At 38.4% G+C, this 144,179-nt stretch overlaps 1 protein-coding gene across 1 annotated transcript; it reads left to right on the forward strand.

Moving 5' to 3' along the window:
* Positions 1 to 1,817: 1,817 nt before the first annotated feature.
* On the forward strand, positions 1,818 to 121,126 carry SYT10 (synaptotagmin 10). Its single transcript, XM_004006738.6, has 7 exons — positions 1,818 to 2,333; positions 35,664 to 36,021; positions 62,316 to 62,883; positions 91,372 to 91,492; positions 106,753 to 106,924; positions 111,085 to 111,214; positions 114,398 to 121,126. The coding sequence occupies exons 1-7, from the start codon at positions 2,183 to 2,185 to the stop codon at positions 114,467 to 114,469; spliced, it is 1,572 nt and encodes a 523-aa protein (XP_004006787.1). The 5' UTR covers positions 1,818 to 2,182; the 3' UTR covers positions 114,470 to 121,126.
* The last annotated feature ends 23,053 nt before the right edge of the window (positions 121,127 to 144,179 follow it).

The following is a 144,179-nucleotide window of genomic DNA, read 5'->3' on the forward strand; positions in this document are numbered from 1 at the left end:
GCAGATTATACTTTGTCTTAATTCATGAAAGAAAAAATAGTCCTTAGTTATACCAATTGTCCTATGAATCAGGTTAAAATGATTCAACTAATATATGCTCCCTACTGGGATGCTATGCCAAATGTTTACCCTAAGCTTTACCATAGTGTCCTTACAGAAGAAATAATATGTCACAAACTGTGGAATGGTTTAAAATAAAACTACCTATTCTTTGGGAGCAAAACCTGCCACCCCAAAATGTCTCTTGGGCATGCAGATTATTTCGAGCTGAAAACAACATCCAAAAGACTCTGGAATAAATTTGACAGTCCTGCTAGCTGCCTAAAGAATGTAGCTAGAGCTCTTCCAGGAAGGGAGCTATCATCAAAGAAAACCATTGTATGAACTACACGTGTAGACTGGGAGAAACCTAGCAAAATCCGTTTGTTAAAAGTCTCATTGTCTCCTATCGTCTCTGTATGGCAGAGTAAACATTTGTTTACCAAGCATCTGCTTTTCCATCTCCTTGTGAATTGTTTTCCAACCCTCTGAGGTACCAAACCGATACCCCCAACGTCTTCTTTTGTCTTTAGCTGAAGAGGGCATTTAAGGTGAGGGCTTCAGCCATTTTGGTGAGTCACTCATTTTTCCTGAGTCTCTCCCATTGTACTTCACTACTAGTTGTTGTTGTTTTCTCCTGTTGATCTTTCTCACATCAATTTAATTCTTAGACCATCCTGAAGAATCAAGATGGGTAGAGGGAAATTTCTTCATCCTCTACATGAACAAATTCAGGATATTTCACTTCTAAAATAAAGAATCCTTACCTAAGAAAAGTTAAGTCAATCTCCAGATTATAATATGGGATCAAACTCTGCCTGAAAACAATTTAAAAGCAATGTAAATTTGTTTCCTATAACCTTGTGGCACATGTTTATTAACATTTTGTAGCTTTAGCTCCATTCATTTGCATTAGAGAATTATAAGAGTTTAAACCCTTCAGTCAGCCCTTTGACTTAGTTAAAGCCCTGAAAGCAATTTCCTCAGGTTAAGCAATCTGTGTGACAGATTTGAGCTTAACCCTTTTCCCCTTTAACACCTGTGCCTTGTCTTCTTCAGTACTTAAGTCACCTGAAACAGTGATAAAGGAGGTCAGGTTATGCAATCTCAATTGCCAATTGCATATTAATGGAAAATTTCAAACTGAATGTTAATACAAATAACATTTTGTTTTGTGGTCTCTTAAATTTAGTAAAAAAAAAAATTTAAATAGCAATGAACAACTTTGCCTATTCACTTTATTTATGCATTAAAAAAAAACTGAACTGGGTAAACGGTAAATGCACCTCATGGAGAATTTTACTATTAGTAGTAAGAAGAGCTCTTAGGTTGAATATTCTGTTTCTAAACAATCATAGTTAGAAATCAAAAAGAAAAAAGATGTCATTTGTAAAATGCTTTCCCGGGATGTCTTTTTTTCTTTCTGTAGACGTCTGGTTTGATCGCTCATCTACCAGGTATTTCGTTAACTTTTCCAGTTTGTTTTCAGTTGGCATGATCTTTTAAAGAAAAGTATTATAGAATCAGAGCACATCTGTAATCAAGAGGAGTTTTGGTGGGGGGGGGGTGGGGTACGGAGGCTGGGAAAGGTATCCAGAAAACCAAGATTTCTCACCAACCTGCGCGCCAGAAGAGCATCTCTGGCCTTAGCAGGAAAACCCAGCAAGGGCGCCCGGCGGCGCCTCCTCTGTTGTCTCCCGCTTCCCCCGTTGACTAAAGAAGGGGTCACCAGACCCGCGCCAGGCTGCGATTGGACGCGCAGTCGTCAGGCACCCTCCAGAAACACAAACGTTTCTGCAAGTGAAGGGCTTTAGATTTTTTACGTCTCCCCGCGCTCCCCTCCACTCTCCATGCCAGGTCTCTCTGGCTTGCCTGGGCTCGTTCGCGCGGCCTGAGAGTTAGCAATAACCTCGCCGCCGCCTGCGCCTAGCTCTAATTCCTGCCCCAGCCTCTCCACCTTCCCTGGAGCCCTCTGCTCCCGCCATGGGCCCAACTTGGGGCTCCTAAGAGTTGTCGCCTCTTAGCTGCGCGCTCTTGGGCCAAAGTCTCCGAAGGCGGGATATGGCTTAGGGCGCTAGAGGGGTCAGCACAGAGGTAACTGGAAGGGGAACGAAAGGCTATCTAGGAGAAACGAGGCCAAACGATGAGTTTCCATAAGGAGGACGGAGTGAGCAGCCTGTGCCAAAAGGCGCTGCACATCGTCACGGAGCTGTGCTTCGCGGGCCAGGTGGAGTGGGAGAAATGCTCGAGCATCTTCCCCCCTGACGGGGGCAACCAAGGCGGAAGTAACACAGGTAACTGGGGAGGGCTCCGCTCGCGACCTCGCAGTCCTAGGGGACTCGCGCTCTGGGTCCTAAGCTCCTGGGTCCTGCGCCTTCCGCGCGGCGCGGGGACTTCTAAAGGACGCCTAGCCTTCCTATCTTACCCGTCTCCTTTGGTTAGCGCCTGGCGACTTCCAGTGTGGACTGTTCCGATTTTATCTTCTTACCTCCATTTGTCCGGGTTCTTCCACTTCTCTGGTCGGTTTCGTACCCGCTGCCGCCGTTTCTCGCTCCTAGGCTCCTGTACCCTCTTTCTCTGAGCTCTCGCACGCCTCCCATTTCGCTCCCGGAGAGGAGAGGAGAGCGCGGGCCGCGGCGTCCAGATCATTAGCCGAGCGCTGCCCGCGGGGACCATTTGCCACCGGGACTCTGCTGCCTTCGCTTTTGTCCCGCAGGTGGCGGGTCGCGGCTTGGGGAAGGGGCCAGGCCGAAGAATCCGTACTTAGACGCAAAAACAAAACAAAACAAGCAAACAAAAAAACGCCTTGGAAATGGGGCTGCGTTGGTCCCCGAGAACAGAAAGGAGCCCGGTAGGGATACCCCGCAACCAATGTCATGTTGGCATTTGACAGTGTGCAAAACCCTTTAATATATATGAAACTCTAGGGCTTCTTGACAACGTTGGGCCAACAGCGGGGATGATCAACCCCATTTTTCGAGGCAACAATTAAGGCTTAGAGGACAAACAGATTTAAGTGGAAGAAGGAAAGGTTTATAAATGCTTTCTACACATGTGCTCATATAGCCCTTAATACAGGCATCCTCTCTGTCCCGTCAACAAACTTGGGGGTGAAAAACGGGGTGGGATGGAGGAGGTACACGGACCTTTAGAAATCTGAAGGTGGAAAGAAGCCTCAGGTAACAGATTTTTTTCAAAAGGAATGTGGAGCATAGCAGAGCCACGCAGGGGTGATGCCTGGAGGGAAAGGATTTGTAACCACCTGCGCTCTAAAGTTTGTGTAGCCTATTGCGCCATTGATGGGGTCTAGCTGGATCCCTGGAGTTGCAGGCCGAGTTAAGGGTGCCATGGAAGAGAGTCCACATAGTTTTGGGAGATGAACACAGGTTTGGGGATTTTCGTTATCGGGCTGGAAGATTGTCATTCCTTCTGTAGGGTTTGTTTCTTTCCTTTTACTGGCCTGTCATTTTAGTCTTCTTGAGGGACCTCGTGGGTTGAGGGTAGTTAGGGCAACAGATGAGAGCTGGACCTTAGCTCAGCGTGGAACGTTAACAGTGGAGAACCCTGTATGCTAGGAAGGAGACAAGGAAGGCACAGTTCGTGGGCTCCCCATCCACTACCACCAAAGACAAAGAGAGAAAGGAGGGAGGTGGCGAACAAATGTGTTTTAACCTTTACAATACCATTATTTAAGTGGAATATTTGTACTTTTAAAAATTCAGGATACAGCATGCTTGGGGCTGGTGCATGGGGATGACCCAGAGAGATGTTATGGGGAGGGAGGTGGGAGGGGAGTTCATGTTTGGGAACGCATGTAAGAATTAAAGATTTTAAAATTAAAAAAATAAATTAATTAATTAAAAAAAAATTCTCTGATCATGACAACAGGAACCAAGAGAGGCTTCTGTCCGCCCTTGGCAGAACCTGAGGAGATGTTGCTACTTGGGCTCTGGAGAGGAATGATACATAATTGCTGCTGTACATATGCTAGAAACATAGACATTTTGTGAATTTTAATAAACACAGCAGAGTCTTTTCCATTTGTTCAGCAGGTGTTACATTTCTAGGAGTGTGTGAAATTCAACTACTAAGTTGAAGGCACTGGCTGAATATTACATATATGCTTGTCTTGTGTATAGTTGCTCATTATGAGGTAAACACTCAAAATATTTCGAACTTAAAGACTTCTGTGGTAATTGGATAAGTTGTTCTGAAATGTCTGATGATACACATGCTAAAGATAAGACTCAGAGATGGAAGTGCAGTGAAAGAAATGAGAGTATTTAAAAGATCTGAACTTTGGTCATTTAATAGTTGATGCTGTGGATAAAACTCCTGATTTCCACTCCACCCCACCCCCACCCCTTGTGATCATACAGCAAATAGTGGTTTTCTGGTCCTCAGATTGGCTAGTAATGAGGAAAATCTGAAGACTGGAAGCCAAATACTAGCTTTTAAATCTTTATAGATACACAATTATGGCCTTCAGGTGGGCTTCCCAGGTGGCTCAGTGGATAAAGAATCTGCCTGCTGTGCAAGAGATGCTGGAGATATGGGTCTGGAAGATCCCGTGGAGGAGGGCACAGCAACCCACTCCAATATTCTTGCCTAGAGAATCCCATGGACAGAGAAGCCTCTTGGGCTACAGTCCCTAGGTCTCAAAGAGTCAGACATAACTGAAGCAACCTAGCTCAGCACAGCTTAAGGTAAAACACAACATATGAATTGTAGAGAGAATTCTGAACTTCTTCTAAGCATTATAGGAAGTAATTGTAATCCTAATTCCTTTTAGATTTGTGCCTGGGAACAAAAATGGAGCAAAACCAAATCTCAAACAATTACATGGGTATTTTTCTTCCTTTAAGTGAAAATATGTACTATTCACATTGGGTATTCAATTTAATATATGAATATTTATTGAATGATTACCACTGAAAAAGATATCCTTCTAGGTTGTGTATGAGATATAAGGATGCAGAAGCTTGTTTCACACTTTCCATTTGTAAATCCATACAACAATTAAAAGTAAAATAATCTGCAAATAAGCTCCTGTTACTAATAGATATCTATGAAATGTATCAAAGATTAATTATCAAATCTTTAGCTATATTAATTAGCTACTCAGCCTCACCTTGTTCTTTGTAGTAGATTTTCTTATGCACTTGTTCTAGTAAGTGATACTTGACTCACTGTTTAATGAGAAACACATTATGGTAAGAGGACATGGACATTGAATAGAAGATGGTTTTTTTACTTTCAGCACTGCCCAGATGGTGCCAGTTATTCTAAGGTTGCAACGACAATTGCAAGCTTCCAGATTGTGCAGGATTTTAGATTCCTTAATGCAGGGGTTGGGGGAGAGAAGTTCAGGTACAGGGCTTTCTTGGTCTCCTTGGGGGATTGAATCCAGGAGGCCCCCCAGATACCAAGATTTATGATGCTCAAGTTCCTTACATAAAATGCTGTAGTATTTGCTATAGCACTTCCTCCCATATACTTTAAATAATCACTAGATTACCTTTAATACCTAAATCATCAAGAGGTACTTCTAATACCTCTTCATCTTCTTGATGTATATAATACCTGCATCAAGGTATTATAAGTACCTCTTGATGAAGGTGAAAGAGGAGAGTGAAAAAATTTAAGCTGGCTTAAAATTCAACATTCAAAAACCTAAGATCATGGCATCTGGTCCCATCACTTCATGGCATGAAAAAATGAAATGAAAGTTGCTCAGTCGTGTCTGACTGTTTGCGACTCCATGGACTCTACAGTCCATGGCATTCTTCAGGCCAGAATACTGGAATGGGTAGCCTTTCCCTTCTCCAGGGGCTCTTCCCAACCCAGGGATTGAACCCAGGTCTCCTGCACTGGGGGGGGGGGGATTCTTTACTAGCTGAGCCACCAGGGAAGCCCACTTCATGGCATATAGATGGGGGAATAGTGAAAGACTTTATTTTCTTGGGCTCCAGATCACTGCAGATGGTGACTGCATATATGAAATTATAAGATGCTTGTTCCTTGGAAGAAAAGCTATGACAAACCTAGACAGAGTATTAAAAAACAGAGACATTACTCTGCTGACAAAGGTCCATATAATCAAAGTTATGATTTTTCCAGCATGTGAAAGTCACTCAGTCATGTCTGACTCTTTGCTACCACATGGACTGTAGTCCATGAAATTTTCCAGGCCAGAATACTGAAGTGGGTAGCCTTTCCCTTCTCTAGGGGATTTTCTCAACCTAGGGATCAAACCAAGGTCTCCCACATTGTGGGTGGATTCTTTACCATCTGAGCCACAAAGGAAGTCCAAGAATTCTGGAGTGGGTAGCCTAGCCTTCTTCAGCAGATCTTCCTAACCCAGGGATCAAACTGGGGTGTTCTACATTGCAGGCAGATTCTTTACCAACTGAGCTATCAGGGAAGCCCTCACATATGGCCGTGAGAGTTGGACCATCAATTCGCTGAGGAATTGATGCTTTTAAACTGTGGGGTTGGAGAAGACTCTTGAGCGTCATTTGGACTGCAAGGAGAACAAATCAGTCCATCCTAAAGGGAATCAATCCTGAATATTCTTTGGAAGGATTGATGCTGAAGCTGAAGCTCCAATACTTTGGCCATCTGATGTGAAGAGCTGACTCATTGGAAAAGACCCTAATGCCTGGAAAGATAGAAGACAAGAGGAGAAGAGAACAACAGAGGATGAAATGGTTGGATAGCATCATCGACTCAATGGACCTGAGTTTGAGCAAGCTCTGGGAGATGGTAAAGGACAGGGAAGCCCGGCATGTGTAGCCCATGGGGTCACAAAAAAAAGAGACACGACTGAGTGACTGAACAACAACGTCTAAATCAAGGTAAATGATATGTCACTCATTCATTTGGCGCTCAGCCATGTCTGACTCTTTTTGATCCCATGGACTGAGGACATGGGATCCAGGCTCCTCTGTCCATAGGTTTTCTCAGGCAAGATTACTGAAGTGGGTTACCATTCCCTTTTCTAGAGGATCTTCCTGACCCAGGAATTGAACCTGGGTCTCCAGCGTTGCAGGCAGATTTTCTTTCATTTGAGCCACCAAGGAAGACCTATATAAAGGCAATGTAGATAGTTACCTGTTTGACAATCCAAATTTTTTTAAACTTCCTGAATTTTTAAAAATACTTTCAACCTGTGGGTGATTGATTGCATGGATGTGAAACATGGATACAGAAGACTGACTGTAAGCCTAAAGTTGCTGCTGCTGCTAAGTCGCTTCAGTCATGTCCGACTCTTTGTGACCCCATAGATGGCAGCCCACCAGGCTCCCTCCACCCATGGGATTTTCCAGGCAAGAGTACTGGAGTGGGGTGCCATTGCCTTCTCCGAAGCCTAAAGTTACTCTACCTTAAAGAAGTCATGAGTCACATATAGAAATAAAATATTCTTCTACTGTTTTTTTTTTTTTAAATACCAACAAAGAACAGGCATCACCATTCTCTTTACCATTTACTGCAATAGCAGTAGCAGAAGCGGTGATAATGTTATTGACTTGAGAATCAAGCAGTCAAGTTGACAGGTTCTATATTTTAGTAAACTTTACCGTAACTTAACTGCAGATGGCAATACTGGTTAATTTACTCTTTTGACAAAGTTTTTTTCAGAGATATTATTGATGTCAACATTACTAGTACACTAGAAAGTTCATTGTGTGCAGTTTTTTAGAAAATCAGATTTTTGCAGTCTTTTTCCCACTGATTCTCCCCCTCCAAAATAGACAGGTCACCCACTAAATTCATTAACATAAAATATAACTTAATACTCTAATACTCAGGGAAAATACAAAACAGTATATTGGCCTATTGCCTTAAATGTAATTTTTCATGTATACTGTGACTGAATATACATAATATTTCTTGAACTGGATTTGAGTTCATTTCTGGTCTTTAATTGCTGCTCCATATCCAAATGCTTGTGAGATTTTAGGAAATTTCATTACTTGAGAAGACCTCATAAATGCAGCTAATCAAACCCCCTTAAACTCATAGTCACATCACAATTGTGCAGACCTAACCATAATTTGAAAATTTTATATGAACATTTAATTCTTCAATGTTTTAAATTTACATTTTACACTTTTAATTTAGTACTAGAATTCTAAAATAAAAATGTAAACAAATTCTTCTAAATTCATATGTGTGTTCTTCATTTTCTTAAGATGTGGGAACAAGTAGGTATTTATATGGCAAACACTTTTGTTGAAGTTACTTGACTAATAAAAACAGAGATGGCTAAGTAAAAAATTAAAATAACATGATTTCCTCTGAGAATAAGGCATTTTAAGTCTGTCATAGTTTAAAATGAGTAAAAGGACTCTATGGGTTTTCTCTACACATAGAAAGCAAATGATTACCCAATTAATTTAATTATTTTGTATCACTAGTAGTAATGAGTTTTACCCATTCTAATGATTGTATAAAGAATTACAGTTTAGAAACATAGTAGGCATGTTAGGATTAGTAGAAATCCTTGAGCGTTGTAGGTTTCAAAAAGTAACTGAACCACAGTGAATTAAAACCTGTAGGCACATTTGAAGAAGGATGCACTAGAGGGTTTTTTCCTTTTCCATATTGATACTCCACTGAAGAATGGCCAGCTTCTACTATTTCTAGTCTCATATTTACATGATCTTCAGCACATATTGTGCTTGGTCTCAGTTGCTTCTAGGCAAATGGATGACTACCTTGGCTTCAAAGGCCAAGCAAGTATCAGCAAACATCCAGTACTCTTCACTGTGAGATATCAATATTTTGGCAGTATTGCCATGATTTATTTTTTGCCTTAAACTTTTTTCCACTTTGAGACAAATTAAGATCTGTGTTTCCTCTCTATATGAGCTGTGAATTTCAGAAATATGATTCTTTCAAGAGCAATTCAATATACAGAGTATATAGCTGTTCATTCTAGCCAAATCAGATTTTCTTTAAAATTTAATCATCATTGTAATCTTGTTCTATGGAGGAAAATTGTCATTATTGGGAATATATCTGCATTTATTTACAAATTGTTTTTGTCTAAAAAGTTGTCAGAAAATGAACATTATCATAAATGTTTAATGGACTTTACAATTTCAATTTCAATTATCTATATTTTGAAAATATAACTATGTTTTTCCTGATCTACCTTTTATTCTGTTGACGACATTAATTGAATAGGCTGTAAACACTTTGGGGGCAGTGGGTTGTTTATTGTTTTATCCTCAGTGCCTAGAAAAAAACTATGGCTTGTTAAGAGTTTCAATAAATATTTATTGGATACTGAGAGAATGAATAATTGAATTAACGACTTTATCCTCAAGAAGCCTCAATATCCTTAAGTGTATAACAGTGGGTGCTATTTAATCACCTCCCAATCCCTTCTGAAACTCAGTTCAGTTCAGTCACTCAGTCGTGTCCGACTCTTTGTGACCCTGTGGACTGCAACATGCCAGGCTTCTCTGTCCATTACCAAATCCTGGAGCTTGCTCAAACTCACGTCCATCCAGTTGGTGATGCCATCCAATTATCTCATCCTCTGTTGTCCCCTTCTCCTCCCGCCTTCAAACTTTCCCAGCATCAGGATCTTTTACAGTGAGTCAGTTCTTCATATCAGGTGGCCAAGGATCGGAGCTTTCAGCTTCAGCATCAGTCCTTCCAGTGAATATTCAGGACTGATTTCCTTTAGGATAGACTGGTTTGCTGTCCTTGCAGTCCAAGGGATTCTCAAGAGTGTTCCAACAGCATGGTTCAAAAGCATCAATTTTTGGTGCTTAGCTTTCTTTATGGTCCAACTCTTACATCCATACATGACTACTGGAAAAATCAAACCATAGCTTTGATTATAGGGGCCTTTGTCAGCAGAGTAATGTCTCTGCTTTTTAATACTCTGTCTAGGTTTGTCATAGTGTTTTGTCCAAGGAGCAGGTGTCTCTTAATTTCATGGCTACAGTCACCATCTGCAGTGATTTTGGAGCCCCCCCAAATAGTTTCTCACTGTTTCCATTGTTTCCCCATCTATTTGCCATGAAGTGATGGGACTGGATGCCATGATCTTAGTTCTTTGAATGTTGAGTTTTAAGCCAACTTCTTCACTCTCCTCTTTCACTTTCATCAAGAGGTTCTTTAGTTCCTCTTCGCTTTCTGCCATAAGGGTGGTGTCCTCAGCATATCTGAGGTTATTGGAATTTCTCTTAGCAATCTTGATTCCAGCTTCTGCTTCATCCAGCCTGGCATTTCACATGATGTACTTTGTATATAAGTCATTTTTTAACTTCAATTTTGAATTTCTGAAACTAAGTTGTATATATTTGTGTCTTTGTGTCTATGGTGTCCAATACAATATTCTATGTAGATAATATACCACTTATTTAGTTTTATGATAATGGCAAAAATTAGAGCACTTAGGCATTTACAAGCTAGAATATGATAAGCAACATACTCAAAGTAACTGAACTTTGGATGTCCATTCACTTCCTGAGTGTATTCAGGTAGAACTATGACTCCACGGCTCAACTTATGTGTTACATAATAAATATATTGAACTTATTGAAGTTCTAGAAAAATGGGAATGTCTGTTTAGTATACCCATTCACAATAGTAAAAGGAAAGTCTGTTCATTTGCTTATGTAAAAAGTAGCATAGGAAAAATAATCATATTATTATTCAAACTGCTGTTAGTCATTCCAGTAAGAACTAGAAATGATCATTTTGCAGTTGTGAAAACTAAGGCAGAAAAAGTTAGCAACTTCCCCTCAATCACAACTAATTAATGATGTGGCTAGGATAACAATGCTGGGCTCTATAGATCCTGTGCTAGGCTCAACAAAAAGTAGTCATAAAAAGAGATCCTGGGGCCATCCATGGTGCAAAAGCACACTAGAACAACATCAATTTCCTCTGTTGGTATAATACCCAATCCCTCACAATATTAAATATCCTAGTGACCACTGAAGCTGTAGGAGCTGACATTAACATAGCTTAGGTAGACTGTCAGAAAGTAAAGCAATATATAATATATTAATTCTTTCCTGGAATTGTGCTGTGATGGCCTAAGAGCTAAAAGATAAAATCATCTAGAGGGAGTGGTGAGGGAAAAAGGAACTGATATTAACTTTTTTCCATTCAGATGGGTCCCAAAGTGTTATAATCTACTGTTAAATATTCTGTTATTGAATAGAGAACATGATAGCTTTTAAAAACTTGTAAGTTTGTCCATACTGCAAGGTTATTTTAATTTAACAATGAGGAACGTTGTTTTCTCCTCAGTATCCATTGTTCCTTTCAGCTCAGTTCAGTTGCTCAGTCGTGTCCGACTCTTTGCGACCCCATGAATCGCAGCATGCCAGGCCTCCCTGTCCATCATCAACTCCCGGAGTTCACTCAGATTCATATCCATCGAGTCAGTGATGCCATCCAGCCATCTCATCCTCTGTCATCCCCTTCTCCTCCTGCCCCCAATCCCTCCCAGCATCAGAGTTTTTTCCAATGAGTCAGCTCTTCACATGAGGTGGCCAAAGTACTGGAGTTTCAGCTTTAGCATCATTCCTTCCAAAAAAATTCCAGGGCTGATCTCCTTCAGAATGGACTGGTTGGATCTCCTTGCAGTCCAAGGGACTCTCAAGAGTCTTCTCCAACACCCCAGTTCAAAAGCATCAATTCTTCGGCACTCAGCCTTCTTCATAGTCCAACTCTCACATCCATACATGACTACTGGAAAAACCATAGCCTTGACTAGACGGACCTTAGTCGGCAAAGTAATGTCTCTGCTTTTGGATATGCTATCTAGGTTGGTCATAACTTTTCTTCCAAGGAGTAAGCGTCTTTTAATTTCATGGCTGCAATCACCATCTGCAGTGATTTTGGAGTCCAAAAAAATAAAGTCTGACACTGTTTCCACTGTTTCCCCATCTATTTCCCATGAAGAGACGGGACCAGATGCCATTGTTCCTTTAGTTGTGTTTAAATAGTCACACATTTATAAGTATAGTGAACAAAACAATATTAAGTGATATATTATAATTTTGAATATATTATAATATGAGTTGTTAATATACGTGAGAGGTAGTTTTAGCATTATGCTTTTTTTCGACAAATATTTACTGAGCTCTTACTATGTGAAAGCCACTGTGCCAAACATTAAAATGTACTGGTACCATTAAATGTGCATAGTTTCTCAAGTTAACATAACTAACGTAGAGTTAGTATATAATAATAGATTATAAATTATTTACTCAATTATGAATATATGTAAAGATTTAAAAGTAAATTTGGCTAATTTAAGGATATTTGATACCATGCTTGATACTGTCAGGCAGGCTTATTTCTCTCCCTTGATTTTTGTCTCCTCATAACACAGATTTGGAATGCAGACTAATTAAAGCTCAAGCAGGCAGGATTTCTCAGCCCCTGTATCTTCATAGTAAGCATTCAAAACAATGATAAGGTTACAGCTCAGTTATAGCTCAAGCAGAGAGGTTTTTTATTAAACAGACGAGGGATAGTACACTCCTGAGATGTGGGGACAAGCCAACCCTGAAGTAGTGGCCACGATCCCTCTTGGCTTTCCCTTTTTATATTTCCTATCTCCTCTTGGTTCTACCCTGTACAAAATGCAAATGGGCCAATCAGGGAAGGGGCAGTATCTGGTCACATGCATAATAGGGCTTTTATATATTCATCTAGATGGGTGCAGACTGTTTTGATAGACAGTTGCAAGTTATATAACAACAGACTGTATTGTGCATGTCTTTCCCATAATTCAGTCTGTTATAATCAGATGAGTGTATGTATAGAATATTTATGAATACCTAATGGACTCCTTGGACTGCAAGGAGATCCAACCAGTCCATTCTAAAGGAGATCAGCCCTGGGATTTCTTTGGAAGGAATGATGCTAAAGCTGAAACTCCAGTACTTTGGCCACCTCATGAGAAGAGTTGACTCATTGGAAAAGACTCTGATGCTGGGAGGGATTGGGGGCAGGAGGAGAAGGGGACAACCGAGGATGAGATGGCTGGATGGCATCACTGACTCAATGGATGTGAGTCTGAGTGAACTCCGGGAGTTGGTGATGGACAGGGAGGCCTGGCGTGCTGCGATTCATGGGGTCGCAAAGAGTCGACACTCAGTCGGACAGACTGAGTGACTGAACTGAACTGAACTGAACGGACTCCTAGGAGCCTAAGGTCACTTAAGGAAGTCCCTGTGGTTAGTTTGTATCCATTGTGTGCCTAGGGTACCTGTGCAGGAATTGGAAAAGTTCCTGGGGTTATTTTGTAGCATATCTGTGAGCTCTCCTGGGCCTGTCAGGAATGGGATTTAGAGATCAGCTTGCATTCTTTTCAGTTAGGCCACCTCTTGTTGCTCATGCCTAACTTCCTACCTAACAATACTATTTCATTGAATTTAGGATGCTATTGATTACAAGGCACACCATTATTTTATATTACACCAGGAAAATAAGCAAAAGAAGAGTACAAAAATTAAATTATGACTTGGTGCTTTTTCATCACAGAATTTTTAGTTTACACCTATGGAAAAATTTCTTTTAGAACACACATAAATTTTAAAAATCATATATTACTCCTGTACAAGTATAAAAAGGGAAACGAAACAACAACAAAAAGGAAAACATAAAAGACAAATAGATTAAAATAATTTAAAATGTAAAGTACTGAGTCTGATTCTTCTGAATGGTGATACTTTCATTTATCCACTCATTATTGGACTCTATGGCATCAAAAATACTGTCAAGAGTAGTAATGATCCATTTTTTTCCTTCTAGGAATTCATTAGTGCGCTAAGTTGCTTCAGTCATGTCTCTTAGCAGTCCCATTGTAGCATGCCAGGCCCCTCTGCCTATGGGATTCTCCAGGCAAGAAAACTGGAGTGGGTTGCCATGCCCTTCTCCAGGGAATCTTCCTGACCCAGGATATCTTCCTGACCCAGGGATTGAAGCTGGGTCTTGTCTCCTGCATTGGCAGGCAGTGTTTTTTTTTTTTTTTTTCCCACCACTAGCACCACCGCAAAGTCCCAGAGGAGTTCTAAAGGGATACAAATACTAGCGTTGCTGTGCTCTAAAGCTAGCTAACAATACTTTCTGCTGGGCAGTCTGGAGCGGATGCGAAGCACAGCGATCCAGCGGCATGTTGGTCAGTAGGAAGAGCTGGGCCACTCTGTCCAGGTGAGCCAGGGTCCTGACTGCTCTGGGGGCCACAGGGTCGGGGCCACACCGCACAGCCCCTGGGGTTCCAGCCCTCCTTCCTCCTTGGGGACGCAGGCCCAAGCAGGCTGCCTGTGGAGGGCTGTCCAGCCTGGAGAGGCTGCTCTGGGGGCTGGGGAGGTATTAAAGAGGTAAACGGCCAAATCACAGCTTCTGAGCCACCCCTGACTGCTTGTCTTTCTTTGGAGAGTCTGAGAGGCACCTCCCGGGAGGAGGCGGCCACACTGCCTTGCAGGGTCAGCGAGTAGGCCAAGGGGGCAGGTGCCCTCCCAGGGATGAGGCTCAGGCTCTGGGTGCAGCATTTTCGGGGTGCTGTCAGGGCTGGGAAACCTCATGCTTTGCACTCTCCCTCTCTGTGCTTCAGTTTTCACTCACGAGCGGGGCCTTCAAAAGGTCTGGGGACTAGGTGTCTCATCCTTGTCTGCTGGACATCTACTCAGGGTCAAAGAAGCCTGGTGAATGGGTATCCAGAAGGCAGCACCCTTATATAATTGGAGTGCCAGGCTGCCTTGGCACAGGAGCAGCTGAGAGGAGCTACTGCATGCCCGAGGTCAGGAGGGGTGGCCATGAGGAGACAACCCTCATCCAAGCTAAGGAGCAGCGGCTGTGCTTGCTGGAGCAGTCATGAAGAGATACCCCACCACCAAGGTAAGAAAAACCCAAGTAAGATGATAGGTTGCAGAGGGCATTAGAAGGCAAACACACTGAAACCATAATCATGGAAAACTAGCCAACACAGACCACAGCCTTGCCTAACTCAATGAAACTGAGCCATGCCGTGTGGGGCCACCCAAGACGGGCAGGTCATGGTGGAGAGGTCTGACAGAATGTAGTCCATTGGAGAAAGGAATGGCAAACCACTTCAGTTTTCTTGCCTTGAGAACCCCATGAAAAGGCAAAATGATAGGATACTGAAAGGGGAACTCCCCGGGTCAGTAGGTGCCCAATATACTACTGGAGATCAGTGGAGATATAACTCCAGAAAGAATGAAGGGATGGAGCCAAAACAAAAACAATACCCAGCTGTGGATGTGACTGGTAACAGAAGCAAGGTCTGATGCTGTAAAGAGCAATATTGCATAGGAACCTAGAATGTCAGGTCCATGAATCAAGGCAAATTGGAAGTGGTCAAACAACAGATGGCAAGAGTGAACGTTGACATTCTAGGAAGCAGCGAACTAAGATGGACTGGAATGGGTGAATTTAAATCAGATGACCATTATATCTACTACTGCAGGCAGGAATCCCTTAGAAGAAATAGAAGAGCCATCATGAAAAAACCAGAATGCAGTACTTGGATGCAATCTCAAAAACAGCAGAATGAATTCTGTTTGTTTCCAAGGCAAACCATGCAATATCACAGTAATCCAAGCCTATGCCCCAACCAGTAACGCTGAAGAAGCTGAAGTTGAACAGTTCTATGAAGACCTACAAGACCTTTAAAACTAACACCCCCCAAAATTGTCCTTCTCATTATAGAGGACTGGAATGCAAAAGTAGGAAGTCAAGAAACACCTGGAGTAACAGACACATTTGGCCTTGGAGTACAGAATGAAGCAGGTCAAAGGTTAATAGAGTTTTGCCAAGAGAACGCACTAGTCATAGCAAACATTCTCTTCCAAGAATACAAGAGAAGACTCTACACATGGATATCACCAGATGCTCAACACCGAAATCAGATTGATTATATTTTTTGCAAGCAAAGATGGAGAAACTCTATACAGTCAGCAAAAACAAGCCCGGGAGCTGACTGTGGCTCAGATTATGAACTCCTTATTGCCAAATTCAGACTCAAATTGAAGAAAGTGGGGAAAACCACTAGACCATTCAGGTATGACCTAAATCAAATCCCTTATGATTATACAGTGGAAGTGAGAAATAGATTTAAGAGCCTAGATCTGATAGATAGAATGCCTGATGAACTATGGAATGAGGTTCGTGACATTGTACAGGAGACAGGGATCAAGACCATCCCCATAGAAAAGAAATGCAAAAAAGCAAAATGGCTGTCTGGGGAGGCCTTACAAATAGCTGTGAAAAGAAAAGAAGTGAAAAGCAAAGGAGAAAAGGAAAGATATAAGCATCTGAATGCAGAGTTCCAAAAAATAGCAAGAAGAGATAAGAAAGCCTACCTCAGTGATCAGTGCAAAGAAATAGAGGAAAAGAACAGAATGGGCAAGACTAGAGATCGTTTTAAGAATATCAGAGATACCAAGGGAACATTTCATGCAAAGATGGGCTCAATAAAGGACAGAAATGGTATGGACCTAACAGAAGCAGAAGATATTAAGAAGAGGTGGCAAGAATACACAGAAGAACTGTACAAAAAAGATCTTCATGACCCAGATAATCACGATGGTGTGATCACTCACCTAGAGCCAGACATCCTGGAATGTGAAGTCAAGTGGGCCTTTAGAAAGCATCACTATGAATAAACTAGTGGAGGTGATGGAATTCCAATGGAGCTATTTCAAATCTTGAAAGATGATGCTGTGAAAGTGCTGCACTCAATATGCCAGCAAATTTGGAAAACTCAGCAGAGGCTACAGGACTGGAAAAATGTCAGTTTTCATTCCAATCCCGAAGAAAGGCAATGACAAAGAATGCTCAAATTACTGCACAATTGCACTCATCTCACACGGTAGTAAAATAATGGTCAAAATTCTCCAAGCCAGGCTTCATCTGCAGCTGAATCATTAACTTCAGATGTTCAGGCTGGTTTTAGAAAAGGCAGATGAACCAGAGATCAAATTGCCAACATTTGCTGGATCATCGAAAAAGCAAGAGAGTTCCAGAAAAACGTCTATTTCTGCTTTATTGACTATGTCAAAGCCTTTGACTGTGTGGATCACAATAAAATGTGGAAAATTCTGAAAGAGATGGGCATACCAGACCACCTGACCTGCCTCTTGAGAAACCTGTATGCAGGTCAAGAAGCAACGGTTAGAACTGGTCATGGAACAACAGATTGGTTCCAAATAGGAAAAGTAGTACGTCAAGGCTGTATATTGTCACCCTACTTATTTAAGTTATATGCAGAGTACATCATGAGAAACGGGGGCTGGAAGAAGCACAAGCTGGAATCAAGATTGCTGGGAGAAATATGAATAACCTCAGATATGCAGATGACACCACCCTTATGGCAGAAAGCGAAGAGGAACTTGAAAGCCTCTTGATGAAAGTGAAAGAGGAGAGTGAAAAACTTTGCGTAAAGCTCAACATTCAGAAATCTAAGATCATGGCCTCTGTTCCCATCACTTCATGGCAGATGAATGGGGAAACAAGGAAACAGTGTCAGACTTTATTTTTCTGGGTTCCAAAATCAGTGCAGATGGTAATTGCAGCCATGAAATTTAAAGATGCTTACTTCTTTTAAGGAAAGTTATGACCAACCTAGGTAGCATATTCAAAAGCAGAGACATTACTTTTCCAACAAAGGTCCATCTAGTCAAGGCTATGGTTTCTCCAGTGGTCATATATGAATGTGAGAGTTTGACTGTGAAGAAGGCTGAGTGCTGAAGAGTTGATGCTTTTGAACTTTGGGGTTGGAGGAGACTCTTGAGAGTCCCTTGGACTGCAAGGAGATCCAACCAGTCCATCCTAAAGGAGATCTGTCCTTGGTGTTCATTTTAAAGACTGATGCTGAAGCTGAAACTGCAGTACTTTGGCCACCTCATGTAAAGAGTTGTCTCATTGGAAAAGACTCTGATGCTGGGAGTGATTGGACGCAGGAGGAGAAGGGGATGATAGAGGATGAGATGGCTGGATGGCATCACTGACTCAATGGACATGAGTTTCAGTGAACTCCAGGAGCTGGTGATGGACATGGAGGCCTACCGTGCTGTGATTCATGGGGTCGCAGAGTCGGGCACAACTGAGTGAGTGAACTGAGCTGAACTGAAAGCTAGCTGTAAAGTTATGTTAAATCTGACAATGTTGCCAAACTCATTTGACCCAGCAAAAATTTGGGTTATGAAGGTTATGTGTATGTTTCACTATTTTCTCAACACTCTCTTCCAAGCCATTTAGACTCATTCTTTGACTTCTGATGCTGATGCATTTGCTTTAGCATAAACAGAGTGAAAACTACGACACACTTACTTAATTACTACTAGTCTTGTAACAGGTCTTTGATACTGATACATTCTGATTTCAAAAACTTAAATGTCTAAAAATATGCATTTTATAAATCAATTAAATATGATAATAATATAAAGTTTCTATCACTTACTGAAATTCAAGAAAAAGGCAAAAGTCAATAACAATTAAAATGGGAATTTTAAGAGGCATTGTTGCAATAGTAATAGGTTGGTTGATTATGTATTGGATTTATGGTTGAGGAAGAGACTGATAGTTGGTTTCCTAGTATTCATTTCCCCTTTCTATTTCACAGCATTAGAATCCTTTATTTTTAGTTTGGTATGTGGCAGCATTATTAAAAAAAAAAAAACTTTAAAAAGGACAGCTTTTTTCAGCATACATAGGTTGGTACAATCGCATGACTAAATTATGATTGTTGGAATATTAGCAGCAGTGATGTGCACTACTTCTAGATTTTTCCCTTAACATGAAAGGACACACCATTACCTTCCTTTCTCCCTTGTTATTTTTCATCCAGCTGCCTGGAATGTAGACATGTAAGCTTGCATCTTGGACCTTAAGGAAGAGGCAAAAACCTTTGAATAGGAAAGCAAAAACATGAAAAAAAAAACAGGATTCCAGACACCTTAAGCTGATGTGTTTACACTGACTTGCTTATACTGGACCAATTAATTAAATGAGGGAGAAATAAACTTCTATTTTGTTTGTTACTATTAGTTTGGTCCCTTGTTGTAGAAATCAGAATTATGTGGCATTATAATAATAACACCATACTGTTGTTGTTGCTTAGTCACTAAGTCTTGTCCAACTCTTTGCAACCCCATGAACAGCAGCATACCAGACTTGCCTGTGTATAACTAACTTTGCTCAAACTCATGTCCATTGAGTCAGTGATGCCATCTAACCATCTCATCCTCTGTCACCCCCTTCTTATCTTGCCCTTGATCTTTCCCAGAATCAGGGTCTTTTCCAATGAGTCAGTTCTTAACATCAGGTGGCCAAAGTATTGGAGCTTCAGCTTCAGCATCAGTCCTTCCAATGAATATTTAGGACTGATTTCCTTTAGGATTGACTGGTTTGCTCTCCTTGCAATCCAAGGGATTCTCAAGAGTTTTCTCCAACACAGTTTGAAAGCATCAATTCTTTGGTGCTCAGCCTTCTTTGTGGTTCAACTGTCACATCCATACATGACTATTGGAAAAACCATAGCTTTGACTATATGGACAATGAGGACAACCAAATGAGGTGGATGAAACTGGAGCCTATTATACAGACTGAAGCAAGCCAGAAAGAAAAACACCAATACAATATACTAGCACATATATATGGAATTTAGAAAGATGGTAATGATAACCCTGTATGCAAGACAGCAAAAGAGACACAGATGTTTAGAACAGTCTTTTGGACTCTGTGGGAGAGGGAGAGGGTGGGATGATTTGGGAGAATGGCATTGAAACATGTATAATATCATATATGAAATGAATAGCCAGTCCAGGTTCGATACATGATACTAGATGCTTGGAGCTGGTGCACTGAGACGACCCAGAGGGATGGTACAGGGAGGGAGGAGGGAGGGAGGTTCAGGATGGGGAACACGTGTATACCTGTGGTGGATTCATGTTGATGTATGGCAAAATCAATACAATATTGTAAAAAAAGAGAAATAATTTCTGATTAATTGAGAAGTTACTTATTTGTACATTTTGAGAAATTAAAGAACTAGAATTTTTAAATTTAAAACAGTGGTACAGTAGTAATTGGAATCGAGAGACTAGCAATTGGTCTATGATTTTCTGCATCATTGTAGCCATCTGCATGGATAATACATACTTAGTCCTAACAGTATTTACAATTTATAGTAATTAAGACCATGAAAATGTTATAAATTAGCAAAATTCTGGTTTATTAAAAGCTTATGAGGACTTAGCATGTTTTTGCTAATTATGTTTTCTGATGAGAGTGTGTGTGTGTGTGTGTGTGTGTGTTTTTCAGAACTCTCTGACTTTATTTTGAGATATTAAGGCATGATAAAAGAGTAAGATCTTTATAGCTACATATGAGTCAGAGATGAAGAGTCAGCCAGCCAGACAGATAAATAAGTAGACACATAGTGGTAGAAGCAATAGTTATGCATATGTATGTAATCAAATCAGGGTTTGTGCAATATTAAACCTGATTATCTTTGAGCCTAATTTAATTTTTGAAATTTCATTAACTTCAATTCTTACCAAGATATAATTGGATGAATGGTATATAATGGATTATTTTTAATTATCCAGAGACATTGAAAGTTTGAGCTACAGAGATCCTACTCATCAAGTTTATTCATTATACAATGGGTAACATCAAAGTCTGTGTGGAGAAGGAAAACCATTCATACTCATCTCCCTACAGTGATCTCATCTCCACCTTACTTCATTTCTTTCATGATCATGACCAAACACTTGTCATTATGTTAAAAGTACTATTTTAGAATTATAAATCCAAATATTCCAAACCCCAACCAAAAGCTCCTATGCTTTCTTCTTTTGCACTTGGAAACTCCATTCAATTTTCTACCTCCAGGTGTATTCCCTGTCAATAAATATTACATCGTATTTATGATACATCATGTAATCATTGCAATCACTTTCTCCTGTGAGGTTTATTACATTTTTCTGGGAGGATAGAAGATGCTCATTCATGGATAAATTCATCTGCTTCTCTATTCCTACACCAAAGAAGCTGAATATTTAGATTTTAAAACCAGGCAGGCTAGTATCACTCTTAGTCTTCAGTTGCAAAAGAACCCTCAATTCTGACCAGATGTCCTATGTTTTCCTATTCAATTTTCTCCTATTCTCTAAAGTTCATATATCAAAATTTCCCCACTGTATTTAAATATTCCAAATTATTTTCCAACATCCCAAAATAACTGGCAGTTGACTCTAACTCCTATTTGGAGAGAAAACTATAAACAAGAGTTCTCTTGAATTCCTGCCTATACCTATAAAATTTGATTTCAGAACTATCCTCTTTTTCTTGAAAAGGAAGAAGTGAGAGAAGTGATCTTTGCTTCAGATTCCATCCATCATCACCTTTTATGCGACTTTATTGTTAATTATTCACTCTGCTTGATTTTTTTCTGTCCTTATCTGGTACTATTTTCCCATAAATTATAAACCATGCTGAAATATTGCACATTTTAATTAAAAACACCAATTAAAAACATCAATTCCACAAGTGATTCTTTCCTCCTTTCCTAAATACAATATCTTGAAAGAACTATCTATACTCACAGAATCCACATCCTCACTCTCGTTCATTCATTAAACTACATTCATCTGATTAACAGTCTCTGCTGCACTAGTCTTATTGAATTCACTGCAGACTTGTTTAAGTTAATGTTTACTTATCTACCTTAGTTTTGATTGAACTTATTTTAACTTCTTATACTACTTATCACTTTATAAATACTCTCCAAACTTCTATGAAAGCAACTTGACCTCATTTTTTTCATAAGTCTTCTACTCTTTCTCAGTCTTATATGCAGGCTCTTTGTTCTTTAAATTTCTCTTTCTTTCTTTAGTTATTGATGTCTTCAGGATTCTGTTGAGGAGCTTTTACCTTATTTGTCATGGATTCAGATTCGTCTGTTTAAAGAAGTCCTTCAATTTTTTCTTCAGTTGCAGTCATATATGACCAACAGCTTACTCAAAATTTCTACTTGCATGTTGAGTATTATTATTAATATATAGTCTAAACCCAACATAGCTGAAGTCATGGTCTTCCTTACTTCATCATCCTGTTTGTCTCCCAATGAATCACATTCTTGTTCTTCAATCTTCACACTTCTCACAAGCCCCTTGCCTTGTCAAATACCTCTAAAATGTGCTCTTTTTCCTATTTTAGTCACCCTTGTTCAGAAATACTCTCATCTCTTATGTGGATGACTACTCTAATCGGTAGCTGATGACTACTCAAATCAGTAACTATTTTTTTTCTTCTCATCTGGTCTCCACTTTTATTTTCTCCCCAGACAGAGTGTTATTTATGAAATGCATATTTAACCATTTCATACCTTGGCATAAAAATGCTTCTGGGACTACATATTTCAATTTGAACTAAGTCCAAACTCATAACATCCTTTATGTCATAGTTAAATGTTGAAAAACAATCATTAAAATTTTTTTTAAAAACATTTTGATGACTTTACAAATTCTCACAAATCCTCCCTTAATCTTTTTTAAACTCCATTAATCTTTTGATAGTCAGAGTCTTTATGTTGTTTAACAAATTTTGTTGAAAAAAATGTCATCAAGACCTAATAATTAAACTCTTGGTTTTGTTTTTGAAATGCTCTTATTTGTCATAATTGCAATAATAAGCAATGTAAAAATGTATAATGCAATAAGCTTGTTTTTATAATTTAGTTTTGTTTTTCTCAAAGAAATTCTAATTAATGTAAATCCTTTCACTTTTTCTTGTTGTGGAAAGAGCCCTTTCCCCTCATTTTGCATTTCTGGATGGAAGAAGCTACAAGATAAGATAATCATGGAATCTTAGCTTACTCTATCCCTAAGACATGACTTATCTATTTCCCTCTTCATTGATGGATATTCTCTACTGCTTCATGTAATAAATTTTATAAGGTCAAGTACTCATGGAGAATACTTGTGGTTGTCTAGCCAGGCTTCTGGCTGTATCTGAAAGTCTAATTAATTCAAGGTGATATGTTAGCAAGTCAACTTTCTAATACACCTAAGAAGAGTTGATTCTTTTGTAATGTGGTGTTGGAGAAGACTCTTGAGAGTCCCTTGTACTGCAAGGAGTTCAGTCCTGGGTGTTCATTGGAAGGACTGATGTTGAAGCTGAAACTCCAATACTTTGGCCACCTGATGTGAGGAGCTGACTCACTTGAAAATATCCTGATGCTGGGAAAGATTGAGGGTAGGAGGAGAAGGGGATGACAGAGAATGAGATAGTTGGATGGCATCACTGACTCAATGGACATGAGTTTGGGTAAACTCTGGGAGTTAGTGATGGCCAAGGAGGCCTTGCGTGCATGGGGTTACAAAGAATCAGACACGACTGAACGACTGGACTAACTAAGCTTATACTCACTTTTAATATAATTGCTACCTGGTTGAACAGTTTCTCTGAGCACAACTGGGTAGGAAAATAGAATGTTATTTATTAGCTTCCTGAAAAAATAATTTTTCTTTAGAAATTTTGGTCTCTAATATAAACAAATTCACTCCTTTTAGTACCAAATAGCGTTGGAAGATGTTCCTCTTCTTACTAATCTGTGAATCACCATTCAATCCATACTCATTCCATACCTATGCCTCCTTTCCCCTAGGTACTCTTGTTTAAAGAAAAAAAAAAAGTTGATAACAGTAACAACCCATTGTTGCCCTTACTATGATGTTGTTACCCATAGTTGTTGCAAACTATGATGATTAATAATTTACATACATTTCCTTATATTAAAACTCACAGCATTCCTATGAAACAAAAAGGTAAATTCCTCAATTTTACTAAGATTCTTAAAGTCTAAACAAGTTGCCCGAAGCCACACAGTAGTGGGGCTGGCATTTGAACCCAGGTCAAAATGATTTCACAGTATAATTATACTATTTTCCTAGCATAAGAATTTCTGCATATTCCTTTCATATCACTCAACTCTTAATTATCCAGCTGTCTTGAAGTACATAGGCATATCTTTTGAGATAATTCCCCAAATATGTTTTCAGAAGCTCCATAAATATTTTTTGACTGTATGATATATACTAAACACTAAAATAGGTAAATAAAGGAAGTGAGTTTATTTTTAGGGTGGGAACACTAGGAGAAGTAAACTAAACACATATCCACAATCCCTTATCCACAATTATGAAACCTCCAAACCTCAAAAAACTGAAAATTATTTTGTAAATTGTCCAATTTGGCACCAACATCTTACCTAAATTGACATTAAGTTGCTTACAGTCTTCAGTGATCCCATTCAGTGTGCCTAATTCATATATTTCGTTCAGTTCAGTTCAGTTGCTCAGTCGTGTCTGACTCTCTGTGGCCCCATGAATCGCAGCACGCCAGGCCTCCCTGTCCATCGCTAACTCCCAGTGTTCACTCAGACTCATGGCCATCGAGTCAGTGATGCCATCCAGCCATCTCATCCTCTGTCGTCCCCTTCTCCTCCTGCCCCCAATCCCTCCCAGCATCAGAGTCTGTTCCAATGAGTCAACTCTTCACATGAGGTGGCCAAAGTACTGGAGTTACAGCTTCAGCATCATTCCCTTCAAAGAAATCCCAGGGCTGATCTCCTTTAGAATGGACTGGTTGGGTCTTCTTGCAGTCCAAGGGACTCTCAAGAGTCTTCTTCAACGCCACAGTTCAAAAGCATCAATTCTTTGGTGCTCAGCCTTCTTCACAGTCCAACTCTCACATCCATACATGACCACTGGAGAAACCATAGCCTTAACTAGATGGACCTTAGTCGGCAAGGTAATGTCTCTGCTTTTCAATATGCTATCTAGGTTGGTCATAACTTTTCTTCCAAGGAGTAAGCGTCTTTTAATTTCATGGCTGCAATCACCATCTGCAGTGATTTTGAAGCCCCCAAAAGATTAAGTCTGACACTGTTTCCACTGTTTCCCCACCTATTTCCGTGTAATGCTCAAAATTCTCCAAGCCAGGCTTCAGCAATACGTGAACTGTGAACCTCCAGATGTTCAAGCTGGTTTTAGAAAAGGCACAGGAACCAGAGGTCAAATTGCCAACATCCACTGGATCATCAAGAAAGCAAGAGAGTTCCAGAAAAACATCTATTTCTGCTTTATTGACTATGCCAAAGCCTTTGACTGTGTGGATCACAATAAACTGGAAAATTCTGAAACAGATGGGCATACCAGAGCACCTGACCTGCCTCTTGAGAAACCTATATGCAGGTCAGGAAGCAACAGTTAGAAGTGGACATGGAACAACAGACTGGTTCCAAATACGAAAAGGAGTACGTCAAGGCTGTATATTGTCACCCTGCTTATTTAACTTCTATGCAGAGTACATCATGAGAAACGTTGGGCTGGGAGAAGCACAAGCTGGAATCAAGATTGCTGGGAGAAATATGAATAACCTCAGATATGCAGATGACACCACCCTTATGGCAGAAAGTGAAGAGGAACTAAAAAGCCTCTTGATTAAAGTGAAAGAGGAGAGTGAAAAGTTGACTTAAAGCTCAACATTCAGAAAATGAAGATCATGGCATCTGGTCCCATCACTTCATGGGAAGTAGATGGGGAAACCTCCAATTAAATAAATTTATATTTAATAAATAAATAAATTTATATTAAAAAAAGAGGTAGGAGCACAGTTTATCTAAGTTGTATAATAATATAATATATAAATTAATAATAACTTTATTCCTGCTATCCTGGTATTACTGATAGTATAGGCTTACTTTCAAAAGTGATTTGGTTTGGATGAAATACATGACCAAGAATAGTGAGAAGAGAGATGTGATATTTTGCATATATATTTAGTCTTTATCCACAGTTCCTGGCTCACAGCTCCCCAAAACCTTAGAATTTCTTTAGTGGCTAGAGCCATAAAGGTGTCTTGTTAGGTTAATGACATGACTTTTGGATCCCAGCTAAGGTTGGGTACTGCTTTCCAGAAGATCAACCATGTGATTAGAGGATTGGGACTTTTGTTCCACCCCTGCTGAACTTCTGGGAGGGGAAAAGGGCTGGAAGTTGAATCAGTTGGAGGCTGAACCAATGGCCAGTTTTTTACTTAGCCGTGCCAGTATCATGAAGCCTCTATAAAAACTCTTTCAGATTAAATGACATTTTTCTCCTCTTTATTTGCTCATCAATTTTAGTGCTGCAGCAATGGCTCTAGAAAGAGGCCAATTTCTGACAGTCATGTGGCCCACATCATTTTTGGAATTTTCAGAAATGCTTATCACAACATTGGAAATGAAAGAGACGTCTCTCCTTGTCTTTGTGCTAAGGGTTCATTTGGAATCTATTAAATTGATGACTGAGGTAATACCTGTGCCCTTGGGATTATTACCAAAAGTGACCTTAAACTGGCTCCACCAAAGCCTAATCTGTCGCCAGAGAACAATGTCCTTTCTGCCCTTGTAGCCAACAGGACATGTGGGAAATCAGAAGCTTGTACATAGATATTAGTGCATGGATCTTAGTCATCATACTTAGCAAACACTTTCCTAAAAAACCTGGTGCCAAATAATTCTTAAAATAAAAATGTACATGCTTCATTGATTCAAAGAAACAAAAAACAAACAAACAAACAAAACCCCAGAGGATGGGGTTTGAGAGCTTCTATGTTAAGCATGTAGAAATTTGAAAACAGTGTGCTCTGAGAGGGCATGGGAGCTTTCTCAATACTTTGCCCAATGAACTCTTCAATCTGGCTATTCCTGAGTTATATCTCCTTTTAATAAACTGGTAAATAAACAAGTTTCCTGAGTTCTATAGGCTTGTCTGGCAAATTAATCAAACCTAAGGAGTAGGTGGTGGGAACCTCCAATCTTTTGGCAGTTGGTCAGAATCCCACAGCTGACAACCTGTGTTTGCTACTGGCATCAGAAGGGAGAGGGACAGTGTGTTGGGACTGAGCCGTTAACCTGTGGAATTTGATGCCACCTCCACGTAGTCAAACATCAGAATAGAGTTGAATTTTAAGAGCACCCAGTTGGTATCCAGAAAATTGGTGGTGGTTTGTGAATCACACCTCCTCCCACACACACGTTGAAGTTGGATAAAAGAACCTAAAAACAGGGGGTATTTTCAGTTATAGACTGAAAACTGTGTGTATTCTTTCTCCTACCCTGCATTGTCCTGCAGTCTCCTTATATCTTGGCTTTGGCTCCAACTGAAGAGAACTTAGCCACTGGAGAAGTTAACTGGGTTAAAATATCCAGAAAAAATATATAAGTGGGGCATAAAATATAAGAAGATTATGAAGCAAGTCATAGGCTTCCTTCATTTTAAAATTGTAGTTAATAATCAGAAAGAATATTGATTATATATATTTTCTCTTTTATTCAAGTTATAGTGCTAAAAATAAACTATAAAATATAAAATATGATCACACATTCCTCACCAATGGAATATAAATAGAGAATATAATCAATGTAGCTTTAGCTTCAATTGAAAAATGAAGGAAAAATTAGTTTCTGTATATCATAGCATGTTAAAATTAATTTTCATTCATATAACTAAGAAGCAATAAAAACTTAGAATTATTTCAATTTCTGAATGGATTTTCATCAGCAACAGATTAAGAATTAAACCAGAACCATTTTACCTCACTAATTACAGAAAGATAAAACTACCAATCTCTTGTTTGACCACTTCCAATTTGCCTTGATTCATGGACCTGACATTCCAGGTTCCTATGCAATATTGCTCTCTACAGTATTGGACCTTGCTTTTATCACCAGTCACATCCACAGCTGGGTATTGTTTTTGCTTTGGCTTCATCCCTTCATTCTTTCTGGAGTTATTTCTCCCCTGATCTCCAGTAGCATATTGGGCACCTACCGACTAGGGGAGTTCATCTTTCAGTGGCCTATCTTTTTGCCTTTTCATACTGTTCATGGGGTTCTCAAGGCAAGAAAACTGAAGTGGTTTGCCATTCCCTTCTCCAGTGGACCACATTCTGTCAGACCTCTCCACCACGACCCGCCTGTCTTGGGTTGCCCCGTGGGCATGGCTTGGTTTTACTGAGTTAGACAAGGCTGTGGTCCTAGTGTGATTAGATTGACTAATTTTCTGTGAGTATGGTTTCAGTGTGTCTGACCTCTGATGCCCTCTTGCAACACCTACCATCTTACTTGGTTTTCTCTTACCTTGGGCATGGGATATCTCTTCACGGCTGCTCCAGCAAAGCACAGCCACTGCTCCTTACCTTGGACGAGGGGTATCTCCTTGAGAAATCTGTATGCAGGTCAGGAAGCAGCAGTTAGAACTGGACATGGAACAACAGACTGGTTCCAAATATGAAAAGGAGTCCATCAAGGCTGTATATTGTCACCCTGCTTATTGAACTTATATGCAGAGTACATCATGAGAAATGCTGGACTGGAAGAAACACAAGCTGGAATCAAGATTGCTGGGAGAAATATCAATAACCTCAGATATGCAGATGACACCACCCTTATGGCAGAAAATGAAGAGGAGTTAAAAAGCCTCTAGATGAAAGTGAAAGTGGAGAGTGAAAAAGTTGGCCTAAAGCTCAACATTCAGAAAACGAAGATCATGGCACCTGGTCCCATCACTTCATGGGAAATAGATGGGAAACAGTGGAAACAGTGTCAGACTTCATTTTTTTGGGCTCCAAAACCACTGCAGATGGTGATTGCAGCCATGAAATTAAAAGACGCTTACTCCTTGGAAGAAAAGTTATGACGAACCTAGATAGCATATTGAAAAGCAGAGACATTACTTTGCCGACTAAGGTCCGTCTAGTCAAGGCTATGGTTTTTCCTGTGGTTATGTATGGATGTGAGAGTTGGACTGTGAAGAAGGCTGAGCACTGAAGAATTGATGCTTTTGAACTGTGGTGTTGGAGAAGACTCTTGAGAGTCCCTTGGACTGCACGGAGATGCAACCAGTCCATTCTGAAGGAGATCAACCCTGGGATTTCTTTGGAAGGAATGATGCTAAAGCTGAAGCTCCAGTACTTTGGCCACCTCATGTGAAGAGTTGACTCATTGGAACAGACTCTGATGCTGGGAGGGATTGAGGGCAGAAGGAGAAGGGGATGACAGAGGATGAGGTGGCTGGATGGCATCACGGACTTGATGGACGCAAGTCTGAGTGAACTCCGGGAGTTGGTGATGGACAGTGAGGCCTGGAGTGCCACAATTCATGGGGGGTCACAAAGAATCGGACATGACTGAGTGACTGAACTGAGCTGATCTGAACTGAAAACTACCAATCATTTCCCTATCAGGTCAATAAAAATAAAAGTAAAATAATATTTCTCTGAAATTGTAGGAACTGGTAAACTTACATGATGCTTTGTTAGTGAGTCTGAGTTCTGTTTTGAAATATCTGTTGTTATTGTTGTTCAGTCATTAAGTCATGTGTGACTCTTCGAGAACCCATAAACTGAGGCAAACCAGGCTATCACTATCTCCCTAAGTGTGCTTAAACTCATGTCCACTGAGCCAGTGATGCCATCCAACCATCTCCTCCTCTATCACCCACTTCTCCTGCTGCCCTCAATCTTTCTCAGCATCAGGGTCTTTTCCAATGAGTCAGCTCTTCGCATCAGGTGGCCAAAGTACTGGAGCTTCAGCTTCAGCATCAGTCCTTCCAATGAATATTCAGGATGAATTTCCTTTAGGACTGACTGGTTTGGTCTTCTTGCTGCCCAAGGGACTCTCCAGAGTCTTTTCCAACACCACAGGTCTTAAGCATCAATTCTTCAGTGATCAGCCTTTATGATCCAACACTCGTGGTCCAACTCTTATGGTCCAGCTCATCCAAACATGACTGTGGGAAAAACCATAGCTTTGACTACACAGAATGTTGTCAGCAAAGTGATATCTCTGCTTTTTAATACACTGTCTAGCTTTGACATAGCTTTTCTTCCAAGGAGCAAGTGTCTTTTAATATCATGGATACAATCACCATCCACATTGATTTGGGAGCCCAAGAAAGTGAAATCTGATCCTGTTTCCACATTTCCCCCATCTATTTGCCATGAAGTGATAGGACCTAGGTTTTTGATGTTGAGTTTTAAGTCAGCTTTTTCACTCTCCTTTTCCACCTTCGTCAAGAGGTTCTTTAGATCCTCTTCACTTTCTGCCATTAAAGTGGTATCATCTGCATATCTGAGGTTGTTGTTATTTCTCCCAAACATCTCAATTCCAGCTTGTGATTCATCTAGCCTAGCATTTTCCGTGATGTACTCTGCGTGTAAGTTAAATAAGAAAGTTAACAATGTGCAGCTTTGTTATATTCCTTTCCCAATTTTGAACTGGTCAGTTTTTCCATACATGTGGGCTTCTCTCATGGCTCAGTATAAAGAATCTGCCTGCATGCAGGAGCCCCAGGAGATACAGATTTGATCCCTGGGTTGAGCAGATCCCCTGCAGGAGGGCATGGCAACCTGCTCCAGTATTCTTGCCTGGAGAATCCCATGGGCAGAGGAGCCTGGCAGGCTACAGTTTCAATAGGGTTTCAAAGAGTCGGACACAACTGATGCGACATAGCATGCACAAATACATGGAGTTGTTCCATGTCCAGTTCTAACTGTTGCTTCTTGACCTGCATATGGGTTTCTCAGGAGACAGGTAAGGTGGTCTGATATACCCATATCTTTAAGAATTTTCCACAGTTCGTTGTGATCCACGTTGTCAAAGCCTTTAGTCAATGAAGCAGAAGTAGATGTTTTTCTGGAACCCCCATGCTTTCTCCACAATCCAACAAATGTTGGCAATTTGATCTCTGGTTCCTCTGCCTTTTCTAAATCCAGTTTGAACATCTGGAATTTCACAGTTCACATACTGTTGAAGCCTGGCTTGGAGAATTTTGAGTATTACTTTGCTAGCGTGTGAGATGTGTGCAATTGTGCAGTAATTTGAATATTCTTTGACATTACCCTTCTTTAGGACTGGAATGAAATCAGACCTTTTCCAGCCCTATGGCCACTGCCGAGTTTTCAAAATTTGGAAAAGTGCTACACTCATAGCACTTTAACAGCAACAACATCTTTTAAGGTTTTAAGTAGCTCAGCTGGAATTCTATCACCTCCACTAATTTTGTTCATAGTAAGGGTTCCTAAGGCCCACTTTACTTCCCACTCCAGGATTTCTAGCTCTAGATGAGTGATCAAACCACAGTACTTCTCTGGGTCATTAACACGTTTCTGAGTATTCTTGCCATTTCTTCTTAATCTTCTGCTTCTATTACGTCCTTACCATTTCTCTCCTTTATTGTGCCCATTCTTGTATGAAATATTCCCTTTATATCTCTAATTTTCTTGAAGAGACCTCTCATCTTTCCCATTCCACTATTTTCCCCTATTTCTTTGAATCATTCATTTAAGAAGGCCTTCTTGTCTCACCTTGTTATTTTCTGGAATTCTGCATTCAATTGGGTATATCTTTCCCTTTCTCCTTTGCCCTTCACTTCTGTTCTTTCCTGAGCTATTTGTAAAGCCTCCTCAGACAACCACTTTGTCTTCTTGCATTTCTTTTTCTCTGGGATAGTTTGGTCACTGCCTCCTGTACAATATTACAAATCTCTGCATTATTCAGGCACTCTATCAGATCTACCCCCTTGAATCTATTTGTTACCTTCATTGTATATCACAAAGGATTTGACTTAGGTCGTACCATGAGTGACTAACATTTTCACTGAATGATCTAGTGGTTTTCCTTACATTTTTCCATTTAAGCTTGAATTTTATAATAAGGAGCTCATGATTTGGGCCAACTCCAGGTATTGTTTTAGCTGACTGTATATAGCTCTCCATTTTCAGCTGCAAAGAACATAATTGATCTGATTTCCATATCGACCACTTGGTGATGTCCATGTCTCTTAGTATGTTGGGAAAAGGTGTTTGCTATGACCAGTGTGTTCTTTTGGAAAAACTCTGTTAAACTTTGTCCTGCTTCATTTTATACTCATAGGCCTAACTTACTGGTTATTCTGGGTATCTCTTGACTTCCTACTTTTGCATTCCAGTCTGATATAATGAAAAGGACATCTTTTGCTTTTTGTTCTAGAAGGTGTGGTAGGTCTTCATAACCAGTCAGCATCAACTTCTTCACCATTAATGTTTGGGGCACAGACTTGGATTACTGTGATATTAAATGATTTGTCTTGGAAATGAACTGAGATCATTCTCTCTGAGCTTGCACCCAAGTACTGCATTTCAGAATCTTTTGTTGACTATGAGGGCTACTCCATTTCTTCTAAGGGATTCTTGCCCACAATAGTAGATATAATGGTCATCTGAATTAAATTTTCCCATTCCTGTCCATTTCAGTTCACTGATTCCCAAGATATCAATGTTCACTCTTTCCCTCTCCTATTTGACCACTTCCGATTTACCTTGATTTATGGAGCTAACATTCCAGGTTCCTATGCAATATTGTTCTTTATAGCATTGGACTTTACTTTCACCACCAGGTGCATCCACAGCTGAGCATCATTTCTGCTTTGGCCCTGCCACTTCATTCTTTCTGGAGCTCTTAGTAATTGTTCTCTGCTCTTCCCCAGTAGCATATCGGACATCTTTTGATCTTGGGGGCTCACGTTATGGTATCATATCTTTTTGCCTTTTCATACTGTTCATGGGATTCTCTAGGCAAGAATACTGGAGTGGGTCATCATTTCTTCCTCCAGTGAAATTCTATATTTTATTCTATATTTAAAATTCTATACTTTATGATTACTTAAGAGATATTTTTGTTTATTAGTGCTTGGACTGGACAGATTCACACCAAACTGAGGTTACTGGTTGCTTTCGAGGAGTGGTGTTTTACAAAGGTGATTAAAAGAAATTAGATTTGTTCTTTAGTTTGCTAGGGCTTCCATAACCAAGTACTACAATGGGTCACTTAAACAACAGAAACTTATTCCTCAGTTTTGAAAAGTAGAAGTCTGAGATAAGCTGTCAGGAGGGTAGATTTCTTCTGAGTCCTCTCCCCATTGGCTTCTTGATGGTTACCTTCTCCCTGGGCCCTTACATGGTCTTCCTTCTATGACTCTCTGTGTTAATCTTCTCTTCTTATAAGGACCTCAGATATATTGCACTAGGGCTCATTCATATGACCTCATTTTGTCTTAATTACTAATTTAAAAGGCCCATATCCAAATACAGTTATATTCTGAGGTCCTGGGTGTTAGGACTTTAACATATGAATTTGGAAGTGGTGGAGAGACAGACACAATTCAGTCTATGTTATATCCCTAACATCTTTTATTTAAAACAGAGAAACAAAAGAAATTAAGAGTTATATTTGACACTGATGCTAAACAAAGTTATGAAATAAAAGTATATGGTTATCTAAGTCTAGAAAAGTTCTTCGTGGGATATCTATTTAGTCTTCCAAACTTTAAGAGTGCTGCAGCACCAGATTGCTAACATTTGTAATTTTAGGAAGGTGAAAATGGAAATTGGTAGAGGGATATTCTTAACATGTTTCAATGGATTTTACTTTTTGAAACTGTTGTCGATGTACAGAAAGTTGCTCCACACTCAGTTGCTCCTATCATTAACATTTTATATTAGTATGTGAAATACTAATGTATTTGGTTATAGTTGCTGAACTAGTATTGATACATTGTTAACTGAAGTCCATACTTTATTCAGATTTCCTTTTTCATAATGTTCTTTATTTTTTATCCCAGGAGACTATCTAGGATAATTCCATCTAGATTACCATATCACATTTAATTATCATGTCTCCTTAGTCTCTCTGAGTTATGACAGTATGACAATTTCTCAGACTTCCTTTTTTTGACAACATTGGGTTTTGAAGAGTACTGGTCAGGTGTTTTGTAGAATGGCCCTATACTCAAATTTTCATTTTTTTTTTTTTCATGATTAGATCTGGGTTATTAATTTGGGCAGAAAGATCGCAGAGATAATGTGCCATATTCATCACATCATACCAAGGCTATTGACATGATTTGTCACTGTTGATATTCCCCTTGATCACCTGGATGAGGTTTGTATATTTCAGATGTCTCTTGTATAAAACTATACCATTTTGCCCCTTTTCATACAAAAGGCACTCATTAGGTGCTCAGCAGGAGGAAGTACTCATTAGGAGGAAGTCACTTTGTACATCCCACAGTTAAGGAGTGGAGAGTTGTTTTCCACTTCCTTGAGGGAAGAGTATCTACATAAACTCCTGGGCACGATTTTGCATGAGAGATATGTGATTTCTCTCCCATTTATTTATTTATATAATCTTATTAACTTTTTATTGTGTTCCTTTTAATTATTTTACACATATATTAATTTTGTAATTATTTTAAAATAAGAATATTTAAAAATTCCTTAGCAAATTATTAACCAATTATGGACTTCAGAAGTTAGGAGCACTAGACCTTATTAGAAAGGACCTATGGAGTTTGAAGAGGGGTTTCCCAGGTAGCACAGTGGTAAAGAATCCGCCTGCTAATGCAGGAAATGCAAGACATGCATGCTGGTTTGATTCCTGGGTTGGGAAGATCCCTGGAGTAGGAAATGGCAACCTGCTCCAGTATTCTTTCCTGGAAAATTCCATGAACAAAAAGGCCTGGTGGGCCCATGGGGACACAAAGACTCCAACATAACTGAGCGACTGGGTGGATACACACACATGGAGTTTGAAAATACAACTAATCGTGTACTCATTCTCTATTAGTAATGTGTCCCAGATGGTGCTAGTGGTAAAGATGCTGCTTGCCAGGGCAAGAGACATAAGAGACATGAGTTCAGTCCCTGGGTTGGAAAGGGTCCCTGGAGAAGGGCATGGCAACCCACTCCAGTATTCTTGCCTGGAGAATCCTATGGACAGAGGAGCCTGGCAGGCTATGATCCATAGGGTCACAAAGAGTCAGACATGGCTGAAGCTGCTTAGCACACACACATTCTCATTTAGACCACAGAAAGCAGCTTATACAAATATTTAACATTATTACTGCTTAGAGAGTAAGAAGGTTGCATCTGTAGATCAAAGATGAAGCCAACAGAAGGCTTTCTTGTTATATACAGTCTTAAAGCATGTTAAGCTTCATGACTTCAAGGTAGGTTGCAAGGAGCTAACCTTCATTCTGCGAACTCTTGGACCCCCTTGTACTATACTTGGAAATAATATGTATATATTGTACATTTCTTATATACAACTGGAAACTTCCTGGGATAAAATTTTTCAATTGTTTCCTTTGAAAAAAAAAATATATAGTTGGAGTATAATTGCTTTACAATATTATGTTAGTTTCCTCTGTACAATGAAGTGAATGAACTATATGTAAATTACATATTTCCTCTCCCTCTTGGACCTCCTTCCCACCTCCCCCCATCCCACCCATCTGTGTCATCAATGATATAGATGAACCTATTTCCAGGGCAGGAATGAGATACAAACATAGAGAATAAATATAATTATTAATATTTCCTCCTTACAAAAGTACTTAAAAGTAGATTTTTGAAACTAAATCAGCATACTATTAATAATAACCATAATATCACATTATCCCACAATTACTGCTCTACTATATACATTATCAATGACTTAATATTTCTCCTACATTGTAATTTTTTTCCAGATATTTCAGTCAGCCTGTTAGCAGTTGTTGTCAGCTTTTGTGGCCTGGCCTTGTTGGTTGTTTCACTTTTTGTCTTCTGGAAGTTATGCTGGCCTTTCTGGAAGAGCAAACCTATGACTTCCAATGTCAGTACCCTTCCACAGAGCATGTCAAGTGCTCCCACTGAAGTTTTTGAGACTGAAGAGAAAAAAGAGATTAAAGAAAATGGAGAACCAGCACTAAAAGTTATTGAGCCTGCAATAAAAATCAGCCACACTTCCCCTGATATCCCAGCCGAAGTCCAAACTGCTGTAAAAGAACATTTAATTAAACATGCACGTGTGCAAAGACAAACAACTGAGCCTACATCTTCATCCCGGTAAGGAAAGATCAAATAAACAAAACTATCTGGGCTGTGTGTGTGTCTGTATTTGTGTGTGTTGTATGTGATTTTCTAAGGGAGAAAAACTGAGGTGGGAAAGGAGAAAAGACAAACAAGAGAAATGAGAAAGACAGAGGAAAATAAATAATAGAGTAAGGAGGGAATTGATAGGATAGAATAAATAGGGATGAAGGGAAAGAAATTGAGGACAAAGTCAGACAGAGAGTGGTACCATGAAAGGTAGAGGTTTCATTAAAATAATCTAATTAGATATTTATTTATTGACTTTTTCCTTTGAAATATTTTTGGTTGATTTCCAGTCTTTCGATTTAGTTTAATACAACCAATAAATAAGTCAGCCATTTGCCTTGTGTTCCATTAAATCACCTACAAGTTCACAATCAAAACTGAGTAACAGAGGCTAACGTTTAGTTTATACTTGTTTAGCATCTATACCATAAACTGCTAGAAAATTTCATTGCTTATTGGAACTCATAGACCAAACTATTATGGTAAATTGCACAAGAGCTTTGGTGAGTATCATGAGCATAGTAAGAGTGTACATGAAGGGAAGGCAGAGGGAAGCCTCCTTAGAGTGATACATTTTAAGGAGGTATATTTTAACTCAGCCTGGAAAAATCAGCAAAAGTTTACTTGAACAAAAATAATTTGCTATAGTGTATTTCAAATTGTGTTAACCATAAATGGGAAAAAGATTCTTATGAAAAGATTTTTTTCTACTGCAACCAACTCCAGTACTCTTGCCTGGAAAATCCCATGGACGGAGGAGCCTGGTGGGCTGCAGTCCATGGAGTCGCGAAGAGTCGGACCCGACTGAGCGACTTCACTTTCACTTTTCACTTTCATGCATTGGAGAAGGAAATGGCAACCCACTCCAGTATTCTTGCCTGGAGAATCCCAGGGACGGGAGAACCTGGTGGGCTGCAGTCTCTGGGGTCGCACAGAGTCAGACATGACTGAAGCGACTGAAGCGACTTAGCAGCAGCAGCAGCAAGGTCTTCAGTCTTTAATATGAAAAACCAACATGTTATTGTAATAGTAGCACTGTTTCTGATAATAATGGTCTAATAGTAGCAGTATTTCTCTGATTCCCAGACGTAACAGTTTTACCCTGCTGCTGCTGCTAAGTCAGTTTAGTCATGTCCGACTCTGTGCAGTCCCATAGACGGCAGCCCACTAGGATCCTCTGTCCCTGGGATTCTGCAGGCAAGAATGCTGGAGTGGGTTGCCATTTCCTTTTCTAATGTATGAAAGTGAAAAGTGAAAGTGAAGTCGCTCTGTCGTGCCCAACTCTTGGCGACCCCATAGACTGCAGCCTACCAGGCCTGTCCGTCCATCGGAGTTTCCAGGCAAGAGTACTGGAGTGGGTTGCCATTGCCTTCTCCAGTACCCTAGGGGCACGGTAAAAATCAAAAGCAATGGGGGTAAGTGATGTTTTCTGCTAAACAATTGACTTCCTAATCTTACCTTCCTATCTCTCTAAATCAAAGATGCATTTATGCTTTCTGTATTTTTTAAAAAATATAAATTTATTTATTTTAATTGGAGGTCAATTACTTTACAATATTGTATTGGTTTTGCTATACATCAACATGAATCTGCCACAAGTATTGACATGACATACTTTTTGTGGATTTGGAAATCTATCAAGTTGAAAAACTACAAGGGTCATGTTTGCTACTAGGGTTGAAAGAATATTTGATAATTCTTTTGTAAAATTAAAAAAAAAGGATTGTATCTATAAACAAACCATCTTCTTTCTGAGATAAATTCCAGTGAGATAAGTAAAAATAATTGTTACTTCAGGGATGAGGAACTTTGGGGTAAGGAAGCTGGATGGAAGTATTATACTTTTCAAGCTATTTAAAGTCTATAACCTAGATGTGCTTCGTGTTTACTTATCATGTTGACAGGTTTTCCTGAGCGCTGCATTCATTCACTTTTATGATCCACTATGCATTAATTTAAATTTATTTATAGATAGTTAATTCTAAAATAATTACTACATATGCTTCTTCTTTATACTTATAGGAAAAAATGCTTTGTTTATTTCATGTGGTTACTTGATTATCATTACTATCAAAACTTCAAACTGTGGCCAAATATGATATTTAATAAAGCCTTAACATACTCAGAAATTTCAGGGTAAAAATATTCAATCAATCTATAAGACATTTTAAAAAAATATTGATACTGTCTGTGACTATATATAAACAGTGTTCAGAATTATTCAAATCGTTTAGTGGATAAGTGCACCCCAAATAAGGACACTCAATTAATGAAGATAACTTGGGCTTCTCAGGTGATAATCTGCCTACCAATGCAGGAGACACAGAAATAGTGGGTTCATACCCTGGGTCAGGAAAATGTCTTGGAGTATGAAATGATAACCCACTTCAGTGTTCTTTCCTGGAAAATTCCATGGACAGAGTAGCCTGGCAGGCTGCAGTCCATGGGTTGTAGAGAGTTAGACACAACTGAATGACTGAGCATGTACAATAAGAATAACTTGCCTTTCTTTGCTCAATTTTTTTGGAAACTTCAGAAAAATAAAACACTATCTCCAAAAGATTATCTGTTGAATGTAAACATACAACTTATCCAATTATCACTAGCTATCCAATTATCACTAGCTAGGGGAGAATGAAAGAATACATACTGAGAACACATGTTTGAAGAATTGGTTTTGGATGCAGAATTGCTGTCTAGAAATAAAATACAGTAGAGAGTGACAACACGTCATTTTAGCACTAAATTTCTCAGTCAGTGAGTTACCGAGTCATGTCTGACTCTTTGTGACCCCATGGACTGTAGCCCATGAGGATCCTGTCCATGGAATTTTCCAGGCAAGAATACGGGAGCGGGTTGCCATTTCATACTCCAGGAATTTCCCAGTAATTATAAGAAATTAAATCAGAAAAAAATCCTTGTTTCTCTTAATCTTAAAAAACAAAAAGATGGCATTGTACATATGTCTCATATTTTTTAAGAGAAAAGTATAATACAGATTCATAGCTTTTCTATAAGCTTGATATCATTGACCTCTTTGAATTTCCTTGTTTATGAGAGGTTGGGGAAGGAAGAAAATAAAAGCACTCCGTTTTGAGTGCTTGCAGTTTAGTCACCATACCAGCATCCTTCCTGCTAATCCTCCACCAGCCTGCATGAAATTAATATTATTAAGTCTTCCTATTGCTTGTGAGTTAACTGAAACCCGGAGAGACTTTTAAAATTTCCTAAAGAAATGCAGCTGCTGAAAATTAGAACTCTCATTTATCCAGATTGATGGAACATATTTTTAGAGTTAAAGCCAAGGAGATATGTTTTTTCACAATCAAAGATGTTACAAACAAGGACCTGTTGTATAGCACATGGAACTCTGTTTAGTGTTATGTGACAGCTTGGACAGGAGAGGAGTTTGGGAGAATATGGATACATGTATATGTATGGCTGAGTCCCTTCACTGTTCACCTAAAACTATCATGATATTGTTAATCAGCTCTACCCCAATACAAATAAAAAGTTTAACAGAAAAAAAGATGGTTACAAAGTCCACTGAGGACAGGTAGCTTGGAGGTTGGAGAATGAGGGCATCTTCCTGCTCACTCTGCTCAGTTAGAAATGTGAAATTATATGTGGTTATCATGAATAGCTAATCATGATTTTAACCTGTTTGACCTTGGGATGAATTTCTTGCAGAAAACTTGATTATTTCTATTTCTCAAAACTCCTCATATATGTTAATTACTTCTCATATTAATTACCTTTATAGAGAGAGGAAGGGGAAATTGCTGTTTACTATACAGACAAAGAGCTTGAGGGCACATTATTATAAATTGGATTATTCTGCTCAAATACTAACTTTTCACTGAAGTCTGGCAATATCAGGAACTATACCCCACCAACCCACACAGTAATTTAACTTTAATGCTTGGTTCCTTCACCTTATTAGGATATCCCAGCTCTAGTCTGGTATCATACTGTTCATGGGATTCTCAAGGCAAGAATTGTGAAGTGGCTTGCCATTCCCTTCTCCAGTGGACCACATTCTGTCAGACCTCTTCATCATGACCCTCCCGTCTTGGGTTGCCCTGCAGGCATGGCTTAGTTTCATTGAGTTAGACAAGGCTGTGATCCTAGTGTGATTAGATTGACTAGTTTTCTGTGAGTATGGTTTCAGTGTGTCTGCCCTCTGATGCCCTCTTGCAACACCTACCATCTTACTTGGGTTTCTCTTACCTTGGGTGTGGGATATCTCTTCATGGCTGCTCCAGCAAAGCACAGCCACTGCTCCTTACCTTGGATGAGGGTATCTCCTTACCACCACTGTTCCTGACCTTCAACGTGGGACAGCTCCTCTAGGCCCTCCTGTGCCTGCGCAGCCACCATTCCTTGGGTTTCTCCTCCTGGCCGCTGGCCCTGGCCTCGGGCTCGGGGTGGCTCCTCAGGGTCACCACCCATGGCCTTGGGCGCGAGGTGGCTTCTCCCGGCCACCACTGGCCTCAGATGTGGGGTAGCTCCTCCCAACTACCACCCTGACCTCAAATGCGGGGTGTCTCCTCCTGCCGCCGCCCCTGACCTCGGACTTGGGGTAGCTCCTCTCGGCCGCCGCCCCTGACCACAGATGCAGGGTAGCTCCTCTCAGCCATTCCTGCGCCATCAAAGCCTGGCATTCTAGGCTGCTGCCCCTGACCCCGGACGTGGGGTAGCTCCTCTAGCCTCGCTCAGTATGCCAGCTCACAGCTGCCTGCGCTAGGTGAGCCGGCTCACAGCCCAGTGGAGAAATAACTCCAGAAAGAATGAAGGGATGGAGCCAAAGCAAAAACAATTCCCAGTTGTGGATATGACTGGTGATAGAAGCAAGATCCGATGCTGTAAAGAGCAATATTGCACAGGAACCTGGAATGTCAGGTCCATGAATCAAGGCAAATTGGAAGTGGTCAAACAAGAGATGGCAAGGGTGAACGTCAACATTCTAGGAATCAGAGAACTAAAATGGACTGGAATGGGTGAATTTAACTCAGATGACCATTATATCTACTGCTGCAGGCAGGAATCCCTTAGAAGAAATGGAGTAGCCATCATGGTCAACAAAAGAGTCCGAAATGCAGTACTTGGATGCAGTTTCAAACACGACAGAATGATATCTGTTCCTCTCCAAGGCAAACCATTCAATATCACAGTTATCCAAGTCTATGCCCCAACCAGTAATGCTGAAGAAACTGAAGCTGAACTGTTTTATGAAGACCTACAAGACCTTGTAGAACTAACACCCAAAAAAGATGTCCTTTTCATTATAGGGGACTGGAATGCAAAAGTAGGAAGTCAAGAAACACCTGGAGTAACAGGCAAATTTGGCCTTGGAATGCAGAATGAAGCAGGGCTAAGACTAACAGAGTTTTGCCAAGAAAACGCACTGGTCATAGCAAACACCCTCTTCCAACAACACAAGAGAAGACTACACATGGACATCACCAGATGGTCAACACCAAAATCAGACTGATTATATTCTTTGCAGCCGAAGATGGAGAAGCTCTATACAGTCAACAAAAACAAGACCAGGAGCTGACTGTGGCTCAGATCATGAACTCCTTATTGCCAAATTCAGATTTAAAATGAAGAAAGTAGGGAAAACCACTAGACCATTCAGGTATGACCTAAATCAAATCCCTTATGATAATACAGTGGAAGTGAGAAATAGATTTATGGGCCTAGATCTGATAGATAGACTGCCTGATGAACTATGGAATGAGGTTCGTAACATTGTACAGGAGACAGGGATCAAGACCATCCCCATGGTAAAGAAATGCAAAAAAGCAAAATGACTGTCTGGGGAGGCCTTACAAATAGCTGTGAAAAGAAGAGAGGTGAAAAGCAAAGGAGAAAAAGAAAGATATAAGCATCTGAATGCAGAGTTCCAAAGAATAGCAAGAAGAGATAAGAAAGTCGCCTTCAGTGATCAATGCAAAGAAATAGAGGAAAACAACAGAATGGGAAAGACTAGAGATCTCTTCAAGAAAATTAGAGATACCAAGGGAACATTTCATGCAAAGATGGGCTCCATAAAGGACAGAAATGGTATGGACCTAACAGAAGCAGAAGATATTAAGAAGAGGTGGCAAGAATACACAGAAGAACTGTACAAAAAAGATCTTCATGACCCAGATAATCATGATATGTGATCACTAATCTAGAGCCAGACATCCTGGAATGTGAATTCAAGTGGGCCTTAGAAAGCATCACTATGAACAAAGCTAGTGGAGGTGATGGAAATCCAGTTGAGCTGTTTCAAATCCTGAAAGATGATGCTGTGAAAGTGTTACACTCAATATGGCAGCAAATTTGGAAAACTCAGCAGTGGCCACAGGCCTGGAAAAGGTCAGTTTTCATTCTAATCCCAAAGAAAGGCAATGCCAAAGAATGCTCACACTACTGCACAATTGCACTCATCTCACATGCTAGTAAAGTAATGCTCAAAATTCTCCAACCAGGCTTCAGCAATACGTGACCTGTGAACTCCCTGATGTTCAAGCTGGTTTTAGAAAAGGCAGATGAACCAGAGATCAAATTGCCAACATCCCCTGGATCATGGAAAAAGCAAGAGAGTTCCAGAGAAACACCTATTTCTGCTTTATTGACTATGCCAAAGCCTTTGACTGTGTGGATCACAAGAAACTGTGGAAAATTCTGAAAGAGATGGGAATACCAGACCACCTAACCTGCCTCTTGAGAAATCTGTATTTAGGCCAGGAAGAAACAGTTAGAACTGGACATGGAACAACAGACTGGTTCCAAATAGGAAAAGAAGTATGTCAAGGCTGTATATTGTCACCCTGCTTATTGAACTTCTATGCAGAGTACATCATGAGAAATGCTGGACTGGAAGAAACACAAGCTGGAATCAAGATTGCTGGGAGAAATATCAATAACCTCAGATATGCTAATGACACCACCCTTATGGCAGAAAATGAAGAAGAACTGAAAAGCCTCTTGATGAAAGTGAAAATGGAGAGTGAAAAAGTTGGCTTAAACCTCAACATTCAGAAAATAAAGATCATGGCATCCAGTCCCACCACTTCATGGGAAAATAGATGGGGAAACAGTAGAAACAGTGTCAGACTATTTTTGGGGGCTCCAAAATCACTGCAGATGGTGACTGCAGCCATGAAGTTAAAAGAAGCTTACTCCTTGGAAGAAAAGTTATGATCTACCTAGATAGCACATTGAAAAGCAGAGACATTACTTTGCCGACTAAGGTCCGTCTAGTCAAGGCTATGGTTTTTCCTGTGGTCATGTATGGGTGGGAGAGTTGGACTGTGAAGAAGGCAGAGCGCCAAAGAATTGATGCTTTTGAACTGTGGTGTTGGAGAAGACTCTTGAGAGTCCCTTGGACTACAAGGAGATCCAACCAGTCCATTCTGAAGGAGATCAGCCCTGGGATTTCTTTGGAAGGAATGATGCTAAAGCTGAAGCTCCAATACTTTGGCCACCTGATGTGAAGAGCTGACTCATTGGAAAAGACTCTGATGGTGGGAGGGATTGGGGGCAGGAGGAGAAGGGGAGGACAGAGGATGAGATGGCTGGATGGCATCACAGACTCGATGGACATGAGTCTGAGTGAACTCTGGGAGCTGGTGATGGACAGGGAGTCCTGGCATGCTGCGATTCATAGAGTCACAAAGAGTCGGACACGATTGAGCAACTGAACTGAACTGAACTGAAGTCTGGTATCAGGACTCCCTTTTATTTGGCTTAGACAATAGATGACAATCATCATAGTCTCTCAACTTTTAGTTGTCTCTATTTTGTTAAATATAAATTTATTTATTTTAATTTAAATTTTTACTTTATTTTACTTTACAATACTGTGTTTTTAATTGGAGGTTAATTACTTTACAATATTGTGTTGGTTTTGCCATACATCAACATGAATCCACCATAGGTATACCTGTGTTCCCCATCCTGAACACCTCTCCCTCCTTAAGTGATATCCTAATTAGTTAACAGCATGCTAGAAACTATCACATTTCTCAAGTTCTCATCTTCCTTTTTAAATATTTGGACATTTGACCCCATCAGCCTCCTGGTAGTCCAACAGCCTAACAGACGTCTGTGTATTTCTTATTATTAAAATTATTCTAGCATCTATCTTGATTGCTTTTTCATTTATCCAGTAGTTTTACTTAGTAGATATATTCAGTAGATATAACTTTTAAGTATGGTCAGGGTATTCTGCATACTCTATCTGATCTGCAACTCTAGGGAACTGAGGAAAACATCCACAACATAATGCGGAAAGATAAGAAACATAAGAAATTACAATATTCAAAATTACAGGTACATACTGTGTGATGGAAAATGTGGACTTAAGAGAATAGAAAAATCATGCCAGTTGAGGTATGGATCTGAGGCCAAAGGAAACTAGAAATTCACATAAATGGCAATTCGAAGAGGATATGAATTCCAGATGGAAACATTTTATATGGAAAGACACAGAATAGGAAATCTTGCTATGAAAACATCAGGTAAGTTACCTTGATCAGAAAATAGGGGTCTATTGAGGAATTATTGAAGATAAAGTCAGTTGGAATTAAAGTCTGAGAAGGCCTTGAAATCATGGACAAAATGTTCAAGGTCTGTCCTGTCAAAAATATTTGTGTCCGAAAAGTCTCTTGGTTAAAGAGCTGTGTTTTAGTAAAATTAATTTGACAACATTTTGTAGGGCAGGCTGTAGAAAAAGACATCTATTTTGAAAGTAATATAGTAGTTCAGGCATGATAAAAATCAGGAAGTTGCAAACAACAACAAAATGAAAACTGAGAAATGTTATAAAGGAAAAATCTAAGATTTCATAAAAAGCATTAAGTGACACTTCTGTCATTCCAAGTCTAGTACAATCCTAGACTAAAAGCTTGACATTCAAACTTTTGATGTTTGATGTATGTGTCTGATGATGCTAACCTGCCATTATAATATTTTAGGTCCATATTGCCCCACACATATAGCCCTGCCTTCTTAGGCAGAAGATCTGCTGATTTCTCTTCTGCATTGCTCTTGAAACCTAGACAAAGCACTGTAGGAATTCAGGATATATTTGTTGAATTAAAAAAATCAGTAAATGAATTTGATGACTTCATCTTATCTATCCAAATGGGCCTTTTATGGTTACCAGTTAGAAAGGTGCTTGGTCTTTTTATCGTCCTCCTGTAGATCTCAACTTTATTCTGTGCTCATTTTCCTTGTCTAGAATGACAAACTCTCTTATTCACTATAAGATCTTTAAGGAAATAAATCTTTTTCTATCCAGTTGTCAGTTATTGTCCTTTAAAGTCATATCTACAGTCTAGCGATTGTTTATTGTCTTAATGTTGAGCTCTAGCTGATTGCCGTATCTAATAGGATAACTTCTCAGAGAACCAGTGTGTATATAACCTACTTTAATGTGCTCTTTTTTCCATCATTGAAAGACACTGAGAGTGTTAGTTGCTCAGTCATGTCTGACTCTTTGTGACCCCATGGACTATAGCCTGCCAGGCTCCTCTGTCCATGGAGTTCTTCAGGAAAGTATACTGGAGAGGGTAGCCATTCCCTTCTCCAGAGGATTTCCCCAGCCCAGTGATTGAACCCAGGACACCTGCATTGCAGGTGGATCTTCACCATCTGAGCCACCAGGGGAGCCCCAATTTCCATCATTGGATAAGTGCATAAAAAGCATCAAGTGAATGATTTTCATTGATGATCTCTCCACTTTCCTCCTTTAAAGACATCATCAGCTGGTGAGATAATAATGATGGTTAATCCTAGGTCAACTCCCTAGGATGAGTATAAGGAGCAATTTTCTATGCATTCATTACTATTGTGAAATGAGGTGAATTGTAAGTGGTAAAATAATTTGTTGAGGACGAGAAATTATGTTGGTTAATCACTGTTAGGATTCTAAGTACCTACTGAAAATAATTAAAGAAATCATTGACTTATATGTGCTGATGGATTCACATTAGCCATGGTTTCTTAGAAAAGTAACTCTTAAAGTCATCACAAATAAAGTTAGAAAGAACACTCAGAAAGAAATTATGTAAAAATATTTTTAAAATGTATAAAACTGGATTGCATAGTTTTCTTTAAGAGATTTTTAAACAATTAATTCCTTCTCAAAAGATAGCAAAAGTTGCAATTTTCATTCCAAGATACTGAACAGAGTGGGAAACAAGATGTTACAGAAATGGAGAATTTAGAAGATATTTAACTAGCTAGGATATTGTGATCAGAACAATACGAGAACCTCAGATCTGTTGTTGTTGTTCACTCACTCTGTGCTCAACTCTTTGTGACCCCATGGACTGCAGCACATCAGACTTCGCTGTCCTTCACTATCTCACGGAGTTTACTCAAACTCATGTCCATTGAATTGATGAAGCCATCCAACAATTTCATTGTCTGTTACCCACTTCTCCTCCTGCCCTCAACATTTCCCAGCATCAGAGTCTTTTCCAATAAGTCAGCTCTTTGGCATCAGGTGTCAGAGTATTGGAGGAAGCTTCAGTTTCAGCATCAGTCCTTCCAATGAAAATTCAAGGTGGATTTGCTTTAGAATTGAGTGGTTTGATATCCTTGATGTTCAAATGACTCTAAAGAGTCTCCTTCAGCATCATAGTTCTAAAGCATCAATTCTTTGGTGCTCATCCTCCTTTTTGGTCTAACTCTCATGCCCATACATGACTCCTGGAAAAACCATAGCTTTGACTATACAACTCTTTGTCGGCAAAGTGATGTCTCTACTTTTAAACATGCAGTCTAGGTTTGTCAAAGCTTTTCTTCAAAGGAACAAGTATCTTTGAACTTCATGGGTGCAGTCACCATATGCAGTGATTTTGGAGCCAAATAAAATAAAATCTGTCATTGTTTCTGCTTTCCCCCCATCTATTTGCCATGCTCAGTGGTAAAGAATCCACCTACAATGAAGGAGACCTGGGTTCAATCCCTGGGTTAGGAAGATCCCCTGGAGAAGGAAATGGCAACCCACTCCATATTCTTGCCTGGAGAATCCCATGGACCCAAGAGCCAGGCGGGCTGCAACTGCTACTGCTAAGTCGCTTCAGTCATGTCCGACTCTGTGCGATCCCATAGACGGCAGCCCACGAGGCTCCCTGCCATTCCTGGGATTCTCCAGGCAAGAACACTGGAGTGGGTCGCCATTTCCTCCTCCAGTGCATGAAGTGAAAAGTGAAAGTGAAGTCACTCAGTTGTGTCTGACTCTTGGCGACCCCGTGGACTGCAGCCTACCAGGCTCTTCCCTCCATGGAATTTTCCAGGCAAGAGTACTGGAGTGGGATGCCATCACCTTCTCTGGCAGGCTGCAAGGAGGGTCGCAAAGAGTCAGACACAACTGAAGCAACTTATCATGCACACACAATGGGACTGGATACCATGATCTTTGTTTTTTGAGTGTTGAGTTTTAAGGCAGTTTTTTCACTCTCCTCTTTCACCTTCAAGAGATTCTTTAGTTCCTCTTTGTTTTCTGCCTTTAGGGTGGTGTTATATGCATATCTGAGGTTATTGATATTTCTCCTTGCAGTCTTGATTCCAGCTTGTGATTCTTCCAGCCCAGTATTTTGCATGATTGTACTCTGTGTATAAGGTAAATAAGCCATATCTAGCTCCTTGAAATAAAAATTCATAAAATATAATGTACAGATGCTTGAGATGGTTAAATAATCTCCTTTAGGAAACATATGCTTTTGGTATATAATCTAACTTTTGAAATGGAGTGGCCCTTTGAACCAAGGTCAGAAATAAAACCTTATGAGATATAAAAACTAGGAGATTTTGTTTAATGACACTGATAAATATTATCTCCTCTTTATAAGCACCAATTATAAATCGGTTAGGGCTTCCCTGGTAGCTCAGCTCATAAAGAATCTGATTGTAATGCAGGAGACTCCAGTTCAATTCCTGGGTCAGGAAGATCTTCTAGAGAAGGGAAAGGCTACCCACTCCATGATTCTTGGGCTTCCCTGGTGGCTCAGAGTGTAAAGAATCTGCCTGCAATGTAGGAGACCTGGGTTTAGTCCCTGGGTTGGGAAGATCCCTTGGAGGAGGGCATGGCAACCCATTCCAGTATTCTTGCCTGAAGAGTGGCTATAGACAGAGGAGCCTGGGGGGCTACAGTCAGTAGGGTTGCAAAGAGTCAGATATGACTGAGTGAGTAAGCACAGGACAGCACATAAATTGGTTAGGCCCTCTTCTTCATAATACAAATAATTCTTGGGAAGTTGACTTTTATAGTCATAAGATCTTTTAGTAATCATTTCATACAAACTCCAACAGATATTTCCTGAATCCCAGCTTGTGATTATTATGAAATTCATGAGAAGATTAATAAAACTTACTTTCTGCTATTATAAAGAATACTAGTGGAAGGGTTGGGGAGTGGTAGATAAATCTGAAGATAGGATATTTCAATACACTCTTTGCAGTATGCTCAAGGAGATGTGAAGGTACAGGAGGGCCCCAGAGTGGTAGGTAAATTCATTTGAAGGATTTTAACAGTTTTTTTCAAATCGTAGCTGAGCTCACTAGGAGAGAGGCTCATGATAGACATCAACATACTTAAAATTAAGGGACAGCCTAAATGACATGTTGAGCATAGAAAGTTAAAGCTAAAATACATAATTATAAGGTCAAAAGACCTTATAGGGGATGTAGCAATACCAAACAAAATATTCTTGGTTTTATTCTTCTGACAAGATGTTATTGTAAGATTTTTTTTAATTTAGGGTTTTATATTGCTCCACTCTCTTAATATAAAATATTATGTTCTCAGAACTTTATTTGTAGATGAAAAACTACCAAGAAAAATTTCCCAACCTAATTACTTCATATGCATTCCTTTAAATATATGATACATCAAAAGCAATTGCTTATCATCTCTTATTTTGATTTATAAACATTTTTTAACATGATAAAAGGTCAAGGGACAAGTATTTTCTGAATACCATAATTCATTTTATTAATTTCTATTAAGAGGAGAGTAAAAATTTTGGCTTGAAGCTCAACATTCAGAAAACGAAGATCATGGCATCTGGTCCCATCACTTCATGGGAAATAGATGGGGAATCAGTGGAAACAGTGTCAGACTTTATCTTTCGGGGCTTCAAAATCACTGCAGATGGTGACTGCAGCTATGAAATTAAAAGACACTTACTCCTTGGAAGAAAAGTTATGAGCACCCTAGATAGCATATTCAAAAGCAGAGACATTACTTTGCCAACAAAGGTCCGTCTAGTCGAGGCTATGGTTTTTCCAGTGGTCATGTATGGATGTGAGAGTTGGACTGTGAAGAAAGCTGAGCACCGAATAATTGATGCTTTTGAACTGTGGGGAAGACTCCTGAGAGTCCCTTGGACTGCAAGGAGATCCAACCAGTCCATTCTAAAGGAGATCAGCCCTGGGTGTTCTTTGGAGGGAATGATGCTAAAGCTGAAACTCCAGTACTCTGGCCACCCATGCGAAGAGTTGACTCAATGAAAAAGACTCTGACACTGGGAGGGATTGGAGACAGGAGGAAAAGGGGACGACAGAGGATTAGATGGCTGGATGGCATCACCGACTCAATGGATGTGAGTTTGAGTGAACTCCAGGACGTGGTGATGGACAGGGAGGCCTGGCGTGCTGCGATTCATGGGGTCGCAGAGAGTCAGACACAACTGAGCGACTGAACTGAACTGAACTGAAAGAACAAATTTCCTTGAACAGAATAAAGATAAGTTACTCAAATTAATTGTAACCATTATATTGCATAATTGAGAAGAAAAACAGTTTTCCCTCTCCAAACAGCTTTTATTATTATTGGATTGTTAACATATAGCCAAAGTTTTCTGGGGAAAATTTTAACTTATTTATTCAACAATATTTATAGAGCAGGGCTTCCCTAATGGCTCAGGGGTAAAGAATTCACTTTCCAATGCTGGAGACTTGAGTTTGATCCCTGGGTCAGGAACATACTCTGGAGTAGGAAATGGCAACCCACTCCAGTCTCCCTGTATTCTTGCCTGGAAATTCCCATGGACAGAGGAGCCTGTTTGGCTACAGTACGTGGGATTGCAAAAGAATCAGACATGACTTAGCAACTAAACAACACCAACAATGGTATGTGCATCTGTGTGTGTGTGTGTGTGTGTGTGTGTGTGTGCACGTGCATATTCAGTTCAGTTCAGTTTCTCAGTTGTGTCTGACTCTGTGACCCCATGGACTGCAGCACTCCAGACTTCCCTGCCTATCATCAACTCCCAGACCTCACTCAAACACATGTCCATTGAGTCAGTGATGCCATGCAACCATCTCATCCACAGTCATCCCCTTCTCCTCCTGCCTTCAAATTTTCCCAGCATCGGAGTCTTTTCCAATGAGTCAATTATTCACATAAGATGGCCAATTTTGGATTTTCAGTTTCAGCATCAATCCTTCCAATAAATATTCAGGACTGATTTCCTTTAGGCTTAACTGTTTGGATCTCCTTGCAGCTCAAGGGATTCTCAAGAGTCTTCTCCAACACTACAGTTCAAAAGCATCAGTTCTTCAGCACTCAGCTTTCTTTATAGTCAACTCTCACATCCATATATGACTACTGGAAAAACCATAGCCTTGACTAGATAGACCTTTGCCAGCAAAGTAATGTCTCTGTTTTTTAATATACTGTCTAAGCTGGTCATAGCTTTTCTTCCAAGGAGCGTCTTTCAATTTCATGGCTGCAGTCACCATTTGCAGTGATTTTGGAGCCGAAGAAAATAAAGTCTGACACTGTTTCCATTGTTTTCCCATCTTTGCCATGAAGTGATGGGACCAGGTGTCATGATCTTAATTTTCTGAACGTTGAGTTTTAAGTCAGCTTTTTCACTCTCCTCTTTCACGTTCATCAAGAGGCTCTTTAGTTCTTCGTTTTCTGCCATAAGGGTGGTGTCATCTGTGTATCTGAGGTTATTGATATTTCTCCCAGAAATCTTGATTCCAGCTTGTGCTTCATCCAGTCTGGCATTTTGCATGATGCACTCTGCATATAAGTTAAATAAGGAAGGTGACAATATGCAACTTTGATGTACTCCTTTCCTGATTTGGAACCAGTCTGGTGTTCCATGTATGCTTTCAAATGTTGCTTCTTGACCTGCATACAGATTTCTCAGGAGGCCAGGAAGGTGGTCTGGTATTCCCATTCTTGAGGAATTTTCCACAGTTTGTTGTGATCCATACAGTCAAATGCTTTGGCTTACTCAATAAAGCAGAAGTAGATGTTTTTCTGGAACTCTTTTGCTTTTTTGATGTTCCAACAGATGTTGGCAATTTGATCTCTTGTTCCTTTGCTTTATTGAAATCCTTCTTGACCATCTGGAAAATCACAGTTTATATTCTGTTGAAGCCTGACTTGGAGAATTTTGCACATTACTTTGCTAGCGTGTGAGATGAGTGCAATTGTACATTAGTTTGAACATTCTTTGGCATTGCCTTTTTTGGATTGGAATGAAAACTGATCTTTCCCAGTCCTGTGGCCACAGGTGAGTTTGCAGTTTGCTCAGCAGTGGCTAAACTCAGCAAACTATATATACATCTTCTGGCTGGATTCAGACTATATTTTGAAGATAGAACAAACAGAATATGACACATTATCTTGGGCATATGAGTAAAAAGAGGAAGTCAAGACTGACTTCAATGTTTCAACCCGAGCATCTGGAAATATAAAATTGATAAAGGTGAGACTGAGAATGGAGTGAATCTGAGAGCCAAGAACAGGAAATATGGACCTGTTTTGTTTAAGGATTTTGTTTGAAATCTTAGTTGAAAAATTGAATGGGCAACTAGATAATGACTCTGGAACTCTGGAGAAATTTGTGTTATGTACTTAAATTTGGAATCCATATAGAGCTGATGTTCAAACTCAGGAGATATTAGTATCAAAGAGGTGAGTGTATATAAGAAAGAGAAAACATGAATCCACAACGGGTGTACACGTGTTCCCAATCCTGAACCCCCCTTCCACCTCCCTCCCCATACCATCCCTCTCAGTCATCCCAGTGCACCAGCCCCAAGCATCATGGCAAAACCAATACAATATTGTAAAGTAAAAAAAATAAATAAAATAAAATAAAAAAAGTTTTCTCCCCCCCAAAAAAAAAATTAAAAAAAATTCTACAAAAAAAAAAAAGAAAAGAAAAGAAAGAGAAAACAAGGGATGAATCCCCAAAGTACTTCAATGTTAAGTTATCAGGAAAAACAGAGTAGACTGGGAAGTAAAGACTAATAAAGCAGAAGGAAACCCAGGAGAGTACAGTCTGAAAGTCACGTGAAGAGAATAGGTAAACAACCATGGATTAAGCTGAGGTTAGTAACATGGAGGAGATATTATGGACATTTTCAAAAGCAGTTATGTCAGAATTGGTGTGTGAAAATCTAATTAACATGTGTTTACATAGAATGGAAAGAGATAAATTTGATAGTGAACGAACTATCTTCAACTCTTTCAAGGAGTTTGGCTGCAAACATGTTAGAGAAACAGCAGTACAGACAGAGGAAGTGGGTTCAGAAAATTCCTTTAAGACAGCAGATATAACAGTATCCTCTTGTGCTGGTGGTTATAATCTGGTAAAGAGGCATTAATAATGCAGGAATCAAAGAGGAGCAATCTTTAAAATGACCTGAGAGAAAATGGGGATTAGTATACAAGTGGACAAACTGGCTTTAGATAACAGCATGGGTGTGATCTCTTACCTAGAGCCAGACATTCTGGAATGTCAAGTGGGCCTTAGGAAGCATCACTAAGAACAAAGCTAGTGGAGGTGATGGAATACCAGTTGAAATATTTCAAATCCTAAAAGATGATGCTGTTAAAGTACTGCACTCAATATGCCAGCAAGTTTAGAAAACTCAGCAGTGGCCACAGGACTGGAAAAGATCAATTTTATTCCAATCCCAAAGAAAGTCAATGCCAAAGAATGTTCAAACTACTGCACAATTGTACTCATCTCACACGCTAGCAAAGTAATATGCAAAATTCTCCAAGTCAAGCTTCAACAGAACATGAACAATGAACTTCCCAGTTCATTGTTCATCCAGTATTCAAGCTGGATTTCAAAAAAGCAGAAGAACCAGAGAGCAAATTGCCAACATTCATTGGACATCAAAAGAGCAATAACCTTACCTGCCTCCTGAGAAATCTGTATGCAGATCAAGAAGCAACATTTGAAAGCAGACATGGAACACCAGACTGGTTCCAAATCGGGAAAGGAGTACATCAGAGTTGCATATTGTCATCTTCCTTATTTAACTTATATGCAGGGTGCATCATGCAAAATGCCAGACTGGATGAAGCACAAGCTGGAATCAAGATTTCTTGGAGAAATATCAATAACCTCAGATACACAGATGACACCACCCTTATGGCAGAAAACGAAGAACTAAAGAGCCTCTTGATGAACGTGAAAGAGGAGAGTGAAAAAGCTGACTTAAAACTCAACGTTCAGAAAATTAAGATCATGACACCTGGTCCCATCACTTCATGGCAAAGATGGGAAAACAATGGAAACAGTGTCAGACTTTATTTTCTTCGGCTCCAAAATCACTGCAAATGGTGACTGCAGCCATGAAATTGAAAGACGCTCCTTGGAAGAAAAGCTATGACCAGCTTAGACAGTATATTAAAAAACAGAGACATTACTTTGCTGACAAAGGTCTATCTAGTCAAGGCTATGGTTTTTCCAGTAGTCATATATGGATGTGAGAGTTGACTATAAAAAAAGCTGAGTGCCAAGGAACTGATGCTTTTGAACTGTATGTTGGAGAAGACTCCTGAGAGTCCCTTGGACTGCAAGGAGATCCAAACAGTTAAGCCTAAAGGAAATCAGTCCTGAAAATTTATTGGAAGGACTGATGCCGAAGCTGAAATTCCAATACTTTGGCCACCTAATGAGAAGAACTGACTCACTGGAAAAGACTCCAATGCTGGGAAAAATTGTAGGCAGGAGGAGAAGGGAAACACAGAGGATGAGATAGTTGGATGGGATCACCGACTCAATGAACATAAGTTTGAGCAAGCTCCAAGAGTTCATTATTATAAAGGGAAACCTGGTGTGCTGCAGTCCATGGGGTTGCAAGGAGTCAGACATGACTGAGTAACTAATCTGAACTGAACAACATGGATGATTAATCTTTTAGCAATCAGAAAGGTAGAATAATATATATACAGATACTGATAACAGAGTTGATGAGGTGAAAGGTTTCTGCTTTTTGCTTCAACTTCATTAGTGAAATGGGAATTAAGGCCTCATAGTGAAATGGGAAGTTAGTGAAATGGGAAGTGAGATTGGGAATGAGGATGGTGATACAAATTTGAATAAATGAGAAGGTGGAAATTGAGAGTGAGAATGTTTTGCTGTTCAGTGTTAGGGTCTAATGAGGAATGTGGTCATGAATTTAAAATGAACATTGAAAGCTGTTTATGTTTATCTTTAGCTTATTCATTTATACATGTACAGGTGTAGAAATGGTGGAAAGTTGAATTCAGCTAGGACTGTGGTTTTGCCCTACCACGAAGAAGATAGAGAGCAGCAAGAAAACTGAGAATATATGCATGAGAGTGACTCTAATGATTAACAATGGAATTGAGCTGAATAAAGAAGGGAACTACTGCACAGTGGGGCTCATTTCACATGCTAGCAAGGTAATGCTCAAAATCCTTGAAGCAACAGTATGAAAAGGCAAAAAGAGAGGCCACTGAAAGGTGAACTCCCCCGATTGGTAGGTGCCCAATATGCTACTGGAGATCAGGGGAGAAATAACTCCAGAAAGAATAAAGGGATGAAGCCAAAGCAAAAACAACACCCAATTGGGGATGGGACTGGTGATAGAAGCAAGGTTCCATGCTGTAAACAGCAATATTGCTCTTTACAATAGGTTCTACATGAACCTGGAATGTTAGGTCCATGAATCAAGGCAAATTGGAAGTGATCAAACAGGAAATGACAAGAGTGAACATCGACATTCTAGGAATCAGCGAACTAAAATGGACTGGAATAGATGAATTTAACTCAGATGACCATTATATCTACTACTGTGGGCAGGAATCCCTTAGAAGAAATGGAGTAGCCATCATAGTCAACAAGAGAGTCTGAAATGCAGTACTTGGATGGAATCTCAAAAACGACAGAATGATCTCTGTTCATTTCCAAGGAAAACCATTCAATATCACAGTAATCCAAGTCTATGCCCCTACCAGTAATGCTGAAGAAGCTGAAGTTGAATGGTTCTATGAAGACCTACAGGACCTTCTAGAACTAACACCCCCAAAAAGATGTCCTTTTCGTTATAGGGGACTGGAATGCAAAGGTAGGAAGTCAAGAAACACCTGGAGTAACAGACAAATTTGGCCCTGTAGTACATAATGAAACAGGGCAAGGTTAATAGAGTTCTGGCAAGAGAACGCACTGGTCATAGCAAACACCCTCTTCCAACAACACAAGAGGAGACTCTACACATGGACATCACCAGATGGTCAACACCGAAATCAGATTGATTATATTCTTTGCAGCCAAAGATGGAGAAGCTCTATACAGTCAGCAAAAACAAGACCAGGAGCTGACTGTGGCTCAGATCATGAACTTCTTATTACCAGATTCAGACTGAAATTGAATAAAGTGGAGAAAACCACTAGACCATTCAGTTATGACCTAAATCAAATCCCTTATGACTATACAGTGGAAGTGAGAAATAAGGACTAGATCTGATAGATAGAGTGCCTGATGAACTATGGACAGAGGTTCGTGGCATTGTACAGAAGACAGGAATCAAAACCCAAGAAAAAGAAATGCAAAAAAGTAAAATGGCTGTCTGAGGAGGCGTTACAAATGACTGTGAAAAGAAGGGAAGCAAAAAGCAAAGGAGAAAAAGAAAGATATACACATTTGAATGCAGAATTCCAAGGAATAGCAAGGAGAGATAAGAAAGCCTTCCTCAGAGATCAATGCAAAGAAATAAAGAAAAATTATAGAATGGGAAAGATTAGAGATCACTTCAAGAGAATTAGAGATGCCAAGGGAACATTTCATGCAAAGATGGGCTCAATAAAGGACAGAAATTGTATGGACCTAACAGAAGCAGAAGATGTTAAGAAGAGGTAGCAAGAATACAGAGAAGAATTATACAAAAAAGATCTTCACAACTCAAATAATCACGATGGTGTGATCACTCACCTAGAGCCAGCCATCCTGGAATGTGAAATCAAGTGGCCTTAAAAGCATCACTACAAACACAGCTAGTGAAGGTGATGGAATTCCAGTTGAGCTATTTGAAATTCTGAAAGATGATGTTGTGAAAGTGCTGCACTCAATAAGCCAGCAAATTTGGAAAACTCAGCAGTGGCCACAGGACTGAAAAAGGTCAGTTTTCATTCCAATCCCAAAGAAAGGCAATGCCAAAGAATGCTTGGACTCATTTCACATGCTAGTATAGTAATGCTTAAAATTCCCCAAGCCAGGCTTCATCAGTATGTGAACCATGAATTTCCAGATGTTCAAGCTGGTTTTAGAAAAGGCAGAGGAACCAGAGATCAAATTACCAATATCTGCTGGATCATGGAAACAGCAAGAGAGTTCCAGAAAAACATCTATGTCTGCTTTGTTGACTATTCCAAAGCCTTTGACTGTGTGGATCACAATAAACTGTGGAAAATTCTTAAAGATGGGAATACCAGACCACTTGACCTGCTTCTTTAGAAATCTATATTTAGGTCAGGAAGCAACAGTTAGAACTGGACATGGAACTACAGACTGGTTCCAAATAGGAAAAGGAGTACATCAAGGCTGTATATTGACACCCTGCTTATTTAACTTATATGCAGAGTACATCATGAGAAATGCTGGGCTGTAGGAAGCACAAACTGGAATCAAGATTGTCAGGAGAAATATCAATAACCTGAGATATGCAGATGACACCACCCTTATGGCAGAAAGTGAAGAAAAACCAAAGAGCCTCTTGACGAAAGTGAAAGTGGAGAGTGAAAAAGTTGGCTTAAAGCTCAACATTCAGAAAACTAACATCATGACACCTGGTCCCATCATTTCATAGCAAATTGATAGGAAAACAGTGACTCGCTCTATTTTTCTGGGCTCCAGAATCACTGCAGACGGTGATTGCAGCCATGAAATTAAAAGACGCTTACTCCTTGGAAGGAAAGTTATGACCAACCTAGACAGCATATTAAAAAACAGAAACATTACTTTGTCAACAAAGGTCCGTCTAGTCAAGCCTATGGTTTCTCCAGTGGTCATGTATGGATGTGAGAGTTGGACTGTGAAGAAGGCTGAGCGCTGAAGAATTGATGCTTTTGAACTGTGGTGTTGGAGAAGACTCTTGAGAGTCCCTTGGACTGCAAGGAGATCCAACCAGTCCATCCTAAAGGAGATCAGTCCTGGGTGTTCATTGGAAGGACTGATGTTGAAGCTGAAACTCCGATACTTTGGCCACCTGATGTGAAGAGCTGACTCACTGGAAAAGACCCTGATGCTGTGAAGGATTGAGGGCAGGAGGAGAAGGGGACGACAGAGGATGAGATTGTTGGATAGCATCACTGACTCAATGGACATTGGTTTGGGGCGACTGCAGGGTTTGGTGATGGATGGGGAGCCTGGCGTGCTGTGGTTCATGGGGTCACGAAGGGCTGGACAGTACTGATCAGCTGAACTGAACTGAGGCTTCAACAGTATGTAAACTGAGAAGTTCCACATGCTTAAGCTGAATTTAGAAAAGGCAGAGGAACCAAAGATCAAATTGCCAACATTCACTGGATCATAGAAAAAGCAAGCAAATTCCAGGAAAACATCCACTTCTCCTCCACTGACTACAATGAAGCCTTTCACTGTGTGGATCACAGCAAACTGTGGAAAATTCTTAAAGAAATGAGAATAAAAGACCACCTTACCTACCTCCTGAGCAACTTGTATGCAGGCCAGGAAGTAACAGTTAGAACCAAATGTGGTACCATGGACTGGTTGAAAATTGCGACAGGAGTGCATCAAGGTTGTATATTGTCACCCTACTTATTTAACTGATACACAGAGTACCTGATGTGAAATGCCAGGCTGGATGAAATACAAACTAGAATCAAGGTTTTTGGGAGAAATAGCAATAACCTCAGATATGTAGATGACACCGTAGTGGCAGAAAGATAAATGGAACCTAAAAGGCCTTGATGAAGGTGAAATAGGAGAGCAAAAATGCTGACTTAAAACTCAACATTTAGAAAACTAAGATCATGGCATCTGGTCCCATCACTTCATGGCAAATAAATGGGCAAAACATGGAAACAGTGACATCCTTTATTTTCTTGCGCTCCAAAATCTCTACGGATAGTGACTGCAGTAATGAAATTCAAAGATGTTTGCTCCTTGGAAGAAAAGCTATGACAAACCTAGACAGCATTTTTAAAAGCAGAGACATCACTTTGCTGACAAAGTCCCTATAGTCAAAGCTATGGTTTTTCCAACAGTGATGTACAGGTATGAAAGTTGGACAATAAAAAGGCTGAGCACTGAAGAATTAATGCTTTGAAATTGTGGTTCTGGAGAAGATTCTTGAGAGTTCCTTGAATAGCAAGGAGATCAAACTAGTCAATCCTAAAGAAAATCAACTCTGAATATTCCCTGGGAGGACTGATGCTGATCTGCAGCTCCAACACTTCAGCCACCTGATGCAAAGACCTGACTCACTGGAAAAGACTCTGATGGTGGGAAATATTGACAGCAGGAAGAGATGGAGGTGACAGAGGATGAGATAGTTAGATGGATTCATCAACTCAATGGACATAAATTTGAGCTAGCTCCAGGTGTTGGTGATAGAAAGGGAAGCCTGGTCTGCTACAGTCCATGGGGTCACAAAGAGTTGGACACAACTGAGTGACTGAACTGAAAATGACTCACAATAAATGTTAATGGGGATACGATCTTTTTAAATATAAATTTATTTATTTTAATTGGAGGCTAATTACTTTACAATATTATGGATATGATCTGTTGACTTGAACTTTTTAGAGCCTGGAGTGGTGTATTCAGGGGGACTGATGTGAAAGTGATAATGGAAGACAAGAAAGAAGGGTTGTGTGCAGTTATGTTGTTTCTGCTATGGCTGCTGCACCAGCCAGGAGAGAATAAACAGGTCTACAGTTGCTAGACTCCTCACATTTTCTTCCAGTCTCTTAACTCTCGCCTTGCTTACCATGGTTTCAGCAAACAGTGTGCACAGTGAGATACAGCAAGACAATTGGTGCTGTGAGCAGGATGAAGAACAATACATTGTAAGAGACATGGGTTTGATACCTGGGTCGGGATTCCCTGGAAAGGAAATGGTAACCTACACCAGTATCCTTGCCTGGAGAACCCCATGGACAGAGGATCCTCATGAGTGACAGCCCATAGGTTCTCAAAGAACCAGGCATGACTGAAGCAACTGAGCAGCAGCATGGATGAGGAAAATAAAGTTCAAAAGGTGAAGTGACTTGTCCAAAGTTGCTCACTTCATAGGAAAGCTGGGACCAAACTATTGTCTGATTTCAAGTGCAGCATTTTAAAAATCTCGTCTCAGTGTAATCCTCTTCAAGTGCTTTTGCTTGGATAGTGGAAAATATTGGCATGGTTTCCAGTGGGATTCCAGGACTCTACTCACCTGTCACCCAAAGAGATTCTGTCCATATGTATTCAACTTCTGGTCTCTGATTTTGTTTGAAAGAAAAGAACTGTTGGTAAAATAATATTTTAAAATTGTCGTATTGATTACATTTGTTCCTATGACATTATGTAATATTGACTATATTTAGTAGCTACCCTCGGATGTTCCAGGTAAGATGGGTAGAACTTTTCCTTCTCCATCTGGAGGGGTATTTATGTTGCGTCTTCTTAGGTTTGAAGGTTAAGAGTGGGGTCTGTAGCAGTCTAATTGCCTGTACTTTAATTGGTTGGATATTTGTGTGAGACTAAATAGCCACTTAGCTCTATCATTCCAAAGGAGGAAAAAAAATGCAGTAAAGAAGATCTTTGTGTGACGACAATACTTTAACATTGTAATAATTAAAGCTTCTCCTAGCTGACTAGCTAAACTCTGACTTAGAACAGGCACTATTTGCTCTATAATTAGGGTACTGGCTTACTAGAATGAAAATCTTACTACTTTTTTGATTCCTGTTACAAGGGGCTTACAGCTGCACAGTTATATTCAGTGACATAAGAAACAAATAATTGATTTTTTAGGGGGAGGACAGAAGATTAAATTTTATTGAAAAGCATAAGGGAGGTGAAATTATGGATCAATTTATAAACAATAAGAAAAAAATTTGTGGGGGTTTTTGCTTGCAAAAATTAAAAAAAATTAAATTGCTGCATAAGTGAAAGTGACTTTGGCAGAAACATTAGACTGTTTAGTAAGTATTCCAAATCTCTTAAGAATGTTGAATGTATAAAGTAGGCTATATTAGATCTATTTAATAATTCACAGCAATATATACTACCTGTATTCCTTTTAAAACTCTTATTATTTCCTGATGATTTGTGACCCTAATTTAAGCCCCTGATCTATCTGGAATAGAGTCAAGATTAAAATATATTTTATAGCATGTCCAACGCATTAAAACGAGATCAATCTGAGGAAGCAGACCACTTCAAGCTTTAAGTCAGTCAGTAAAGACTTTTATATTTATACTCAAATACGGAAACTAAAATATTGAATTATTTTAGTTTTGAATTTAGTATAGTTTAATTAGGAGCAAATTCCCTCATCTGAGATAAAGTAGTCCTAGTTTGTTTTTGTATAGAAATAATTTTTCAATTTTGATCAAGTGAAAAAAGATATAATGACATGAGCAAAGGATTTTGACATAAGTGCTGGAGAGCTATTGAGTGTAAGAGAGAGCTGAAAGAAGGAAAGCCAAACTGAAGGCTACTGTAGAAAGCAAAGTATGAGGTGATAAGAATCTGGACTGAATAGCAATGGAAATGAAGCAGAATGGGCAATTATATGAGATGTCTCAAAGCAGCAGATCAACAGGAGTTAGAAAATTGAGCAAAGCCCATGAATTAAAGGAAAGGTGATTCAAAGCATACTGCAGGATTCCAAGCATAAATGATTGATAAAACTGTTAGACCTGTTATAAGAGATTATAGAAGAGATAACAGATTTGAAAGAAAAATAGAGAAAATAATGAATTTGCTTGACTTTGGGGCAAAATTAGGACATTTGTTTAGAAATCCCCCTTGAAGACAAAGAGATATGGAACTAAATTTTTGTCTATATGAGGTATATCTATATCTCAGGAATCTCTGGGAATCATCATATTTAACATAGTAATTGTAGCTCAGGAACTGATTATTAGTCTAATGGAGTGACTGAAAAAAGAACAGAAAACCTGGAACTAGACCTTAAGGAAACACATAAGTTGATATAGCTCATGCTAGAAATCATGGAGAAAGTATGAGAATCAGGTCTTAATGCAAGTCACAGTTAGGTGACAATTAATAAGCTGATATATATATATATACATATTTATATATGTATATATGTATAATGTCCTGGAAATGTTGATGTTAAAGAACTATTATTTAACCCCAGGTTCTAAAATTCTACAATCTCAATCCTTAAGAGTTTCTGAAGCCACTCTATGCTGAAAAAAGTAAAATGTACTCATTTTGGCTGTCATAATTATATATATTTTGAACAGTAAACATTAATTTGGTTAAATGTTAGAAATAACACAGTGTAAGAACATGTAGACTTATGTCTTTAATATTGACACTAAAATGAAAATTCATAGGACCAAAATATCCAGATGAAAAGAAACCATTCATCTGAATGATTTGTTTACATAATGTCTACATCTTAATGCACCCAAGTAATTGATAACATTTATAACATTTTGTATAATATTGAACTTTTTTGGTAATCCTCTTTCTTTGTAATTGTGCTTATGATGGTAAGTAAAAATACCAAGAACTTGTAAATTGTGCATTTGTGTGTTTTAGGTGTTTCTATCATTTTAGGAGATTTTTTCTTTGAATACTTCATCCCTGGTTTTTCAAAAGTACTGTGTGTATATGTGTTTGTGTCCATCTGTTTATTGCTGTCGATAGAATACTTCATCATCATGGGTGTGGGGAAGAGTTTTTATGCCACTGTATATAACATTATTATCAAAACAATCTACCTAAATGATTTTTTTGTGTATATATATATGTATATGTATACAGACACAATTCCTTCAGAAGACACCTACCAAGGCAAATGCAGGTTTCCAGTGTTGATTTTGGCATGGGCACAGAACCCATTTTACAAAGAGGAGAAACAACAACCAGCATTGGGAGAATAAAACCAGAGCTCTACAAACAAAAATCAGTGGACTCTGAGGACAATAGGAAAGAAGATGTCAAAACCTGTGGAAAGCTTAATTTCACCCTCCAGTATGACTATGAAAATGAACTTCTAGTGGTGAAAATTATCAAAGCCTTAGATCTCCCTGCTAAAGACTTCATGGGAACTTCTGACCCTTATGTGAAGATGTATCTTCTTCCAGACAGGAAAAAGAAATTTCAGACTCGTGTGCACAGAAAGACTTTAAATCCTCTGTTTGATGAAACTTTTCAGTTTCCTGTAGCATATGATCAACTAAGCAACAGAAAACTACATTTCAGTGTGTATGATTTTGACAGATTTTCTAGACATGACATGATTGGGGAAGTGATTTTTGATAATTTGTTTGAAGCCTCTGATCTCTCCAGAGAAGCCACAGTATGGAAAGATATTCATTGTGCTACCACAGTAAGTTATAATTCTGCCAATATATTCCATTTATTTGACCTGCAGTGATATATAAACCTAATTTTTACCCAGATTAGTTTCAAAAAGTTAGGGAAATTTTGTCGTAAATACCTGCAAACAGTATATGAATTGTATATGTACACAAATAATTCAGGCATTTAACACTATCTAGGTAATATTAGTGATTGTATACATAAAAAATCTTTTCTTTTAATGTCTAACCTTTGTTTCTACACTTCTTGTTTTGAGGAAGTTCATTACTTCACCATACTGGACAGTTCCTCTAATTTGCCAAAAGTAATAGGACTTTTCACTTGTAAAATATTTATGTTTAACTTATTCTCTACAGTCAATTTCCAAATAGTTATTATTGATTTTAATTATTTAAGAAGATTTCATTCCTCAGGTTTAACCTAAAATGTACTTTGATGCCATTTGGAAAGGCCTTGATTGGGCTTAAAACAGCCCACTCCTTCAGAAGCTTTTGTGGAATTCATAAAATTATACCATTTGATATGGCAAATAATGAGGAAGTGATTGGTTTACATTCAGTTCAGTTCAGTTCAGTCACTCATTTATGTCCGACTCTTTGCAATCCCATGGACTGCAGCACCCCAGGCCTCCCTGTCCATGACCAAATCCCGGAGATTACCCAAATTCATGTCCATTGAGTCAGTGATGCCATCCAACCATCTCATCCTTTGTTGTCTCCTTCTCCTCCTGCTCTCAATCTTTCCCAGCATCAGGGTCTTCTGGAATGAATCAGCTCTTTGCATCAGGTGGCCAAAGTATTGGAGTTTCACCTTCAACATCAGTCCTTCCAATGAACACCCAGGACTGATCTCCTTTAGGATGGACTGATTGGATCTCCTGGCAGTCCAAGGGACTCTCAAGAGTCTTCTCCAACACCACAGTTCAAAAGCATCAATTCTTCAGTGCTCAGCCTTCTTCACAGTCCAACTCTCACATCCATACATGACCACAGGAAAAACCATAGCCTTGTCTAGATGGACCTTTGTTGGCAAAGTAATGTCTCTGCTTTTCTATATGCTGTCTAGTTTGGTCATAACTTTCCTTCCAAGGAGTAAGCATCTTTTAATTTCATGGCTGCAGTCACCATCTGCAGTGATTTTGGAGCCCCCCCAAAATAAAGTCAGCCACTGTTTCCACTATTTCCCCATCTATTTGCCATGAAGTGATGGGACCAGATGTCATGATCTTAGTTTTCTGAATGTTGAGCTTTAAGACAACTTTTTCACTCTCCTCTTTCACTTTCATCAAGAGGCTTTTAGTTCTTCTTCACTTTCTGCCATAAGGGTGGTGTCATCTGCATAACTAAAGTTATTGATATTTCTCCTGGCAATCGTGATTCCAGCTTGTGCTTCTTCCAGTCCAGGGTTTCTCAAGATGTACTCTGCATAGAAGTTAAATAACTAGGGTGACAATATACAGCCTTGACGTACTCTTTTTCCTATTTGGAACCAGTCTGTTGTTCCATGTCCACTTCTAACTGTTGCTTCCTGACCTAAATATAGATTTCTCAAGAATCAGGTCAAGGGGTCTGGTATTCCCATCTCTTTCAGAATTTTCCACAGTTTATTGTGATCCACACAGTCAAAGGCTTTGGCATAGTCAATAAAGCAGAAATAGATGTTTTCTGGAACTCTCTTGCTTTTTCAATGATCCAGTGAATGTTGACAATTTGATCTCGGATTCCTCTGCCTTTTCTAAAACCAGATTGAACATCTGTAAGTTCATGGTTCATATATTGTTGAAGCCTGGCTTGGAAAATTTTGAGCATTATTTTACTAGCATGTGAGATGAGTGCAATTGTGTGGTAGTTGTGTATTCTTTGGTATTGCTTTTCTTTGGGATTGGAATGAAAACTGACCTTTTCCATTCCTGTGGTTACTCTTGAGTTTTGCAAATTTGCTGCCATACTGAGTGCAGCACTTTCACAGCATCATCTTTTAGGATTTGATATAACTCAACTGGAATTGCTTACATTAGGACTTTCTTTTTCATTGTAAAATGATTTTTCTGATTATAAAATAATATCAAAATTTGAAAAATAGAATAAAATTATGCAATTAAATAGCCTATAATGCCATGAATTAATATGTAAAATCTTGGCATATTGCTTTCTATTTGTTTTTCTATAAATGTTTGAAAGTAATTAAAGTCAATATAAGTTTAAACTTTTCCATGCTTTTTTTCAGATGATATTTGTTTTAGTACATGATGTTCAAGATACGATCCATTTTCCCTAGTGAATCTTTTATTGTTGGACATTTTAATTAGCCCTTAAATTTTGTTATACTAAACATTATTGCATTCTTTTTACAGAAATTTCTTCTATATTCAAGAATATTTGTCCAGAATAGAACTGGATAAACAGAATTAGGGAACTGGTCTCCTAAGGAGGTTAGATTGCTAATTTTTTTTCATTTATTAGTTATTAAATGAAGGTATTTAATTTTTTACTGCCAGGCTGTCTTTATGTATTTAACATCTTTTATAAAAGTTTTACCACAAATTATAAACTTAAAAAGTTTAAGTTTTAGACAGAGACAGAGGTTATTTAAAAAATAAGAAAACTGTTAAATTAGAAATAGTTCCTTTTGCAGTACACTACTATTATATTGTCAGTTTATTGCATTACATCATCCAAGCATTTTAGCTTTTGGGTTTTTATTTCATGGTCTCCATTGTGATTATCTATTAAGGAAGAAACTAGATTATATTTCAAAGGAACATTGAAGCTTTTTTTATTTCATATCATTTTTTACCTTATTATATTCCTACAGGAATAACAGTGGTGAAGAGGGAAATTTTACTGTTTTAGATATATGGCATATTCTAGAATTATAAAATGCAGATAAGAATTAATTGTTAGGTTATTTCTCTTGATTCTCCAATCTTATTCGTTCTTTTATTTATTCAGCAACTATCTGCTGATTACCTACTCTATGTTTGACATGCTTTGAGTACTAGGAATGTGAAAAATGTTACCATAAAAAATACATTCTGTTCATATATTTGGGATCAGAGGTAGGTAACCCCTAAATGAAGTATAAAAATTAACATACTTTTATAGGTGACTGATAGTGGATTTCCTTTTTAACATTCATAGTTTTTATGTTCCATAGGTGGTCCTTAAAAACATAGTAAGCATTCCTCATGGAAGCTTCAATCTTTGACCGTTTATAGAACATAAACAGTTTTTGGTAAACATAAATGAACCCTTCAGTTTTATTTTTAATTCTCCCATATGCTTCAGGTATTACTTTTTTATTTCTCCTGTAAAACTTACCACAAATATAGTATCTTAACACAAATTTATCACATCATATTTCTGTAGGTTAGAAGTACAACATAGGTCTTATTGGACTGAACTCAAAGTGTTGGCAGGACTCTGTGCCTTTTTAGAGGCTCTAGGGGTGATGCATTTCCTTGCCTTTTCCAAATTTTAGCAGTCACAGGAATTCCTTTGTGTAGACTGAGCCCATGTGAGCAATCAAGGATAAGCTTCCCATCCCAAGGTTTATAATCTTAATCATATCTGCAAAGTCCTTTTTTGCCATGTAGGTAGCATACTCAGGCCTTGTAATTAGGATGCAGCCATCTTTAAGGATGCCTTTATTATGTCTGCCATGGCTTTAGACATTTTCATTTCAGTACTCTAGATATAAAAGAAAGTATGAGGATAATAATGTATTTTATTAAATTGTTCTAGTCAAATGACGTTTCCCTTTAACTGAGCCACGCACTCTTCTAGATACTACTTATGACTTTTTTGTTGTGAAGATAGTGATGAAACCTGTTTCCTGAATATGGAACCAAAGTTCTCAGTATGTACTAGTATCATCTTTTAGGTTAATGTAGTATTTAATTAAAAATTCTCTTTTGAGAATTTATTGAGAAATTATTAAGCATTTTTATATCCTCAGATTAATAAAAATGAAAAAAAGAACGAGTTAAAATTTGCTTAAGAAATTGTCTTTTCCTACTCATATATCTTTAATTTTAAAAAATTCACACAGAAATTATAGAGTTTTCTGGAAAGAAGAAGAAAGGAATGAAATAGTAATGTAGTTTAATGCCCTCACTAAATATTTGTTGAATAATTAAGAGCCTATTTTCATATAAGGTCAAGTGAAAGATTGTATGTTAGTACAAATCTCTGAGGGGAAAAAACAATGCAATGAAGTACTTTATTGATATGTTTGGTTATATTTGTTGCCATTAACTACTTTCTGTAGACAAAAAATTTAAAAATTATTGAGTGTGTACCATAAATTCATATGTGAAATAAGCCAGAAATACTAATATTTTAAATTTATTGTTAATAATCCTATCAGGTTGAAAAAAGAGACACATATCAGGTATAATTGTATTACTAATTATTTCTATACAAGTAGGATTAATATTTTTATCAGGAATTAGCAGGGTTTTTTAAAATTTCAGTTTGAATGACTAAGAAGACAGTAAAGTTGTATCTTTATTTTGTGCAAAAAATTAGTTTTCACTTTAGAGCTCATCTCATTGCATGTTAAAAATATGGTAAGCCAATCAGCACTTCACCTAACATAGAAACATCTCCAATGTAGGAAAAAATCACATTGAAAGATAGTGTATACCCTATACCTCTACTTCTAAAATGGGAAAGAAAAATATATATTCACATTGAGTTATATACGCAATCAGTTCAGTTCAGTTCAGTTGCTCAGCCATGTCCGACTCTTTGCGACCCCATGAATCGCAGCACGCCAGGCCTCCCTATCTATCACCATCTCCCGGAGTTCACTCAGACTCACGTCCATCGAGTCAGTGATGCCATCCAGCCTTCTTATCCTCTGTTGTCCCCTTCTCCTCCTGCCGCCAATCATTCCCAGCATCACAGTCTTTTCCAATGAATCAACTCGTCACATGAGGTGGCCAAAGTACTGGAGTTTCAGCTTTAGCATCATTCCTTCCAAAGAAATCCCAGGGCTGATCTCCAGAATGGATTGGTTGGATCTCCTTGCAGTCCAAGGGACTCTCAAGAGTCTTCTCCAACACCACAGATCAAAAGAATCAATTCTTCTGTGCTCAGCCTTCTTCACAGTCCAACTTTCACATCAGTACATGACCACTGGAAAAACCATAGCCTTGACTAGACGGACCTTAGTCGGCAGGGTAATGTCTCTGCTTTTGAATATGCTATCTAGGTTGCTCATAACTTTTCTTCCAAAGAGTAAGAGTCTTTTAATTTCATGGCTGCAATCACCACGTGCAGTGATTTTGGAGCCCAAATAATAAAGTCTGACACTGTTTCCACTGTTTCCCATCTATTTCCCATGAAGTGATGGGACCAGATGCCATGATCTTTGTTTTCTGAATGTTGAGCTTTAAGCCAACCTTTTCACTCTCCACTTTCACTTTCATCAAGAGGCTTTTTAAGGTCTTTATAAGGAGATATAAAATTTTAATAATAGTTATTGCATGTATCCTTGGTAGCTCAACTGGTAAAGAATCTGCCTGTAATGCAGGAGGCCCTAGTTGGATTCCTGGGTGGGGAAGATCCTCTGGAGAAGGGATAGGTTACCCACTCCACTATGCTTGGGCTTCCCCAGTGGCTCAGACAGCAGAGAATGCAATGCAGAAGGCCTGGGTTCAATCCCCAGGTTGGGAAGATCCCCTGCAGGAGGGCATGATAACCCACTGCAGTATTCTTTCCTGGAGAATCTCATGGACGGAGGACCATGGCAGGTTATAGTCCCTAAGGTCACAAAGAGTAAGAAACAACTGAAGCAACTTAGCATGCACGCAGGCAATGTGCTTAGCTTCCCAGTCATGTTGGACTCTTTGTGACCCCATGGACTGTAGCCCATTAGGGTCCTCTGTCCATGAGATTCTCCAGGAAAGAATACTGGGGTGGGTTGCCATGCCCTCCTCCAGGGGATCTTTCTGACTCAGAGATGGAACCTGCATCTCTCTCTTACATCTCTTGCATTGGCAACTGAATTCTTTATAACTAGAAACACCTAAGAAGTCCAATAATAGTCATTACCCTTTGGCAAAAATGGTAGAAACTGGATGAATATGGAAAAGGAATAATTTGTAATATGTTACTTTATTTACATTTTACGTTTCAGTAGTTCAGTTCAGTTCAGTCACTCAGTTGTGTCTGACTCTTTGAGACCCCATGGACTGCTGCACACCAGTCTTCCCTGTCCATCACCAACACCCAGAGTTTGCTCAAACTCATGTCGGTGATGCCATCCAACCATCTCAACCTCTGTTATCCCCTTCTCCACCTGCCTTCACTTTCATCAAAAGGCTCTTTAGTTTTTCACTTTCTGCCGTCAGGGTGGTATCATCTGCGTATCTGAGGTTATTGATATTTCTCCAAGAAATCTTGATTCCAGTTTGTGCTTCATCCAGTCCAGCATTTTTCATGAAATACTCTACATATAAGTTAAATAAGCAGGGTGGAAATACATAGCCTTGACTACTCCTTTCCCAATTTGGAACCAGTTTGTTGTTCCATATCCAGTTCCAACTGTTGCTTTTTGAACTACATACAGATTTCTCAGGATGGAGTAAGGTGGTCTAGTATTCCCATCTCTTTTAGAATTTTCTGCAGTTTGTTGTGATCCACAGAGTCAAAGTCTTTGTTGTAGTCAATAAACAGTAGATGTTTTTCTGGAACTCTCTTGCTGTTTTGATAATTCAGTGGATGTTGACAATTTGATCTCTGGTTCCTCTGCCTTTTTAAAATCCATCTTGAACATGTGGAAGTTCATGGTTCATGTACTGTTGAAACCTGGCTTGGAGAATTTTGAGCATTACTTTGCTAGCATGTGAGATGAGTGCAATTGTGCGTAGTTTGAACATTCTTTGGCATTGCCTTTCTTTGTGATTGGAATGAAAACTGACCTTTTCCAGTCCTGTGGCCACTGCTGAGTTTTCTAAATTTGCTGGCATATTACTGAACTGAACTGAACTACTGGAACATAAAATGTATATAAAGTAATATATTACAATGTGAGTAGAACACATTAACAAAGTCATCTTTTAGGATTTGAAATATCTCTACTGGAATTCCATCACCTCCACTAGCTTTGTTCATAGTGATGTTCTGTAAGACCCACTTGACTTCACATTCTGGGATGTCTGGCTCAGGTGAGTGATTACACAGTCATGGGTATCTGGGTGAAGATCTTTTTCTATAGTTCTTCTGTGTATTCTTGCCACCTTCTCTTAATATCTTCTGCTTCTGTTAGGTTCATACCATCTCTGTCTCTTATTGTGCCCATCTTTGCATGAAATGTGCCCTTGGTATCACTAATTTTCTTGAAGAGATCACTAGTCTTTCTGATTCTATTGTTTTCCTCTATTTCTTTGCCCTGATCACTGAGGAAGACTTTCTTTCTTTCTTTTTTTTTCTTTTTAACAAGAATTCAAAGTGTGGATTTTTAAGTAGGCTGTATTTTTTGGAAGCGGTACAGGTAGATAAAGTGAGAATAAATCAAAATACCATTTTTACCAAGACAGAGCTACATTTCACTAATAACACAAATCAATTTTTTTTTCAATAGGCTGGCATGTAATTTTATTTGATTTTTAAAATTTTTTTTAATTTAAAATTTTATTTTTACTTTGTTTTATTTTACAATACTGTATTGGTTTTGGCATACATTGACATGAATCCGCCACGGGTGTACGTGAGCTCCCAAACATGAATCCCCCCCTCCCACCTTCCACCCCACATCATCCCTCTGGATCATCCCCATGCACCAGCCCCAAGCATCCTGCATCCTGCGTCGAACATAGACTGGTGATTCATTTCTTACATGATAGTATACATGTTTCAATGCCATTCTCCCAAATCATCCCACCCTCTCCCTCTCCCTCAGAGTCCAAAAGTCCGCTCTATACATCTGTGTCTCTTTTGCTGTCTTGCATACAGGTTCATAATTACCATCTTTCTAAATTCCATATATATGTGTTAGTATACTGTATTGGTGTTTTTCTTTCTGGCTTACTTCACTCTGTATAATTGGCTCCAGTTTCATCCACCTCATTAGAACTGATTCAAATATATTTTTAATAGCTGAATAATACTCCATTGTGTATATGTACAACAGCTTTCTTATCCATTCATCTGCTGATGGACATCTAGGTTGTTTCCATGTCCTGGGTATTATAAACAGTGCTGCGATGAACACTGGGGTACATGTGTCTCTTTCAGTTCTGGTTTTGAGGAAGACTTTCTTATCTCTCCTTGCTATTCTTTTGAACTCTGCATTCAAATGGGTATATTTTTCCTTTTCTCCTTTGCTTTTCGCTTCCCTTCTTTTCACAGCTATTTTTAAGGCCTCTTCAGACAGCCATTTTGCTTTTTTGCATTTCTTTTCCATGGGGGCGGAGAAGGCAATGGCATCCCACTCCAGTACTCTTGCCTGGAAAATCCCATGGATGGAGGAGCCTGGTAGGCTGCAGTCCATGGGGTCCCTAACAGTCAGGCATGACTGAACAACTTCACTTTCACTTTTCACTTTCATATATTGGAGAAGGAAATGGCAACCCACTCCAGTGTTCTTGACTGGAGAATCCCAGGGATGGGGGAGCCTGGTGGGCTGCCGTCTATGGGGTCGCACAGAGTCGGACACGACTGAAGTGACTTAGCAGTAGCAGTAGCAGTTCCATGGGGATGGTCTTGATCCCTGTCTCCTGTACAATGTCACTAACCTCAGTCCATAGTTCATCAGACACTCTATCTATCGGATCTAGTCCCTTAAATCTATTTCTCTCTTCCACTGTATAATCATAAGGAATTTGATTTCGATCATACCTGACTGGTCTAGTGGGTTTCCCTAGTTTCTTCAATTTCAGTCTGAATTTGGCAATAAGGAGTTCATGATCTGAGCCACAGTCAGCTCCCAGTCTTGTTTTTGCTGACTCTATAGAGCTTCTCCATCTTTGTGTGCAAAGAATATAATCAATCTAATTTCAGTGTTGACCATCTGGTGATGTCCATGTGTAGAGTCTTCCCCTGTGTTGTTGGAAGAGGGTGTTTGCTATGAGCTAGTGCATTCTCTTGGAGAAACTCTATTAGCCTTTGCCCTGCTTCATTCCATATTCCAAGGCCAAATTTGCCTATTACTCCAGCTGTTTCTTGACTTCTTACTTTTGCATTCCAGTCCCCTATAATGAAAAGGATATCGTTTTTGGGTGTTAGTTCTAAAAGGTCTTGTAGGTCTTCATAGAACCATTCAACTTCAGCTTCTTCAGCATTACTGGTTGGCGCATAGACTTGGATTACTTTGATAGTCACTGGTTTGCCTTGGAAACGAACAGAGATCATTCTGTTGTTTTTGAGATTGCATCCAAGTACTGCATTAGACTCTTCTGTTGACCATGATGGCTACTCCATTTCTTCTAAGGGATTCCTGCCCACAGTAGTAGATATACTGGTCATCTGAGTTAAATTCACCCATTCCTGTCCATTTTAGTTTGCTGATTCCTAGAATGTCAATGTTCACTCTTTCCATCTCCTGTTTGACCATTTCCAATTTGCCTTGATTCATGGACCTAACATTCCAGGTTCCTATGCAATATTGCTCTTTAGAGCATTGGACCTTGCTTCTATCACCAGCCACATCCACAACTGGGTATTGTTTGGGTTTATCATATTTGATCTTTATTATGTTGAGGTATGCTCCTTCTATGCCCACTTTGTTGAGAGTTTTTATCATAAATTGATGTTGAACTTTATAAAATGCCTTTTCAACATCTGTTGATGATATGATTTTTACTTTTTGTTTTGTTCATATAGTATGTCATATTGATTGAATTTGTGGAGATTGTACCATTCTTGCAACCTTAGAATGAATCCAAGTCGATCATTCTCTCTTTAACTTTTGCCATTTTAATTATAATATGCCTTGGTGTGTACCTTTTTAGGTTTATCTTGTTTGGGGCTGCCTGTGCTTTCTATACCTGGATGCCCACAATTTAGGGAAGTTTTCAACCATTATTTCTTCAGATATATTTTCTGTCTCTTTGTCTCTCTCTTATCATTTTGGGGACCCTGTAAATATTATAATGCTTGATTTTTTAGTGTATTTTAATGTCAGTTATTATATTCTTTATTTCTGACTGATTCATTAATATATTTTCTAAGTCTTTGTGAAAGTTCTTACTGACAGAAAGTCACAAGGATACCCACCCAAATCAGGAAAAGAATGGAAGAATTCAGTGAGAACTTTGAAACAAACTGACCATGGGTTTACATACTTACTAGGTCATTAATCTGCGTATTTTTGAGCAAGTTACTAGATCTCTCTAAGTCTTAATTATCTTTTCTGCCAAATGGGGATTATGAGAACATTAATCATGTTTTGTTGAATAAACTAAATGAGATATGTGCTTAGCATAGATCCAGACCTTTTCTAAATGCTCACTATACATTAGCTGCTAAAAAGCATTGGCAGAATGACATCATTGTTATATTGTTTTGGTTTTTGTTATAGTTGGCTTATTATGTAGGAATGAAGATCTTGGTGCTAAAAGTAGCTTTGCCCTATTATTATACTGAAGATAGTTTTAGATGGTGTGTTTTTCTACTTAGACTGGAAAGTTTTGTGCAATAAATAATTCAAATCTATTTAGTTACTGTATGCCATGACTCAGTGAGTAGATACTACTTTTTCTTTTATGATATATACTGCTACCTAACATGCTTCTTATCTCCCATCTGATTTGACTCTTCCTTTTCCACTGGGCCCATCTCCTCCTCTGTTTCCCCTTACCAACCTCTGCATGCACTTATAATATATATCTTATAAAACCTCAAGAGTTAATGATTCTGGTTATCTTCAGTATGCTACTTTTCACTATTCTTCAACCTGTTTGACGCATAAAGAGGTCGACTTGTTTGTCCACACAATCTAAGCTCTCTGAGTTCTGGCAAAAGATGTTAGGGCAGAAGGAGAATGCCATTTGGCTATGTAGTCTCTTTAGATCTTTCTATGAGAGATTGTCTCAGGCTGGCTATGTGCTTTACCTGAGGGTACAGTTCTCTCAAAGTAGGCTTTTCTTATTATACCTCTTTCTGAGATCTGGTAACTGTCCTCACCCTTGTCCTTTCAGACCTTGGGGTCATTACTACCTCTACTCTTACCAGCAGCTAGGACATCACGCTGTCTCCTGTGATTTCCCTACTTCCTGCTTACACCCCTTAGACGCCCACCCCCCAATTAAACCCTTTGGAATTACTCTGATTTGTGTGTGTCATTCAGTTTCTTATATCCTGAAAGATATAACAAAGAGATAAAATGATTCCTGATTACAAACAGCTTAATTTCCTGTAAACTTCTAGGATCATGCATGTATGCATGCTTAGTTGCTCAGTCTGTCCAACTCTTTGTGACCCTATGGACTAAGGCCTGCCAGGTTCCTCTGTCCATGGGATTTCCCAGGCAAAAATACTGGAGTGGGTTGCCATTTCCTTCTCCAGGGGATCTTCATGACTCAGTGATCAAACTCACATTTCCTGTATCTCTGGCATTGCAGGCAGATTCTTTATCCATTGAGCCATTGGGGACCATGCCACATGTGGAATATATTCCACATATTTATTACTTTTAGGGAAGCTTAATTAGTCCTTTAAATGCTTGATATTAAGATAAGGTTTTCAACTATTAACAAGGCAAAATAGCTATGACATTGTTACAGTCTTCTAATCTTTTTTATACAGAGAATTTCAAAGGGCTTCCTTGTATCAAAATTTCACATTTCACTGCAACTGAAAAAAATCTGAATTTCTGTTTTTTAAAAAATCAAGATTTCAGAATAAATAATACAGCATTTATTTAGATAGTCTAAAAAATGACTCTTTTATGGTAATTTTTTTAGATTTCAAAACATATATTTGTGTGCCCAGTTTAGAAATATAATTTAAGAACACACACACACACACACATATACATATATATATCCCGACTTTTTCAATGGACGCTACTGAATATAATTTAGCCTTTGCTTATCAGTGGTGATCTTTATGACCATTAATTATGATAGTAAATTTAAAAAGCAGACTTTTATTTTTGTTCTTTGTTCATCTGTTACACTGTTTTTTCTCCATATAAGTATACATGCTTCCTACATTCCTTACTTCTCCAATTTGTTCCTTTTAGGTTGTATAATAAAATATCTAAGTTGGACTATATATAAGTAAAATCAATATGTGTTAAATAATGATTTGAGATTTTGTTCTCATAATAAAGTGCATGAGGCTTATAACAGGAAAGAAGTCTTTTTATATTAACCTAAAAGCTCAAGGGTATGTTCTAAGTAGGTTTTGAAAGTCTGGATCTTATGGTCATATTATTTTAGAATTGGTAGAGAATTCAAGTTATCCTTTTTTTTTTTATATAGTTTAGCAAATGGAGGTCCAATGATAAGAAAATTACCAGTTCACACTGCTGATTAATAGAAAGTTCAAAACTAGATTTTAAATCATTAATTGACTCTTGCTTCAGTGTTGTTTGCCCTGAACTGTTAGATTGCATGTTTGAAATATGTTAAAAAGAAATGAAAAAAAGAAAACAATTTTTTAACATGGAATTTCACTTTTGGTTTACAAAATTAAAATCTCAAAGTACTTACATAATTTGAATTGAATAAAATTTTAATATGATACTTTTGACAAAATGTATGTAAAAAATTTAAAACATAACCCTGTCAAATTTATTTTTACAACATTAATCAAAAATGCATGAAGTACTAAGCAGTAATTTTTTGGCCTTATTCAAAACAGTAGTCAGAATCAATGCTATTTCAGGGAATGTCTAGGCTATTTTTCTTTCTTATATATATTTGGTGAAAAATCCACACTGAAGTATAATTTGATTGTATTTATTGTTTGTGTCTTTCTGTATTATAATGTTTGGAGGTTATAGAAAACAGAAACTTTTTATGCCCATGATGTTCTAGCAACATATGCAGGTCTGTTGCAAGATTTAGGAATTTAGTCTAATTCTACTGGTAGTATTGAATTAAAATTTTTCCTTTCTCCCTTGCATTTAACTAGTTTAATTATTAAGATTTTCTTATGTAGTGAAAAGAATATGCAGTTGATTTTTAAATATTCAAAATCTTCTCTTCTTCTATAATAGACTGCATTAAATAGTTTCCTAAAATTCAGTAACTGATTTTCTAATTTAAAAAAATTTTTCAAAGAAATATAGTATGTCACTCACTAGCTTTGAAATCTAAGTCCATGAAAACAATTCTGAATTTGTCCTTCTGGTTTGTAAAATGTGAAGCAGTATTTCCCTTGAAGAAAGTCACAGAGGAAAGCAGAAGACCACAGGAACTCAAAACGAGTGTCCTTTAATTACAATCCAGGATTTGTTACCACCTAGTCATATCATTTGGGGGAAACTGCTTACCATTTCTGAGCTTGTTCATACAACCATTAAAAAAAGGTTTAAATAATATCAGCTCCATGGGAATAATTTTGAAAATAAAATAAGATAATAAAAGTACAGTTCTGTAAAATTTAGTTACTAAAATAAGTTGTGTCACTTATACCCAACATGCTATAATCTTGTAAATAAAGAAAACAGATACTTGTTATCTACTTGATTCAGTAGATAACATGTAGATTCAGTAGAGAACTTGAGCGAGTTCAGTCGCTCAGTCGTGTCCAACTCTTTGCGACCCCATGATCCGCACTACACCAGGCCTCCCTGTCCATCATCAACTCCCAGAGTCCCCTCAAACCCATGTCCATTGAGTCGGTGATGCCATCCAACCGTCTTATCCTCTGTCATCTCCTTCTTCTCCCACCTTCAATCTTTCCCAGCTTCAGGGTCTTTTTCAATGAGTCAGCTCTTCACATCAGGTGGCCAAAGTATTGGAGTTTCACCTTCAACATCAGTCCTTCCAATGAACACCCAGGACTGATCTCCTTTAGGATGGACTGGTTGGATCTCCTTGCAGTCCAAGGGACTCTCAAGAGTCTTCTCCAACACCACAGTTCAAAAGCATCAATTCTTTGGCACTCAGCTTTCTTTATAGTCCAACTCTCACATCCATACATCACCACTGGAAAAACAATAGCCTTGATTAGATGGACCTTTGTTGACAAAGTAATGTCTCTGCTTTTTAATATGCTGTCTAGGTTGGTTATAAGTTTCCTTCCAAGGAGTAAGCATCTTTTAATTTCATGGCTGCAATCACCATCTGCAGTGATTTTGGAGCCCCAAAAAATAAAGTCAGCCATTTTTTCCACTGTTTCCCTGTCTATTTGCCATGAAGTGATGGGACCAGATGCCATGATCTTAGTTTTTGGAATGTTGAGCTGTAAGCCAACTTTTTCACTCTCCCCTTTCACTTTCATCAAGAGGCTTTTTAGTTCTTCTTCACTTTCTGCCATAAGGCTGGTGTCATCTGCATATCTGAGGTTATTGATATTTCTGCCAGCAATCTTGATTCCAGCTTGTGCTTCTTCCAGTCCAGCATTTCTCATGATGTACTCTGCATATAAGTTAAATAAGTAGGGTGACAATGTACAGCCCTGATTATTCTTGAATATCTTGAATATTTACTTGATTAGTAATATCTAATTCCCTCCATGTGTTAAATTTTTTACCTTAATATTTAACTTTCCTAAATGTATTACTGTCAAAAATGTTTTAAAAAATGAATGATATTATTTACTATTATCTTCAATCTTAAGTTGATTAAAACATGACACATTTAAAAGACTGTGCTTTGGCATACACTGCATTAAGTCTTTCTATAAATTTAATTAGTTCACTAAACCAATGTTTTACTTGGTTTTGTAAACTAAATTTTTACAAAAATTTTGCCAGTTTTAAACCATTCAATCACTGATTGAATAGCAATTTTATTTATATTTTTGGAATGCTTTTAATTTTTGTATATGTTACGCACAGTCCCACACGCCATAGTAAGTAATGGGATGCTTTACAAGTATAGGCATGTATGAAATAACAATCTAGGGAAAGCTTAGACACCCAGGAGAAGGAAATTATGTCTAAATAGGTTGCTACCATACCAAATAGACTGCAGATGTTTCAATTTATAATTAGTTATTTATAGAGAAGCAACTATGGTATAACTGATATGATGACTATAAAATATTGCCCACACAGTGAAAAATAATGACTAGGAGAACATTTTTATAACAGATGCCGGTTACCTGCTATGCCTATTTAGACCAAGGATCTTAATCTATCAGTTCAATAACTTCTGTTTAGTTCTTCTATTTGCCAGGTATTCTTCTGGATGTTTTAGGATATAAAATGTCCCCAATCTAATAAGGCTTACTATGTAGAAACAGGTGATAGTGAAAGAAATATGAATATCTCCAGTGAATGGAAGTGCTATATGAGGCAAGGTAAGGGACAAGAAGTTGGTAGTGAGGTGGGGCCACTCTTCGTAGTATGGTCAGATAAAGCCTCTCTGATGTGAGTGGTAGATGAGGGCCAGGTCACTGAGAGCCTTTAGGTCATGGAAAGAACTTTGAGCTATATTCTGAGTGACATGTGAGACCGTTGATGGCTTTTGATCAGAAGTGAGCCATGACTTCATTTATTAGCTGTAAGATCTCTGGCTATTATGTGAAGAAAAAACTTTGGCAGAGGAAAGTGGAACCAATTAAACCAATTTCTTATTTTTTTAAATAGTGAAGCCAAATTCATCCTATTCAATATCTTCATATAGCAATAACTGAGAGGAATTCCTTCAATCAGGAATTTTGTAACGATATTTAAAGGCATCAAACATTCTAAGGAATGCTATATACAGTTTACTACACAAGTTTCTATACCCCATCTATAAATAGTAATTAAGTTTTGAAAATAAGTCTCCGGTTCCTCTCAGCAAGAAACTTTGATATCTCTTAACCAGTAAGATGAAGAGTTCTTATCAGATTTGTATACTCTTATTGTGTTCCAAGTTCTTCTTGTCTCAGTGTCTATATTAGCCTATCCCATTTGCTCTTTATGTAGATGGTTAGGATACTTCATTTGTTAAATCCAGGAAAGTTTGTTTCAGCTCTATCTCTTCAACCTGAGCATTCAATGACTCCTGGTAGCTAATCCAATGGCTGTATTGGATTGTGTAAGAGTTAAACCATTGTGTCAGGCAGTTATTTCCTGCTTGAATTAAGGGCTGAAAATTATTCTCCTACTAAGACAAAACAGGGGCAATATTAAATAGCATCCTTGGCAATAATAGCTCTTGGCTGTGATCATTAAGCACTTAATGGTCAGTATGCTTTATAATGGTCCCATCTGTAACACTACCATGCTCTCTGCCCACTTCTGCCCTGACTTCAAATAAGTTTCATCTTTGTTCCATGACCAAGCACAATGCTTAATATTATATGCTTAATACAAAGGCATTCCTTTGTCCTTATGGAAATACTAGCAGGTCCTGCTAAAGGACACTAGGTGAGCCTTTTCTCTGTTTTTAATGGAGATGGTGGGAAAGAATCAGTAAAGAAAATGTGAGATAAAAATCCAGGAATGTAACTAGGTTTTCTGATAGGACCCTCCTTTGGTTGTTTCTTCCCCATCTTCATTCAACATGATGAAATCTAGTTTAATCGGAATCACTGAGAGAAATAGGAAGGGCAGGGAGGAAGTGTTGTTCAAAAATTGTAGTTCTTTGAAGAAGAAGGAGGGAAATGAGCTAGAAACTGGAACAGGGTTATAATGTTAATTATGTTTCCTAATTGTATTCTGCCAAGCATCTTCTTCATCATTTTCCCTTGTCCCCATAGTCACTAGACTGCTTGCTCTGGCTGAGTGGAAAAGATGGTCAGATGTACAAAAAAAAAAAAAAAAAAAAAGAAGAAGCAATTTGTCCACCTTAGGGATGTATTTATTTGGAATTCCAGAGTGCTATAGAATTATAGCAAACATAATGCCAAATCACCCGAGAGTAAAGAGATCTATAAAGAAATAAGTTCAATAAAACTAGCAGATGTGTATCATGCAACTTCAGCTCCCCAAATCCTGTGTACATTTAAATGACTCAAAAGTGTTTTGAGCCATACATGGATATGCCCTTGCACACTTCTAGAGGGTTTCCTCATAAATCCTTCAACCATCGTGAACAGTGTCTTAGCTCAGTTGCTCTCTGGTTAATGAGCAGTCTTCACATCTTCAAACGGAAGTGAAGTCCCTGCTGCCACTGACCTGGCTTGATGCTTTTATGATTTTTTTCATTCAGTATGCTTTTTATCGAGAATCAACACTATGATGCTCCTGAACAATAGAAATATTGTTATAAACAAGAAAAGAATAATATTTCTTGAGCATCTGCAAAATGAACATACATTATCTTTGCATATTATCCCTTTTAAGTCTAAATGCAACCTCCCCAGGAAATTATTATGAATATTAGTCATGAAAGTGGATCTCATCTTGATTGCAGAGAAATTCTGGGTTGATCTGAGTAAGTATTATTGAGAATGGTTCCTAAGCCAGTGATCTTGTTTACACTCTGGTCATAGTTAGACACTTGAAAGCCTTACCTCACAACTTCTTTATATGATGTTTCCTCTATTTTTAATTTCCTTTACCATTAGTCATTCTTCAAGATTCAGTCACCCACTTCTGAAGTTCTCCTAGATCCTCATGAGAAGAATCAAGTATTTTTCATCTCTACTCTCATAATTACAACCCATGAATCCCTCTAAAAGGCTGTACAACACTGGATTTAAAAATGTACTTTAAAATTATGCAGACTTAAATATATTTTATTCCATTTTGTCTCTTAATTATGTGATGTTCTGAGAGGATATGTAACTTATACAAAATCCCATATAAGCCCTATGAGGAGAAAAATTTTGTCCTGATCATCAGTGTTCCCCTAATGACAAGAACAGTGTTTTCCATTTAGGCTGTTCTCAATAAACACAAGCATACTAATAAATGAATAAATGTTTAGAAATTGATGAGGTATTTGATAAAGCTAGAGTGGAGAGTTTGTTGTATCAGTTCAGCTCAGTTTAGTTCAGTCACTTGGTCATATCTGACTCTGTGACACCATGGACTGCAGCACGCCAGGCCTCCCTGTCCATCACCAACTCCCAGAGTTTACCCAAACTCATGTCCAGTGAGTTGGATGGTGATGCCATCCAACCATCTTATCCTCTGTTGTCCCTTTCTTCTCCCACCTTCAATCTTCCCCAGCATCAGGATCTTTTTAAATGAATCAGCTCTTCACATCAGGTGGCCAAAGTACTGGAGTTTCAGCTTCAACATCAGTCCTTCCAATCAACACTCAGGACTGGTTTCCTTTTTGATAGAATGTTTGGATCTCCTTGCAGTCCAAGGGACTCTCAAGAGGCTTCTCCAACACCACAGTTCAAAAGCATCAATTCTTTGGCACTCAGCTTTCTTTATAGTCCAACTCTCACATCCATACATTACCACTGGAAAAACCATAGCCTTGACTAGATGGACTTTTGTTGACAAAGTAATGCCTCTGCTTTATAATACGCTGTCTAAGTTGGTCGTAACTTTCCTTCTAAAGAGTAAGCATCTTTTAATTTCATGGCTGCAATCACCATCTGCAGTGATTTTAGAAAAGTCTGCCACTGTTTCCCAATCTATTTGCCATGTAGTGATGGGACCGGATGCCATGATCCTAGTTTTCTGAATGTTGAGCTTTAAGCCAACTTTTTCACCATCCTCTTTTACTTTCATCAAGAGGCTCTTTAGTTCATCTTCACTTTCTGCCATAAGGGTGGTGTCATCTGCATATCTGAGGTTATTGATATTTCTCCTGGCAATCTCGATTCTAGCTTGTGCTTCATCCAGCCCAGCATTTCTCATGATGTACTCTGTATATAAGTTAAATAAGCAGGGTGGTAATATACAACCTTGATGTACTCCTTTTCCTATTTGGAACCAGTCTGTTCCATGTCCAGTTCTAATTGTTGCTTTCCAACCTGTATACAGATTTCTCAGGAAGCAGATCAGGTGGTCTGATATTCCCATCTCTTTCAGAATTTTCCACGGTTTATTGTGATCCACACAGTCAAAGGCTTTGGCATAGTCAATAAAGCAGAAATAGATGTTTTTCTGGAACTGTCTTGCTTTTTCCATGATCCAGCGGATGTTGGCAATTTGATCTCTGGTTCCTCTGCCTTTTCTAAATCCAGCTTGAACATCTGGAAGTTCAAGGTTCACATATTGCTGAAGTCTGGCTTGGAGAATGCTGAGCATTACTTTACTAGTGTGTGACCCACTATGACTAAATTAATGGAAAAAGGCATTAAAGTGATGTTTTCTCCCCATCCTTGCCCCACTTGGACCCTTGATTGGGATACATTTCCTGCAGCAGTGAGCACAAAGGAAGGAGATACCCTATGTCTAAGTTCAGAGAAACCCCAGTAAGACAGTAGGTACTGGAGTGGCTGTGAGGAGATAGCCCATGTCCAAGGGCAAAGGAGACACCCTAGCAAGATGGTAGGAGGGGCAAATTTGTGTTTAGAATCAAACCCTATTCACACCAGAGACACTAAGAGACTGAAACAAAGCTTGTGTGCACCAGGTCCCAGGGACCCCATACAGACTGAGACAGAACTGTGTTTGAACATCTCCTGTGGAGGTATGGGTCAGCAGTGGACTGCCACAGGGTCAGGGGCTCTGGGTGCAGCAGACTTGGGTATGGTATAAGCCCTCTTGAAGGAGGTCACCATTAACCCCATCATGGAGCTGCCAGAACTTACACAGGACTGGGAAATAGACTCTTGGAGGACACAAACAGAACCTTGTACACCAGGAGAAAGGAGCAGTGACCCCACAAGAGACTGACCCAGACTTGCCTGTGAGTGTCCAGGCATCTCCTGCAGTGGCGTGGCTTCATGGTGGCCTGCTGCAGGGTTGGGGGCACTGAGTGTAGCAGTATATGCCTGGGATATTTTGAAGGAGGTCACCATTATCTTTATTACCTCCACCATAGTTTGGCCCCATGTAAATAGTAAAGAGGGAACACAGCTCCACCCATCAACAGAAAATTGGATTAAAGATTTACTGAGCATGGCCCCTCCCATCAGAACAGGATCCAGTTTCCCCCTCAATCAGTCTATCCCATCAGGAAGCTACCATAAGCCTCTTATCCTTCTCAGAGGGCGGACAGACTGAAAGCCACAATCACTTTACAATATTGTATTGGTTTTGCCACACATCAACATGAATCCACCACGGGTGTACACATGTTCCCAATCCATCCCAGTGCACCAGCCCCAAGCATCCTGTATCTTGCATCGAACCTAGACTGGAGATTCTAAATAATAAAATTAAATTTTAAAAAAAAGAAAACCACAATCACAGAAAACTAACCAATGTAATCACATGGACCACAAGCCTTGTCTAACTCAATGAAACTATGAGCCATGCCGTGTAGGGCCACCCAAGATGGACAGGTCATGGTAAAGAGTTCTGACAAAATGTGGTCCACTGGAGAAGAGAATGGCAAACCACTTCAGTATTCTTGCCTTGAGAACCCCATGAATGTGTACACCCGTGGTGGATTCATGTTGATGTATGGCAAAACCAATACAGTATTGTAAAGTAAAATAAACTAAAAATAAAAATTAAAAAAAAAAAAAGAAATTTGTAAACGACAGTAGAAAAAACATAGGAACCAACTTGATAGGGACTATGTGTCATGTTGAGGAGTATGGACTATATTGAAAGTCCTGTGTGTCCAACATGCATCAGAGAATCAAATACTTGGAATTTTTAGCAGAGCTGGGGAACAACATAAATGACCCTGAGTGTTACTTGTTCAACATGGTCTTTTCTCACAAATCCCTAACCAAATAAACCCTATGTTCTCTACCTTAAGGACTGGATCCTTCCTCATCTGAACCACACTATCTGGGAATTTAATTGATGGCCATGTTTTAATAACTGCTTATTCTTAAACTTGAAATCAAGCTATGAGCACCAACTGATCCTTTCTAGTCTTTCCAATGAGGTTTTGTTGGTTCTGTAGCACACAAAGACTAAAAGGGCCTGTCCATCCAGTCTAAACATACCTGAGCTATGTATATTATTTAGTCCTCATTTTACTAGCAATTAAGACACAAAATTTTAGAGCTGGAAAATCAACTAGTTTCTCTCTTTGAACACCTTCATTTTATACCGAAAAACACTAAGGCAAAATAGGGTTAAACGGATTGATTGAGGTTAAGTTCTATGATTTCCTCAGGTGTATGGGAGGTGTGGGTCAGAGAGATGTAAGTATTTTGCTGTAGTTTAAATTTAGTAGACCCTCTGTGGGTCTGCATTTCACTATAACTTCATTTCATGAAGTAAAATAGTAACTTCATGAAGACACTCATTTGATCCAATAACATATTTAACAAAGTGAGGAAAGCCATCTGTTTTCTTACCAAGCAGGAAATTTGGAAGGCAGGCTGCATTTAGGGTCCTATGTGGATGTGATGACTGCTGTCACTATGGCAACAAGTTGTTCATTTAAAGATTTTTAAAAATAAGTCTTAATGATCCTTCCTAATATATCTGAATTAAAGCATGTCTGTAGCCAGCACTTCCCTATATCTGTTTACTTCAGTGATCCCTCTCTTTGGTCTTTTTAATCTAGCCTACTCAAAATAAATAAATGTTTTTAAACCATTATTTTCATTGGTATCATTACTTCTGAATGTCTATTCATGCCAGACACTTTGTATGGATGATACCTACCTTGTGAGGCAGAGGTTATTATCCCTATTTACTTGTAATCAAACTGGAGTTAAAGGAGGTCATATTTTTGCCATGTGCTTGAGAACTAGTACATGGAAGATGTAGCTTTCAGCTCTGGCTTTTCCAATCCAGGAACATATGCCCTTTTCATTCTGCTAAGTTCCCACTCTCTAGTGTTACCAAAACCTTTGGATCCCTGTTGCCCAGAGAAGTCACCAAACCAACTATATCTAGCCTTAAACCTCCTTCAACATGTTGCCAAACTCCATATTTCTCAACATAAATTGTCCATTCTTATTTCTGAGTATTTATCATAGTACTCACCTGTAGCATTATTCTTCCTCTTTCCTGTAAAACTCAATTTCATTAATTCTTCAAACCCAACATAATGATTATTTCCCTCCAGGAGTGCTTCCCTTGGTTATTATACACACTAGTCATTGAGCCTTTAAACTGCCTCCTCTGCATATCTTGAGCTCGCTATTAGTTCAGTTAGTCCTGAAATAAGATGTGCAGTGCAACTGTTTGCATATTGATTTATCTTTCCATGATTGCTGTTTTAATGACACAGTACACACAAAAACTTTATAACTGTGACTATGTTTCAGAGGTTGACTGTAGCCAGTCAATTATCTTGATCTCTCCAGCTCTATGTCTGTGGAACCAGGTAAAAGAAATCAAAGATACAGTGTCTAACCCAACCCTAATGTTAGCTTTTATTCATAAGCCCTTTATTCCAATGGATTAAGAAAATTGTCATTGTGAATGTTTCACCAATTATGTGTGTGTGTATCAGAATTAAATTAAAGTTGTACTATCTGAAAGAAAATTTATGGAGCATGATATCCTAGACTTAATAGTAGGCTTTCAAATAATTATATGCATAAAGACAAATGTTTTTCAAAGGTTAATATGGGGAGTTCATATTTATAGAGCATTACAGTAAATGAGATTACTCATAAATAAAATTTTCAGAAATTCAAGGCATTTCTCATTTTAAGCCAAAATTATTATTTTAAACATTTTAAGGTTTGGGGATAAAAATAACTCCAAAAAGTAGTGTATACTTCTCTACTGTCTTAAACAAAACATAAAGGATAATTTTCCCTAGCTTGATACTCAGAATCATCATTTTGAACTTTAATTACTCTTCAACTCTGTAATAAAATGACATTTTTAAGTTACTGAGGCATTATTAGTGTTAGTCCCCTTTGATACAAAATGATTCTAGATTGCTATCCTTTTTAGGATACAGTATTTGCTTCATTTTTATATGCTTTGTATCTCTGCAGCTATCATTTATCTCTGCTTTGCTAGACCTAGTGCTGTTAGTTTTCCCAACTTTACATTTCATGTGTGATTTTTGACCTGTTATAGATCGATACACCAATTCAACATTCTTCTTAGAATTTTGTCTAAAATAATAGTAAATGAGTGTTGGATAGGGATGGTATAGCAAGAGAGTTTTGCTGCATAACTATGTTATATTTATGCTGTATATTCAGAGACCTTTCAGTTTATTTCCTGGTCTTTTTCAGGGCCTGGGAAGTTTAGATTGTTGAAAGTGACTTTCCTTATAAACTGCATTGCTCTGGGGCAGGCAGAGTCAAATAAAACTCAGTCTGGTCCCTGGAGATGGGCTATCAATATAGGGACAGATTCAGTGGTGGGTACTGAGGTCAATGCACATTGTAACTCAGAAGACTGTCACCAAAATCCAGAGATTTGATGCAATTTTGTTATGGGATCTTTTTATAGGCCATACAGCCATTTACCTTCATCAAGTTCATTTCTCATAATTATCTCTTGTATTGCTTCCAGATTTAAAAAGCTGAAGAATATTGGTATTTACACTAGAGAGTATTTTGCCCTTTTCCATATATAGACAGTTTTTCTTCTTTCAAATTCTCACTTCCAAAAGGAAAAACTTAGTCTTAATGAAGACTCAAATTTTGTACATTTATTATATATGCCTACAATACATTAATTTTCCCCACTCAGCTCATTCCAGTTTCCTTAAAACTCCTGACTATATGGAACTGACACATTTAAGTGGACTTCTTAGTACTGCAGTGAGCAAAAAGCCAACTAGCTTGTCATCAAAGTGGTCCTTTAAAAAGTGCTCCATATTGTTTTCTTTCAGTTTCTTGGGCTAGTTCTTTGATCACTTGTCAATTTAACCTCTTCATATTTGCCAATACCTATTGATAGTCAAAATTATGTTGCAACTCAATTCATAGATAAGGTCTTTCAGAGATGGCACCAAACACAGCAAACTTTCTTTGTTCCACCCTGTAAACATGTGATACATCAAAAGAAAAAGAAAAATTACTCTTACAGATTGTGTGATGGATAAAAGAAAAACCATCAGTCAGAGGTATGAAAATGTTTTATTAGTCTCTTTAGAAGTCTCTGTGTACTTTTTTTCTGCACAAGCAGAAAATGTGGTTCATTTCCTGTTGAATTCTAAGTATGTCATGTCTGAGATTATCTCTATTTCTTTCCTAATTTATCCATCACAATCCCCGACATGTTTCTTGGTGGCACTTGGTACCTTGTTCTGTATTTATAAAGGGATCCTTTAATTTTTGTTGTTGTTGTGCAGTCTCTCAGTCATATCTGACTCTTTGTGACCTCATGGACTGCAGCATGCCAGGCTTCTTTGTCTACCATCTTCCAGGGCTTGCTCAAACTCAAGTCCATTGAGTTGGTAATGCCATTCAACTATCTTTTCCTCTGTTATCCCCTTCTCCTGCTGCCTTCAATCTTTCCCAGCAACAGAGTCTTTTCTAATGAGTCAGCTCTTCCCATCCGGTGACCAAAATACTAGAACTTCAACTTCAGCACCAGTCCTTCCAGTGAATATACAGGACTGATTTTCTTTAAAATTGACTAGTTTGATATCCTACAGTCCAAGAGACGCTCGAGTCCTCTCCAACACCTCAGCTCAAAAGCATCAGTTCTTCAGTGCTCAGTTTTCTTTATGGTCCAACTCTCACATCCATAAATGACTACTGGAAAAACTATAGCTTTGACTAGACGGGCCTTTGTTGGCAAAGTAATGTTTCTGCTTTTTAATATGCAGTCTAGGTTTGTCATTGCTTTTCTTCCAAGGAGCAAGGGTCTTTGAATTTCATGGCTGCAGTCACCATCTACAGTGATCTTGGATCCTCAAAAATAGTCTGTTACTGTTTCCATTGTTTGCCCATCTATTTGCCATGAAGTGATGGGACCGGATGCCACAGTCTTAGCTTTTTGAATGTTGAGTTTAAGCCAGCTTTTTCACTGTCTTTTTCATCCTCATCGAATCTCTTTAGTTCTTCACTTTGTGCCATTAAGAGTGATGTCAACTGCATGTCTGAGGTTGTTGATATTTCTCCCGGCAATCTTCATTCCAGCTTGTGATTCATCCAGCTCTGCATTTCTCATGATGTACTCTGCATATAAGTTAAACAAGCAGGGTGAAAATATACAACCTTGACATAATCCTTTCTCAATTTTAAACCAGTTTGTTTTTCCATGTCCAGTTCTAACTGTTGCTTCTTGACCTGCATACAGATTTCTCAGGAGGCAGGTAAGGTGCTCTTTTATTCCCATCTCTTTAAAAATTTTCCACATTTATTTTGATCCACACTATCAAAGACTTTCCTGGTGGTTCAGATGGTAAAGCGTCTGCCTACAATGCGGGAGACCCGGGTTCGATCCCTGGGTTGGAAAGATCTCCTGGAGAAGGAAATGGCAACCCACTCCAGTACTCTTGCCTGGAGAATCCCATGGACGGAGGAGCCTGGTGGGCTACAGTCCACGGGATCGCAAAGAGTCAGATACGACTGAGCGACTTCAATTCAATGTCAAAGGTTTCAGCATAATCAATGAAGCAGAAGATGTTTTTCTGGAACTCTCAATTTTTCAATAATTCAGTAGATGTTGACAATTTGATCCCTGGTTCCTTTGCCTTTTCTAAATCCAACTTGAACAGCTGGAAGTTCTCGGTTCATGTACTGTTGAAACCTAGCTTGAAGAATTTTGAGCATTACTTTGCTATCATGTGAAATGAGTGCAATTTTGTAGTAGTATGAACATTCTTTGGGATTGGATTGAAAACTGACCTTTTCCAGTCCTATGGTTACTTCTGAGTTTCCCAAATTTGCTGGCATATTGAGTACAGCAGTTTAACAGCATTTTAATTTTTTACCAGCTTTCAACAAAAAGTGCTTACTCTGATTGATAGTTCCTGGGAGGACAGACATCCAGAAGAGGAAAGAAGGATGGGCTATAGACAAAGAATTTTAACCCATTAACTGAGCCTAAAGAAATTCTTGGGAAAAAAAGAGAATAAGTAAAGAATCAGATAAATAAATTCAGACTTATTTTATCAGCTGTTTATAGTCTTATATACTGACTTCCTCCTCAGCTGAGATCTTCGAGGGCAGAATCATGCTATCTCTCTTTTAGTACCTACAGCGCCTACCAGTGTACCTAACAAATAATGCTCAATATTTTCTTGGTAGTGAAAAGAATGAGTCCTGTAGGAGGTTGTATCTTCCTGTTTTCCTCAGGCTTCTCCTTTTAGATCTTTCTTGCTATTTTAAGTGTGCAGCAAACAACCCAGAGGAGAGCCATTTGGATATACTTTTGTTTTTAAATAATTATTTTCTTAGTCTTAAAAAAATACTAATTCTTCTATTTATTTTTTTCACTTATCCAATATTTCTGAGCACCTGATATGTGTTAAGACATTGCTCCATGTGATAGCAATAGAGCAATGAACAGAAAAGCATGCCTTATCATATGCCAGACACTTTGTTAAATGCCTTGGACTTTATTTACATTATCTCAATTACTGATTAAAACCCCTGTGGGGAGGATATTTTCTTCAATCTGAAAATGAAATTTCTGAGATTCAAAGCTTAATTAGATTTCCTAGGATCTCACAGCTCAGAAGGAGAAAATAGGAGTCAATGCAACTTTAGCTGACTCTAATATTTATGCTCTTAATTGCTAGGCCTGATGGTTCAGATGGTAAAGAATCTGCCTGCAATGCAGGAACCCCAGGTTCTGTCCTTGGGTCAAGAAGATCCGCTGGAGAAGTGAATGGCTATCCACTCCATATTCTTGCCTGGATAATTCCATGAACTGAGGAGCCTGGTTGGCTACTGTGCACAGTCCATGGGGTAGAAAAGAGTCAGACATGACTGAGCAACTAACACTAATTCTAGACCATGAATAAAGAAATGGCAATTACATAGATCAGAACTTGAATTGTAAGAATTAGTCCAATAAATGTTAATAGTATTTCATGAAAATTTTTTAAGAACCAAGTTTTATGAACTTGAATGAATAGCAACCTGTTCTTCCCCATATTAAATCTTCCCCAGATCTTCTTACCAGGAATAATTCAATTTAAGTCCTGTAAACAACTCTTTGAGAAGCATGCAGAATGCGCATTGTTCACACTCATTTTCATTTGTCTACCATCTATGCAGACTTTGACAGCAAATTTATCTATACCAGGATACTATGGAAACTTTTACTTTACAAATGAAGCAAAGCTGTTCAGATTTTTATCCAGATTAATTAATAGTATTTTCATTCCTTCAAAAACTGCACTGAAAGTCAGCCATGTACCTTCACTAGGTTACAAAAATAAAATAGATAAGAACTATATTCCCTTAGACCTTACATATGGGAGTCGGGGAAATGAAAAATGAATTTAAAAGATAATTCTGATGATGCTTAGTGCTGTGAAAATATGTGAAGAATCTGTGAGTAGGGTGGGTATAGGATAGGAAGGAGGAAGGCCTCACTGAAGAGATTTATTTTTTGAGCTAAGCCCTACATGATGAGCTGAGTCAGCCATGTAAGGTTATGGGAGAGAAAAAGAAAATGCAAAAGTCAAAAGCACAAACATCATCTGATGAATAACTGATAAAAAGGCTTTTGACCTATGTGAGAGTGAACTAAGGAAGGGGCAAGAGATTAATAGAGTGATAGATGAGACCATACCACATGGGGCATATGTGTATGACTTTGTAATACATTATCTAAACAAAGACATATTTAATAATAGAGATATCCCTAATAATTATACCAGGACAAAAGGTATTAATATGGAATTTCCTAGATATACCAGCTGTTTAGATGATTTTAAGCAGGAAAGTGAGATAATGTGATTTGCATTTCATAAGTCACCAACACTGACTGCTTCTGATTAATCTTTGCAGTAATCCTGATAAGAAGTGAAAGTGGCATCCATGAGATTAATAGTAATAGAGCTACAAAGAATGTCAGTAATTTCAGATAAGTTTTATAGATAATGTAGACAAGATGTGGGTTGGATGTGTTAGGGGTGAGAGAAAAAGAATAAAAGTAAGTGCTAAGTTTTTAACTGCAACCTCTAGATGAATTAAGATACCATTTCCTGATTTGGGGAAGATGACAGAGGAACTGGTTTTAGTAAATGTTTGCAAGTAAGTAGAACCAGCAGTCTGATTCTGACTATATTAAGGTTGAGATTCTGGTTAGAAATACAAGTACATATCTCAAAATACCACCTGGGATATACTCTCTTTTCTTATCTGTTTATTAGAGCATTTTTGCATTGTAACATATATCCTCAATAAAACGATTTAAAATGGGATTCAAATAGTCCATTAAAGTGATTTTTTTACTCAGCAGTAATTTTTTTTCACTATCTGGTATTTTAAATTGCTAATGTTACTTATTTCCTTTCTAGGAAAGTATAGATCTGGGTGAAATCATGTTTTCCCTTTGTTATTTGCCAACTGCTGGACGTATGACATTGACAGTCATCAAGTGCAGAAACCTGAAGGCTATGGATATCACTGGCTCGTCAGGTATGCTCACAATTGGCTAATGGGGACATTCCCAAACAAACATGCCGTATAGCTGAAATTATGAATGGCTACTGAATTATTAAGTTCATTTGTCTGCTGTGGGGCACTATGCGCAAAGTCGCTTCAGTTGTGTCCAACTCTTTGCAAACCTATGGACTGTAGCCCACCAGGCTCCTCTGTCCATGGGATTCTCCAGGCAAGAATACTGGAGTAGGTGTCATTTTCTTCTCCAGGGGATCTTCCCAACCCAGCGATTGAACCAGTGTCTCTATGTCTCTTGCATTGGGAGGTGTGTTCTTTACCACTAGCACCACCTGGGAAGCCTTGGGGCACTATAAAAGTAGAAAAAGAGATTACCAACTAAAGTGTTCTAAACACCTCTTTAGTTTACATTATCACTATGGCATTTTTGAAAGGTATTATCAAGTAGATTGCCTTTGAACTTGGGTTTATATTTTAATTTCTTTCTTTCCTGATTTAGTTCTTTCACAAAAAATGTGTAACTTACCATACACTTCAGGGCTTCCCTTGTGGCTCAGCTGGTAAAGAATCCACCTGTAATGTGGGAGATCTGGGTTCGATCCCTGGGTTGGGAAGATCCTCTGGAGAAGGGAAAGGCTACCCACTCCAGTATTCTGGCCTGAAGAATTCCACGGACAAAGGAGCATGGAGGGCTATAGTCCATGGGGTCACAAAGAGTCGAGCACAACTGAAGTGACTGAGCATGCATGCATGCAGGAACAGAGAGATATAATAAAGTAAATGAACATGACTTAAAGTTTCTTAAAAACAGTGGAGGAAATTTCTCTTGTTCTAGATTTGATAAAGAGGTAAAACCCCATCATTCTCTTTAATCCCTTCATTTAAATCAACACGGTTCTGGAGAGTTATTTGTAAGTTAATAGGGAACTTTGGCAATGATAAGGAAAAAATGTTAAGGACAGAGTAGGGAGGTCAATAGCATTTGTTGAATTAAATAATAAATAGTAATGCAGATTTACTAAAAAATGACATGGGGAGTGCAATCTATAACCTTTTGGTTCTTCAGAACCAAATAAACTAAATTTGCAACACAAAAATATTAAGGACTCCTCCAAATAAAATAAATAAATTTATATTAAAAATAAAAATAAAAAAAATAAAAACAAAACAAAACAGAAAAAGAACTCTAAAGTAGAAAGGATTCCAGGAAAAAGTAACTGAATAAAAAATGATGTACAAGCATAAATATGGATATCATGCTCCTTTCAATATAAGAATGTGTAATCTTAGAATATATATCATGTTGCTAATATTTGCATAAAGAAATACTTCAGTGATATACAAAAACTGAGGGGTGGAGAAGTATGGGAACAGATGGGAAGGAGACTTCTCATTGCATATCTTTCTCTGTCTCATCTTTTAAAATTTGTTATGAATTTTTATTCATTTTAAAAAATTTGTAGTACATAGTTGAAATGTAAAGATAGAAAGAAAGGAAATTAATTCTACATTCATTTTGGTGAAAAAGTCTTAAGTAAACAAATGTGGAAGAACTTAAGATAAACAATGTATTCTGCAAATTATTGTTTATTTTGCTCTTTCTACCATGTATTGAAAAACAACCAAATTTCCAGACAAGCAAACAGCAAAGTTGTAATTAAGTTCAAGAATATTTTTTATTTAAATGAAGCTTCTCATCAGGGGAGTGCATGCTTTGAGAACATCACCTCATTAAGTCTCACAACAGCCTTGTGAATCAAGTAAGGAACCAGTAAATTATCTTTATCACTAATAGAGAAATGTCACCAGAGACATGATGGGGATAGTAAATGATAAAATGGGCCTCATTCTCACTGTTAATAAGAGGCTTAGGCCTGGGGCTGATACCACAAAAGTGAATTTCTTCCTTAGAACATAGTTCCATTATTAAAAATTGAAAAATATATAGGAATGTTTCTATTTTGCAAATAAGTTCATTTATATAATTTTTAGATTTGCATATAAGCAATACCATGCAGTATTTTTCTTTCTCTATCTGACTGATTTAACTCAGTATGACTTCTCTAGGTCCATCCATGTTACTGTGAATGGCAATATTTCATTCTCTTTTAATAGCTGAATAATACTCCATCGTGTATGTGTGTGTCAGTTCAGTTCAGTCGCTCAGTCGTGTCCGACTCTTTGCGACCCCATGAAATGCAGCACGCCAGGCCTCCCTGTCCATCACCAACACCCGGAGTTCACTCAGACTCACATCTATCGAGTCAGTGATGCCATCCAGCCATCTCATACTCTGTTGTTCCCTTCTCCTCCTGCCCCCAATCCCTCCCAGCATCAGAGTCTTTTCCAATGAGTCAACTCTTCGCATGAGGTGGCCAAAGTACTGGAATTTCAGCTTTAGCATCCTTCCTTCCAAAGAAATCCCAGGGCTGATCTCCTTCAGAATGGACTGGTTGGATCTCCTTGCAGTCCAAGGGACTCTCAAGAGTCTTCTCCAACACCACAGTTCAAAAGCATCAATTCTTTAGCGCTCAGCCTTCTTCACAGTCCAACTCTCACATCCATACATGACCACAGGAAAAACCATAGCCTTAATTAGATGGACCTTAGTTGACAAGGTAATGTCTCTGCTTTTAAATATACTATCTAGGTTGGTCATAACTTTTCTTCCAAGGAGTAAATGTCTTTTAACTTCATGGCTGCAATCACCATCTGCAGTGATTTTGGAGCCCGAAAAAATTAAGTCTGACACTGTTTCCACTGTTTTCCCCATCTATTTGCCATGAAGTGATGGGACTAGATGCCATGATCTTCGTTTTCTGAATGTTGAGCTTTAGGCCAACTTTTTCGCTCTCCACTTTCACTTTCATCAAGAGGCTTTTAGTTCCTCTTCACTTTCTGCCATAAGGGTGGTGTCATCTGCATATCTGAGGTTATTGATATTTCTCCCAGCAATCTTGATTCCAGCTTGTGTTTTTTCCAGTCCAGCGTTTCTCATGATGTACTCTGCATAGAAGTTAAATAAGCAGGGTGACCATATACAGCCTCGATGTACTCCTTTTCCTATTTGGAATCAGTCTGTTGTTCCACGTCCAGTTCTAACTGCTGCTTCCTGAACTGCATACAGATTTCTCAAGAGGCAGGTCATGTGGTCTGGTGTTCCCATCTCTTGAAGCATTTTCCACAGTTTATTGTGATCCACACAGTCAAAGGCTTTGGCATAGTCAATAAACCAGAAATAGATGTTTTTCTGGAACTGTCTTGCTTTTTCGATGATTCAGTGGATGTTGGCAATTTGATCTCTGGTTCCTCTGCCTTTTCTAAAACCAGCTTGAACATCAGGAAGTTCACGGTTCACGTATTGCTGAAGCCTGGCTTGAAGAATTTTGAGCATTACTTTAGCATGTGAGATGAGTGCAATTGTGCGGTAGTTTGAGCATTCTTTGGCATTGCCTTTCTTTGGGACTGGAATGAAAACTGACCTTTTCCAGTCCTGTGGCCACTGCTGAGTTTTCCAAATTTGCTGGCATATTAAGTGCAGCTTTTCACAGCATCATTTCTCAGGATTTGAAACACCTCAACTGGAATTCCATCTCCTCCACTAGCTTTGTTCATAGCAATGCTTTCCAAGGCCCACTTGACTTCACGTTCCAGATTAGTGATCACACCATCATGATTATCTGGGTTGTGAAGATCTTTTTTGTACAGTTCTTCTGTGTATTCTTGCCACCTCTTCTTAATATCTTCTGGTTCTGTTAGGTCCATACCATTTCTGTCCTTTATCGAGCCTATCTTTGCATGAAATGTTCCCTTGGTATCTCTAATTTTCTTGAAGAGATCTCCAGTCTTTCCCATTCTGTTGTTTTCCTCTATTTCTTTGCATTGATCACTGAAGAAGGCTTTCTTATCTCTTCTTGCTATTCTCTGGAACTCTGCATTCAGATGCTTAAATCTTTCCTTTTCTCCTTTGCTTTTTGCCTCTCTTCTTTTCGCAGCTATTTGTAAGGCCTCCCCAGACAGCCATTTTGCTTTTTTGCATTTCTTCTCCATGGGGATGGTCTTGATCCCTGTCTCCTGTACAGTGTCATGAACCTCATTCCATAGTTCATCAGGCACTCTATCTATCAGATCTAGTCCCTTAAATCTATTTCTCACTTCCACTGTATAATCATAAGGTATTTGATTTAGGTCAGACCTGAATGGTCTAGTGGTTTTCCCTACTCTCTTCAATTTCAGTCTGAATTTGGCGATAAGGTGTTCATGATCTGAGCCACAGTCAGCTCCTGGTCTTGTTTTTGTTGACTGTATAGAGCTTCTCCATCTTTGGCTGCAAACAATAGAATCAATCTGATTTCAGTGTTGACCATCTGGTGATGTATGTCCATGTGTAGAGTCTTCTCTTGCGTTGTTGGAAGAGGGTGTTTGCTATGACCAATGCATTTTCTTGGCAAAACTCTATTAGTCTTTGCCCTCCTTCATTCCTCATTCCAAGGCCAAATTTGCCGGTTACTTCAGGTGTTTCTTGACTTCCTACTTTTGCATTCCAGTCCCCTATAATGAAAAGGACATCTTTTTTGGGTGTTTCTTAGTTCTAAAAGGTCTTGTAGGTCTTCATAAAACCGTTCAACTTTAGGTTCTTCAGTGTTACTAGTTGGGGCATAGACTTGGATAACTGTGATATTGAATGGGTTGCCTTGGAGACAAAGAGAGATCATTCTGTCATTTTATATATATATACCACATCTTCTTTATCCATTCCACTATCAATGGACATTTAAGTTGCTTCCATGTCTTGGTTATTGTAAAACAGCGTTGCAGTGAACATTGGGATACACGTATCCATTCATACTATGTTTTTTTCTGGGTATATGCCCAGGAATGGGATTGCTGTGTCATATGGTAGCTATATTTTTAGTTTTTGAAGTGAAGTGAAGTGTTAGTTGCTCAGTTGTGTCTGACTCTTTGTGACCCCATGGACTATAGCCTGCCAGGGTCCTCTGTCCATGGGATTTCCCAGGTGAGAATACTGGAATTCTTAAGGGAAAAAGAGAATGGGTAGACACTCCCTTCTCCAGGGGATCCTCCCAACCCATGGATCAAACCTGTGTCTCCAGCATGGTGGGCAGATTCTTTACTGTCTGAGCCGCCACAGAAGACCCAGTTTTTGAAGAAACCTTCATAGTGGCTGTATCAATTTACATTTCCACCAACAGATCAGGAAGATTCCCTTCTTTCCACACCCTCTCCAGCCTATATGTTTTGTTGACTTTTTTTGATAATAGCAATTCTGACCTGTGTGAGGTGATATCTTATTATAGTTTTGATTTGTATTTCTCTAAGTAATTAGCAATATTGAGCATCTTTTCATATGCCTTCTGGCCATCTATATGTCTTCTTTGAAGAAATGTCTAGATCTTCAGCCCATTTTTTGTTTCAGTTGTATTTTATAATTTTTATTTATTTCTTTATTATCTATATTTTTGCTGTGTTGGGTCTTTGTTGCTGCATGTGCTGTCTCTAGTTGAGGTGAACGGGAGCTACTCTGCAGAGGCCATTTGGGTTTCTCAATGTTGTGGCTTTTATTTTTGTGGAGCACGGGCTCTAGGGCTCATGGGCTTCAGTAGTTGCTGCATGTGGGCTCAGTAGCTGTAGCTCCTGGGCTCTTGAATGTATAGGCTTAAGAGTAGTTGTGGCTTGTGGGCTTAGTTGCTCCATGGAAGTGGGATCTTCCCAGATCAGGGACGGACCCTATATCTCCTGCATTGGCAGGTGTATTCTTTACTACTGAGCAACCAGGGAAGCCCTGGGTTGTTTGTTTTGATGATGTTAAACTGCATGCGCTGTTTGTAAATATTGAAAACAAACCCCTTGTCAGTCACATTGTTTGTAAATATTTTCTCCCTTTCTGTGGATTGTCTTTTAGTTTTGTTTATTGTTTCCTTTGCTATGCAAAAGCTTTTGAGTTTAATTAAGTCCCATTTGTTTATTTTTGCTTTTATTTCCAGTACTGTGAGAGACAGATTAAAAAAAAATGTTGCTGCGATTTATGTCAGAGAGTCTTCTGCCTATGTCTTATTGTAAGAGGTTTTTTTAAAAAAAAATTATTTATTTATTTTAATTGGAGGCTAATTACTTTACAATATTGTAGTGGTTTTTGCCATACATTGACATGAATCATCCCTGGGAGCTCTTAGAGTTTTATAGTGTCTGGTCTCACATTTAGGCCTTTAATCCATTTTGAGCTTATTTTTGTATATGCTGCTAAAGAATGTTCTAATTTCATTTTTCAAACATACAGCTGTCTAGTTTTCCCAGCACCATTTATTGAAGGGACTATCTTACCTCCATTGTTTCATTGTTTAGTTTTCCCCCTTTTTTTATAGATTAATTGACCATAGGTGCATGGGTTTATTTCTGGGTTTTCCATCCTGTTCCATTGATCAATATTTCTATTTAGACAAACTCATAGAGTTAGAGAACAAACTTATGGTTACCAGGGGGAATGGGTTGGGGGAAGGAATAGCCAGGGATTAGGGGACTGCTGTTGATAATACAACCTGGGCTTCCCTCATAGCTAAGTCAGTAAAGAATCTGCCTGCAATTCAGGAGATCTAGTGTTCAATTCCTGGTCAGGAAGATCCTCTAGAGAAGGAAATGGCAACCCATTCCAGTATTCTTGCCTGGAGAATCCCATGGACAGAGGAGCCTGGCGGCTACAGTCTATGGGGTCGCAAGAGTCAGACACGCCTTAGCAACTAAACCACCACCACACCCTGCTATATTTAAAATGGATAACCAACATGCACCTACTCTATAGGGAAGATAACTCTGCTCAATACTGTAACAGCCTAAATGGGAAAAGAATTAGAAAAAGAATGAAGTGAAGTGAAGTGAAGTCGCTCGGTCATGTCTGACTCTTTGTGACCTGATGGACTGTAGCCCACCAGGCTCCTTGGTCCATGGGATTTTCCAGGCATGAATACTGGAGTGGGCTGCCATTTCTTTCTCCAGGGGATCTTCCCGACCCAGGGATCGAACCCAGGTCTCCTACATTGTAGCAGACGCTTTATCATCTGAGTTACCAGGGAAGCCCAGAAAAAGAATAGATGCATGTATATGTATAACTGAACCACTTTGCTGTAAACCTAAAACTAACACAACATTGTTAATCAACTCTGTATGTGTGTTTGTTAGTCACTCAGCTGAGTTTGACAACTGTATGCCAATATAAAATTAAAAGCTAAAAAAAATACAAACAGTCATTGAATATTTCCCTTTTACCTTGTTTTCCTCTATATACCTTATTTCCAGCCACAAAATATGTTTTGGCCCCTTGGTACCAATGCTTATGAAATATACAGATACATTTTTCTAGAATCTAAAAAACATTCATTTCATTCATTTGCTGAAATAAATTAATGTCACATTTTTGGCTTATTCTAAGGAAATAAGATCTATTATTACATTGATAGAGTAAAAAAAACCGTGGTGCTATAATTGGAGGGTTCAGTTCAGTTCAGTTCAGTCGCTCAGTCGTGTCTGACTCTTTGCGACCCCATCAATCGCAGCACGCCAGGCCTCCCTGTCCATCACCAACTCCAGGAGTTCACTCAGACTCATGTCCATCGAGTCCGTGATGCCATCCAGCCATCTCATCCTCGGTCATCCCCTCCTCCTGCCCCCAATCCCTCCCAGCATCAGAGTCTTTTCCAAAATTGGAGGGTAACTATAATAATAATAATAATAATAATAATAATAATAATAAAAGAACAAATGAAGATAGAATAGACAGTTTTACCACATAGTAAACTCACCCCAAGGCCTATATCCTCTTCCAAAACCATGCTTCCTTTTTATAAAACGGTGCAAAAAGCAAACTCTTGATAAATATTATATCAGTTCAGTTCAGTTCAGTTCATTTCAGTCGCTCAGTCTTGTCTGACTCTTTGTGACCCCATGGATTGCTGCATGCCAGGCTTCCCTGTCCATCATCAACTCCCAAAAGTTGCTCAAACTCATGTATATTGAGTCAATGATGCCATCCAACCCTCTCATTCTCTGTCGCCCCTTTCTCCTCCTGCTTTCAATCTTTCCCAGCATCAGGGTCTTTTCCAATGAGTCAGTTCTTCCCATTAGCTGGCCAAAGAATTTGAGCTTCAGCTTCAGTCCTTTCAATGACTATTGAGGACTGATTTCTTTTAGGATTGACTGGTTGGATATCCTTGCAGTCCAAGGGACTCTCAAGAGTCTTCTTCAACACCACAGTTCAAAAGCATCAATTCTTCAGTGCTCAGCTTTTGTTATGGTCCAACTCTCATATCCATACATGACTACTGGAGAAAACATAGCTTTCACTAGACAGATTTTGTCAGCAAAGTAATGTTTCTGCTTTTTAATATCCTGTCTAAGTGGGTTATAGTTTTCTTCCAAGGAGTAAGTGTCTTTTAATTCCATGGCTGCAGTCACCATCTCAGTGATTTTGGAGCCTAAGAAAATAAAGTCTGTCACTGTTTCCATTGTTTCCCCATCTATTTGCTATGAAGTGATGGGACCAGATGCCATGATCTTAGTGTTTTGTTTTTTTTTTAATGTTTTGGAGAAATAACTCCAGAAAGAATGAAGAGACAGAGCCAAATTGAAAACAATGCCCAGTTGTGGATGCGACCAGTGATGGAAGTAAAGTCTGATGCTGTAAAGAACAAGATTGCATAGGAAACTTGAATGTTAGGTCCATGAATCAAGGTAAATTGGAAGTGGTAAAGCAAGAGATGGCAAGAGTGAACATTATGATTTTAAGAATCAGTGAACTAAAATGGACTGGAATGGGCAAAATTAATTCAGGCGACCATTATATCTACTACTGTGGGCCACTATATCTACTACTATTCTTCTAAGAATCCCTTAGAAGAAATGGAGTAGCCCTCACAGTCAACAAAAGTCCGAAGTGCAGCACTTGGTTGCAATCTCAAAAGGATAGAATGATCTCTGTTCACTTCCAAGGTAAACAATTCAGTATCCGAGTAATCCAAGACTGTGTCCCAACCACTAATGCCAGATAAGCTGGCATTCACTGTTCTATGAAAACTTACAAGACCTTCTAGAACTAACATCCAAAAAAGTTGTCCTTTTCGTCATAGGGGACTGGAATGCAAAAGTAGGAAGTCAAAAGAAACAGAAAGAAAGTGAAAGTGAAAGTGAAGTCACTCAGTTGTATCCGACTCTGTGACCCCGTGGACTGTAGTCTACCAAGCTCCTCTGTCCATGGGATTCTACAGGCAAGGATACTGGAGTGGGTTGCCATTTCCTTCTCCAGGGGATCTTCCAGACCCAGGGATCAAACCCGAGTTTCCTGCATTGGAGGCAGATGCTTTAACCTCTGAGGCACCAGGGAAGCCCAGGAAGTCAAGAGAAACCTCTAGTAACAGGTAAGTTAAGGCTAACGAGTTTTGCCAAGATAATGCAATGCTCATAGCAAACACCCTCTTCCAACCACACAAGAAATGACTCTACACGTGGACATCACCAGATGGTCAATATCGAAATGAGATTGATTATTTTCTTTGCAGCTGAAGATGGAGAAGCTCTAAACAGTCAGCAAAACAAGACTGGGAGCTGACTGTGGCTCAGATCATGAACTCCTTATTGCAAATATTGTATGATTTTCTACAATATTATGGCAGTTTCTCTACTTAAGGTGATAGGAGTTAAGAGTGGAGATCAATCAGCTAGGGTAGACTTGTTAACAATTATTTGTCCTCTTTGGCCCATAAAAATATAGCCTAAATGAAATTTTCTCTTCCCTATTGGCATCATACAGACAATACATTTGAGGAAACTTCCTTGAGAATATATATAAACCAAATATTACCTTTTTTCATTTTATATGGCTGAGCATTTAATAAATGATTTGTAGTAATCATTCCTTCAATCCAAACTCTTTATCAAGCATGATGACTGAAACAGAACCTCCAAATTTAGTGCCTTTTCCAACAATTCAAGGTAGTCCTAACAAGTATAGTTTTGCTAATTTCAATTCATTGTGATTATACATACTTATCTAGATACAATGTTGCTATTTCATAAATTTTAGTCTTCTAATTCTGAATCACTTTGAAGGAAATAAATACCATTTTTCCTATTGGGATTATATTCCTTAGATATCTCTTACAATAAAACATGTCCTCAAATAACTAAAAGACACATTATAATTTAGACTGGTTCTTGGTAAAATAGTGGGTTTTCTCTGTTGTATTAAACACAGTGATCAGCAAATTCTTTTCTAGATCATTCAATAAGAAGTCTTATTCTGCTGCCCCCAGTTATGCCATTTAATTATAAAACTAGTACTACAATAGGACATCAGTCAGTCAGTTCAGTTGTTCGGTCATGTCCAACTCTTTGGGACCCCATGGACTGCAGCACGCCAGGCTTCCCTGTCCATCACCAACAATGGAGTTTGCTCAAACTCATGTATATTGAGTTAATGAGGCCATCCAACCATCTCATCCTCAGTCATCCCCTTCTGCTCCTGCCTTCAATCTTTCCCAGCGTCAAGGTCTTTCTAACAAGTCAGTTCTTCCCATCAGTGACTAAAGTATTGGAGCTTCAGCCTCAGCATCAGTTCTTCCAATGAATATTCAGGACTTATTTCTTTCAGGATAGACAGGATGGATCTCCTTGCAGTCCAAGGGACTCTCAAGAGTCTTCTCTAGCACCACAGTTCAAAACCATCAATTCTTTCGTGCTCAGCTTTCCTTACAGTCCAACTCTCACATCCATATGTGACTACTAGAAAAACCATAGCTTTGACTAGACAGACCTTTGTCGGCCAAGCAATGTCTCTGCTTTTAAATATGCTGTCTATGTTGTTCATAGCTTTTCTTCCAAGGAGAAAGTGTCTTTGAATTTCATGGCTGCAGTGATTTTGTAGCCCCCCAAAATAAAGTCTGACACTGTTTCTAATGTTTCCCCATCTATTTGCTGTGAAGTGATCGGACCAGATGCCATGATCTTTGTTTCTTCAATGCTGAGGTTTAAGTCAGCTTTTTCACTCTCCTCTTTCACTTTCATCAAGAGGCTCTTTAGTTTCTCTTCACTCTGACATAAGGGTGGTGTCATCTGCATATCTGAGGTTATTGATATTTCTTCTGGCATTCTTGATTCCAGATTGTGCTTCATCCAGCCCAGCATTTCACATGATGTACTCTGCATATAAGTTAAATAAGCAGCATGACAATATACAGCCTTGATGTCCTCCTTTCCCAATTTGGAACCAGTCTTTTGTTCCATGTCCAATTCCAACTGTTGCTTCTTGACCTCCATACAGATTTCAGAGGTGGCAGATAAATTGGTCTGGTATTCCCATCTCTTAGAATTTTCCACTGTTTGTTATGATCCATACAGTCAAAGGCTTTGGCATAGTCAATAAAGCAGAAGTAGATGTTTTTCTGGAACTTCCTTGCTTTTTAGATGATCCAGTGAATGTTGGCAATTTGATTTCCAGTTCCTCTGCCTTTTCAAAGTCCAGCTTAAACATCTGGAAGTTCTCAGTTCCTGTACTGCTGAAGTCTGGCTTGTAGAATTTTGAGCATCACTTTGCTAGCACATGGGATGACTGCAATGGTGCAGTAGTTTAAACAATCTTTGACGTTGCCTTTCTTTGGGATTGGAATGAAAACTGACTTTTCCAGTCCTGCGGCCACTGCTTAGTTTTCCAAATTTGCTGGCATACTGAGTGCAGCACTTTCACAGCATCATCTTTTAGGATTTGAAATATCTCAACTGTAGTTCCATCACCTCCACTAGCTTTGTTCATTGTGATGCTTCCTCAGGCCTACTTTACTTCTCAATCCAGGATATATGGCTCTAGGTCAGTGATCATACCATTGTGGTTACCCTGGTCACTAAGATCTTTTTTGTATAATTCTTATGTGTATTCCTGCCACCTCTTAATATCTTCTGCTTCTCTTAGGTCCTTAACTTTTCTGTCCTTTGCTGTGCCCATTTTTGCATGAAATATTCCCTTGGTGTCTCTAATTTTCTTTAAGAGATAGCTAGTCTTTTACATTCTATTGTTTTCCTCTATTTCTTTGCATTGATCACTGGGAAAGGCTTTCTTATCTCTCCTTGTTATTTTTTGGAACTCTGCATTCAAATGGGTATATCTCCTTTTCTCCTTTGCCTTTAGCTTCTCTTCTTTTCTTAGCAATTTGTAAAGTCTTCTCAGGCAACCATTTTGCCTTTATTTTTATTGAGGATGGTCCCAAGAAAAATGGTCTCAAGAGGATGGTCTCTTCCCTACAATGTCATGAACCTCTGTCCACAGTTTTCCAGGTACTCTATGTATAAGATTTAATCCCTTGAACTGTTTGTCACATCCACTGTATAATTAAGAGATTTGATTTAGGTCATACCTGAATGATCTAGTGGTTTTCCCTACTTTCTTCAGTTTTAGCCTAAATTTTGTAATAAGGAATTCATGATCTGAGCCACAGAAGATTGTTTTGGCTGACTGTATAGAGCTTTTCCATCTTCAGCTGCAAAGAAAATAATCAAACTCATTTTGATATTGATCATCTGGTGATGTTCATGTGTAGAGTTGCCTCTTGTGTTTTTGGAAGTGGATGTTTGCTATGAGCAGTGTGTTATCTTGATCTTGGCAAAACTCTGTTAGCCTTTGCCCTGCTTCGTTTTGTACTCCAAGACTAAACTTGCCTGTTACTCCAGGTATCTCTTGACTTCCTATTTTTGCATTCCTGTCCCTTATGATGAAAAGTACATTTTTTTTTTTGATGTTAGTTCTAAAAGATCTTGTAGATCATCATAGAACTGTTCAGCTTCTTTAGCATAAGTGGTTGGACATAGATGGGTTATTCTGATATTGAATGATTTGCCTTGTAAATGAATAGAGATCATTCTTTCATTTTTGAGATTGCACACAAGTACTGCATTTCAGACTCTTTTGTTGACTATGAGGGCTACTCCATTTTTTTCTAAGCGATTCTTGCCCACAGTAGTAGATATAATAAACATCTAAATTAAATTCACCCATTCTGGTTCATTTTAGTTCACTGATTCATAAAATGTCAATGGTCACTGTTGCCATCTCCTGTTTGACCACTTCCAATTTACCTTGATTCATATACCTAACATTCCAGTTTCCAATGCAATATTGTTCATAGGAAGGCATCAGACATTGCTTCCATCACCAGTCACATTCACATCTGGGCATTGTTTTCACTGTGGCTCTGTCTCTCTATCTTTCTGGAGTTCAGTTCAGTTCAGTTCAGTTCAGTTCAGTCCAGTTCAGTTCAGTCACTCAGTCGTGTCCGACTCTTTGCGATCCCATGAATCGCAGCACGCCAGGCCTCCCTGTCAATCACCATCTCCCGGAGTTCACTCAGACTCACATCCATCGAGTCGGTGATGCCATCCAGCCATCTCATCCTCTTCGTCCCCTTCTCCTCCTGCCCCCAATCCCTCCCAGCATCAGAGTCTTTTCCAATGAGTCAACTCTTCGCATGAGGTGGCCAAAGTACTGGAGTTTCAGCTTTAGCATCATTTCTTCCAAAGAACACCCAAGGTTGATCTCCTTTAGAATGGACTGGTTGAATCTCCTTGCAGTCCAGGGGACTCTCAAGAGTCTTCTCCAACACCACAGTTCAAAACCATCAATTCTTTGGCACTCAGCTTTCTTCACAGTCCAACTCTCACATCCATACATGACCACTGGAGAAGCCATAGCCTTGACTAGGTTGACCTTTGTTGGCAATGTAATGTCTATGCTTTTGAATATGCTATCTAGGTTAGTCATAACTTTCTTTCCAAGGAGTAAGTGTCTTTTAATTTCATGGCTGCAGTCACCATCTGCAGTGATTTTGGAGCCCCAAAAAATAAAGTCTGACACTGTTTCCAATGTTTTCCCATCTATTTCCCATGAAGTGATGGGACCAGATGCCATGATCTTAGTTTTTGGAATGTTGAGCTTAAGCCAACTTTTTCACTCTCATCTTTCACTTTCATCAAGAGGCTTTTTAGTTCCTCTTCACTTTCTGCCAAAAGGGTGGTGTCATCTGCATATATGAGGTTATTGATATTTCTCCTGGCAGTCTTGACTCCAGATTGTGCTTCTTCCAGCCCCGCGTTTCTCATGATATACTCTGCACATAAGTTAAATAAGCAGAGTGACAATATACAGCTTTGATGCACTCCTTTTCCTATTTGGAACCAGTCTGTTATTCCATGTCCAGTTCTGTTGCTTCCTGACCTGCATATAGGTTTCCCAAGAGTTATTTCTCCACTATTCCAGTAGTATATTGGGCTCCTACCTATCTGAGGAGTTCATCTTTCAATGTCTTATCCTTTTGCCTTTTCATGCTGTTCACGGGGTTCTCAAGGCAAGAATACTGAAGTGGTTTGCCATTCCCTTCTCCAGTGGACCACGTTTTGTCAGATCTCTACACCATGATCCATCCATCTTGAGTGGCCCTACATGGCATGGCTCAAAGTTTCATTTAGTTAGACAAGGCTGTATTCTATGTGATCAGTTTGGTTAGTTTTCTGTGATTGTGGTTTTCATTCTATCTGCTTTCTGATGGAGAGGGATAAGAGGCTTATGAAAGCTTCCTGATGGGAGAGACTGACTGTGGGGGAATCTAGTTCTTGTTCTGATAGGTGGTACCATGCTCAGTATATCTTTAATCCAATTTTTTGTTGGTGAGTGGGGCTGTGTTCCCTTCCTGTTGTTTGGCTGAGGGCAAACTATGGTAGAGGTAATGGTGATAGTGGAGACTTCCTTCAAAAGAACTTCTGCCTGCACTGTTGTACTCAGTGTCCCTGACTCCACAGCAGGCCACTGTTGACCGATGCTTTCTCCAGAGACTCTTGGACACACACATGCAGGTCTGGCTCAGTCTCCTGTGGGGACACTGCTCCTTTCTCTTGGATCCTGGTGGGCACAAGGTGTGGTTTATGCCCTCCAAGAGTCTCTTTCCCCAGTCCAGCGGAAGTTCTGTAATCAAATCCCACTGGCCTCCAAAGTCAAAGTCCCTGGGAGTTCTCAGTCCTTTTGCTGGATCCCCAGGTTGGGAAATTTTTTTAGGTCCTAGAACTTTCTTAACAGTGCAAGAATTTCTTTGGTATAATTGAAACTATAGGACATAATATACCATTATAGGACATAATATACCACTTTCCTTATTTAATAAAATTAACCACAGTTTTTATTTATGCTTTGTACTACTATTTGCATTTTATTAAAACTACCTTTCTATTGCTAGATCCTTATGTCAAAGTGTCTCTTATGTGTGAGGGTAGAAGATTAAAAAAGAAGAAGACGACCACGAAGAAAAACACTCTAAACCCTGTGTACAATGAGGCAATTATTTTCGACATCCCTCCGGAGAATGTGGACCAGGTCAGCCTTTCCATTGCAGTCATGGATTATGATAGGTATGTTTATTTTTCTACTCACAGAGTAATTGCTACATTTAGTCATACGTGGACTGAATTCAGCTTTTTGGGTTATTTTCTGCTATAAGAATTTTAATTTAAATTGGAAAATGGAAAAATTATTCATTCAAAATTTACTTTATTCTATGCTATAACATTTCATTTTTCTTTTCCAAAGGACAGGATTCTGAAGTTGAAGGACAGGTTACCTGAGTATTGTGACATAATGGGTGTGGAAGTTGTATGGGATACATTATAAGAAACACTTTTGTGAATTTTTTTTTTAAATAGTAACAGCATAAATTGCAATCAATGGATTTTGCTTTTCCAAGTGGGCTGGAATATGAATATCATGATGCTTACCTGAGCTCTATCATTAGTTAGCTGTGTAAAGGGCAAGTTTTCTCTTAGATATTCACTTTTCCATTTTTATTTTTTATTTTTTATTTTTTTTTATAATTCCATTACTATTGTCATTTATTTTTATGTTTAAATTGTCCCAGATTTGACCACTGAATGCAAACTAGTGGGAATGCAAACTAGTACTTTTCCATTTTTAAAACATTAGTATAATGTGGGATTGTGAACAGTGAGTACTAAGAGTTGAAGGTGAATATTGTCCATATTGTTATTGCCTTGAAGGTTTCACACTAATCTTAAATCATTGCTTTATGGATAGTTCTTCTAGCACACACACTTTGATTACTTCTCCTTTCATAAAATCAATAGGTAACTCCTGAGTAAAGCACTAAATCTTCTTCCTGTTGCAGCACCTACTCCTTTCTTATCTGAAATGTTGCCCTGCCCAGTTTATCTCATTCCATTCATGGTTCACAGCTCTGCTTGAGTCACCACTTCTGCGTCTTTCTTGGCTAACCAATCTCGTCTTCCTCTGAACTTGTGTTCCACTGAAGTTCTTTGCTATATAATTCTTCTTATTGTTTTCTTTTTATATTTATAAGGCTTTCAAAAATGAATCTTGTATATTTAAGCTACAAAATTATCAGCACATAGATAGTGTCTTATTTTGGTCTAGAGATAATACAAGTGGTACAGAATAAACATACATAAATATTCAGAGTGTCCATTTTGTATTATTATGCAAACGGTAGTAGCCAGGACCCTATAACAGAGACATTAAAAATGTATACTCTGGATGACAGCTAGAAAAATGAAGTACTGAAAGATAAGATGATTTGTACTATTAGTTTAAATCACAGTTTATAGAAAAGCCTACACTGTTTAAAGAGAGAGAGAGAAATCTTGAATTTCTAGTTGAAATGGCAAACTCTAAAAATATTACTGTGTTTCGATCAGAACCCCTTCTTCCACTTTATCAAAAAATTACTCCCATTTATTTCTCACAGCAAAGGCTGTAGGTAGATACAACTGAGCATTTGTCACCCAAATAACTTTAGGGAAGTGGACCCTGAAAATCTGTAAAATGAATTTTTAAAGTTATTTATAAAAATATACTTTTGAGGGACTTCATTTTTAGGGGAAAGATACTAAGCATCAGTTCAGTTCAGTCACTCAGTCGTGTCTGACTCTTTGTGACCCCATGGACTGCAGCACACAGGCTTCCCTGTCCATCATTAACTACCAGAGTTTGCTCAAACTGTGTTTTTCCTTATCTACCATTTAGTCTGCTAATGACATTAATTCAATAGGTTGTAAACTCTTTGAGGGCAATGACTTGTTTGTTGTTTTATCCCCAGTGTCTAGGAAAAACCTGTGGCTCCTTTAAGAATCTCAATAAGTATTTGTTGCATACTGAGAAAGTGAATAATTGAATTAAGGAATTTATACTCAAGAATCCTGAATATCCTTAATTGTATAACAGTGGACGCTATGATTAAATATCATCTTCCAATCCCTTCTGAAATTCAGTCGGTTCAGCTCAGTCGTTCAGCAGTGTCTTATTCTTTGTGACCCCATGGACTACAGCATGCCAGGCTTCCCTGTCTATCACCAACTCCCAGAGCTTGCTCAAACTCATGTCCATCGAGTTGGTGATGCCATCCAACCATCTCATCCTCTATTGTCTCCTTCTCCTCCTGCCTTTGAGCCTTCTCAGCATCAGTATCTTTTCTAATGAGTCAGCTCTTCACATCAGGTGGCCAAAGTATTAGAGTTTCAGCTTCAGCATCAGTCCTTCCATATTCAGGACTGATTTCCTTTAGGATGGACTGGTTGGATCTACTTGCTGTCCAAGGGACTCTCAACACCACAGTTCAAAAGCATCAATTCTTTGGCGCTCAGCTTTCATTATGGTCCAACTTGCACATTCATTCATGACTACTGGAAAAACCATTGCTTTGACTAGACAGACCTTTGTTGGAAAAGTAAGGTCTCTGCTTTTTAATATGCTGTCTAGGTTGTTCATCAGAGAAGGCAATAGCACCCCACTCCAGTACTCTTTCCTGGAAAACCCCATGGACAGAGGAGCCTGGTAGGCTGCAGTCCGTGGGGTCGCTAGGAGTTGGACACGACTGAGAGACTTCACTTTCACTTTTCACTTGCATGCATTGGAGAAGGAAATGGCAACCCACTCCAGTGTTTTTGCCTGCAGAATCCCAGGGACGGGGAGCCTGGTGGGCTGCTGTCTCTGGAGTCACATGGAGTCGGACACAACTGAAGCGACTTAGCAGCAGTAGCAGCTAGGTTGTTCATAGCTTTTCTTCCAAGGAGCAAATGTCTTTTAATTCCATGGCTGCAGTCACCAGATACAGTGATTTTGGAGCCCCCCAAAATAAAGTCTGTCACTGTTTCCATTATTTCCCTCTCTATTTGTCATGACATGATGGGACCAGATGCCATGATCTTTAGTTTTTTGAATGTTGAGTTTTAAGCCAGTTTTTTCACTCTCCTGTTTCACTGTCATTAAGAGGCTCTTTGGTTCCTCTTTGCTTTCTGCCATAATACATCAATTAATTACTACATCATTAATTAATTGTACAATTAATACATCAGTGACAGTGAGAAATGTCCTAAAATCGTCTCAAACATCTCCTTAGAGTTTATGTCAAAATAATGCTAGAAAAAAATGCCTTTAACTTGCATTCTGTTCTTGAGAAGCAGCTTACCCCATGTGTGTTTGGGTCAACTCTTTTGATTCAAGTCTTCTATCTCTTACTAAGTGTACAAAGGCAGGCAGGTCCCTTCTGAGTTTTTAACTTCTTTGTCTGCAAAATGAGTTGATAATAATGATATTCATGGTCATGATGTAAAGATCAAGTGAGTCAGTAGATTTAAATTACTTAGAAAAGTGTCTCACACATAATAAGCTCTCAAAAACATTAACTATCATTATTATTTTGATTTATTGCTATGAAAACAAGGCAGGAATAGAAAACAAGAATGTTCACTATGCTCTGATGCTATGTAGTAAGTTAAATGCCATAGTTCAAAATGTAGCCCTTCCCTGTTTATTTATTATACCAGTGGTAACATTCACTGACATATCATTTTAAATCAATTAATTATGGTCATTTATACAAGCTCATTTATATTGAACTCTTTGTGAGTAGTTTATGCATCATTATAAAACATTAAGCCCTTTGGGAAAAGGAGATTAGAGTTACATCACTTAAAGTTAATAGGTCTGCTTCCAAGAAAGAAACTCATCATATAGGTAAGGACCAACTGGCATTTCTCATTCACACCCCTATTATTGTGAAATGTGCTTAATTTACAGATTAAAATAAAGCACTAAAATAGTTGTGTATAGTCCTTTTACAAATTCATTTTTGAATGCTGATCCTGCTCAGTCATTTCAGTTGTGTCCTACTCTTTGCGACCCTATTGACTATAGCCCACCAGGCTCCTCTGTCCAAGGGATTCTCTAAGCAAGAACACTGAAGTGGGTTGCCATGACCAATTCCAGGGGATCTTCCTGACCTAGGAATCGAACCTGCGTATTTCATATCTCCTGCATTGGCAGTTGGGTTTACCACTAGAACCATCTGGAAAGCCCAATCTTGTTTAGTAAGTTTTAACTTACTTAAGACTCTTCATTAGACCTGAAGTAGTTTAATATGTAAAATTATCTAGAACTTATCACAAAATCTACTGCTTTAGTTGTGCTTAAAATTCTGTTAAAGTGTGTGAAACTTATCTTTGAATATTGGAATGAAAGTAAAATATTCTCCAAATCATAGGGTAGGACACAATGAGGTCATAGGAGTGTGTAGAACAGGACTGGACGCTGAGGGTCTTGGGCGAGACCACTGGAATGAAATGTTGACCTATCACCGAAAACCAATAACACATTGGCACCCCTTGCTGGAGGTAAGCTCTGGACCTCTCTCACATCTACTCTCTTCTTTATCTCTTATTTAAATATTGTTTATCTGCTAACATTTCACTAACATTTTACATATTCACCTTTTAAAAAAAATAGCTATTTGCTCTTATTTTTGTCCCACAGACCCTGTTATCCAGTATGCAAAGTTCTGTATGTCTTGTTGGTTTTTAAAAATAACTAAATTTTCTGAGTTTGATATTCCTTTAGAATAAGTCCATAAAAACTACAAATCTGTTATTTTCTCTACATAGTCTGAAAATTTGTGTCATTAAGTGGTGGAGCAATGAAGTAAATTTATTATTACCTGCAAACTGAATTTTTTTGCTTCCCTTGTGAAAACAGCCACCTCACCTAAACTTCCCAAGAATCCCTAAATAAAGATGTCACTTAACATATAACGGGGCAGGTATAGAGTTACTGGCTCTGTTCAGGAAGTAAAAAGTCTCACAGATTGGTTTTAAAAATATTGAGGCTTCCGTTTGCCTAAGTTGAAAACCTGGCTCTGCTGTGTGACCACATATTGGGTAAGATATAAACCTAAGTTTCTGTTATTACTACTTACTAGCAGTAAACTTAGAGTAAAACTAGATGAACTGCTGACTATGAAGTACTTAACACAGCTTAGTACAATGTTGTTCTAAATATAACTAATACTAATAGTTATATTAACTAGAAGTGATATCAATACCAGTTTCTATCAGAATTTTTAGCCATGAAAGCAGTTGTCGGTCTATTCAGTACATTGAATGTTGCTAGGTGAAGTGATTTTATTTTCCAAAGACTGGGATATCTTGAAGAACCTCAAAATAAATTATTTATATGACCTAATTAATTGTGAGTTGATAAGAGGTGGACTTTATGCAATCCATTACAAAAATTTATGATAACCACACAGTAATAATAAGTGACATATACATTGCCATCTCTCCCATGGATAAGATTCTGCTTCTTATTCTATCACTAAGCATAGGTTGAATAGGAGAGACAGAGCAGTATAATCAACTAAATGTCACTGAGCCCTCATTCTATTCTCAGCTTGGTCACAAAAGTGTGACTTTGGCTGTGTTACTCAAGACATTATGGGGAAAATTCCATGAATACTATATAAACAGTACATGCTCCGACATAGGAGGTGAAATGTCATGTTAGAGAAATTATCTGCTTTATTACATTAATGTTCCAAATCTTTAACTCACTTCATCATTTATTGTAAATTGTAAAAGACAGACATGCTATGCAAATGCACATTCGCACAGCACTTTCCCCTAAATTATAACTCAATAAGTCCTGAGAAGGTTGTTACATTTCAACAACGTGTATTATCTGAAGTACATGCTGCTGCTTAACTATTATTTTCCTGATTCTCATTTTTGTTTTTACTTAGTTTAAAAAGTGACTAGAATCTAGACATAAGAGCAGAGTTTGCTGGGCAGAGTACTACACTGAAGGCAGACATGAGTTCTAACCCTTGTCCCTCTGACTGTCTAATCCTGGGCAGATCACGTGCTTTATCTGCTGCTACATTTCTCTATATTTAGAAAATAGAGATGCACACCTCTGGGACTTCCCTGATTGTCCAGTGACTAAGACTCTGCATTCCCAACACAGGGGCCCCAGGTTTGATCCCTGGTCAGGGAACTAGGCTTTAAATGTTGCAACTAAGCATCCTCATTCCACAATCAAAGATCCTGTATGCCACAATGAAGACCCAGCACAGCCAAAAAATTAATAAATATTTTAAAAAGAGAAATATACACTCTTACAGAGTTTATAGGAATGATGTAGGGATAAGTGAGATAATGTGATCAACAACTTTTAACTAATGAAAGACAGATGTTTTATGACCCAAAGCATATTATAATTGCTTATGACTAGTAAGTTGCATGCAGCGGTCCATGGGGTTGTGAAGATTGGAACATGACTGTTTGCTGTTTAGGGCAACTGAACAACAATAAGTAGTTACACATTTATATGATGAGGAAAAACTATGAAATAGGCGTGAATTTATGTGTGAAAACATGGGAGAACTTTTGAGTCATTGTAGGTTTTATAGGAAGGATAAACATCAGAAGATCCCAGATAAAATTTTCTAGTTGCTTACTAGCAGAGGACATGAGGGCTGAAAAGATTATGCAGAGGTACTTTCTCCAGCAAATAGCTCACTTTTTCTGACTTCTGCACCTGCATTCACTGGTCAAACAGAACATAGGGACTACAGACCTAAGAACTGGCTGGATTTTAAATTATGGGAAAGTGCTGTGTGTGGAATTATGTGTTTTGTTGCCACAGCAGGGATTAAAATGAGAAGGGAATAATTACTCAAGAGCTGAGTAAATTGGTAAGAAAGAGACTAAAACATCACTTGGAAAATCTGTCTACTTCTACCTGAATATAAAAGTTTATCCTATTGTAATTAAACCTTTAAAATATACATAATATTTAGGGACTAGAAGAAATTATTCTTTATCCCTTGTGGCTCCTATTTTCCAAACTCAGTCCTTCTCATTAATTGCTTCTATAAAAATCACCTCCTGCCTTAAAGCAAATGGAATGCAGTTTCTTGTGTCTTGAACCTTCTTGCTTTTACCCAACCTTAGAATGAAACTGTTAGTTGCTCAGTTGTTTCCCATGATTCTTTGTGACCCCTTGGACTATAGCCCACCAGGCTCCACTGTCCATGGAATTCTCCAAGCAAGAATACTGGAGTGGATAGCCATTCCCTTTGCCAGGGATCTTCCCAACCCAGGGATCTCCTACGTTGGAGGCAGATTCTTTGCCATCTGAGCCATCAGGAAGTAAAAACTAATAGTCTGTGATAGAATGTGAAATGAATCTGTAGTTTCCCTGCATGTCATCTATATACCATGCTCTGCTTACATTTAAAAAAAATTTTCTTATTTTACTTTACAATACTGTATTGGTTTTGCCATACATTGACATGAATTTAGAAAGATGATAATGATAACCCTGTCTGCATACATTTTTGTGAGATGTTTGTGTCCCCTCACACCACCTGAGAAGGTGAGTTATGAAGGTCATGGGGAGTTATGTATATCTTCTGTTCAGAGACTTGCATATCATGGGTGTGAATATTCACTATTAAAAGGTAACAACAATTACCCACTTTATTTTTTTTTTTTGGACATTATAAAATTATTATCTTTCAGTTACCTGGCCGGGCGACCAGTTTTGATAGTCAAGGATCTTGTCCATCTCCCAAGCCAACTTCCACACCATAATGCATCCAAAATAATGCCATTATAATGAGGACCCAAGACCATGTACTCACCAAATCAGAAAAAAAAGTGGAAGACTTGATTTCTTCATTTGAAATACATCCTGATAACAAACAAAATATTGTGTAAATTTTATTTGTCTTTATTGTCTGTTTACTAATTTTGAACATCTTAATATATTTTACTTGAATACAAATGGTCTTTACTTACATAAGGCATTTTATTATTTGTGTCATATGCCAATTAGCAGAAAAACTGTTTTTAATAAATTGTAAATTCTATGAATAAGCAAATAATACATTTTTAAAAATAATCCATACTTATCTAAAATTAAATATAGTTAATGCTGCTATTGTATAAAGTAGCACATGTCACATATGTATGGTTTTGACTTTGTTAAAACTATGTTCATTTTCAGTGGTGTATATGGTTCTATATAAACCTTAATGGAAAATGTGAGCTTTACTCACTGCATTAAATAATCAAATTAATATAATTTATTAATTTATTTATTGTTTATTCTTTCATTTTCAACAAAATCTTTTCTTGGTGAAGTTTGGTTTTTGCTAAACTCTAAACTTTTTCTTTCAAGCATATTCTTTAAGATATAGGGAAAGCTCTATAATTTGAAGATCCTCTCTGAGTATAAATTTAAGAATATTTAGTAGATGGAAAATGGAGACTGAGCCATTTGGGCTACTATTTTATGCTGTGTTAAAGTTACTAGTTCAAATATCTGTAGCACTGTTTGATATTTTAAAAATTCTATTATTCATATTCTCAAATGTAACAGTATTCCTAAATGAATAGAATCAGAACTCATGAGGTTCTCAAGTACTACAACATGTTTATTTTGTGACATAAAGTTATCACATGGATCCTGTATTCCTGATAGACATACTGACACCAAAGTTACAATAAATCTCTGTGCTTATTGCCATTTGGATTGTACACAGTGATAGTGACTTTTAAACTCAAACAAAAGCTAATCTTTTATCTAATCTTAGAAATGGGTATTTTCTTAAAGAAAAAAAATTACTTATTTTTCAGCAAATTATAAAATAATAAATATTTCAACTTCAACATCTAATAAAAAACAAATAATACTTAAGGCACAGACCCACGGTCTTTTGTGAAAGGCTTTGCCCTCATAGGAGAAGGCAATGGCAACCCACTCCAGTACTCTTGCCTGGAAAATCCCATGGACGGAGGAGCCTGGTGGGCTGCAGTCCATGGGTCGCAAAGAGTCGGACACGACTGAGCGACTTCACTTTCACGCATTGGAGAAGGAAATGGCAACCCACTCCAGTATTCTTGCCTGAAGAGTCCCAGGGTCGGGGGAGCCTGGTGGGCTGCCGTCTCTGGGGTCGCACAGATTTGGACACGACTGAAGCGACTTAGCAGCAGCAGTTGCCCTCATAAGAATCAAGAATCAGGCCGCTAGTAGTAAAAACAATGCAAATGTTTTTGCAGAACTTTCCTTTAAATCATGTCAACTTTTTATTGTCATGTTTCTGGGCCCTATTAGAAAGTAGCTATATTGAACTACCCTAACCCTACTTTTGAGATGTGTATTGTGCATGTTTCAGGCTTATCCAAAGATAGAAGGTTAAATCCCAATCTTCTCTGCCCCCCACCCCACCCCACCAAAGAACCAAAAAGCAAGAAAATCTGCAGTTAGGCTATAAAAATGGATTCATCAGAATGAGAAAATTTTATCAGCAATTGCAAAATTTTGATTTTAGTAAAATCCCTTATTTCTAAATATTAAAATTAGGTGTCTTTTTTTTAATTTTTATTTTTACTTTATTTTACTTTACAATACTGTATTGGTTTTGCCATACATTGACATGAATCCACCACGGGTGTACATGTGTTCTCAAACATGAACCCCCTTCCCACCTCCCTCCCCATAACATCTCTCTGGGTCATCCCCATGCACCAGCCCCAAGCATGCTGTATCCTGCATCGGACATAGACTGGCGATTTGATTTTGAGATTTTGTATGTTGGCACCTCTCATATGATGGCATTACCTTAATTAAGATGTAACTATTTTACAAATTAATATTTTAAAATTATACCTAATTCCCTAAAATTTTTCAAAACTGCTTGTGGCATCTCAATGAAAACAAGTATTCCTGGCTAACATTTTCTGATTTAAAACTAAAGAAACTTTACCAAGCCTAAAAGAACCACTTGCTATAGACAATATGACTGAAGGTGACACTTCTGGTTTTTTTTTTTTTTTTTACCCTAAGTATTTTATTTTCTTTTTTAAAATATAAATTTACACTTCTATTTTGTAATTCTTTGTTTTATTGGAAAATAAAATTGTCAAATGAGAAGACTCTTAATAAAAATAACATGTTCAGAGACAATTGTTTATAGGCATAGCTGCAACTTACAATTGATTAGTAACTATATTTCCTTAGTATAATAATTTTTTCACCTAAAACATACTTAAGGATTTTTATTCATGCTTTTCTTTGCTTCCTATGTAGAAATAGTCAATGTTTACAGTAAAAAACACAAACAACCAGCCAATTAGGAGACTTTAATATGGCTATTATAGACTAAAAGTTAAAGGTTAAAAAATAAATAAATAAAAATAAAATTTTAAGATAATTTTTTTAAAATCTTTGTTTCCTAAGGATTAGAATAAACATATTAGGACTGACCATTTGCTAGTCCTTGAGAGACTAAAGGGAGAAAATTCATAACATATTTTAAATGCATGATTTAAAATGGTGTGAAAGTATTAGCTGCTCAGTCATGTCCAACTCTTTGCAACCCCATTGACTATAGCCCCCCAGGCTTCTCTGTCCATGGAATTCTGCACGCAAAATTACTGGAGTGGGTTGCCTTTCCCTTCTCCAGGGACTCTTCCTGACCCAGAGACTGAATCCAGGTCTCCTGCACTGCAGGCAGATTCTTCACTGTCTGAGCCACCGTAGGATTTTCAGTACAGTACATCCTACTCTGCACAGTCACACATCCATACAAACATAACTTATCCTCTTTCTACTTATGATTAAAGATGGAATGTTTTTCATTTCAATATTTAAAGTAAGGTTTGCTGTTACAGATATTCTCCACTAATTTGTGTGAAAGACCACATTTTAACAACCGCACTGACGCGTGATGAAGTTGCAGTTTAGGTATATAATGGATACCTAATTCCAGGGACTTGCCAAACATAAATCTAAGAAAAAGAAACATATTGATTAGTTAGCATAACAACACTGATGTTCTTTTTGTTTTTTATTTTTATTTTGTTTATTGATTTGCTTATTTTATACTAAATAATCAGGGGAATGGGGAAATTGAGTATAAAAAAGCACAGATGTTTGTGGAGTATATAATAATTCTCTTGCAAAATTCTGAACAGTTGATGCTTTTTTTAACCACAGTTTCTTAACATTTTTATTGACCATTTAAATTTTTTGTCAGGCCAGTCCTATTTCTGGCACTTCATTTTACATATAAAACTTATGATGTTAATTCATTAACAATTCATTTAAAAAGCTCATCAGGACTAATGACAGGGAACTAGGGACAGAACACAGAACCAAGCACCCACTATCTTATGCAATTTTTGAGAGTTTATGTACATTCTAGTTACTGCAGGGAGCTCACAACTGATTGATAACTGACTCAGGTATTAGATACAAAATATATATATTTGAATCTATCTGATTGTGACATTTAATTGACACTTGTGTTTATTCTCCTGTAATGTTTGCTATTTTAAAGTTTGCACTAAACAATAAAAAGCTGTCAATCCCTTAAAGGCTCCCATTTAATAATTAATTGCTTCAAAAATGAAAAAGCCAAATTTTCACTTCTTTCTCAACTTTCGCTATCCATGAAAGAAAATATAACTTATTTCAGAATGAGTCATCAAAAGAGCCAGAGACTGTTGCAAATAAAGGGACACAAAATCTTAACATTGAAAGCATGGCTATTTCTTTACCTCTTTGAAAAGAATACTTGATATTTTCTCAGATATATTTTCATGGAATAGAGTTCCATATGATTTTTTTGCCACCTTAGTTGCAATCATGACCAAATAATTTAATTACCTGATAATTAAAAAAAGAAAGAAAACTAGAGTTGATGAGGATTTAAGAAAATCGTCTTCCAGCAAATCTGTTCTTGAAGCAGCTCTGGTTGTTCTGATATACTTTAATTGATTTAAGTATTTATAATTTGTAGGCTAGGAATTGATTGCTGCCAATAAGAAATGATACAAAAGCATAGAAAGTCAATTAAATTAGATTAAGAATCTACCTAGCTAAATGACAATTAAACTCAGATGTTAAAGCTTATAAAGACATTGAATGTAAAATTAAAACCACTTTTGTAATTTAACTTTTAGGAGAAAGAAAATTCTCTAATACTATTCAAAAAACCCATGATACAGCATTTTAATACTTACTAGACTAAGACCCATTATTTAAAAGAAAATAGTGAATGCATATTTTATATGCAAAAGAGAGCTAACGTTTCCAATATGTTATTCAGTGATAATTTCTTAGGTAAGAATTCTCTTTATCATTAAAAAAACTTTTCCTGTATTTGCTCAATCATATGTTAAGTGAATAGTAATTTAATAAAAGATGCGTTGGTAATACTTGCCGTCTGTCAATAACAATTAATCAAAAAGATGTACGTTTGAGCCACAGGAACTTGTTCTCAGGTCAGGTGTTTTCTCATCAAGGCAAAAACATGTTTTTATTACAAGTTTGTTCATCATGAAAATTGGTAACCAGGGTTTGACTTAATAGCATAATCAGTTCAGTTCAGTTTGGTTCAGTCGCTCAGTCGTGCCCGACTCTTTGCGAACCCATGAATCGCAGCACGCTGGGCCTCCCTGTCCATCATCATCTCCTGGAGTTCACTCAGACTCCCGTCTATCGAGTCCGTGATGCCATCCAGCCATCTCATCCTCGGTCGTAATAGTATCATGATATCATGAACTTAAAAAGAAAGCATAAAGGGCTGAGGTGGGGCTTAAGGATTTATTGAATGCAAACATTTTGGATATTAGAAATAGTGACTGAAAAATAAGTAGACGATATAAAGAAGATAGGCTTCTTCATGCTTGAAATGATTTAAATACACTCTTATAAGAAGACTTGATTACACTAATCCTATTTTGTTTATTCTGAAACACTGGAAATGACTTGTATTCAATGGATCTAAATGTGCAAACAGTAATTGCATGGAAATGTTTTAACCTCAAATTGACAGTGATTTCTTTTAAGCTCAACTGGGTCATGAATGCCTTCTCCAAAGAACAAACTATGCCTGATTTTGTCATAAAAGGATAAAAATGGACCACTGTCTTCAGAAATTTTGTTATGAGTTGCATCAGCTATACGCAGAATCTATTAACTGTATGGGATGCTGAATTTCAGTTTTTGAGATCATAATTGTGTTTCCTCAAAAACAATGTATGGGATAACAGTGCACATTATAAAAATGAGTCAAAAATTGTTCAGAGAAATAATTCCCAATGCTGAAAAGTTAATGCATTGGATTTTCATTTTTGTTATCTTTTCAAAATTGTTTTATTATTTTCCCAACCTAAACATCCATACAGAATTATATTTGACTATGACTTTGCTATAGAATAAAGTTTGTGAACCTAAAAAAACAACCTAAGGCTATATACAAACTGGTCAAAGAATCATTCCCCATGAAAATTGCATGGTTTATTCTATCTGTATCCATATAGATCACTTTGCTAATTTTATTATATATATTTTTGTTTTTGTTTTTTAAAGACCCTTTAAGCGTTCCATATAGAAGCATAGTAATCCCCAATGTGAATAGCTTCTATCACAGCATAAGAAAGAAGCAGGTAGACCAACTCTAAAATACAAGATATTTACATTTAAAATTTTTATAAACAAAACATTCAACTCAAATTTGCATTAACTTTTTGGACTTTTCCAACTGAGAGAAATAATTGGGTTCATCTGCAAAATCTAGATAAATTTTGGGACACATGAAGTGAGATCTTCATTGAAGAATGAAGTAGTCAATATAGAAAATAAATTTCTCTCATTGTAAATACAATGATTCCACTAATGAGCAGTCCAAGATAATTTGCCAGTTATTCTAAGCTGGCAGAAGACATGAAATTTCTTCATTTCATATATGTCATTGAATAATTTATATCCATTATATTTGACATGTTTTTGTATCCTTCAGTCATTGTTGATGTGGTGGCTTTTTAACTGAAGTTTGTGATATAATACGTAGCTATTGTTCAAATAGATTTCTCTGAGTCTGTATAATAGAACAAAAATTTTAAAATCTTTTGAAATTCATGTTTCTGGCTTTTGTATATGGTAACCAGCCATTTGTGAAACTTAACATATAATTGTATTACTTAGAACAAATGTTTTGGAACCACCTTTAAAAGATGTTACATAGTTCAGTACTTTTACAATGTCTTCTTTAAAATGTGTGAACATATTTGTCAGGTTCAGATGAATTATGAAACAATGAAACCTCAAAGCTGTTGTAAAGTCTGTGATTACTTTTATAAAAGAAAATGGAAAAGCACTTGAAATATAATTTTATTGTTTCATATGTATTTTGAAAAATAAAGTGATTAGAAATTATTTTTTCTTGATATTGAAGAAAATGTCTTTTTCAGATTTATTTTTGAGACCTTTAAATTGCTGTCTTTCTTTAACAGTCATTATTTTTGGCATTCATTAGAGAGCAGAGTAATTAATTTATCAATAGTCCAGTAGCTGAAGCAACTTAATGTCTTTAAAACCTCACTTAATTCATATCATTATTTTAATAAAATTATGAACTTAAGATCTTGGATTATTTACATATGGAATAATGAAAAAAACATGAATCAGGAGGTAAATGCCATTTATATGTACTAGCTACATTTGTTTCATCTGCAAAATATCCCTATAAATACATTATCAGATGATCTAGTAGTTGGGGAATACCAGTTATTTTGTTTCTCTTTACTTGATATTTTCATAAATAATATTTTCATAAGGAATGTATGTATAGCAACAAATTTTAGGCAATCAACACAGCACTGACTCAAAGGAAATTATAAACCAAATGTTCTATATTTGGTTTTGTTTAAAAACAAAACTTAGTCAAATGGCCACTCTTAAAGATATTTTGTGTTTCTAAATGTCTCCCCAGGAAGTTTTTATATTTACTTTTGAACTGAATTACAATTTATATTTCCGCTAACAATATACGAGAGTTTCCAGTTAACCTTGTCAATACATGATGTAATTATTATTTGAAGCTTTGCCAATTTAAACACAACTAAGTGATATTTCATCATTGTTTTAATTTTATTTCTTTTTTAATCAGGTGGTATTCATCATTTTTCATAAATTTTGATTGGAAATTTGAATTTTATTGCTTAATATTTCCTCATTCTTTTGTTGAAATTAACTTCCTCATTCAATTTTAGAGACTTTTCCCCCCTTAATGTAGACATATTCTTCATATGACCACATCTCAAATTAATTTCCATTCTGCAGAGCTGAAGGCATTTAATACTAGATTATAATCTGTAAAGGCAGTTTATACAAGCTATACAAGTGAAAAATATATAGTAAAATATATGAGAAATTAAAAGTGCAATCAAAAGTTGCTGGGGTCCAGCCCCGGTGGATCCAGGGTAATTTGAAGCAGGGATGGCATGGTGAGGAAAACTTATTTATTTAGAAATATAAAAGAAATTAAGAAGAAATAGTATAGTAGGAAAATTTAGTGGAGAAAAGAGGCTGAATAACTTGGTTTTACGTGGAAAACCAATAAAGTTCCAAGACAAGGAACTTGCACCATCTACGTTAGGCCACCGGTGTCCTCTTGAATAGTGGGGGGTGCCCCACCTTGGGCTCCTTCTCACGTGGATCTTAAAAGCTGGGGCAAGTAAGTAGACATGGCGAGCCTCCACACCCCAGATGGGAATTCAGCCATAAAACAGAGTAAAGAAGACACGGGAGAAACCAGCCCTTCCAGTGACTGGCCCATCCTCTATTGTTGTAAAGGCCTTTTATACCTTTTTTTGTACATAGAGATTAATGGATAATATAAAATTATGCAGCATCAGTGGCCCTATTATCGAGACCAGGCTTTCTCTGTGCATACCTAGTTGTATACACAAGTCTTAAGTGATTTACATCATCTGGCCAGAAGGCCAATTAACATTTTACAGCCCTTTTCTGATAAGGGTTTGTCAACCAGAAGACTTATTTGTCTTAAAAGTGTTGTTCTTCCCAAAGTCTGCTGCCACTCTCAGAAAGCACTAAATAAAGTTACATTCTTACATAGCAAAGACACAACAATTTATAACAATGAAGGAAGTACAGTGATTTATAACCAAGAGAAAAGTAATTAACTCAAAAGTCTAGTGTTGCTAACATCAAAACTACTATATTCCCTTTTCTGTATCCCAATTACATTGATAAATATCCTTCAGGTGCCTAAAAGATAAAGAATATGGAGGCCGGGCAGCAGTCATTGACTCAATAGTGAAACTCGTCACCAATATAATTTTTAGCTTTTTAGAAAAGGCTGTGTATCTTTAAGATGTTTTGAGCTTCGTGCCTCTCACAGTTGGGGGCTGTAAACAATCCACAAGTTGTAAAGCACATCGGTCAGATAGGTTAGAAAGCCATCAAAGGGGTTTTAAGCTGAGACATTCTTTTTATATGCAGGAGATTGTTAACTGAAGCTCTGAATTAACTCTTTCCAGAGAGAAGGTGGTAATGTCAGAAGAGTATAGTATAGCAGACAGTAAACAGACAGATTTTGGTTTCGGGGTAGATGCTCAGACAGAGGACCCCTTGAGACCTGACTCGCCTTGCCCATCAGGCCTCTCTGCATGACCTTGTCATGGGTAGGATCTCCCATGCTGGCTCCCGGCAAAAAGTCACCATGTTTTTATTATAAAGCATGAGATATTATGTTGACAATGATCTAGATCATTTTGTGCTGTCACTGCCAGTGTTTCTAAAAGAATTTGAAGGCATCCATTTTATGGATAAACCATTATTTCTTATATTTTAACTAATTTTTGTGCTGAGTTTGGACAATTTCAAAACTATCCACTTTCATAAATTAATATAGAACAAGGGACAATATATCCATTAATGTCTACAGAAAATTAAACAAAAAATCTGAACAGTAACTACGAAAACACACAACAGTTTACATGTTTTTTTAAACTGTTTTCCTTTAAATGAAAAAAATATCATCCAGATTTCCACCTACAAGTATAAATTATGTAGACGGAGTCAATTCCTACTATGAATCCACTTAATGAGTCTAATTGTTTAGCTTGTATGCATTTCATGAGCAACATTTGTGTGTGTGGGTAAAGCTTGTTTGTTTTTTATAATTTTCAGAACATATGTGACTGAAAATTGTACCGTTTCAGCCTTGAGTCACTAGAACTGAGTCAGTGACAGGAACTTAAACCAAAAAGAAAAGAAACTAATAAATAATCATACAGATAGCTGATAAACACATGAAAAGATGCTCAACAACACTCGTTATTCAGTTCAGTTCAATTCAGTCTTTCGGTCGTGTCCAACTCTGCGACCCCATGGACTGCAGCATGCTGAGACTCCTTGTCCATCAGCAACTCCCAGAGTTTACTCAAACACATGTGCATTGAGTCAGTGATGCCATCCAACCATCTTCTCCTCTGTCATCCCCTTCTCCATCCACCTTCAATCTTTCCCAGCATCAGTCAGTCAGTCAGTCAGTTCAGTCGCTCAGTCGTGCCGGACTCTTTGCGACCCCATGAACCACAGCATGCCAGGCCTCATTGTCCATCAACAACTCCCAGAGTTTGCCCAAACTCAGGTCCATTGAGTCAGTGATGCCATCAACCATCTCATCCTCTGTTGTCCACTTCTCCTCCGGCCTTCGATCTTCCCCAACATCAGGGTCTTTACAAATGAGTCAGCTCTTCGCATCAGGTGGCCAAAATATTGGAGTTTCAGCTTCAGCATCAGTCCTTCCAATGAACACCCAGGACTGATTTCTTTTAGGATGGACTGGTTGGATCTCCTTGCAGTCCAAGGGACTCTCAAGAGTCTTCTCCAACACCACAGTTCAAAAGCATCAATTCTTCGGCATTCAGCTTTCTTTAAAGTCCAACTCACATCTATACATAACTACTGGAAAAACCATAGCCTCCACTAGATGGATCTTTGTTGACAAAGTAATATCTCTGCTTTTTAATATGTTGTCTACATTGGTCATAACTTTCCTTCCAAGGAGTAAGTTTCTTTTAATTTCATGGCTGCAATCACCATCTGCAGTGATTTTGGAGCCCAGAAAAATAAAGTCTTTCACTGTTTCCATTGTTTCCCTGTATATTTGCCATGAAATGATGGGACCAGATGCATGATCTTCGTTTTCTGAATGTTGAGCTTTAAGCCAACTTTTTCAATCTCTTCTTTCACTTTCATCAAGAGGCTGTTTAGTTCTTCACTTTCTGCCATAAGTGTGGCAGAGGTAACTGCGTTTCTGAGGTTATTGATATTTCTCCCATAAATCTTGACTCCACCTTGTGCTTCATCCAGTCCAGCATTTCTCATGATGTACTCTGCATATAATTTATATAAGCAAGGTGACAGTTTACAGCCTTGACATACTACTTTCCAAATTTGGAACCAGTCTGTTTTTCCATGTCCAGTTCTAACTGTTGCTTCCAGAACTTCCCCGTCAGAAATCTTCCATACAGATTTCTGAGGGGGAAGGTCAGGTGGTCTGGTATTCCCATCTCTTGAAGAATTTTCCAGTTCATTGTGATCCACAGAGTCAAAGGCTTTGGCATAGTCAATAAAGCAGAAATAGATGTTTTTCTGGAACTCTCTTACTTTTTTGATGATCTAGCGGATGTTGGCAATTTGATGTCTGGTTCCTTTGCCTTTTCTAAATCCAACTCAAACATCTGCAAGTTCACAGTTTACATACTGATGAAGCCTGGCTTGGAGATTTTTGAACATTACTTTGCTAGCATGTGAGATGAGTGCAATTGTGCAGTCATTTGTGAATTACTTGGCATTGCCTTTCTTTGGGATTGGAATGAATACTGACCTTTTCCAGTCCTGTGGCCACTGCTGAGTTTTCCAAATTTTCTGACATATTGAGTGCAGCACTTTCACAGCATCATCATTCATGATTTGAAATAGCTCAACTGGAATTCCATCACCTCCACTAGCTTTGTTCGTAGTGACGCTTTTTAAGGCCCACTTGACTTCGCATTCCAGGATGTCTGGCTCTGGATGAGTGATCACACCATCATGATTATCTCGGTCGTGAAGATCTTTTTTGTACAGTTCTTCTGTGTATTCTTGCCACCTCTTAATATCTTCTGCTTCTGTTAAGTCCATACAGTTTCTGTCTTTTATTGAGTCATCTTTGCATGAAATGTTCCCTTGGTATCTCTAATTTTCTTGAAGAGATCTCTAGTCTTTTCCATTCTGTTGTTTTCCTGTATTTCTTTGCATTGATTGCTGAGGAAGGCTTTCATATGTTTCCTTGCTATTCCTTGGAACTCTGTATTCAGATGCTTATATCTTTCCTTTTCTCCTTTGCTTTTCACTTCCCTTCTTTTCACAGGTATTTGTAAGGCCTCCTGAGACAGCCATTTTGCTCTTTTGCATTTCTTTAGGAGAAATGCAAATCAAAACCACAGTGAGGTATCATCTAACACCTGTCAGAATGGCCATCATCAAAAGGTTACAAACAACAAGGCTGAAAAGGGTGTAGAGAAAAGGAAACACTGTTGCACTGTCGGTGGGAATGTAGACTGGTACAAACACTGCGGAGAAAAGCGTGGAGATTCCTTTAAAAATCTGGGAATATTTTACAATATTGTGTTGGTTTTGCCATACCTCAACATGAAAAAAAAATTTGGGACGAGAACTGCCATTCCGTTCAGTTCAGTTCAGTTGCTCAGTCGTGTCCGACTCTTTGCGACCCCATGAATCGCAGCACGCCAGGCCTCCCTGTCCATCACCAACTCCCGGAGTTCACTCAGATTCACATCCATCGAGTCAGTGATGCCATCCAGCCATCTCATCATCTGTCGTCCCCTTCTCCTCCTGCCCCCAATCCCTCCCAGCATCAGAGTCTTTTCCAATGAGTCAACTCTTCACATGAGGTGGCCAAAGTACTGGAGTTTCAGCTTTAGCATCATTCCTTCCAAAGAAACCCCAGGGTTGATCTCCTTCAGAATGGACTGATTGGATCTCCTTGCAGTCCAAGGGACTCTCAAGAGTCTTCAGCCTTCTTCCCAGACCAACTCTCACATCCATACATGACTACTGGAAACACCATAGCCTTGACTAGACGGACCTTAGTCGGCAAAGTAATGTCTCTGCTTTTGAATATACTATCTAGGTTGGTCATACCTTTCCTTCCAAGGAGTAAGCGTCTTTTAATTTCATGGCTGCAGTCACCATCTGCAGTGATTTTGGAGCCCCCCAAAATAAAGCCTGACATTGTTTCTACTGTTTCCCCATCTATTTCCCATGAGGTTATGGGACCGGATATCATGATCTTCATTTTCTGAACGTTGAGCTTTGAGCATACTTTTTCACTCTCCTCTTTCGCTTTCATCAAGAGGCTCTTTAGTTCCTCTTCACTTTCTGCCATAAGGGTGGTGTCATCTGCATATCTGAGGTTATTGAGATTTCTCCCAGCAATCTTAATCCCAGCTTGTGTTTCTTCCAGTCCAGTGTTTCTCATGAAGTACTTTGCATATAAATGAAATAAGCAGGGTGACAATATACAGCCTTGATGTACTCCTTTTCCTATTGGGAACCAGTCTGTTGTTCCACGTCCAGTTCTAACTGTTGCTTCCTGAACTGCATACAAATTTCTCAAGAGGTGGGTCAAGTGGTCTGGTATTCCCATCTCTCTCAGAATTTTCCACAGTTTATTGTGATCCACACAGTCAAAGGCTTTGGCATAGTCAATAAAGCAGAAAGAAATGTTTTTCTGGGACTCTATTGCTTTTTCCATGATCCAGCAGATGTTGGCAATTTGATCTCTGGTTCCTCTGCCTTTTCTAAAACCAGCTGGAACATCTGGAAGTTCACGGTTCATGTATTGCTGAGTCCTGGCTTGGAGAATTTCGAGCATTACTTTACTAGCATGTGAGATGAGTGCAATTGTGCGGTAGTTTGAGCATTCTTTGGCATTGCCTTTCTTTGGGATTGGAATGAAAACTGACTTTCCAGTCCTGTGGTTACTGCTGTGTTTTCCAAATTTGCTGGCATATTGAGTGCACCACTTCCACAGCATCATCTTTCAGGATTTGAAATAGCTCCACTGGAATTCCATCACCTCCACTAGCTTTGTTTTTAATTATGCTTCCTAAGGCCCATTTGACTTCACATTCCAGGATGTCTGGCTCTAGATGAATGATCACACCATCATGATTATCCGGGCCTTGAAGATCTTTTTTTGTACAATTCTTTTGTATATTCTTGCCACCTCTTCTTAATATCTTCTGCTTCTTTTAGGTCCATACCATTTCTTTCGTTTATCGAGCCCATCTTTGCATGAAATGTTGCCTTGGTATCTCTAATTTTCTTGAAGAGATCTCTAGTCTTTCCCATTCTGTTGTTTTCCTCTATTTCTTTGCATTGATCACTGAAGAAGTCTTTCTTATCTCTTCTTGCTGTTCTTTGGAACTCTGCATTCAGATGCTTATATCTTTCCTTTTCTCCTTTGCTTTTTGCTTCTCTTCTTTTCACAGCTATTTGTAAGGCCTCCCCAGACAGCCATTTTGCTTTTTTGCATTTCTTTTCCATGGGGATGGTCTTGATTCCTGTCTCCTGTACAATATCATGAACCTCGTTCTATAGTTCATCAGGAACTCTATATATCAGATCTAGGCCCTTAAATCTATTTCTCACTTCCACTGTATAATCATAAGGGATATTATTTAGGTCATACCTGAATGGTCTAGCGGTTTTCCCTACTTTCTTCAATTTCAGTCTGAATTTGGTAATAAGGAGTTCATGATCTGAGCCACAGTCAGCTCCTGGTCTTGTTTTGCTGACTGTATAGAGCTTCTCCATCTTTGGTTGCAAAGAATATAATCAATCTGATTTTGGTGTTGAGCATCTGGTGATGTCCATTTGTAGAGTCTTCTCTTGTGTTGTTGGAAGAGGGTGTTTGCTATGACCAGTGCATTTTCTTGGCAAAACTCTATTAGTCTTTGCCCTGCTTCATTCCGCATTCCAAGGCCAAATTTGCTTGTTACTCCAGGTGTTTCTTGACTTCCTACTTTTGCATTCCAGTCCCCTATAATGAAAAGGACATCTTTTGTGGGTGTTAGTTCTAAAAGGTCTTATAGGTCTTCATAGAACCTTTCAGCTTCAGCTTCTTCAGTGTTACTGGTTGGGGAATAGACTTGGATAACTGTGATATTGACTGGTTTGCCTTGGAAACGAACAGAGATGATTCTGTCGTTTTTGAGATTGCATCCAAGTACTGCATTTCAGACTCTTTTGTTGACCATGATGGCTATTCCATTTCTTCTGAGGGATTCCTACCCGCAGTAGTAGATATAATGGTCATCTGATTTAAATTCACCCATTCCAGTCTATTTTAGTTCGCTGATTCCTAGAATGTCGATGTTTACTCTTGCCATCTCTTGTTTGACTACTTCCAACTTGCCTTGATTCATGGACCTGACGTCTCAGGTTCCTATGCAATATTGTTCTTTACAGCATCAGACTTTGCTTCTATCACCAGTCACATCCACAACTGGGTATTGTTTTTACTTTGGCTCCATCCCTTCATTCTTTCTGGAGTTATATCTCTACTGATCTCCAGTGGTATATTGGGAAACTACTGACCTGGGGAATTTCTCTTTCAGTATCCTATCATTTTGCCTTTTCATACTGTTCATTGGGTTCTCAAGGCAAAAATACTGAAGTGGTTTGCCATTCCCTTCTCCAGTGGACCACATTCTGTCAGACCTCTCCACCATGACCCGCCCATCTTGGTTTGACCCGTGGGCATGGCTTAGTTTCATTGAGTTAGACAAGGCTGTAGTCCTAGTGTGATTAGATTGACTAGTTTTCTGTGAGTTAGGTTTCAGTGTGTCTGCCCCTGATGCCCTCTGCAACACCTACCATCTTACTTGGGTTTCTCTTACCTTGGGCGTGGGGTATCTCTTCATGGTTGCTCCAACAAAGTGCAGCCGCTGCTTCTTACCTTGGATGAGGGGTGTCTCCTCACCAGCCCCCCCTCTTGACCTTCAGTGTGTGATGGCTCCTCTAGGCCCTCCTGTGCCCACGCAGCCACCACTCTTCAACGTGGGGTTGCTCCTCCTGGACGCTGCCTCTGGGGTCGGGCGCCACCCCTGGCCTCAGTCGCGGGGTAGCTCCTCTTGGTGCTTAGTGCGCCAGCCGCGGCCGCCTGTGCTTAGTGCCATATAACCCAGCACTCCCATTGCTGGGCATATTCTCTGAAGAAACCATAATTGAAAGAGACACGTGTACCCTAATATTCATTGCAGCACTATTTACAATAGCTAGGACATGGAAGCAAGGTAGATATTCATCAGCAGTTGAATGGATAAAGAAGTAGTTGTACATATACACAGTGGACTATTACTTAGCTATATAAAGGAACTCATCTGAGTCAGTTCTAATGAGGTGGAATAACCTGGAGCCTGTTATACAGAATAAACTGAGCCAGAAAGAGAAAGACAAATACTGTATATTGACACATATATATGGAATTTAGAAAGATGGTACTGACAATCCTACACGCAGGGCAGCAAAGGAGACACAGATGTAAAGAACAGACTTTTGGACTCAGTGGGATAAGGTGAGGATGGGATGATATGAGAAAATAGCACTGAAACATGTATATTACCATATGTAAGCTAGATGACCAGTACAAGTTTCATCCATGAATCAGGGCACCCAAAATCAGGGTTCTGAGACAACCCAGAGGAATACGGTGGGGAGGGAGGTGGGAGGAGTTTCAGGATTGGGGGAACACATGTATACCTGTGGCCAATTCATGTTGATGTATGCCAAAAATCAGCACAATATTGTAATTATTTTGCAATTAAAACAAATAAATTAATTTTTAAAAAAGAATTATATTTGAGAACACAAACAAGTTACCTAATTACACAAGTTCTAGAGGGATTGATCACACTCCCATGAACCTAACCCCTTAAATTAGTGAATAAAAAGGGAGAAGCATGTTGAAAGCTATAGAGGTACCTTAACTAGCAAAGTAATTACAAGCTAGAGTCAAGAATTAGGGTGATTTTTTTTTTTCAATAGTGGAGCACAGCTTTGAACACAAGGTAAACTCATTCTTAAATCTGAGATTTTATTTTCTACATATCATGAAATATAAAATCTAATATTTAAACTTTAAAAAAAAGTAACTGTGTTGGATCTCAGTTGTAGCACATGGGACATTTGTTGAGGCACTTGGGATCTTTCACTAGGCTTGAGGGCTGTCTAGTTTGGCATGCAGGCTTAGTTGCCCCATGGCATGTGGGATCTCAGTTCCCAAACCAGGGAATGAATCTGCATCCCTTGCATTGCAAGGCAGATTGTTAACCACTATACCACTAGGGAATTCCGTATACAATTTTAAAATACTTTCACATTTGCTCTTTCTTTATTCTTTTCCAAGTCATGTGGGTTTTATCACTCCTATTTAACAAAGATGGCAATTGTGGTTAAGAGAAATTATAAGAAATCCCAAGGTCACATAGTAGACGGTGGAACTGGGCCTCAAATCTAGATCTTTGGCCCTTAAGCTAGAAGTATAAGCAACCTGATGCTTTTTCAGTTTAACACTAAAAATACAGCTAGTTGGATTTTTTTTTTTTTGCCTCTTTAAATAAATCACCAAGACCAAAGATGTGTAAACTTTCTTGGCCTTTACTCATCTCTATATTGAGATCAGTTGTACCTGCCTGATATACCAATTAGTTAATGTTTCTGTCATCCTTACAACATGTAAATCACTATGAACTTCAGTAGGTACTAGTTTTCTCACCAACATCATTCTGATCATTAACACCTATAACCATGGATAGGGTAAATATTTTTAAGAAGATTAGACAGGAATATGTGGGGATCAATTTGTTAAGGAAGAGGAACTCCCTTCAGATATTGAATCAACCCTGACCTGACAATAAAAGAGCAAAGAAAGGAAGAGAAAGAGCATAGACTCCTACTAAAAATATCTCAGGCTTCTCAAGTGGCTCAGAGGTATAGAATCTGTCTGCCAGTGCAGGAGACACGAGTTTGATCCCTGGGTTGGGAAGATCTTCTGGAAAAGGAAATGGCAGCCCACTCCAGTATTCTTGACTTGGAAGTCCCATGGACAGAAGAGCCTGGTGTGCTACCAGCCATGGGACTGCAAAAGAGTCAAACGTGACTTAGTGACTAAACAACAGTAAAAATATCTCATTTAAAAAGTATTTTTTCCATTGATATGATTCTGATTTAGGCCGTGAGCACTCTTATATCTGCACTTTATAAATCTTGATAATTGGTTTAGAAGCCTCCAGATTCTCGTAGTTGGTGGGGGGGATGGGGTGGGGAGGAAACATCATGTATGTGTACTGTTGAGAATAATAGTGTAAAAAAAGAAAACATAATACACGGGAGGGATATAGAATTCCTAAAGCAATGACTCTACATGAGTAGAGGTTTAATATACCCATAAATGTTTTGGAGCACAGGGAATTTAGGTAGAAGCACAAGTAGCTCAATTTGCTGTTAGATCTTTTAGCTACAGGTGATGGTCAGTTGGTAGATGTGGTGCTGGTATCTGGGAAAATTCTCCCTTGAATTTCAGTATTCTCAGTGAATAAGAAAGCAAGGGTGTCAGCTGAGAGAGAAGGCCACAGGGAAGTCTGAGAATGGAAGATGTGAGAAAATCTTCAAGGATAGTGTAGGGTTGAGCAACCTAGTAAAATGTACTGATTACTAGGCATAATTAAGTGACTACCTTTAAGTTTGTGGCATGAATTTAATAGAAACAGTGAATGTGGGTATGTTTTTTTCTCCAGACATGTTCAGTTTCAGAACTATAGGAGCAAAACGTTAATGCAATAGTAATAATATGAATGATCTGGAAAGGCAGGAGATAGTGATCCAAGAGCAGAGCGCATAAAAGTTATATAATAGAAGAGTTGCAGTTATTCATGTCTTTTGTGAGGAAAAAAAATCATAGAAAAATAAATTTTGACCACGTAAGGTCAAACTAAAGATGGAATAACTACAGTCTGTAAAACATAGTAAACAGATTGATTTAAAAATAATTCATTCAGTTTTTTCCCATGGATGTTATTGAGAACCTTCAAAACAGGCCCAGACCCTACCATTATGGAGCTTAAGTTGAGGATAAGGAAGAGTTATTAATAATTTTAATTGAGACATGCACATTTTTAAAATTGTGTAATAGGAAGACCTAACCTAGTCTGTTGGAGAGCTTGGTCCTTAGAGACTTTGTTGGAAGAAGGCATATTCTTGAGATGTGAAGAATGAGGCATAAGGTGAATTGGAGAGAAAACAGTAGAAAAAATGAAAAATGCTAACTATGGGGGAACAAAAAATTGGCAGTCTGAGGAGTAATACAAGATGAGCCTGGAGATATAGCTAGTTAAGAGTCAGCCCATGCAGTAATATGTCTACTACTCATTTGTTCTATCTAATAGGGGGATGAGAAAAAAATTGATACTGCATATTTTTTTAATATTAAGAAAATGGATTAGAGGCATGCAAGAGTGAAATAGAGATAGAGAACAATGAAGAAGGGACATTTTTGACAGAGAAGGAGTGGTTCAAAAATAGTTTTCCATATATTGACTTTGAAGTGACTAAGACATCTAAATGTCTATGTTGAGTGGTCCAAACCATTTGCTGAGAATGATAATGATAATGATGGTCGGTGTTGGGTTTGTGGCCTCTGAAGATTTCACTCAGGGACCAAAGATGCAGTCTAAGCCACTCAGAGCTTTATGCACCAGAGACTTAAAAGGGAAAGGATAGGGAAAGCTTCTGACATAAACATCAGAAGGGGATAGAAAGAGTACCCACCCTCACTAGTTTAAGCAGGACATTATACACTTTTCAACTGGCTGCTGATAATAGATAAAAAGGATACCTCAAGGTTTTAAAAGTTCCACCAGACCCTTTCCCAAGGCCTACATCCTGAGATAACTTCCGTATAAGATTAGCCAGGAAGAACAAGATCTGGGCAAAATGTATCTGGGTGAGATATATTGCTGTAGTGTAATCAAGGGTACAGACCTTGAGAAACAGGTTCCCAGGAAAGATCTGTTACAATCATAATCATTAACATAGAGCCTAAGAAAAGCATACCCATAAGTAAGGTAGATTATTGTGCTACGTAATCATTAGCTCCAGACCTAAAGAAAGGCCAGATCCCAAGCAAGATACACCGTTGCAATATCAGCACAAGGCTTAAAAGAAACATGTCCTAGGTGACTAGAGCAAAAGTATGTACAAAAGAATGTTTGCCTCCTTCTGCCTTAAGGGGCTTGGACTGTCTATCAACCTGCCTAAGCTTTAGGAGACAGAAAACTGGGTAGTGTAGAAGAAATGAAAAGTGCTAATTACGGGGGAACAAAAAATTGGCAGTCTGAGGAGTAATACAAGATGAGGTTGGAGAGATAGCTAGTTAAGAGCCAGCCCATGCAGTAATATGTCTACTACTCATTTGTTCTATCTAACAGGGGAATGAGATGCCAACAGACAAGAAAACTTTTTAATACTGCGTATTTTTTAAATATGGAGAAAGTGGATTAGAAGCACATGATAGTGAAATAGGAACATTGAAGAAAGGGCATTTTTGACAGAGAAGGAGTGGTTCGAAAATAATTTTCCACATATTGACTTTGAAGTGACTAAGACCTCTAAATGTCCATGTTGAGGGGTCCAAACCATTTGCTGAGAATGAAAAGAAGTACTTCTATAAGGATAAAGAGAAAATCTCTAAGGTAGTTATTTAAAAGCATGAAAGAGCTACATGAGTCGACGTTTACAATGAAGCACAAAAATAAAGCAATTATGCCACAACATGGAGGACATTGAAGGTATTAAGCTAAGTGAAATGTCAGACAGAGAAAAATACTCTATGATCTCTTTTATATGCATAGAATCTAAAAACATTGAAGTCATAGAAACAGATAGTAGAATGGAGGTTGCCAGGAACAGGTGGGCAGTGAGGGGAATTGGGAGATGTTGGTCAAAGGATACAAACTTCCAGTTATAAGATGAATAATTTCCAGGGACCTAATATATAGCATAGGAATATAGTTAACGATATCATATTCTATACTTGAAAATTGCTATGAGAGTAGAACTTTAATGTACTCATCATAAAAATATCAACAAAATGGCAATTTGGGTAATTTTATGAGGTAAAAAATGTATTAACTAACCTTACTGTGGTAAACAATTCATTATATATATATATATATATACACACACACACACACACACACACACATACCAAATCGTCAATTTGTATATTTTAAACTTACATAGTGTAAACATCAATTTTATCCCAATTAAGCAGGGGAAAAACCCAATTATGCCAATAGGTTATATAAGCCAACAAGAAATATGTTTGTAGACTTATAGTGAAATGTTTGAGTTAGGGATCTTAAAGTGGGACAGCTTTGGGTGTCAAAAGGTACTGGTTCCCTGGTAGCTCACTGGTTCCCTCATAGCTCAATTGGTAAAGATCTGCCTGCAATGCAGGAGACCCTGGTTCAATGCCTGGGTCAGGAAGATCCCCTGGAGAAGAGCATGGCAATCCTCTCCAGTATTCTTGCCTGGAGAATCCTCATGGACAAAGGAACCTGGAGGGCTATAGTCCATGGGGTCGCAAAAAGTCGGACATGACTTAGCAACTAAACACAACACAAGAGGTACAGGATACACTGATGGAAATGAGAACCTTAGGTTGATGGGGGAATACCAGTTCATGAGGTGGTCAGGGCATTAGTAGTCTAAGTGCTGTATATGATCTGACCCCAGAAATGAGAAGGGTGTGAGCAGGTAGGCAACCACTGCTTGAGTGATGCTAAAGGAGGAGGTCAGGTTAAGGCAAACCTGTGGAAGATGCTGAGACTATATAAGAGTGTTTGATCATGGATCAGGAATAGCAAATTGCAGAGTCAAAGGATTAAGGAGAATTTAGAAGGAGTGAGAGACTGGAACAGTGGAGAAGAGCCTGAGGATTAGGAGAAAGTGAATTGGAGAGTTTTTGGATGACCAGAGTGTCTGAGGACAGCAGAAATGCCAAGTGACAAATTTCACTTCATAGCCTTAGTGGGCTCTCAGATTCCAGGGCTGCTGAAGTCTGAAAAAGATGCTCAGTGTTTCATTATGGGACAGGGATAAATCTTCCTTGATCTCTTTGAAAGACAGCTGTGGGAAGCTCTCAGGGAACAGTTATTAAATTGTATTATTAAACAGTTCAGTTGTGCTTCAGTTCTGTGAAAGTTAAGATTACCAAAAAGAAAAAGAAAAGAAAGAAAGATAATAGCTTTTAGTGAGGATTGGAAGCATGAGTTGCTTTATTCCCGATGAACACCTCCATGTCCTATAGGCTGATCTAGAAAGCAAGCTCCTTAATGTAAAGGTAATGTAAAAAAAAAAAAAAAAGAAGTATGAATTTTCATTTTCTACTTCTTCATGACCCTTCACTTTGAATACAGTGATATGAAACTCTACCATAAATGAAGACTCTTTGGCTGAGGTATTATGAAGTCTTTAGTTAACTGATTCTTTCATTCCCAGTTGTTTTAATAAAGGTCAATATATGAGAACCCATTTTTTGCTAAGTGAATAATTCCCATATCCTCACAAGTCGTATCTACATCATGAAAGCAATGAATAAATTATTTGAAAATCTCTTTACATAATGTGAATTTTCACCTTGATTTAAAAAATATTTTTGCATTCAGGATTTTCATTAACTGTCACATGTGGGCTGTACCAAATGCAGAATCTATTTTGATCTTCTAAGGGGAAGCAACACCAAAAGAAAGCTTCAGTCAAATGTTTCTTATTTGAATTGCTACCCTGAATTTCTGCCTCATTTATACCTTAGTAAATGTGTGTGTGTGTGTGTGTGCTCAGTCACTTCAGTCATGTCTTTGAGAATCTATGGACTGTAATCTGCCAGGCTCCTCAGTCCTTTGGATTTTCCGAAATTGAACCTGTGTCTCTTATGTCCTTGCATTGGCATTTTCTCCAGAATACTGTGAATAGTTTTAGAAAATTTAGCCAGCTCCTCCAAAAATCTTCCATGTGTTCCCAGAAATAACATCTGTGTCATCTTATGTATCCTGCGTCAGACATAGTGTTTTTACATGATAGTAACATGTTAGAATGCCAAAATCATCCACCTTAGTGATTATAGTTTTAAAAATTTAAATTCCATATAAAACAGGTTTACTTTAAGCTTACTCTTTTTGAGCCAAAAGCACTGAGCAGGGCCTTGGGAGACAAATGACACTTCTTCATTCTGGTTCCTCATCCCCCAGAATTAAAGACTCATCTCAAATGGTAGGTATTCCCTTCAATGACTGGGAGAAAGACTGAGAGCAAGATCCTTCCCAAACTGCAACCTGGAAAGGCCCACATCCAAAACTTCAAATGACCATAAATTTTCCTTTGCTCTCTGATTTTTGTAATCTGTTTTATTCAATTAGGAAATCTAGCAATCTTAATAATTCTAACAGATATTGAATGCTTACATGCAACTATTTATTGGTAACTGGTTATGTTCTTGGCAGGAGTATTTTCAACTCTAATTTGCTAAAAGATTAAAAAAAATAACTGAGCCATGGAACTTTTCAATAGCCTTCCCTTAATCACAGAATTTTTTGAATAGTGGGGCCATGTTTTTATACAGGAAACCTAACACCAAAGACTTAGATTTTAAACTTGTGCTCTACCACCTTAAGGAGGCTGAAAGAGGGGTGTACTGAAATAGTCAGCTACCTTCCCTCCCAGAATATAAGATTTTGTTTTCAGTTCAGTTCAGTTCAGTTCAGTTGCTCAGTCATGTCTGACTCTGTGACCCCATGAATTGCAGCACAGCAGGCTTCCCTGTCCATCACCAACTCCCGGAGTTCACTCAAACTCATGTCCATTGAGTCGGTGATGCCATCCAGCCATCTTATCCTCTGTCGTCCCCTTCTCCTCCTGCCCCCAAAGTTATGACCAACCTAGATAGCATATTGAAAAACAGAGACATTACTTTGCCAACAAAGGTCCATCGAGTCAAGGCTATGGTTTTTCCAGTGGTCATGTATGGATGTGAGAGTTGGATTGTGAAGAAAGCTGAGTGTGGAAGAATTGATGCTTTTGAACTGTGGTGTTGGAGATGCCTCTTGAGAGTCCCTTGGACTGCAAGGAGATCCAACCAGTCCATCCTAAAGGAGATCATTCCTGGGCGTTCATTGGAAGGACTAATGCTGAAGCTGAAGCTGTAATACTTTGGCCTTCTCATGCGAAGGGTTGACTCATTGGAAAAGACCCTGTTGCTGGGAGGGATTGGGGGCAGGAGGAGAAGGGGACGACAGAGGATGAGATGGCTGGATGGCATCACCGACTCAATGCACATGAGTCTGAGTGAACTCCGGGAGTTTGTGATGGACAGGGAGGTCTGGCATGCTGTGATTCATGGGGTCACAGAGAGTCGGACATGACTGAGTGACTGAACTGAACTGAAGTTTATCATTTAGTTTTTTACTCAAAATATATCCGATAAAATTGTGACTGAAGTAGAGGAGATAAGAACAACTCTTGGAGAGGATGGTAACTCACAAGATACTACATTTCCACAAAGGAGAAAAAAATAATTTTATTTTTATTGGTACAAGGGATAGTTGATATATTATGTGGGAGCAGATATTATTTATTCACCTATTCACTAATTCATTAACTTTTATTAACAAATCACTTACTCTATGCTAGATATAGTTCTAGGCACTGTGGAATCATAGTTAATGAAATATGACTTTGTTCTACATCTTAATATGGAGAAAAGACAGTAAACACCATAAATAAATAATATGTATAGTTTCCAGAATAGTGCTGAGTGTAATCTAGGGTAGAAAAGAAGAATTAGGAATTACAAAGGGAGAGAGATTGAGGAGGATGAAGTTTAAGGAAGCTCTTCAGGAAAGATCTCACTGACTGGGTGATATTTGAAATACCGTATGCTGAAGAATATTAGAGAAGAACCCGCATAAATATCAGGAGGGGACATTCCCGTCAGAGTTACCAGCAAAGCCCTGAGGTGGCATATTAAAAGAACTGCTGGGATAACTTGACTTGAAAGTATGGAGCAGTGGCTGCTGCTGCTAAGTCACGTCAGTCGTGTCCGACTCTGTGTGACCCCATAGATGGCAGCCCACCAGGCTCCTGTCCCTGCAATTCTCCAGGCAAGAATACTGGAGTGGGTTGCCATTTCCTTCTCCAATGCATGAAAGTGAAAAGTGAAAGTGAAGTCACTCAGTCGTGTCTGAATCTTCATGACCCCATGGACTGTAGCCTACCAGGCTCCTCCATCCATGGGATTTCCCAGGCAAAAGCACTGGACTGGGTTGCCATTGCCTTCTCCATGGAGCGGTGGAGGTACTAATTACCTAAGAAAGCTAGTTCAAAGAATGAAAGAAGAGCCCGAATGTCACTTGTTACCTTCTCTGATGACTTTGGATTTAAATGGGAAGAACAGTAACAGAGTTCTAAGCAGAGAATTTATTGCTATTCTTCAAAGTTAATGGTAAAAATAATACATGTTGATGTTGCCAGAAAGATAGGCCAATGTGGATTCCATAGAGTGACTCAACATCTTTCTAATCACTTTTTATTGTACTTTTTGTATATTAAAAGGCTGAAATCTACACTTTCTCACTAAGGTTTTCCCATAGTTCTGCTTTTGGATGTGGTTTAATTTATGCCAATCAGATACACAGATACACTTGTGCAAAGATTAATTTTGGAACTGCGTACTGTATAATGTGGGAGGCTGTGACACCACAGATGTCCATTACAGATTTCAGCAGGTGCTACACTGCTCTGGAGAGATGTCTCTAGACATTGCTATGAAAATTACTTCATTTTAGTTAAGGCCATATCTTCTATCAGAAAACAGTCTTGACAGTGGCTTCCTGATTTCCAGATAACAGCTAAGATAGTGTGATTGTGAAGGTAATTGTTGGAGATCAGTTTCTCATATCCTCAGCTCCCTACTCTTGAGAGCAGCTCCTTGGACAGACCTTTGTGATGTGGTCCTAGGAGTTATTCCTAGAAACTCCTCCTAGCATCTGCCCTTCCATTTCTTAAATGATTTTTGGAACCATTTAATTCCTTTTGGCTTTTATAGAAAGGAGTTCTCTGTTGCTTAAAATGTAACTCTGGATGATACAGGGAAATTGAGGTGTCATCTGGATCTGTGTACTTTGAAACCAACTCAAATACCTTTTCCTTAAAGGAAAAAGAAAACAGAAACTTCCATAGAGGTGGAATATTGTAATTTGAGTACGTGGTATAGCATATAATGCTGTGCTATGCTTAATCATTCAGTCATTCAGTCGAGTCTGACTCTTTGTGACCCCATGGACTGTAGCCCTCCAGGCTCCTCTGTCCATGGGATTCTCCAGGCAAGAATACTGGAGTGGGTTGCCATGCCCTCCTCCAGGGATAGCATGATAATATATAGCATCAAAACTGATGGGAAGAGAAAAACTATTCAATTAATAAACTCTGATTTCAGAGCAACAGCAACAAAAAAGCCATTTCATCAGCATGAATTCATGAGCTTCAGGACAAAAGAAAGCATTTTTTCCCCCTATGCTGCAATGTTGTCTACATTGTTGTCCAGATTTTTGTCTTAGTATTCTTTAATAGAATCAAAGGTTTTTAAGAATAGATGGTTCCATTTTTAGGATATGAATATTCAACATCAGTTCAGATCAGTTAAGTCACTCAGTAGTGTCCTACTCTTTACGACCCCATGAACCACAGCATGCCAGGCCTCCCTGTCCATCACCAACTCCTTGAGTTTACCCAAACTCATGATGCCATCTAACCATCTCATTGTCTGTTGTCCCTTCTCCTCCTGCCTTCAATCTTTCCCAACATCATGGTCTTTTCAAATGAGTCAGCTCTTCGCATCAGGTGGCCATAGTATTCGAGTTTCAGCTTCAACATCAGTCCTTCCAATGAACACTCAGGACGGATCTCCTTTAGGATGGACTGGTTGGATCTCCTTGCAACACAAGAGACTCTCAAGAGTCTTCTCTAACACCTCAGTTCAAAAGCATCAATTCTGCATTTAGCTTTCTTTATAGTCCAACTCTCACATCCACATGACCACTGGAAAAACCATAGCCTTGACTAGACGGACCTTTGTTGGCAAAGTAATGTCTCTGCTTTTGAATATACTATCTAGGTTGGTCATAACTTTCCTTCCAAGGAGTAAGCATCTTTTAATTTCATGGCTGCAATCACTATCTGCAGTGATTTTGGAGCCCAGAAAAATAAAGTCTGACACTGTTTCCACTGTTTCCCCATCTATTTCCCATGAAGTGATGGGACCTGAAACCATGATCTTCGTTTTCTGAATGTTGAGCTTTAAGCCAACTTTTTCACTCTCCTCTTTCACTTTCATCAAGAGGCTCTTTGGTTCTTCTTCACTTTCTGATAAGAGTGGTACCATCTGCATATCTAAGGTTATTGATATTTCTCCCAGCAATCTTGATTCCAGCTGTGCTTCTTCCAGCCCAGTGTTTCTCATGATGTACTCTGCATATAAGTTAAATAAGCAGGGTGACAACATGCAGCCTTGACATACTCCTTTTCCTATTTGGAACCAGCCTGTTGTTCTGTATCCTGTTCTAACTGTTGCTTTCTGCCCTGCATATAGGGTTCTCAAGAGGCAGGTCAGGTGGTCTGGTATTCCCATCTCTCAAAATCTTCCACAGTTTATTGTGATCCACACAGTCAAAGGCTTTGGCACAGTCAATAAAGCAGAAACAGATGTTTTTCTGGAACTCTCTTGCTTTTTCCATGATCCAGCGAATGTTGGCAATTTGATTTCTGGTTCCTCTGCCTTTTCTAAAACCAGCTTGAACATCAGGGAGTTCAAGGTTCACGTATTGCTGAAGCCTGGCTTGGAGAATTTTGAGCATTATTTTAGTAGTGTGTGAGATGAGTGCAATCATGCAGTAGTTTGAGTTTGAGTAGTTTGAGCATCTTTGGCATTGCCTTTCTTTGGGACTGGAATGAAAACTAACCTTTTCCAGTCCTGTGGACACTGCTGAGTTTCCCAAATTTGCTGCCATATTGAGTGCAGCACTTTCACAGCATCATCTTTCAGGATTTGAAATAGCTCCACTCGAATTCCATCACGTCCACTAGCTGTGTTCATAGTGATGCTTTCTATGGCCCACTTGACTTCACATTCCAGGATGTCTGGCTCTAGGTGAGTGATCACATCATCGTGATTATCTGGGTCTTGAAGATAAGCCTACAATATCTTATCATTGCCAAAAACAGAAATTCTTTCATAATTACTTTTGGGTAGTACATGAGGGATAAAAATACAAGTCTCAAGAAGAACTGCTAGAAGATAAGTGACAAATCAAAGATCAAAGAAGAAAACAGTGATTAAAGTAGAGCTAGTTTTATTTGTAAGATGCTCATGATGATACTTAAAGACAACAACTGTATTAGAGGAAATCTGTCAAGAACTGTGAAGATTCTGAGACTTATCCCGTTGTTAGCTTGCCACAGTTTCAGAGATACTGGCAGAAGGCAGATTCCTGGGACCGATTCAAAGGACTTTGTTACTCATGGCACATGATTTTCATGTTTGCATTGGTTCTTCTTTTTCATCCCCCAAAATTCCATGATGGCAATGCAGACGCAGGCCTAGATGGATTCTGCACACAGTTTGCTTGTGCCACAACTGAGGAACCCTTAGATTAAGAAGATCTAATCCTTTAAAGGAGGAGCTAGCAAATCTTCCCAACTCACCCTGCAACCCCATACAGAAAAATTATCTTAATTATCTTGGTCAGGAATCAGATCTGTCCTCTGCCCTAAAGGCAGGCATATTTCTATCTTTCAAATCTTTTTTTTCAATACAGTCATCACTACAGGATTGATTCTGAATGAAACCTCATATGAGACATGTAAAAATATCATGGAGAATTGTCTTCTAACAAAGTCCAACCTGAAAATGTGAATACATTGATTGGTGAGTGATTTCCTACAAGGCTGCAAAAAAGTCAGCTTATTCAATTGTTAAAGAAAGGTGATATTCTTTGCTTTATTTGTCTGATATAAGCCCCTCCTCTCTTTGCATAGTTCAGTATTTGTTCAAGTGTACTTGATATATAAGTTGAGTTGTTGCTGAGTTGTTACTATGAAAATATGAAATTTCAATTTGGGAGAGAATTAGGAATTGACTTCAGTAAAGTCTGATTTTTGAACTGCTTAAGGGTATTGCCTGGAAACTGGCCTCGACCTCACTCAATCAAAAAGCAAAAATTCAGGTAAGTTGTGAGTTTATAGTCTACCACAGAACTACATGGTAGAAGCGTGACATGATTATGGAGTCTTGGGGAAGTCAGTGGAGATGTATGAAACATTTGGCATAAGACCAAATTTGAAAGTGTGAAGCACCCACAAGAATGGCAAAGTGAGCTCTTGCACTTGATAGAATCATTCCTCTGTCACTCCACGCAGGTGTTAGTATTTAAATCTCTACCAACCTATGAGTATTTGGGGCCTGGCAAGTCTGCATTTCCCTCTTCTGCGAATTCCTTCTATTTTCTGCTTTATTTAATCACTATTGTAATTTCCATATTATTTGCTATGTAGTCACAGGAAAATCTCATTGTTTTATGCTCCCCCCACAGTTGAGCTATTTCAAATCCTGAAAGGTGATGCTGTGAAAGTGCTGCACTCAATATGCCAGCAAATTTGTAAAGCTCATCAGTGGCTACAGGACTCGAAAAGTCAGTTTTCATTCCGATCCCAAAGAAAGACAATGCTAAAGAACGCTCAAACTACCGCACAATTGCACTCATCTCACATGCTAGTAAAGTAATGATCAAAATTCTCCAAGCCACGCTTCAGCAATACATGAACTGTGAACTCCCAGATGTTCAAGCTGGTTTTAGAAAAGGCAGAGGAATCAGAGATCAAATTGCCAACATCTGCTGGATCATGAAAAAGCAAGAGAGTTCCAGGAAAACATCTATTTCTGCTTTATTGACTGTGCCAAAGCCTTTGACTGTATGGATCACAAGAAACTGTGGAAAATTCTGAAAGAGATGGGAATACCAGACCACCTGACCTGCCTCTTGAGAAATCTGTATTTAGGCCAGGAAGCAACAGTTAGAACTGGACATGGAACAACAGACTGGTTCCAAAAAGGAAAAGGAGTACATCAAGGCTGCATGTTGTCACCCTGCTTATTTAACTTATATACAGAGTACATCATGAGAAACGCTGGGCTGGAAGAAGCACAAGCTGGAATCCGATTGCCAGGAGAAATATCAATAACCTCAGATATGCAGATGACACCACCCCTATGGCAGAAAGTGAAGAGCAACTAAAGAGCCT

This window comes from Ovis aries, chromosome 3 (assembly GCF_016772045.2).
Source record: "Ovis aries strain OAR_USU_Benz2616 breed Rambouillet chromosome 3, ARS-UI_Ramb_v3.0, whole genome shotgun sequence".
Classification (NCBI taxonomy): domain Eukaryota; kingdom Metazoa; phylum Chordata; class Mammalia; order Artiodactyla; family Bovidae; genus Ovis; species Ovis aries.

Bases quoted from the DNA above. Each gene is read 5' to 3' on its own strand.
- SYT10 (XM_004006738.6), top strand. From the start codon at position 2,183: ATGAGTTTCCATAAGGAGGACGGAGTGAGCAGCCTGTGCCAAAAGGCG. The intron at 36,022-62,315 runs GTAAGGAAAGAT...ATATGTATACAG, and splicing joins GAGCCTACATCTTCATCCCG to ACACAATTCCTTCAGAAGAC. The intron at 111,215-114,397 runs GTAAGCTCTGGA...ATTATCTTTCAG, and splicing joins ATTGGCACCCCTTGCTGGAG to TTACCTGGCCGGGCGACCAG.